Source organism: Tamandua tetradactyla, chromosome 3 (assembly GCF_023851605.1).
Source record: "Tamandua tetradactyla isolate mTamTet1 chromosome 3, mTamTet1.pri, whole genome shotgun sequence".
In the NCBI taxonomy this organism is placed as follows: Eukaryota; Metazoa; Chordata; class Mammalia; order Pilosa; family Myrmecophagidae; genus Tamandua; species Tamandua tetradactyla.
The window spans coordinates 33,895,155-34,039,333 of NC_135329.1; the positions used below are offsets into that span (position 1 = coordinate 33,895,155).

General features: G+C 38.4%; 4 protein-coding genes and 3 long non-coding RNA genes across 15 annotated transcripts; 4 read left to right on the forward strand and 3 right to left on the reverse strand.

The window, feature by feature from the left end:
* Positions 1-8,992: 8,992 nt before the first annotated feature.
* LOC143676015 (beta-defensin 103A-like) lies at positions 8,993-11,581 on the forward strand. Its single transcript, XM_077151861.1, has 2 exons — positions 8,993-9,717; positions 11,267-11,581. Exons 1-2 carry the CDS (start codon positions 9,660-9,662, stop codon positions 11,410-11,412), a joined length of 204 nt encoding a protein of 67 aa, XP_077007976.1. The 5' UTR covers positions 8,993-9,659; the 3' UTR covers positions 11,413-11,581.
* Positions 9,587-52,727, reverse strand: LOC143676016 (uncharacterized). Of its 2 annotated transcripts, XR_013171757.1 has the most exons (4): positions 52,689-52,721; positions 51,915-51,992; positions 33,728-33,822; positions 9,587-9,728 (listed from the first exon to the last, which is right to left on the reverse strand). It is a non-coding gene; the product is annotated as an uncharacterized LOC143676016 (long non-coding RNA). The 2 variants fall into 2 exon arrangements; XR_013171758.1 differs by lacking the exon at positions 51,915-51,992 and having other exon boundaries at positions 52,689-52,727.
* Positions 52,728-52,834: 107 nt separating this feature from the next.
* LOC143676017 (uncharacterized) lies at positions 52,835-67,125 on the forward strand. Of its 6 annotated transcripts, XR_013171761.1 has the most exons (4): positions 52,835-52,964; positions 53,461-53,547; positions 64,716-64,857; positions 66,914-67,125. XR_013171761.1 is itself a non-coding variant. In XM_077151863.1 (3 exons), exons 1-3 carry the CDS (start codon positions 57,515-57,517, stop codon positions 66,918-66,920), a joined length of 420 nt encoding a protein of 139 aa, XP_077007978.1. In that variant the 5' UTR covers positions 57,500-57,514; the 3' UTR covers positions 66,921-67,125. The 6 variants fall into 6 exon arrangements, 1 of the variants encoding a protein (XP_077007978.1); XR_013171762.1 differs by lacking the exon at positions 53,461-53,547 and having other exon boundaries at positions 52,846-52,964; XM_077151863.1 differs by lacking the exons at positions 52,835-52,964; positions 53,461-53,547 and adding an exon at positions 57,500-57,785.
* On the reverse strand, positions 53,356-57,427 carry LOC143676018 (uncharacterized). The gene is made up of 3 exons (XR_013171764.1): positions 57,237-57,427; positions 54,850-54,959; positions 53,356-53,574 (listed from the first exon to the last, which is right to left on the reverse strand). It is a non-coding gene; the product is annotated as an uncharacterized LOC143676018 (long non-coding RNA).
* A 16,095-nt stretch (positions 67,126-83,220) lies between the features above and the next one.
* LOC143676019 (uncharacterized) lies at positions 83,221-101,131 on the reverse strand. 3 transcript variants are annotated; one of them, XR_013171766.1, is made up of 4 exons: positions 101,083-101,131; positions 100,077-100,133; positions 84,118-84,202; positions 83,221-83,426 (listed from the first exon to the last, which is right to left on the reverse strand). It is a non-coding gene; the product is annotated as an uncharacterized LOC143676019 (long non-coding RNA). The 3 variants fall into 3 exon arrangements; XR_013171767.1 differs by having other exon boundaries at positions 84,128-84,202; positions 101,011-101,117; XR_013171765.1 differs by having other exon boundaries at positions 101,011-101,117.
* A 17,485-nt stretch (positions 101,132-118,616) lies between these two features.
* On the forward strand, positions 118,617-119,637 carry LOC143676020 (neutrophil antibiotic peptide NP-5-like). The gene is made up of 2 exons (XM_077151864.1): positions 118,617-118,860; positions 119,393-119,637. The coding sequence occupies exons 1-2, from the start codon at positions 118,689-118,691 to the stop codon at positions 119,515-119,517; spliced, it is 297 nt and encodes a 98-aa protein (XP_077007979.1). The 5' UTR covers positions 118,617-118,688; the 3' UTR covers positions 119,518-119,637.
* An 11,560-nt stretch (positions 119,638-131,197) lies between these two features.
* Positions 131,198-132,218, forward strand: LOC143676021 (defensin alpha 4-like). Its single transcript, XM_077151866.1, has 2 exons — positions 131,198-131,440; positions 131,973-132,218. Exons 1-2 carry the CDS (start codon positions 131,269-131,271, stop codon positions 132,095-132,097), a joined length of 297 nt encoding a protein of 98 aa, XP_077007981.1. The 5' UTR covers positions 131,198-131,268; the 3' UTR covers positions 132,098-132,218.
* The last annotated feature ends 11,961 nt before the right edge of the window (positions 132,219-144,179 follow it).

The window sequence follows — 144,179 nt, forward strand, 5'->3', positions numbered from 1 at the left end:
CACTGGGTTTTGCATATAATGGGAAAGTGCTATGTAATTAAGACTTTCTGCTCAAAAAAGAACTAATCAGTTGTTTTCACAGTATTCCAACTTTAAATAAAAAGAGTCAGTTGTGAGTTTTCACTGGGCCTGGGCATGAAATGTAGTCAAAGAATCTGATTAGAGATTAAAAGTGAAAATAGAAAGAAAGGCACTGTTGTGCAATTCATTCTCTTTAGAATGAAAATATTGCTGCCAGATGGGTAGGAGAACATCTTTAGGGTTGCCTTATATGTAATTTTTAATATATTTATTAAAATTTTAATACTTATGTTAAATTTTAATGTATTTATTAAAATTAAAATTTTTTTTTGTTGCTTCAGGGGTCAGGAGAGTAAGTCCCTACTTTGTTGGGTGTGATCTAGCAAAGGTCTAAAGCACCATATAACTGCTCAGTCTCCAAATTCCTAAGCTTTCTTGCATGAAATGAAATATCTTCAGCCTGTCTATCTCTTCCTCCTGAGCATTTCTTCCTTCCCTGTCTGCCAGTGTCACTACCTTGACTCCTTCTCCTCATTAATAGCTACCACCATCCACCCACTCTTGATTCCTTCTCTGGTGCTCAGTCATTGCATCAACTCTTAATTCTGCCTTCTTGATGGCTCTAATTCTCAAGGCTGTTTTTTCATTTTGTTTTGTTTTTGCATGAGCAGGCACCAGGAATTGAACCCAGGTCTCCTGGCATGAGAGGCGAGAACTCTGCCCCTGAGCCACCATTGCTCACCCCTCAGGCTATGTTTTTTACTCAATGTCATTGGAAAAATAATAGCCCTTAGTTCAGATCTTAATCTCCAGGCCTTTCTCATAATGTTTAACTCCCATCTTCCATGCTATATTTATTATGATTTTTCTCTAAAACACTAATTTGTTCAGGTTGTTCTCTTGCTTTAAAACTTCTGTTGACATTGCATTACTTGTTGGTGTTTTCTTGCTATTTCCTTACTCTTCTGGGGTTATTTCTTCCTATCGATATTTGTTCTAAATTTTACTAGTTTGAAAATATTTTCCATTATTTAAAGGGTGAAAACAATATAGGGCTTGAGTACCTTCTTTTTCATTAATGTGAGGACACAAATGAAAAGACATTTTCTATTAAAGTTGATAAAAAATATTCATAAACAGTGACAGTGTCTGACATTTACTAGGAATTTGGCAAGAGCTCCATATGTGGTGCCAAATTCTTTTGTGCAGAAATGCAGAGGAGGGAGGAATCACTTTCAAACAGGGTGATCAGGATTATGAGGAGTTGGTATTTGGGCTGGGCTCTGTAGATTATGCAAACCATTGTGAAGGAAGAATTAGCTGGACTTGCCTAGTCATTGCATTTGAGCAATTAGGAAAAGACAAGAGTCAGAAAGAATCCAGTTTCTAGTCTCTGTCATCGAGCAATTGGGAAGCGAATGTGATATTTACAGTAAAGGGAAGTCTTGATTACAAGCTTCGGTGACAGTGAGGTGCTAGATATTATCAAGATGGTAACGATCTTCAAATACATGTAAAGATAGGTCACAGAAATTGGGAAAGAGGTGCAGACTAGAGATTAAGATGGAAGTCAACTGGATAAAGAAGGAGATAACCTGCATCTCGAGGATTGTGTGAGACAAGAAGAGGGCTAGGAGTAAGGCCATGGGATAGTTAGCCAGCCTTTATAAACCTGTTTCCTTGTTTGTGAAATGCAGATAATAGTATCAAGCTCACCCAATTATTGTGTGGCTTAAACGAGATAAATGCATATACATTGCTTATCACAGATTCTGACACATAGGATGTCAACAAACGTCAGCTATCGTGATGATGATGACGATGATGCTGATGACCGCGGTGTAGATGACTGTCATCATTATCATTGTTATAATAAAGTTAAATTCTTGAAGCTGTACTTTCTTAGAGGCTTGGGGGACAGGTCAAGAAGAAAAGTTCCATAATGATCAAAGAGAACATAATAATCAAATTTCCATAATAATGAAAGAAAGTCATCAGAAGGATAGGAGCAAATGCAAAGTATACATCTTTCAAATTATGTGTTGACATGTCAGCATCTTTATCTTTCCCATTATTACACTGGGAGATAGTGAAGGACACAGAGTGCAGAGACTAAGTATTGTTTATGTTTGTGTCCTTACAGCATCTAGAACCAGTCCTAAGATAGGGAAGGCGTCTACAAAGTTTGCTGGATGGTTGAGTAGAAGTAGGGGGATAGGTTTCAAAATTGCAAGTGGTGCCACAGGTCACATGTTACAAAGGTTGAGTCAGATTATTTCTGACAAAGAAGCCATTAGATTAAGGAGTGCAAAGGTCATTGTGGAGCTTGGAGAGGGTGGTTTCAATGCACTTCTGGAGGCAGATGGCAGGAAACAATAAATTAAAGGGCAATGGGTTGGAGGATAAAGGGTACCTGTGAGTATAGATACTCTTTGCAGAAATCTGATGATGAAGGAAAGAGAGTGAGGTAATCGTTTGAGGAGAAAAAAGGACTTAGGATAGGCTATTTTGAAGTAAAGAATGATATAACAGAGAAAGGAGATAAGCAATGACATCTGATCTAGAGAGGCAGGTTCCAGGAGTTTATTTAAAGAAAGAAGTCTCAGAAAAGATAAATGTTTTTTCTTTAAAACAAGAGGGAAAGAAGCAAGAATAGATGAAAACATAAAGAAAATTTCAGGGAAAGTCTGGAACATGGGGAATAATTGGAGAGAGTTGTTCCCTGTCCCATTCTGTTCCTATAACTTAAAAATACTTGGTCCGAGAGAGAATTAAAGTTGAGACCTGTTCCTGTATTTTCCGTCTTTTCTTGGAATTGTGCTTTCTAAACTATAAGAGTATTTTCTTATTTGACGAAGAAGTCAGCAATCATTCTAATCACAAGGAAAAATATGGAAAATAGGGAATAAATGCTACATTGATTTAGGAGACACTTCTCTTAGTCCTTGCAGGATTTAACTTGTGTGTGTCCATAAATAGAAAGAATCTACCCTTCAAGTTTATGCCTGACCATAATTTGAAAATGCATTCAGTGAACCCAAGGTCCTTCTTTCAGTGCACTATTCCCTTCCTTTCCAACAGTACACTCAGTGCCTAAGAGCTCACTGTCAGAAAGAGTTTTCTGACTCTACTCTCCTGAGAATCTCAAGAGGTTCCAGTCCATTCTACAGTTTCTCTCAGTTTTCCTTGTTCTTTTAATACTGTCTCAGACAACAGGTAAGCATGACATTTACTTGAAGGAAAGTCAAGAATAATTTGATGGGATCTTAGAGAGGCTGAAAGGATCTCTCTGTGGAGATTTGGTGCAGACTAAGGACATAGAAACAGTTTGCCATTTTATTATTCATTTCCAAAAGCTAAGAAGTGTCTCTGTATTGGTAGACTCATGAGTAGGATCTTGAGAGATAATCCATTGTCTTAGTTTGCCTAAGCTGTTATCACAAATTCCAAAAACTAGTTTTATCTTAAGCAGAAATTTATTGGCTGATGGTTTTGAGAAAAGAAGTTCAAAATCAAGGTGTTAGCAGGTGGGATGCTTTCTCCTCAAAGGTTGTATCATCTGGTATTGGCTGCAGCAATCCTTGGGGCTCCTTGATTTACCTCTGCCTCCCATCCCATGGCAATGTCTTCTCTTTCTTGTTTCTGTGATTTCTGGGTTCTCTTTATAAAGTTTCCAGTAATCTGGTTCAGTTTACCATACCTTAAGTAAAAATGATATCTTCAGCAAGCCCTATTTACAATGGGTTCACATCCACAGGGACATGGATTAAGATTAAGAACATGCATTTGTTGGGGTTCATAATACTACTGACCACATCCATCATCAATGGCAATAAGTCTGGCTCAATTAGAGTGTCCAGTTTTAGGACACTGGGGAATGCCTGTGTGAAAGTGGAACATATTAAGCATAGAAAACTTTGAAAAGGAGCCACACTGACTTGGCCAAAGAGGATCTTGAACATCATCTCTTCAGATTAATTTATTTTTGTATGAAGTGATATGGTGGAATAAGATGGTATTTGGCCAATGCAAAGCCTCAGTGACTCTCAGTGTAAGACCACTGTGAAGACCAGTCGCCCACTCCTTTATTTACAAATTTGGCATAGACCTTGGACAGAGAAAACGTGACAATGTTCAGGCTGAGAGCTTCTTCCCCCGATCTGATGTTGGTTGCTCTGAGAACCCTGTTGCTCTACAGAGGAGTAGAGGAACAAGGCAAACTTCCAGCACCCAGCAGACATCTCTAGGCATCAATGTGTAGCCTGTCCCACAGTTGTCAAACTCCCAGAATCATTGGTAGGCATTATTTGCAAGTAGATTATGCAAATGAAAGAATTTTGAAAGAGTTGCCACCAGGCTCATTAGCCCAATTGTATGTGCATCTTTCTCTATGGCTTCTCTTCAATCTTTATTGAATAAGGAGTTATCTGTAAGGGCAGATTTATAGATAATTTAAATCTTAAGTCTAGTTTTTCATCAATTTTTGGCATGGACCCCATTCACCTACCAAATCAAATGCAAATGTATCTAGTGTACCTTCAGCTCGTTGATACTTTCAACAAGCCCTATTTATAATAGCTTCGCACTCACAGGGACATGGATTAAGATTAAGAACATGGGTTTGTTGGGTTTCATAATACCACAGACCACATCCATCATCAATGGCAATGAGTCTGGCAGAATTAAAGTGTCCAATTCACACTCTAGTGGACTTTGGCCTGTCTAGTCTATTCACAGTCCCCCAAACTCGTTCTGCGCTTTTTCACCTCTGTGCACTTGCTCCTGCAGGGAGCACTTGTCTCTGCCTATTCACTCCACCAGAAACCAAATCATGACTCCTATAACTCATGATTACCCAGGTGTCTTCTGTGCCTTACTTTTGTTTCTTACTTTACACTTCCTTCCACTGATATTTTCTTTCTCTTTTTTTGTACAGTGAATGGACCACATCACAAAACAGAGTGCTCTCAATTAGGAAGTTAAAGGTCCAGTAGTGTTTGTGCATTCCTAGAAGATGCATAAATTCCAAGAAAATGTGCAACTTGAAGACGATATAACGTATTGGTTCACACCCAGGTGATTTGGAGAGATAACTCAGTTACCCAGTGCAACATAAAAGTCTCTGCGTTTCCTACTACACTGTCCTCTGTTGTGAAGTAGCACTCTCTGCTTTGGGTTTGAAGGGAAAATAATATCTTCTAAAGCAGGAGTCAAAAGCGCAGATGCCTTCAGAAAATTTGGAAGTATATAAATGCATGAAGCAGGACAAAGAAGACTGTAAGTGCTAAGTTACTTACACTGAAACCAAAATGACACTTAGCTAATTCATTGATTTTAAAACACCTTGGAAGTGTAACACAATGGGGCAAAACAAAATGCTTCCAAAGATGGTCCTCAGCCTGAAAGCCTGTAGTTTGCCACAATTCATGAAAGAAAGGTAGTCCTATATGGTGGGAATGGTTTTGTTTCACCTGTTTCCCTATTTATGGTATTTTGGAAATATAGAAATGTTTAGCTATAGAAACAATTAAGCTAAAATAACAGTGATAAAAATAAAGTCAGGATGCTAGAAATTGTCTTACACATATACCTACAATGTAAGCATACGCAGTTGTGAGGACATTGTGTATTGGCGACTCTGTATTATCCTCTCAATAAGCTTTCTCTATGCTAAATTTTAAGATGTTGATAGAAATATACAGGAAAGTAGTGTGAGGAAAATACTTTTATAGCTGGTGATAGCATGGTATTGTCACCAAGAAGGGAAATATTCATTAAACTTTTAACAGTGTGATGGTTTAGAGCATGGACTTTGAAATCTGGCAGAGCTTAATAAGGGAAACAGGAACCAATTTAGGGATCTCAAATGGGGGTAATCTAATATAGGGAACTGGATACACAGGTAAGAAGATCTGAGCAGCCAAAAAGTATGGTATAGCATCTCATAACTTCAAAACAGAAAGACCCAACTATCTCCAAGGTTAGAGGGACCTGGGGAAGTGATTTTACCAAAGTGTGAAATATGGGCCACCTAGCAGATGCTGGAGCCATGGTGGGTCTGCCTGCTGGAAACTGGGACATGGAGCCACAGAGGAGATGCCTTCTCAAGTAAGGAGGAGAAATACCCTGGCTGCCCACTAATCTCTGCTCTCCCATTTCTGCAAGTGCCTCGTTTTGGCCAATCTATGTGGTACCTATAATGCAGTGGTGCCTGGAAAATGGATATAGCTCTCTATGGTGAGCAGAGCAGAAGCAAGCAAGGAATGAATGGGAGAGTCAACAGAAAAATGACTGGCATTACTGACTTCAAGTCACAACTCTACCATTTCTAGCTGGGTGACCTAAGACAGGACTCAGCTTCCTCATTTGTAAATATGTGATAATGCATGATTTTGTTTATTGTTAAATATAGAACTTATGTAATGGTGGTCATGACAAGATTAAAATGGCTGCAAAAGATAATGACTAAATAAATCTTAGACTATATCAAGATAAAAAAACTTGAAATCCTAGATTCCCTTGCTAGGATCCCATGTCATAATCTTTAAACTACCTTAATATTGTTAACCACTCATCACTGGTCACTTGGGTCATATGTTATTAAGGTACTGTTAGTTTGCAAGTCAATTTCAAGTCATTAACTTACACAACTTTCACTATGAGCTAACTAGGACATACATTGCTCTATATGCTTTATTAAAGAGGTACAGATGTTCACTGAGCTTAAATAACTTGTTCAAGCAAACCCAAATAACGAAGAGAATTAAACTGGTGACTCCTGACTTCAAACTAGTGCTCTCTCCTCCATAGCTTTGCCCTGCAACCAAAAATTTAGATCAATCAACTCCTTGTTCTAATACATATTTTAAAATCAGAATTATAAAAACTGATCAGAGGAAAGTCTGATATGAACAAAGCATAAATAAAGGAAGTAGCCCTTCCTCTGAAAACCTAATAATAATATTGTAGAAATGTTGATTGTTAGAGCTGGGAGAAAACTAAGAGCCTGCAGTACAATAGCTTGCAGGGTCTGCATTTCCAAGTACTGTGACTTGAAGCTCTGAGGGCAGGGAGTGGCAAGAACCCAGGCTCTTGTCCCTGTTTGGAGACTCCATATGCATGTATTCATTTGTGCCAATTAAACATTTAAAATGTAACTGCTATTATTTGAGAAAGATAACAGTACTTATTTGACATAAAAAGCATTGTAATAAGTGAAAAACAGTGCAAAGCTCAAAAACCAGTGGTTCTACAGGGTAGGAAGTGGTAAAGGACACTGTCTTCCTCATCTATTGTTTTGATTTTTACCAAAAACATGTATTATTTTATAAATATATAAACAATTTTTATTACATGGGCAGGTACTGGGAACCTAACCTGGTCTCTGGCATGGCAGGCAAGAACTCTACCACTGAGCCACCATTGCCTGCCCTACTTTTATATATATATATATATATATATATATATATACACACACATATATATGTATTTTTTTAACATGGACAGGCACTGGGAATCGAACCCGGGTCTCCAGCATGGCAGGCAAGAACTGTGCCTGCTGAGCCACCATGGCCCACCCATTTTATATTTTTTAAAACACGTAAATGTTCTGGGTGGGCCACGGTGGCTCAGCAGACAGAGTTCTTGCCTACCATACGGGAGACCTGGGTTCTATTCCCAGTACCTGCCCATGCAAAAACAAACAAAACATACACACACAAATGTTCCCCCAAATTATATTTTCGTGAGTTGGTAAGGGTGCTCAAACTTGAGAAAGTTAACAGCCAATGACATAGCCAACCCCCCGGCTTCTTATTAGCTGCCAAGGAAACGTGGCTTTCATTCCTAAAGAACTTCTTGCCAAATATTGATGGTACCTTATAAATGCCTACTTGTCTCTGAAGAAATAGGTTAGACCTAGGATTTACCTGTGAAGTTCTATTCCCTAAGTGGAAAATTAAATCACTAGTGGCCTGATCACATGATGAGTGTAATCTGAGTCCTGGGCTGAACTGGTTTATAATTGTCTACAACATCCCACCCCACCCTCTCTGTTATAAACAATCTAAGGTAAATCCTCTCCTGCACGGTCAACACCAGTCCCACCCAACATTCATCTCCTTCTCCCATTTAAAAGTATCTTTGCTTTGTTTCAAATCCTGAATTTAAGGGTAAAGTTAAATTTTGAAAAGATTGAAGGGTCTGCAATTCTAAAGTCTTTTTAAATGTGCTGATCTAAACCCACCCTTCAAAATGACTGAACTTTCTTATGCATTTACAGAATTGCTTGAACCTTCATGCTGTCGCTTATTGAAATCTGTCTTTTATTTGACTGCATGCCAATCTCCCTTAACCTACATTGCTAGTCCTTTGAGAGAAAAAACATAACTGGTCCTTCTTTGCCTCTCACCTCCTTCCATCATCCCTTCTACTCACATGCAAGCACATGGTCTTGTCGCTATGATAGGTATTCAAAGATTGTTTAATGAATCCAATGGGTGCATCAGAACCCTGAAGACATCCCCCCTACAACTAACTATCCCTGAATCCCTATGGATCCGTTATAGTTATAGTCACACAGTGCAACAGTCAGGCCATGTTCTGGTGACTTCAGCTCCCAAATAAATAGTCTATCAACAAATACATACCATTGACTGGATTACTTAATATTTAGGTCTAATTATATTTAAAAAATAAGCAGTTGGCCTTCTGAACATTGACTATATCCAATGGCAATAGTAAATCTTGACAAGCAAACATACAAACATATATCCAATGGCAATCATCTGACCCCTGGACTTCCTTGAGTGCTTGTCAGCTATGAGTAACTCAAGTCTTCAGTGTACCTTTTGAGCCCCTCATTTGCACAGGAAGTGTCATCAGTCAGTAGATGCCAGCCTTCCCCAACATTCTCTTTCTCTGATGAAATAAAGTGAGACACATTTTTGACTCATAAATTTGGTAGCTTTCAGGCAATGATAAAGTGTAAGACATGTTTCACTCAAGTTACAGCACCCTATGATAAGCCAAGGGCACGGGGTCAGGGGTTTTCAAATATTGTCCAGTTTTCTTCCTTTTTCTCACCACCTAAAAGGTGATCCTGTTTGACCTCAATGTCAGGAGCATCTGTGTAGGCTCAAGGTGTGGCCCAGCCTAATTTGCTCTCAGATTGTGAATCTGTTCTGTATTTATTTGGCTGCCAGATGAGCTTTAGACTTTCCCAGCCCATTAGGAAAAAGGCAGGGAGTTGAGAGCTTAAAAATACTGGAGTGTGGACAAGTCAGTCTCAAGCTATGTGCCCTGGGATGACTCCCAAAAGGAGGCAGGTCTTGCCTACACCAGTCTGACCTGCACCCACTACCACATCTGAGCCAGACATGGACAAGCCCCTGGAGCCTAAAGGGAAGCATACACAGGTTTGTTTCACACGTTAGGTTTGTAATGAACTGCTGGGTGAGTAGGCGTGTCAGAGGCTTTGGTATGAAGCACCAGGAAATACATCATATTGTCATCGCGGTAATATTACAAGAATTGCAGACTTAACTCATTTCTACCTATGGCTGCATACCTGGAGCCTTTATAAAGTGAAGAAGCACTTCTTTCACTCCAGTCTCAGCTTGCTGTGAAGCCTGTCAGCTATGAGGATCTCTTACCTTCTCTTTGCATTGTTCTTCTTATTTTTGATGCCTGTTCCAGGTAAGAGGGGCCTGGGAAAAGGAGGGCTGAATAGTTAATACAGAGCCAGTCTCTATTTTTCGGGAAGCTTTTAGACCAAGTAAATTATTTGTATGGGAACTAGGTATTACCTTTGCTTTTGGACAAGAAGCGTCAAGAACTTTTCCTAAACCACTTTTTTTTTTTCTTGTCAATACTTGTAATTGTTGTCTTTTTTTTTTTTTTTTTTTTTTTTTTTAACATGGGCAGGCACCAGGAATCAAACCAGGTCCTCTGGCATGGCAAGCGAGTATTCTTGCCTGCTGAGCCACCATGGCCCGTCCAATTGTTGTCTTTTTTATTTCAGTGGGTCTATAGTGCTATTTCATTCTGAGTTTTTTATTAGAGAATTTGTGAGCTTACAGAACTGTCAATAATAAAAAAAAAAGGATTCCCGTATATCATCTTCCCCTTGCATTGATGTGGAATATTCATTGCAATTGATAGCACATCTTTAAAATTGTTCTATTAATTGAAGTCCATGGTTTAATTTAGAGTTCACCATGTAGTGTATTTTCATGGATTTTTGAAAAATCTGTATTCTGTTACCACATCTATGATCTAAAATTTCCTCCTTTTTCCATATTCAGATACATATTTCAGTGCTTAGTTAATTGTGTTCACCATGTTGGGCTACCATGGCCACTATCCATTACCACATTTCCAACATTCAGACAGGAACTCTGTACATTTTCAGCCTCAATTGCCATTCCCTATCCCCACCCCGTCCCCTGGTAACCCACATTCTAGATTCTGATTCTATGACTTTGCTTATTCTCATTGTTTCAAATCAGTGAGATCACACAATATCTGTCCTTCTCTGTCTGACTTATTTCATTCAACATGATGCCTTCAACGTTCCCTGTTTTCGCATGTTTCAGGACTTCATTCTTTTTTATGAATGAATAATATTCCACCGTGTGAACATACCATGTTATGTTTATTCATTCATTGGTTGATGGACACTTGGGTTACTTCCCCTCTTTTGGCAATTGTGAATAATGCCGCTATGAACATCAGTGTGTCAATAGTTGTACCTGCTTTCAATTCTTATTGGTATATACCTAGTAGCAGAATTGCTGGGTCATATGGTTGTTAAAACGTATCTCCTCACCTACTCCTCCACGGAAAGACCTTTTAATGAGACATGAAAAAAAGTGATTTAAAAATTAATAACAGCAGGGAAGCTTGATTTAGTCTGAGAACAGATGTACAGACCTCCATTTATTAAGCTTAATGATCGAAGAGAAAACTCTTTGGGCTGCCTCAAGAGGCTACTCATATCTATTCACATGGGAGGTCCTGGTGCCCCACAATTTTTTCTGATGCTGCTGTGGGTTCACAGCTGAGCTGCTACCCATAGAAATATTGTCTATTAGTTACTTAGTCCTGCCTTTTTTTTCTTCATGATTTTATAGTAAAACAATAAAAAAAACCCAGATCAGTTATTTAAGGAATTCCAAAAGCCTCCTATGTGTATCAAAAGCTTTCCTAAAATCTACCCTTGCATTCTTTTTTTTTTTCGTTGCAGCTAATGGAGCACTCATAAGTACATTACAAAGATATTATTGCAGAATAAGACAGGGCCGGTGTGCCTTGATCGGCTGCCTTCCAAAGGAGGAACAGATCGGCCGCTGCTCTGTGTCGGGCCGGAAATGCTGCCGAAGAAAGAAATGAAAATCCCAGAAACGTGACGATCATGTTGTAAAATGGGAAAATGCTTCCTTAAAATTTTTAAAAGCAAAGTCAGATTAAATTTTTTTTTTAAAAAGAAATAGAAGCTTGAATTTTAAAAAATTATGGTTGTTGTTGTCGTTGTCCTGTAAGCAATTAAGAAGTTGTTACTCTATCTCCCTTTTAATGCAAGTAAAGTACAGTCTGTAGAGAAATCTATGATGTGACATCAACTTATTTTCCAAGGTTGTCAGGTTCTACTTCTTGTTCTTCCTTAAAAACAGTTCTCCCTTCCATATTGTGCAGGTTAGTAGCACCCCACAATCTGGAAAATCTGTATATAATTTTTTTGTGTGTGTTTCAGGAAACTCCCTAGCTACCTCTTGATTGGCAGACACTTTCTCTCCCATTACTTTTACATTGCGTAGGATAAACATTTTTAAAAAATTTCAGATCAGCTTTGGCTGGCTTCAAAATCCTTAGGGAGATGGCTCGGTGTCAGAACTCTTGCCTGCCATGCCAGAGACTGAAGGTTTGATTTCCCGAGGCTGCCCAAGCAAAAAAAAAAAAAAAAAAAAAAAAATATATATATATATATATATATCCATGGGGAAAGACCCTTTACCTTCATTTTCTTCTAGGAAATCATATAAGGAGTTAGTATTTTTTCGTATGATGTCAGAGTCTACCAGAATGCCTTATTATTTTTTTAATAACGATCCTTCACTTTCTACGTGAGAGCGATGCGGATCTCATCGTTTATGCCAATGCTTTGCAGTTGTTGGTTTAGCTGCAACAATGGCTTTGTGGATTTCTTCACGGGTCACAAAACTCCAACAAAATTCCCACTTTATTTCTTATGCCAACCCAGGATACATCGAAACAGGGATGGGAAAGTCGCAATTGGGGAAAGTTGTGATGTGGAAGAGATAACTGTCCGCCTTTTGCTTTTTTATCTCCCACATCTTTGACTTTCCCTCCCTCTATCTACCATACCATATCGCCACCAAATCTGTCCCGTGAAACTTTTTATGTGTATGCCGTATGGTGGGGGCCACATTTCATTCTTTCTCCCTGTGAGTAGCCCGTTATTGCAGCACCATTTGCTGGCTTGGGGCGGTGGGGGGTGGGGGGGATGGGAGGTGGGGGAATAGCAGGGGGGGAGGTGGGGGGAATTGCACTGAGGGAATCGAACTAGGTCTCCCATATAGTGTCTAAAACTCTAATATATTCCTCAGGTTCATTCCAAACCTTCTGAAAACTTTCTGTCTCTGAGGAATGGGGCACCTGGTTCTTTCTTAAATATTCCTTTTGCTCCACTTTCCTGTCATCCTGCCTGTGGTCTGGCTGTCCCCTACCGGCTATGTAATCATTCCCTCAACTTTAGCTTTAAAACTTAAACCCATCTCTCAGTGGCCATCTCAAATTTTACTCCATTCTTGAAAACACAGCTGATTTCTCAAATAAACATGATAATTGCATTGATTTGCCACAAGATTCTTTTTGTTTGCACGTGTGGTCTTGGACAAACTGCTTTCCTCTCTGAGTTTTCCCTTAGTGATTCATCAAAGCAACCTATTGTGATTGTTTATTCAGTCTGTCATATTGTTCTTTTTTAAAGCCTTTTTATTGCAAAATAAAGATAGATAAAGAAAACCCGCACAAAATACTCGGTTTAATGAGTTGGATTAACACAAATGTCCTTATAACCACCATGCGAGTTAAGAAATAGCAAGCCTTTCCCACCCCAAACCGCTCCAGGTGCCTCTCCCAATCTTACCCTACTCATCCCACCACGTGCAACTAGTCTGACTTCATCACCTTAATTTGTGTCCCCAGACGCTACTGTTTAGCCTTGATCATTAAAAAAATATAGATGTCTTTAAAGCTCTTTCAGTCTTTATAGTTCCCGTCTACCCTCTTTTCCTTGCAATGTATTTGTTGAAGGTCCCATTGGTTTGGCCAGTGTGGATTTAGCTAACTCCCTCCTTGTGGTGTAGCTCAGTCCCTCCGTCCCTTGTGTTTCCTGCAAATTGGCATCTGGATCCAAAGGCTTGATGAAACCCTGCCACAATCTCTTGGGTGAGAATCCTGGGAGGCTGTATTTTTTCATCAGGAGACACCTGACGTTGGGGGTCCCTCCTTCTGTGACGCTAGTGGCTCATTATCATCTTATCCATTAATTCATTGGGATTTGCAAAAATGATGATGTTCTAATCCTATCCTTTCTTTTTCATTTCTCTGTTAGAATACTTTTTATAAGGGATAAAAAGTAGATTTTTTCCTCATATTGACCAGTTTTTAAGATAATGAATTTGTTCTTTATCATCCTCTGAATTACCACAAGGTTCTAACTTGCAGATTCCAGCTCTGAACCTTGCTTGATTTTTGCCTTGCACACACTTAATCTCTATATTTGGTTGCACAGCCATCAAGAGCAAGGACTTTGTTATAATCATTTTTGGATTGCCTATTAAAGTACCTTGAACATAGACACTGTTCATCAAATGTTAATCGTATTGAATTATACGCAAATGATTTGGAGATACAGTAGTTTAACTATTTAGTTTTCTCTCAGTGTTGAATGGAATGATTCAATAAACTGAATGGAAGATTTATAAATCCCTGACTCAACCCTCAATCATCAGAAAGAGAAGACATCATGGCACTCAGGAAGAGGGACGCAAAACTCAAAGATAAGAGCATAGACTTCACCTTCCATCAAAAAAGGATTACTGCTCTGGGAATTGCCCTCCTACAGTATACAAGGAAAAAGTCAGACAAGAGATATGAAACAGCTGTTTTCAGCCTTTGGAAACCAGCAGTGTAGGAGTGTGATTCCTGAGAGGAAGGAACAAATGCGGTGAGCCTTGTGATTGTGCTGGGCTTACTATGGTGGATGCAACTTCTAGGCCATAGCATAGGGAGGAGGAAGCCAAGCAGAAACCAGCAACCTACTGAGTTGAAGAGAATGAGAAATTTCCAGGGTTGAAAAATAGAGAGGAAGCAGCTGAACTGAGACAAAGCACTTGAGTTGTGCCAAGTTCCTTAAACCTGGGGCTGAATACTGATCTGAGCATGCTGGGAGCGAGACTTTACAAGGCCACAGGAAAACAAAATCAGTGAAAAGGGAACGGCAGAACAATTCCAGGAGTGTACACAAGCCAAAGGGGAGAAACCTCAAGATAGATGCCTCAGAAAGGTATCGCATTAGCAGTGGTGCTATTTAGCTCTACATTAAACAGTTCCAGAACAACCCTAACAAATTATAAAGGCCATTCTTGAAAAGGTCAAACTGATCCACAAGAAACATAACTATGAGCCAAAATAAAGTCTATCATCTTTTAAGGGGAAACAAAACCCAGCACTCAATGCTTTGAGCTTTATAATGTGCTAAATCTTGTTTAAAATTGTCACATATGTGAAGAAGAGGGAAAATATGATTTATGACCAAGATAAAAAACAATCATTATAAACAGATTCAGTAATGACAAACATGATAGAATTAGCAAAAGGAACTTAAAAGATCTATAAATCTTATAAAAATGTCTGAGGATGAAAAAAAAGATGATCTTGAAAAGAAGGGAAATAGAAACTACAAAGAATCAAATGAAACTTTCAGAGAGGAAAAATAACTATCAGAGTAATATGTATACTGGATTGATTTAACAACATACGACGCTACAGAAGAAAACATAAGTAAATCTGAGTTTATGTTAATAGAACAAAAACAAACAAAGAATGAGGTAAAGAGAGATAAAAGATTGAAAAAAATTAAGTAACCTATGGAAACACATCAAGCAATCAAGCATATATGTGTTTGGTGACAGAAAGAAGGATGTGGAGTGTGCCGGTTTAAAAGGATATATGTACCCTAGAAAAGCCATGTTTTAATCCTAATCCCATTTTGTAAAGGCAGCCATTTCTTCTAATCCCTATTCAGTACTGTATATTTGAAACTGTTATTAGATCATCCCCTGGAGAGATGACTCAATCAAGAGTGGTTGTTAAACTGGATTAGGTGGAGACGTGTCTCCACCCATTTGGGTGGGTCTTGATTAATTTACTGGAACCCTATGAAAGAGGAAACATTTTGGAGAATGTGAGAGATTCTGAAAGAGCAAAGAATGACATAGCTATGAGAAGTAGAGAGTCCACCAGCCAGCGACCTTTGGAGATGAAGAAGGAAAATACCTCCCAGGGAGCTTCATGAAACAGGAAGCCAGGAGAAGAAGCTAGCAGATGACGCTGCATTTGCCACATGCCTTTTCATTTGAGAGAGAAACCCTGAACTTCACTGGCCTTCTTGAATCAAGGTATCTTTCCCTGGATGCCTTAGATTGAATATTCCTATAGACTTGCTTTAATTGAACATTTCCATGACCTACAAACTGTTAACTTGCAACTTATTAAATTCCCCCTTTTAAAAGCCATTGCATTCTGGAAGCTAGCAAACCAGAACAGGGAGAAAAAATACAGTTGATGATATAATGTTCCATTTTCCCCTCAAATTTTTATGAAACTGTAAACCAACAAATTCAGGTTCTCAAAGAATCCCAAGCAGAGTAACATAATGGAGACTACACCAAGCACCTCACAATCAAATTATTTTAAGCTAACGCTAAAAAGAAATTCTTAAAAGTGGCCAGAGATAAAAGACACAATACATATAGAGGAACAAAAAGTGGAATTACAACAAACTTCTGACCAGAATCTATGCAAGCCAGAATACAATGATGCCATTTCTTTAAGCACCAAAAGAAAAAAAAGAGTCTGTCAACCTAGAATTCCATGCTAGCAAAAGTATATTTCAAAAATGAAGGTAAAGGCATTTTCAAATAACAACAACAAAAAAAGCATAAAAAATGCCTTACCAGGAGATATATAGTATATAAACAAATAAAATAATTTCTTCAGGTAGAAAGAAATGATACCCGATGGAAATGTGGCTCTGCACAATGGAATGCAGTATGCTGCAACCGTTCTAAACATTTCATTTTAAGGGGAGAGGTTGTCAGGTTAAAAACGGAGACCAAAGTTCATGCTGCCCACAGAATGCCCACTTTAATCATGAATATAAAGACAAAGCATAGATTTAAAGTAAAAAGATGGGAACAGATAAACTAGACAAACACTGGTTTACAGAAAACTAAATTGACTTTATTGGCTAATTGACCATACATTAAAGTAGATTTTAGAACAAGGTATATTATCAGGGATAAAGAGTGGTAGTTCCTAATGATAAAGCTGTTAATTCAACAAGACTGCGTATTAATACTAAATCGTTTGTACCTAAGAACAGAATGTCAAAGCTCTTAAAGAAAATCTTAGAAATGAGAGGAAATATAGAAAACTAACAATTACACTTGGAGATTTCAACACTTCTTTCCTTGGAATGGATTTAAAAAGAAAACAAAATATCAGTAAAGTTATGGAACATTTGAACGCAATATCACCCAGTATTACAGCTGAATTTTGATTTATTGATCCTCTCAAATAATGACTTTTTAAAAAAAGTTTTGATCCTCTCAAAAATTACTCAATTACAGCAGAATATGCTCAAGAATTGCTTAATATAGTCCATATTCTAAGCCATGAAATAAGTCTGAAAAAATTCAAAATAATTAAAAATCGCACAAAATATGCTCTTTGTCAACACTGGAATTTTAAAAGATATTAGTAACAAGTAGATATCAGGAAAATGCCTTAAATATGTATAAATTAATAAAAATTTTTATAAATAAGCAATATGTCAAAGAAGTTACAAGAGAAATTGGAAAGTATTTTGAACTGATCTGTAAATGTAAACATAAAATATCAAATTTTGTGAGAATGCAGCTAAGGCAGTGCTTTGAAAAAGGAAATTTATAATTTTTTTTTTTTTTTTTTGGCATGGGCAGGCAGCAGGAATCAAACCCAGGTCTCCAGCAATGCAGGCAAGAAATCTGCCACTGAGCCACCGTTGCACCATCCTAAGTGATTTTATATTGGAAATAATACATGGTCACAAATCACAATCTAAGGTTCAACCCAAGAAATCAGAAAAACCCAAGAAATTAGAAAAAAAAAAAAAGGAGGAAATGAAAGCCAAAGTAAGTAGAATAAAAGTGAATAAAAGAAAATGGATACATAATAGAGAAATTTTTTTAAAAAAGTCATTATTTGAGAGGATCAATAAAATTGTTAGAACTTTTAGTAGAAAAGTTCTACCACACTGATTGAGTCACATCTCCATGGAGATAAGGTAATTAAAGTTTCCGACAAACAGTACTGAATTAGGATTAGAAGAGACCATTGCTCCCACAAGGTTGATTAGGATTAAAACATGGCTTTTCTAGGGTACATAAATATTTTCAAACCAGCACACCCAGGGAACATGTTCTTAAATCTAATACATTCCTGTGGGTATGAACCCATTGTAAACAGGTGCTTTTTTATTTCTTCATTTTTAATGTTTTTTATTTGTTGTGATATATAACATACATATTTGTTGTGATATATAACATACACAAAAAAGCAATAAATTTTCAAGTACATTTTAACAAGTAGTTATAGAACTGATTTTAAAATTTGGTATGGGTTACAGTTCCATTATTTTTCATTTTTTCTTCTAGCTGCTCCAAGACACTAGAGACCAAAAGAAATATCAATATAATGATTCAGCAGTCATACTCATTTGTTAAATCCTATGTTTTTAAATACGAGCTTTTGATGAGGTTACTACATTGAGGTGTGTCTCACCTCAATCAGGATGGGTCTTAATATTATTATTGGAGTCCTTTATAAACAGAACAAATTCAGTCATGAAGAGAAAGTCACAGAACCAAGAAGCTAAAATCAACAGAACCTGGGAGAGAAGGGAGAGACCTATAGATGCTGCCACGTGCCTTGTCATGTGCCAATAGGTGCAAAGGATTGCCTGCAACTGGGCTGATAGTGCCTTGATTTGGACTTATTCCCAGTGTCAAACTGTAAGTGAATAAATTCTCATTGTTTAAGTCAACTTATTTCATGGTATTTGCTTAAGCAGCCTAGAAAACTAAAACACTTGGGTTGCTTCCACCTTTTAGCAATTATGAACAGCCCCTTTATGAACATTGGTTTACATATTTCTGTTTGAGTCCCTGCACTCAAAATTAGATCCAAATAATTCTAGACTCAGGTTGCAAATACCATGATCGAGTAAACCCACCCTTGGAAAAGAAACATCTTCCTCAAGCACAATGCTGTTGCAGAGTTTGTGTCTTTCTGATATGGTGCTTTGACTTCGGACACTATGTTGATTTTTTTTTTTTTAAGTTTTACTAAATATATAGGAAGTCCTATTAGTTGCATTCGGAATAGAGATTAAGCATGGTGTTAAGGTGCATTTCACCTCTGAAACTAAGTGGCATCAGTGGTGTTTCTGGAGCAAAAATAAGGCAGAAAAAAGGAAATAAAGAATCCAGGAAAATGCTATCCCAAATGTGGAGTCATAAACTGACCACTTAGGAGAGAACAAAATTTAAACCAAATTAAGTCGCTTTGTTCTGAAAAGGAACACTGCCTTCTAGTAACTGTGATTATTGTGTAGTTTTTTTTTTATATAGGCTAATCCAAAATCCTTGATAACATCCTTTTAAGCTCTTCCTACTAGAATTAAGAGCCTTGACAGTGAGAATCTATCATACTGTTCCAATTTATCAGGATCTATTCCTCTTTGGGTCCTTTGACCTTCCCCAGTTACTCTAAACATTAGGTCTAAGACCATAAAACAGTTAGAGGAAAATGTAGGGAGATATCTTATGAATCTTACAACTGGAGGTGGTTTTATGGACCTTAAACCTAAAGCAAGAGCACTGAAGAAAGAAATAAATAAATGGGAGCTCCTCAAAATTAAACACTTTTGTGCATCAAAGAACTCTCGTGCTTTCTTATAGCATGTGCTGATAAGCCCTTACCTACTCCATATTTTCTCTAAGAACATGCCTCATTCCTTAATCTCAACTAAAATAACATAATAAACCATCTATCAAAGGAAGTAAAATCTCCCTCCTCTATTCTCTCAAAGTGTTCACTTCAGTTTGGCTTATGTTTCTTAGTAACTCTCACATGAGACATGCAAATAAATGATTAATTTTCTTTTGAGCTTTAAGATCTCATGGATATGATCTTTGTCTTATCCATTCAAGTACTGGCCAGTGATAGGATAAAGTGCTGAATACATCATTATAAACACAAACCCAAGGTTGAGTTGGACAAAGGATTGTTCTCCATGTGGATATAGCAAGATTCAACTAATTGCTGTGGAAAAACAAGCTCTTTTTGGAGACATGATTAAACAAAGGCAGTATAGCATGGATACAGAAAGATGGGGACATATGTTTAAAAAAACGCCATAAAAAATAATGAGAAAATAAGAGATATTGACGTAGCCCTGTTGTCTCCTCCTTGGGAAAGTATGATAATTAAATTAAGGACTCTGCTGGCATATCTCGTATACTAAGAAACTTTGTTTCTTATGCATTAGCTCTTCACTCAATATACCCATAATTTCCTTCTAAACAAGCACATTTTAATTCTTAAACAATTCCTTGATTTTCCTAGAGCCTCAAAATTTCAAAATGAAATCAGATCTTGTTTGTGTATGCTTTGGTTTGCTAACGCTGCCAGAATGCAATGTGCCAGAAATGGGTTGGTTTTTACAATTAACTTGTAATTTACAATTCTTAGGCCATGAAAATGTCCAACTCAAGACTACAACGTGATGCTACCTGGACTTTGAAGAAAGGTGCTGGCATCTGGGACACCTTTTTCACATGGGAAGGCACAAGGCAATGTCTACTGTTTCTTCTTTCCTGGGTTTCATTGCTTACAAATTCTGGCTTCAGTGGCTCCCTCTCTCAGCTTCTCTAGTGCTGTTCTCTGTGACCTTTTCTTAATTTCCCATCTTAGCTTCTGTATGTATACTATCCTCTTATAAAGGACTTCAGTGAGAGGATTAAGACCCATCTTGTATGAGTATCACTCACATCTCCATGGAAATAACCTAATCAAAAGATCCCACTTTTAATAGAACTACACCCACAGGAATGGATTAAAAGAATATGGCCTTTTCTGGGGTGCATATAGCTTCAAACTACCACAGTGTAAGATTATTTTTTATCTGAATAAATATATCTGATACCAGAGCCAAGAATAGTGGGAGGCAAGTGAGGCACTCAGCTCTGATACCAAATATAAGAGGATGTCAAAAAAAGAAAAGGTTTGAGATGACATTATGGAGCAATATTTTAAAAATCAGTATTAATACCAAGAAAACCAAGATAAACAACTACCAGCTTTTTAAATGATGACAGAATCATACACTGCCCTTGCACAATTCAGAATCATTCACCTTGCCCTAATCCCTGCCCTAAAGGTTCCCATCTTTATTTAATAATTTTAATGATAATTTATAGTATTTTTATTTAGCAGCATTTATCTTTGATATGAAATTTAACACAGTAAATGAAAGAGTTCATTCATTTCTGCATTCTAGGGTGAAGGAAATATTTACATAGAGAAAAACTGCTCTTTTATATAAGAAAATAATAGATATTTTTGTTTTGAAGGCAAGATACTTGCATACTTGCATAAAATATAGATGGAAGCAAGTAATGTCTATAGCGCTACATTTCTGAAAGTGAAAAGACTCTTTGTTTTTCTCCTTGGAATCAGTGGTGGGAGTGGCCAGAGCCACAGATTAAAAATGAAAGAAGTTTTTGCTTTGAAAGGGCAGGGCATGCCTGTAAAATCAGGCAGGCTGTGGCCTGGAAAGATTAATAGCCAGGTATGGCAAGGACGTTTTACAACAGTGCACTCATTTCTAATTTTATTTTTTTTAATCTTCTCCAATAATAATCTTAAACCGTTATCCTCAATCGTCACAAAACCTTGTCTCACTGAATTGCATTGTTTGTGGAGCCATAGAAAATTGGGGAAGTACTCAGTCATGCTTTGTGCATCTATGAACAAGAAGGGTAAGTTGCGGGAGGAACTGAGGTGGAGTGGCCAGATAGTATTATATAGAAGCTGTTAAATAGGACTCTGAAAAAAGCCATGTGAAGTATAAGTGCTATTTGGGAATCTTGAGAAAAATTTAGATATTTGCTTGCATTTATGTGGGGTAGGAGCTATAACTTTCATTTGGATATTGAAGTACAGCATGACTCCAAGTTAAGAGTGGTTGAGGACTACTTTCCAACCAAAGCAACTTAAATATATTATTCTTACTCTCTGTGCCAGTTTGAAACTATTATGCACCCCAGAAAAGCCATGTTTTAATCCTGATCCAGTCATATGGGGGCAGACCTATTGTTTATTGTTTAGGGTGGGAAACTTTGATTAGATTGTTTTGATGGAGATGGGACATACCCATTTGTGGGTGTGACTTTTGGTTAGATTACTTCCTTGGTGATGTGACACACCCAATCATCTACTTTTGAGTAGATGGAGATGTGACTCCCCCCATTGAAGATGCATCTTGATTATTTTACTAGAGTACATTAAAAGGGGAAACATTTTGGAGAAACCTCAAATACAGATGCTTGGAGAGCAGTTAGTTGTTTCAGAGCTGACAGAGACATAGATGTTTGGTGATGCTTAGAGAGCCGACAGAGAGAACAGATGCCCAGACACAGGCAGAGCTCAGCAGACGTTGCCACGTGCCTTCCCACGAGATGCCAAAGTAAGCCAGAACCCAGAGCTGTGTGCCGGGGGAACTAAGTGAACCAAGTGAAGATCCACAGATGCTTAGAGAGGAAACCACTGGCATCAGAAGGTGGAAGCAGTGAACCAGGAACAAACACCAGTGGATGCCAGCCACATGCCTTCCCAGACTGGCCTTCCTTGAACCAAGGTATCTCTCTCTGAATGCCTTAGTTTGAATATATTTATGGCCTTAAAACTGTAAATTTGTAACTTACCAAATTTCCTTTTTAAAAGCCATTCCATTTCTCTTATATTGCATTCCAGCAGCTTTAGCAAACCAAAATACCCTCTAATCTTCAGTTAAATCACGACTTAAGAAAACTACTCATCCCATCATGCTGAAGTGTCATGAGGGGGAAAGGAAAAAGATATCTTTAAACATTTCAGCTCATCATTTATTTTTGTTGTGTTTATCTCTTTGATTCTTACAAAAATGGTACATGATCTGTGTTCTTTCCCATGTCTAAACCAAATGAGACTTGAAATTAAGACAGATTTTTAAAACTAATTTCAGGTGTATTTTTCTCTGTGTATCTCCTGTTTATGTTTTGCTGAACTTTTCAAAAATTTGGGTTGATGTCTTTTATTAGATTTTAATATCTTCATTCATTATCCCCTCATGTATCACTGCTATTCTTTCTTTGTCTATTCTTCCCCTTGCAATATAATATTTATATTATATATATAATATTATATATTATATATATAATATTATATATTATATATAATATTATATATTATATAATATATAATATTATATATTATATATATAATATATACCACCTTTTCATTTTAACCCCACACGCTTTATACTATTTTCTGTATTTCTTATTATTTTATTTCTGCGCTTCAATTCAGAAATTTTCACTCATCTGCATTCTAATTCTCAGATCCATTCAACTGTTGTAGTCAATTTCTTATTATATTGTTCTCTTGTGAATTTTATTTCAGATACTATATTTTAAATTATAGAACTTCCACTTGATATTTTTCAGATTTCACAGGAGAATCTATACAAAAATGGATGTTTCAGTTATTCCAAACATTAACAGTACTCCTGGGATAATAGATTATTCATCTTAAAATTGTCCCTTAATGAATACATATGGAGGATAAGTTGATTTAAAGAGAATTCTTTCAGTTGAATTACCCGATTAAAGAAAGGTAATGAAAACTCCTAGAGAAATTAAAGAATATCTCATTTACAGGACAATTTTTGGGTTATAACACACCCAGAAAAACCACCTATTTTAAATAGAGACTTGTGGTCTTACAGTCAACCAAGATGGTAGAGTAAGAAACTCTATAATCCCATCCCCTACAGAATTTTTGCATATTTAGCAAAAACTAGCAAGTCATCTTTCTCAGAGTTCTGGAAAACATTTAGAGTATTGCAGTAATAGGGAAAGCACCCATCACAAAAAAGTCTATCCAAAAATGGTACAAAAACCCATGGCACCCGTGTTGTACACTCCCTCTCTCCTTACCCTACTTACTGTGGTGCCAACGTGTGCTCTCAGTGTGGGTCCCTTGTCCCATTCCAGAGGTAGCAGAGTAACTTCTCTATGCAAATGAGCGTGTATGTCTATGACAACCTATCTGGTGGCAACCTGAAGACTGAATCGGGACACTTATGTCTGGCTTGCCATAACAGAACTTGCCCTGCACCCAAAAGCAGCTTGCAGAGTATAAATCAATTTAAGAAACAATCAAACCACAGTCCCTAGGACAAAAGATTATTAACCTTAAGGCATATAGTAGTGCCCAGATTGGAGGGAAAGACTGTTTCATAGGGAAAAGGGGGGGGGGGGGGTAGGGGGGTATTAGAATCCATGTAAAAGGGAAAATTCCAAATGTTGTACCATTATAACATGGTCAGGAAAGGAAACATTTTCAGAAAATACTGGAGTGGTCCTGTCGCTGCACTTTCACCTTGGATGGCTTTTCATTTTCATTGGTAGGAGGGCTAAGGTCTGAAGGAGAGCATCAGTCATCACAGAGACAATCTACAAAGACTGGGAAAGACATTTTTTTAGTTTTTTTATTGATTTTGTTAGCTCTGGGCACTCAAGGAAATCCATGTCATTTCACTAACTGGATGCAATTTTAAGGAATAGACACCTCAGGAACTAAATTCTAGTGTCAATGCATTAAAATATTAAAATACACAGTGTGCAAAAAAGGTTACAAGGATTATAAAGAAAGAGGAATGAGTAAAACATCAGAAACAAGCAAGCAAGAAAACAAGACTTTGGACACAGCATAGAAATATTAAAAAACAAATAGTCTTAAATGTGTTCAAAGAGCTAAAGGAAACATGAACAAAAAGCTAAAGCATGTCAGAAAATTATGTATGAATTAAACAAGCATTTCAATAAAGAGATAGAAATTATAAAAATATACCAAACAGAAATATTGGTGTTAAAGACCACAGTGACTAAAATAAAAATTCTTTAAAAAGATTCTATAGTACCGTAGTATAATGGGGCTTGCAGAAGAAAGGATCAGTGTGCTTGAAGAGAACACAATTGAAATCATTAAGTCTGAGTAACAGAAAGAAAAAAGAAAGAAGAAAAGTGACTGAAGCCTAAGGACCTGTGGGAAATCACCACACATTCAAATATACACATTATGAGAGTCCCAGAAGAAAAGGCCAGAGAGACTCTTTGAAGAAATAATGGTAGAAAATTCATCAAGCTCAGTGAAAGACTCGAATATTCTCAAACAAAACTGGAGGGATTTGGACACTAAGCCTGCCCTACAAGCAATGCTAAAGGTAATTTTTCAGATTGAAAGGATAGGACACTAAGCAGCAGATTGAAGCAGCATAAATAAAGATCTCCAGTAAAGGTAACTACATGAGTAATTACAAATTTCATAACTACAGTACCTCTGTTTTGTAACTTTATTTTTTACCTCTTACAGGATCGAAATTGCAAATGAATAAAAAGTTAAGTTACTTTCAAAAGAAGTGAGAATGTTAGGTTTAGATGTCAAATTTAAGCTCTATAGCGACCACAAACAAAAGTATATGCAGAAGGAAAGGATAAAGGAGCAAAAAATGACTCACTAGAAAAGGTCAACTAAATACAAAACTAGGTAGTAATGGAAGAACTGAAAAATACAAAAGGTATAAGACTTACAAAAACCAAATAGCAAGTGTACTGCATTATCATTAGTTACTTGAACTCCAAATGGAATAAATGTTCAGGTCAAAAGGCCAAGTTGGCAGAATGGATAAGAAAGCATAATTCAACTATTGGCTGTTTGCAAAAGACTACCTTAAATTGAATGACATGAGTAGTTTGAATGTGAAAGGATGGGAAAAAAATATTCCATGCAAATAGCAAAAGAGAGCTAGGTGCCTACACTAATATCTGATAAAATAGACTTTAAGCAAAAAGCTGCCAAAGGGGAGAAAAGGACACTATATATTGATGAAAAGTCAATTAATAGAGAAGATGTAACGATTATAAATGTATGTGCACCTAATGACAGAGCTCCAAAATATATGAAACAAATATTGACAGATTTGAAAGGAGTAATGGCCAGTTCTAATTAATACTCGGAGACATCAATATAACATTTTCATTTATGGCTAGCACATCTAGTAGAAGATTGAAAAAGAAATAGAAGACTTGAAAAATACTATAAACTAAGTAAATATAACTGATTTATATAGAACACTACACCCAACAAGAGCAGACGGCTTCTTTTTTAGTGCATATGTATCATTCTCTAGGATAGACCAAATGTTAGATAATAAAACAATTCTCAATGAATTTTAAAAGGTTGAAATCATACATAGTATCTTTTCTGCCCACAACGGAATGAACCTAGATATCGATAATAGAGAGAAAACTTTAAAATATGCAAATATTACACATTTAACAACACTTAAAAAATCAAAGAAGAAATCTCAAGGAAAATTAGGAAATATCTTGATGAATAAAATTGAAAACAATATACCAAAACAAAGTCAGTGCTTAGGGAAATTTATAGCTTTAATTGCTTACATTTGTAAAGATTATCTGAATCAGTTACCTAACCTTCCACCTGAAAGAATAAGAAAAATAATAGCAAACTAAACCAAAAAAGAAAGGCAGAAACACGGTGTGGTAGTTAGGTTCAGGTGTCAACTTGGCCAGGTGAAGGTGCCAAGTTCTGTTGCTGTGGACATGAGCCAATGGTATGTGAAACTCATCTGTTGTTGATTACATCTGCAGTCAGCTAGGAGGTGTGCCTGCTGCAATGAATGATGTTTGATTTAATTGGCTGTATGCTTAAATGAGATAGCTCAATGTAGCACAGCCTAAGCAGCTCAGCATACCTCATCTCAGCACTCGCAGCTCAGTCCAGGCCTTTGGAGATGCAGAAAGGAATCACCCTGGGGAAAGTTGTTGGAACCGAGGGGCCTGGAGAGAAGGTCACCAGAGATCGCCCTGTGCCTTCCCATGTAAGAAGGAACTTCAGTTGAAAGTTAGCTGCCATTCCTCTGAAGAACTATGTGTTAACTAAATAAATCCCCTTTTATTGAAAGCTAGTCTGTCTCTGGTGTATTGCATTCCAGCAGCTAGCAAACTAGAATGAATGGAAATAACAAAAATTAAAGCAAAGTAATTAAAATACAGCATAGATAAAAATAATGAGAATCAATGAAACCAAAATTTGTTTCTTTGAAAAGATCAATAAAATTGACAATCCTTTAGCTAGACTGTCAAAGAAAAAGAGAGAGGACAGATGTAACTAAAATAAGAGATGAATTGGGAAGATTACTAATGACCCCACAGAAATTAGAAGAATTGTAAGAGAATATTGTGAATAATTGTATACTAATAAATTAGATAACCCAATCCCTCATAAATATAGATGCAAAAATCAGCAACAATGTACTAGCTAACAGGATCCAACAGCACATTAAAAAGATCATCTACCACAATCCGGTAGGATTTATCCCTGGAATGCAAGGGTGATTCAACATAACAAAATCAATCATTGTGATATACCACATTAATAGAAAGAGGTAGAAAGAAAACTACATAGTCATCTCAATGAAGCAGGAAAGGTACTTGGCAAAACCTAGCATCCCTTGCTGATAGAAACACAGTAAACTAGAAAGAGAAAGGAACTCCATCAACATGATAAAGGGCAGATATGAAAACCCACAGCTATTATCATACTCAATGGTGAAAGATCAGAGTTCAGAAATGAGAGAAGGATGCCTACAGTCACCGCTACTATTCAGCATTGTTGTGAATGTTCCAACTAGAGCAGTTAGGCAAGAAATAAAAGGCATCCCAAATTGAAAAGGAAGAAGTAAAACTTCCACTATTTGCAGATAACATAATTCTATACATAGAAAATTCTGAAAACTCTACAAGAATGTCACTAGAGCCAACAAATGAATTCAACAAAGTGGTGAGGTATAAGATCAACTTGCAAAAACTAGTAGTTTCTATACACTAGTAATGAACAATCTGAAAAGTGAAATAAAAATTGTGTCTACAAAATAAACAAAAAACAAAAATAAACAAACAAAAAAGAAATAAAAAAAGAGAAAAAAAGGATTTAAAAAATTGCGTTTACAATAGTAACTGAAAGAATCAAATATCTTGGAACAAATTTAACAAAGGATATTGTTGGGAAGTGAATCCTAGCCCTCACAATGCAAAGCTCCAACCCTGATCCTGTTGATGTGAACCCATATGTGTAAATATGACTAGTGTAGGTGTTATTAGTTATGGTGTGCCCAACTTTTTATGAGAATGGGCCTTAATCCAATATGGCTGAAGTCCTTATAAGCAAAGGAAACTGAACACAGAGATAGAAGAGAAGGAATGCACCCAGAGAACCTAGAAGTCAATGGAACCTGCCAGAAAAAGGAGAAGATGCTTCCAAGTGCATTGTCAAGTGACAGAAAGCCAAGGAATCTCAAAGACTGTCAGCCAGCCAGAAGACACTGACCCTGGGGGGAAGCAAGTGCTTTCTCACAATGCGCGTGTGTACACATTTATTTTGTAATAATTTACTGAAAATTGAGAAACATATTTCTAATAAAAATGAGGTTGATCCCAGCCAAGATCCCCCAAGTAACCATAACAAGCTACCACAAATAATTTGGCCTTAATCCATATGATGACAAATGCCATGATATGGAGTCCTCTACATTGCCTGGACTCCCCACATAATTCTCCTCTGAGGAGGGAGTCCAAGACCACACATGATGATGTGACTAAGGTGCTGTCTCTTCTGTCCCATGCTGTAAAAATAGTTGTAACAAACTAAAAGCAGATAGAAATTGAAAGTAAACTTAGCACTTGGAAGCAGGGTCCAACCCATTTATAGATTGAATGTTCAGTGCAATTTATTGGCTTACTTAATTGAGAGTTCCCATCATGGCCAAAGCACCATAACCAGGTCAAGGCACACAGTACATTTAAAGAAGGAGGGTATTTGAGTCAGGTGCTACCTTAACAAGCAGACTAGGGAGGCAGGCCCGACATAGCTCTTAGTGTAGGGTGCAAACCCAAAGGTAGGAGGCTCTGGTCTGATCTCATCATGTCAGTGAGAATGGCAGCAAATCTCGTTGCATGGATATGGAAGCTGGGAGCCAGAGGCTCCAGGTTAATCTGCCTCAACCTGAGGCTCACTGAAGCAGCCCCTGCCCTGGATATTTTTAAAAATTGTGCCCATTTGGTTGGCATTAAGCCAGTCCATATCATTTCTTCACATAAATGTCTGGTTTTCACTTTTAATAAAACATGTTTTTTCTTAATTTCTTTACATTCTATTTTGCGGTCAACATGTTTACATGTTTTGGGGATTCAAAATCATTAACTTCATTTCAGCACACAACAGTCCCCAACTGGATTTCAGATAGAAACAAGTGCATTCAGTGAAAAGAAATGGCTGCCAGCCAAATAAATATAAAACAAAACAAAAACAACAATCTCATAAGATAGTGCTTAAAATACAGGATAGAAAAGAAGGGAGATTTATGGGTTGCTGAAAAAATCTTGCGGCATCTTTTTGACAGCTGACAGAGGTAAAGCATAAGCCAGCCGGGAGAACATCTAGTCTCAAGACCTCCATTAAATTCACATCTTTTAACTATCTTGGATAATCAATAATATTGATTAGAACCTTGAGTAGAAGGTTATAGAACAGGGTGCTGGATTTACTGGATAAATCCAGTAAATGAAGTGCCAGATAAAAGCAATTTTGACATTTCCTGTAATATGGAGATCATATAAGAAACATGGCTTCATGATTTGTATGTAAGTCAAACTCCTGCTTATGCACCCTAAAACTGCTTAAACGTCATTAAAATAAACATTAATTTAAAAACTGTTCTCCTCATTAATATCCAGTTCATTTAAATATCCATATAAAAATAGTATTTTTCTCTGTTGAATGGGACTATCTTTAAATGTAATTTCCACTTCTAAGCCTGTGAATAACTGTTTGAAGAATTCTAAATCTTTGAAAAATTTTAAGAACTCCCTGAAATGTTTTTACTCAACGTGCATGTGTACACATTTATTTTGCAATAATTTACTGATAAAGTTGTCGGCCAGATGCTGACAGTCCCTGTCCTGATGCTGGCTGGAGAGATAATCTTTGTGCAATTGCCACAGGGACATGCACTGAAGAGGGACAGGCTGACTGGTTGTCAAATGAGCTATTGCCACTGAACCCATGCCAAGATCCTTCTTTCTCCCAAGGCTGCAGCCCCTGACACCATGAATGCTGCCTCTGCTGCTGTTACTGGCACTGCCACCACCAGTCTGGGTCGAATAGTCCATGCAGTTGCCCCTCAGCACCCTCCTATGCCACAACTCTACTAGGCAAGCATGCTGGACATCCAGGCTAACTGCTCCCCACTCATGCTGCCCTCGTGCCTTGGGCCTAGAGCCTGGCAAGTGCACCCTATTGCCAGCCATTTTCCTGCTGCTCATGTGCATGCTCCATTTTCCATTGGACTCCACTTATAAAAAGCATAAGTTCAAAGAAAAAGTTACTAAACATTTCAAGATGGTGGCATCCATTCGTTTCACAGGGGTTGCTATAACAACGCATCACAGCCGGGTAATTTAAAAACACAGAAATTTATTGCAAAGAGAAAATTACTAAAGATTTCAAGTTGGTGACATGCATTAGTTTTCCAGGCTTGCTGTAGCAAAGCATCACAAACTTCTGAAACACAGAAATTTGTTTTCACACAGTTCTGAAGGGTATCAGTCCAAGTTTAGGTGTTAGTATGATCATGCACCCACATAAACCTATAGATATGGATCTTTCCTTGCTTTTTCTAGTTTCTGGAGGTTTGCCAACAATCCTTGGTATTCCTTGGCTTATAGACACATCACTCTGCCTCAACCATCTTAGCATGGCCTTCTCCCCAGTGTTTTCCTGCTGTGTCCTCTCCCTATCTTTTAAGGACATCAGTCATATTGCATTAGGACCCACCATAACCCACATTAGACTCATATTAACTGATTACCTCTTCAAAGATTCTATTTCCAAATAAAGTCACATTTACTGGAACCAAGTGTTTAGACTTGAACTGTGACAACAAAGCATGAAACCACATACAGGTCCCTTCTGAGAGCAAGCCCCTGTGTGATCACACAGGTCATAGCCCACAAAGCCAGCCCTGGCTGCAAGGTGAGCCTCAATAAACATTGCTTTTGTTAATTAATATCAAATCAGAATGCTGAGAAACCTTGTTTTCTAAAATCATATATGTGGAAAACTTTGCTTCTCAGGAAGTGTACATGTTGGAATGGAACATCTCATTCATGTCTGAGAAACTGAGCCACAGAGAATCAGCACCAATAGCCAACCTAGCTATAGGTAAGGAGATTGTAAGCACAGCATTTATCTTCATTTTAAGAAACACACCCATGTGGCTACCTCTCAAGACTAGGCTTGACGATGACCGTCTTACACAGAGCTTTGCTTGGCTTTGAGCCTTTGCAAACTCCCCATGGTTGCAATGGCGTTTATCTCCCTTGTGAGGCAAATTAAGAACTCTACATTTGATGGATGTAAAGTGTCTTTCCAGTGGCCTTTATCAAATAAGCCTTCTCACAAAGATGAACACAGCAGCAAAGGAGAAAGTCTGAGTCACACCTAGACCACCCCAAAGGAAAAGAAACAGTGGCAACATGAATTCCTCTGAAGGATCACTCAGGCAGCCATGCTACTAAGAACTACTCCTTTCGTTATTCTCCCCCAAGGACATAAGGGTGACACATTTTATAGTGATTCTCAGATTACAAGTCAATTTTGCATCATCATTTTATAGAGCTTTCACAGATTTACTGGGATCTAGGCAAGTCAAACTTATCCAAAAAATGTTATTGGTGGTGTATTATCAGAATTTTCTAGAAAACCAGAAACAGCAGGATATATGCATACACACACACACATATATAAACACATATATTTGATTTGTTATAGGAATTATCTCAAGCAACCATTGGGATTGGCAAGTGCTAATTATGTCCTAATTATAGGCAAGTCCCAATTAGGCTACAAATTCGGAAATCAATAATGATATTGAATTCCCTAAGAGAAGCCACAAATTGTAAATGCTGATGAAGGTGATGATGAAGTCCCTAGGGGAGTTTGGCAGGCCAAAGTAGAGATAGAAATTTTCCTTTCTGACTGCTGAAATCTTCATTTCTCCTTTTAAGGCCTCCAACTGATTAGATGATGAGATTCTTCTCATTACTGACAGCAATCTCTTTTGTTGCTAGTAGATGCAATCCACCATAGATGCAAACAACTGACTTAAATCCACAAAATACCCTCAAAGTAATAGTGCCTTTTGATCAAATAAATGGACACCATAACCTAGTCAAGTATACATATGAAATTAAGCATCACAGATTGTTCCCTAAGGATGAATGAAACACAACAGCAGAACAAAAACACACTCTTCTATTGGATGAATTTATAAATGGTAATGTAGTCCTGTTAGAATAATAATTTCAGGCAGGCATAAGCCAGTACAATTTGGGATTGATACCAAACATGAAAAAGATGGTAATCTCTAATCTATTTCAACCTCTAAACCAAATAGAACCCCTTACCAAAGTGTAATTTACTTAAGAATATTTAATTAGAACCCCTTACCAAAGTGTAATTTACTTAAGAATATTTAATTGTAGATGTAGATTGAGAATGAACTAGGAAAAATATGAACAACTTAAAACACATGTTTGGAACAATTGGGGAAATGCAAATATTATCTAGATACTAAATAATATTAAGGAATTATAGTTTTTAATGTGTGTAAATGATATTGTGATTTATGTGTTAACATTTCCTTATTTTTGAGAGATGCAGACTGAGATAATTGGGGTTAAGTGTCATATTTATCTCTTAGTCTCAAAAGGTGAGATGAAGACCAAAAGTTTTTCAAGAATTAACTAAATTTGGGAGAGTAGTCTGTTTCTTCCTTATTCAATTTTTCTGAATGCTTACTTGGCCCCAAAGAAATAGCCTTTGATTGAATGAAACATGCTCCTCAATGCATACTTAAAGCCACACATGGGAAAATAAAAGTCTTCACAGGTATATGGTCCACTGATGACTACACCTTGAGCCACTGATGGGAGCTTGTATAGAATGCCCTGTGGCACCCTAACCCTTCTCTTACACACCTCATTAGAAACCTCTTCCTATGAAAACTCTTACTCCACCCAATATCATCATCTGATGTTTTCTTTCAAAAACATTTCGGCCTTGCCTTGATCCATGGTTCTTTAAATCACGACATGTTAAATGAAGAGATGAAAAAAAACATGACTAAATTCTACTTCTTTCTGCATTGTCATATTACTTTGCTTATCTCTCTCTCATCAAAATTGACCCTGTGTTTTGCATGCCCCCTTTTGGTAGTGTCAAAGTTTGAGAGACATTTTATATGAATTTGCCCATCCTTTCATAACCCAGGGAGTACAGAGTCTTCTGCCTGTGAAACGTGGCCCATCTCATCTTTCTTCCCTCTGCACCCAAAAGCTCTCTTTGTGCTGTGAAAAATCAAGACTTCCTCTAGGAACATGAAGTTTGAGCTGTTCTTGTTTGATAACCAGGAACTGAACATGCCCTGGGCTGTTCTGAGTTGGCTCTCAGTTTGACCTGAGACTGTCTCTTATCTCTGAGGAAAAAAAAATAAGTGGAAGATGTAATGCTCCGCCAAGCAGGCATCTGGGCTCAGGCCACAGGCCATGCCTCTGCAGCACTTGCCGTATGGAGATTGGCCTAGACCCCCTCTCCCCAGTCCACACGCCATTGCCTGAACTGAGCAAGACATGATAAGTTTCTGGTCCCAAAGGCAGGAGGATAGGTTTTTTGGGGGTGTTTTCGCATATCTTAAATTGTGTATGGGTGACTGGGTGTGTTTTGTACCCTGAGGGCCATTTGTATGGCAAACAAGCAAAGTGTTCCATTTTAATCACTGTGTAGTTATTAGAGTTGCTGGAAATACTGAATTCTACCTGTAACCATTTGCCTAGAACCTGTATAAAGTGATCAAGCTCAAAGTCCTCTCCAGTCTGCTTGTTGTTACGCTCACCATCTGCAGCCATGAGGATCCATTATCTTCTCTTCTCATTTCTCTGCATTTTCCTGGTGACTCTTCTAGGTAAGAAGGTCCAGGGCAGATAGGACCTTCAGGAAAAATGGAAAGGATAGGATATAGTCTTTTCTTTCTTTCTCTCTTTCTTCTATCTTTCCTTCTCTCTTCTAGGGATATTTTTAGACTAAGTAGGATGTATGAATTACTTATGAAAACCAGGCAGCATTTCCTTCAACTTGGAAGGAGTTTTAGGATCTTAATGTACAATTTATAGCCTTTTCTAGGCCAATCTGAAGGGGTTAAATATTTTTTCAATCTGTTCTCTTCACTGTTGTTCATGCCAAGATTACTATCTATAGGTCATAGCTGTTATGACTGTTTTTTTTTCAATGAAAGCAAGAAAGTTGATTTAGTCCAAGGAGAGAAGTGTAAAATGCTAGTTTATAGAACTTTATACTTTAAATGGGGCATCTCTGGGCGACTTCAAGAATCCTAAAGATAGATAAGACACAGTCCATACTTAGGGAACTATTGTCCTAAACCTTCTTCTTTCTTCTTTTCAGAAAAAGGCTCTTGAGAAAAAAAGCCAATGGCTATTCTATATTCAAAGTTGATTTTAAAAGGTCATAGAAAGCAACATTTTTAAAATGGGGTTCATAACCTTTATTTCATCATTGACATTATGGAAATAGTACAAAAGTGGTGAAAGAAGGCAAGGAGGAGTGGGGACATGAACAAGGGTGAAAAAAAGAATATGAGGATAAGACCAGAGATAATGAACTCAAATCATTTTTTTAAAAGGCAGGTAGGCAGGCAAGACTGAAACAAAACCGTTTAAGAGAGAAGGAAGAAATAGAAGAAGGAAGGCTGAAATGCCAGGAGGAAGCAATGAAGGAAAGGCTAAAGAAAATGTGAGACTGAGATCAGGGTTCAGATATTAGAATATTCCAAAAGTTTTTTTCTGTTATTTTTCTTTTCAGTCGTTAGCCACTTTACGTATTAAATTCTCATTAACTACTTCCTATCTTTAGCTGTAACTTTTCCTCCTATCTCAACTCAAATACTTAACCAGTGAAATGATTCAGAAATTAAAAAGATAAAAACAAGCACTAGGGTGGGCCATGGTGGCTCAGCAGGTAAGAATGCTTGCCTGCCATGCCCGAGGACCCAGGTTCGATTTCCGGTGCCTGCCCATGTATAAAAAAAAAAAAAAAAGCACTAGTTAGTAGCTACAGGGCTAATTTCTTGGGGTGGGGCTGAATTTCATGGGTCCCTTTTCAAGTTCCCACCTGCCCCCATCAGGAAAACTAAGACTCTCAGCTACTGATCAGAGCCTTTAACATTCTGATTCTAGGAAAATAAGTATCCAATTGAATCTGAGCAGTACAAGGTTCTCTGTCACAAAATTAGATCCAAATAATCTAGACTTGTGTCATAATACTATAATCAAATAACCCAGCCATGGAAAAGAAACAACTCCCTGGGGATTTACTTAAGAGTGATACTGATGCAGATTTGGCACAGATTGTTTTTCTGCCATGATGCTTTGACTTCTGACCCTATATTGCCTTTTCCTTTCTTTTTTAGGTTTTGCTAAAGGTAGAGGAAGCAGTGTTAGCTGCTTTAATAATGGAGGCATATGTGTGCAGAAGAGATGCATTTCACCTCTGAGACGGGTTGGTAGCTGTGGCTTTCAAGGAACGCTGTGCTGCAAATAAGAGAAAAGAGGAGGCCAGGGAACAGCTGTGACAAATGTGGAGTCAGAAACTGCTCACTTGAGAAAGCTATATAAAATTTAGACCAAATTAAATCATTTTGTTCAAAATCAAAGACTTTGACTTCTAGTAATTGTGTTACATGGTGTTTGTTGCACAAAGATCAATATCCAACATGCTTGTGGTTATCCTTCTAAGCTCTTCTTATTAACAGTCAGAGCGTCCAATGTGGGACTTGAATGTACTTTTCAGGTTAATCATGATCAATTCCCTTTGGGTCCCTTGATTTTGTCAATTACTCCCTGTGCTTTCCTGTAGTGTGTGCCTTAGTTTTTTCTGCTCCCTGTTTCTTCCCTCATACTGTCCCTAAAAATGTGCCTCATTCTTCAGGTCTCAATTCATAAAACAATGAATTCCTCCAGGAAACCATGACCAAGACACAAAAGAAAGCAATCTCTTCCTCCACTATTTGACCAATGGCTCAATATTTGGGGGTCCATGCCTCTTACTAAGTCACGCATGGTGAACACACTGAGTAAATTTTTAATTTTCTATTTAACTTTAAGATCTCTATGGTTGTGAGCTTTATTTGATTCATTTTATGTACTGGTCACAGATGGGAGATATTGCTCAATAAATTATAATTAAATTGCAAAGTTGAGTTGAACAAAGGGATGCTCTACATGTGAATATAGCAGGATTCAAGTAAAGGCTCTAGAAAAACAAACCCTTTTGAAAGACATCATTAAATGAAGACAATGGAGCATGGGACCCAGAAAGATGGGAAAAAAATCATAAATAGACTATTGAAAAACGTCATAAATAGACTATTGACAGTAAGGAGAGAGAGAATGACCTGTTCTTTCTTCCTTGGGAGAGTTGGTAGTTAAATCAGGAACTCCATTGTTATATCCTGTACATGTAAGATGTTCTCTGGGTTTCTTTACGTAAATTCATCAGTTGATGGACTTATAATTTCCCTCTCAGTAAATGCCCTTAGTTCTAAAATAATCCCTCAGGTTACTTAGAGTCTCCAGAGTACAAAAGGGAAACAGACCTTGTTCGAGTAGGAATGTTGTATCTGTATAAATGTTTTTACTTGTTGAAATACATCAGATACCAGGAACAGGACTAGGGTGAGACAAGCAAGGCACTCATTTCTGGCACGAACTTTTTTCCCCGGTGTCCATAAACAAAGTTTTGTGGAAACACAGCCATGCTCATTCATTTATGTATTGTCTTTTTATGCATTTTTAAAATTTATTACTTATCTGCCTATATACTGAATAAAGGAGATGTCAGTCACAAGGTTTTTACAATCAAATGGTCACAAGATAAAAGCTATATAGTTAAACAAACATTATCAAAGATCAGGGCTACTGATTGCAGTTCAACAATTTCAGGCATTTTCTACCGGCTATTCTAATACACTAGAAACTAAAAAGAAATACCTATATAATGAGTCAAGTAGTCGTAATCACTTGTTAAATTTTAACTTCTCTGTTACACCTCCTCCCTCTCATTTAATCATTCTCTCAATCTTCAGGGATATCTGGGCAATGACAATTCTAACGTCTTTGTGCTGAAAAGAGGTGCCGACATTGTGAGGTAGAGACATGAAACTGGTTGATGTTCTTGGAATGCCTGGTACCTCTGGGTTTCAGTGCTTATCTAGCATGGGAGTCATTTGGAGGCTTAAAGTTTCTGTAAAGACAAACTGAACAAGTTAACTTTTTATAGTGCTTTAGATAGAACCCAAGGTATTCTTTAGGGTTTTCAGTAATACTGTTGGTTGGGGCTTGGCATACTTGCAATAATCTGGCTGAAGCTTGTATAAGAGTAGCCTCCAGAATGACTTCTCAACTCTATTTGAACTCTCTTGGCCACTGAAATTTTATTTTGTTTCATTTCTCTTCCCCCATTTAGTCAAGAAGTTATTGTCTATCTCATGATCCCAGGACGGAGCTCATCCTTGGGAGTGATGTTCCACATTGCCAGGGAGACTTACACCCCTGGGAGCCATGTCCCACTAGAGGGGAGGGTAGTGAGTTTGTTTGCAGAGTTTGGAATAGAGCAAGAGGTCACATATGAGCAAGAAAAGAGGTTTTCAGGAAGTGACTCTTAGGCTTAGCTTCATGTGGCACAAACTTTTAGGAAATGCCAAAGAACTCAGGATTCATGGTAAATAATATGGTGCGTTATTTTAATAATCAATATCAATGAAAAAAACCCCATGATAAACAAAATGCCAGGATTTAAAATAAAGAAAGGATCTTATCCTGTACTTGCACAAATTCGACTCATTCACTTCAACCTAATCCTTATCCTGTCAAATCCTGTGTTTATTTAATAATTTACTTATGATAATTTATTGTTGTTGTTCTTTTCTTTTTTTCTTCTTTTTGGCATGGGCAGGCACCGGGAATCGAACCTGGGTCTTCTGCATGGTAGGGAGAACTCTGCCACTGAGCCACCATCACACTGCCCTAATTTATTGTTTTATTAATAATTTCTGTTTTACTTTCCTTGTGCCCAGCCACACACACCTGTTATTGTATACATGAGGTGAAGTTTCAGTAAATAAAGGAGTTTATTCACACATTTCTGTGTTCTAGGGGGATTAAAAAATTCCCTTAAAGAAAAACCCTCTTTCACTTAGGAAAACACTGTAGTAGGCTTTGGTCCTGAAAGGCAAGATGCCTGCACACACATGTAACTAGTGATGAAATCAAGTAAGATTTTAGTAGAGCTACATTTCTTGAAATGAAAAGAATTTTGTTTTTCTACAGGGATGGAAGTGACAAGGACCTCAGACATTAAGAACTAAAGGAAATTTGGGTTCTGAAAGGAGAGGGTGTACCTATAAAATAAAGGCAGGCCACAGCCTGAAGAAATTAACAGCCAAGATTGGCAGGAAATCTACAAAGAGTGTGCTCTGATCACTAATTTTATGTTTAACTCTTCTGCACAGTATTCAACTTGCCATTATCCTCAAATTTTCACAAAACCTTGTCTCAGTCAATGGCTTTGTGATTGTGGACTTTAAGAAGATTGGGGAAGTCTTTAGTCATGCTTGGTGCAAAGCTTTATGAAAGAAGAAGCTAGCTGCCAGCAGGAACTGAGGGGGTGTGGCCAAATAAAATTATGGAAAAGCTGTAAGTAGGAGTCTGCAAAAAAGTATTGTAAATATAAGCACTACTTGATAATCCTGAGAAATATTTGGATATTTTCTTGCATATAAGGAATAGGAGCTAGAGTTCTTTTATTTACATATTAAAGTATAAGATAACCCCAGTGTTTGGGGGCATTTGTGGACTGCTTTCCAACCAGGTCATCTTAAATACCTTATTCTAACCTGCTAAACTTCAGTTAACTTATGATTTAACTTATGAAGAATATTATACTAATTCCATCAGGTTACATTAGCATAAGGGACAAAAAAGAGAAAATATATTATTTTAAAACACTGAAGCTAATTATTTTTATGAAGTTCATCCTATTAACTCTTATGAAATTGGTACATGAACTGTGTTCTACCTACCAACTCCAATATGGAGACTAGAAAGCAAAAGTGGTTTTATGAGATAAATTTCGGTGTTATTTTCTTTGTATGTATCCTACTTGTATTTTGCAGAGCTTTTTGAAAATATGGGTTGATGTATTTCATTAATCATTATTATCTTTCTGTCATTATCCTCTCAAGTATCACTGTTGTCCCTTCTCTGCTTCCTGTCTTCTTGGCTATAGAATTATATGTGTGTGTGTGCTTCCCTATGCCCCCACATATTTTATCCTAACTTCCATATATGTTATTTCTGTGCTTCAATTAGAAATCTTCCATTGAACTGTATTCTAATTTTCAAATCCTTTTGTCTGCAGTAGCCAATCTCCTGTTAATCTTTATTATGTTATAATAATCCTATTATGATATTTGTTATAGACATTTTAAACTTTACAATTTCCACTTGATATTTTAAAGATTCCACAGGAGGACTTATACAAAAAAGGATGTTTCATCTATTCTATGTTATCTCCCAGCCCTCCTCATATTATAGACTTTTTCATCTTAAAACTTATCCCTTAATGAATCAGAGATGGAAGAATAGTTGCTTTAAATAGAATACCTTCCATCATGCCACCTTATAAAAGAAAGTTAATGAAAACTCCTGGAGAACTACTGAAAAGATCCGATTACAGGGCAATCTGGGGTAATGACAGACCCAGAAATCTTAGGACTTATTTGGAATAGAGACCTGTGATCTTCTGGTTGACCAGGCTGGTGGAGTGCAATGTCCCATGATTTCACTCCCCTCAGAATCTTTGAACAACTAGTCAATACTGTCAAGCCATAATTCTCAGAGCTCTGTAAAACAGCTAAAGGGTTGCAGTACAAGGCAAGCACTGAATCAAGAAAAAGGCAAATTTAAAATGGTAGGAAAACTATGTGGCTCTCTTGCTGGCCACTCCCTAACCCCTATCTGGTTCATGTGTCCTGCCAGCCTATGCTCTCAGGATGCATCCATTGCCTCAGGTCCTGAGGGAGCACGGTAACCTCTATTCTCATCCTGTGGTGCATGTATGTCTCTGTCAGTCTACCAGGTGAAAGTCTAAAGATTGAACCAAGAACTTTATCTCTGACTTGACATAATAATTGCTTGCCCAGTACCCAGAGGCAAGTTGCAGACAGCTAAGTTGATAAAAGAAACAATTAAACTGAAGCAGCCGAGGCAAAAAATTATTGGATTTAAGACTTAAAGGAAATATTATTTCACAGGGAAAAGAGGAGATATTCAGATCTTTGCAAATGGGGAATTCCCAAGACCATAAATGCTTGGTCCAGAAAAGGATGCAAACTCATAAAAGACAGAAGACCCTGTGCTGTTGCCTCAGGTTATTTTTCAGGTTCAGGTAGGAGGGCAAAGTTCTTAAGGAAGATACTAGACCATACAGAGATATTCAGCAAAGGCTGTGAAAGATGGTTTTTGAGTTTGCTTCTTTGATTGTTTTTGTTAGCTCTTGACATTCAAGGAATGTCTGCCACATCACTAAATGAACGAAAACTTAAGGAACCTCAGAAGCTTAATCCCAGAGTCACCACAATAAATACTAAAATGTCCAATAAGCAACAAAAAACTTTAAGTCCATTTTTGAAATGATAGCCCATCCATAGGAACAAGATAATCAGCAGAAAGCATCAATTAAAAAACAAGCTTTGAGATACAGCATACAAAGTCCTTAAATAAATGGTCCTAAATATACTCAAAGAGCTAAAGGAAAACATGACAAAGAACTAAAAGGATGTCAGGAGAATTATATATAAACAAAATAAGTATTTCAGCAAAAAGACATAAATTATTAAAATGAAAGAAACAGAAATACAGGTATTAAGGAACAGAATAACTGAAATTAAATATTCCTTAGAAATATTCTATTGCAGATTGGAGCTGGCAGAAACAAAAGTCAGTGAACTTGAAGAAAGGACAATGTAAATCATTCAGTCTGAGGAACAAAAAGAATAAAGAGTGAAGAAAGTGAACAGAGTCAGGGATACCTTCATGCATACAAATATGTACATTCTAAGAGTCCCAGAAAGAGAAGAGAGGGCCAGAGAGAATATTCAAAGAAATTGTGGTGGTTTGAAATCATATGTACCCCAGAAATGTCATTACACTTAAAGATAATTCATTCCTTTAGGTGTAAACCTATTGTAATTAGTTTTTCATGAGTTTTCTTCAGTTAAGGAGTGGCCCAAGGTGGGTCTTGACATTCTTACTAGGGTCCTTTATAAATGTGATGAATAAAGAGAGAGAAAGCCATGGAAGCAAGGAGGTGAAACCAATGAAACCAGGAAGAGACCAGCAGATGCCAGCATGTGACAGAGGATGTGCCAGGATCACTGGCAGCCAGTGTTCAGGAAGAAAGCATCATCTTGATGATGCCTTGATTTGGGCATTTTCACAGCCTCAAAACTATAGGCTTGTAAGCTAATAAATCCCCATTGTTAAAAGCCAACCCATTTCTTGGTATATTGTTTTCAGCAGCTGTTCTAGTTTGCTAGCTGCTGGAAAGCAATATACTCAGAAATGGAATGGCTTTTAAAAAGGGGAATTTAATAGGTTGTTAGTTTACAGTTCGAAGGCCAGAAAATATCCCAATGAAAACAAGTCCACAGAAATGCCCTATCTAAGGTATCCAGGGAAAGATACCTTGGTTCAAGAAGGCCAATGAAGTTCAGGGTTTCTCTTTCAAGTGGAAGGGCACATGGTGAAGTCTGCTAGCTTTCTCTTCTAGCTTCTTGTTTCATGAAGCTCCCCAAGAGGCATTTTCCTTCTTCATCTCCAAATGGTCTCTGGCTGGTGGACTCTCTGCTTCTCATGGCTATATCATTCTGAAGCTTTCTCCAAAATGCTTCCTCTTTTAAAATATTCCAGTAAGGTAATCAAGACCCACCTGGAATGGGTGAAGACACGTCTCTACCTAATCAAGCTCAATACCCACACTTGATTGAGTCACATCTCCATTGAGATAGGGATTAGAAGAAATGGCTATCTTTATAAAATGGGATTAGGATTAAAACATGGCTTTTCTAGGGTACATAAATCCTTTCAAACCAGCACAGCAGCCTGGTTTGATACCAGAAGAGATACCAGATTTTGATACCAGAAGAGTTGGGTGCTATTATTGCAAATACCAAAAATGTTTTAAAAAGGCCATGTAATTGGGCAATGAGTAAAGGCAGAAAGAACTCTGAGGTGCTTGAGAGAAAAAACCTAGATTGCTTTGAAGACATTGTTGGTAGAAATATGGATGCAAAAGGTACTTCCAATGAAGCTTTGAACAGAAATGATGAAGGTGTTATTGCAAACTGGGAGATAGGTGATCCTTGTTTTGAAGTAGCAAAGAACTTCATAAAATTGAGTCCTGGGGTCAGGTGGAAAGCAGAATTAGAAAGTGACAAGCTTGGGTATTTAGCTGAGATTTCCAAACTCAGTATGGAAAGCACTAGATGGTTTTCCCTTGCAGTACATAGTAAAATGCCATATGAAAGAAGTTAGCTGTGAACTGAACTCCTGGGCACAAAGAAATCAGAAAATGATGGTTTGGAAACTTCTGAGTTTCTGGAAAGCAAGTCCCCAGAGAATAGCGTATGTGAGGGTTTAACTGAACATGGAACCAGTCAACCATTTCAGCACAAGTCAAGACTGGAAATGCAGTTATATAGAAAGGATTTGGGGAAAGTTCTTTTGCCTAATGGTTTGGATCCCTGTGTACTATATGCAAAACTGATGAGTTTTTTGTGAAATCTGTATGAATGGGACCATTGCCAACCTGGCCTAAAAGGGACATAAAAGAGACAGATTGGGGGAAAAATTACTTCAAAGGCCAAACCATGGAAGCTGAGATCTGGACTGAAGACATCTTCTTGGACCAAGACAGTGAGCACACCCACGTGTGTGGAAAGGGTGAGTATGTCACAGCAGTTGGAGACAGCAGACATTTCACCCCAATGTTCAGGAAGAGTGTTACTACCCATTGCCTGGGGAATGTGGAGAGTCTGGTCACTACCTTGAGGCTTGACTAGGGTGGAGCCTAGAGTCCGCCCATATCCTAAAGATTGACAACGGTATAGCCAAGAGCCTGACCATCACCCCAATGCTTGAAGATGTTGGAGCCTTCCCCGCCCCCGCCAGTGTTTGGGAAAGCATGGCCACAGGCAAGCCCTTGGAAAGGGTAGGATTGCTGCTCCATGAGGCTGGAGGACAAACCATCATTCCATAGATGACTCTCAGATCTTGAAATCTAATGGAATATATACCCTGAAAGGTTTTTGAATTGTTTGGGACCCAAACCCCTATCTTCCCTTCCAGTTTCTCCCTGTGGGAATGGGAATGTTTCTCCTATGACTTCCCATCATTTGTATATTAGAAGCAGATAACTTGTTCTCTAGATTTCAGAGGTTCACAAACTGAGGGGAATTGTGCCCTAGGATAAACTTATAACTGATTTTGATGACACTTTGTACTTATTGTTGCCCAAATGATTTAAGGCTTTTTGGATACTGTGATGGGATGAATGTATTTTCATATGGAAAGAGCATGCCTTTTTGGGTACAGAAGTTAGAGTGTTTGCGTATGGAAAGAACATGTCTTTTGGGAGTCCAGAGGTTTGGAACTGCAGGTGATGGTTTGAAAGGATTTATGTGCCCTAGAAAAAGCTGTGTTTTAATCCTAATCAGTCTTATGGGAGCAACCATTTATTTTAATCCCTATTCAGTAATATAGGTTGGAAACTTGATTAGGTTATTTCCACAGAGATATGACTCACCCACTTGTGGGTAGTAACCTTTTGTTAGAGGGAGATGTGACTCCACCCATTCCAGGTTGGTCTTATTAGTTTACTGGAGTCCTTTAAAAGAGGAAGCATTTTGGAGAAAGCTTGAGCAAAACAGGAGAGAAACAGAGCAGAGTCACGAGAATGACGAGAGCCAGAGCCCATGCAACCAGAAACCTTTGGAGATAAAGAAGGAATATGCCCCTGGGAAATTTATGAAACAAGAAGCCTAGAAAGAAAGCTAGCAGACATTACCATGTTTGCCATGCGCCTTTCCAGTTGAGAGAGAAATCCTGAAAGTCATCAGCCTTCTTGAACCAAGGTATGTTTCCCTGGATTCCTTAGAAAAGACATTTCCATAGACTTGTTTTAATTTGGATATTTCCATAGCCTTGGAACTGTAAACTAGCAACTTATTAAATTCCCCATTTAAAAAACTGTTCCATTTCTGGTATGTTGCATTCCAGCAGCTGGCAAACTAGAACACTGCGTATACCCTTGAAAATCATATTCTTAAAGCTAATCCATTCCTGTGGGGTTAAACCATTTGTAAGTAGGTTTTCATGAGGTTACTTCAGCTAAGGCTTGGCTCAGGCTGGGTCTTCAACTTCCTTATGGAGTCCTTTATAAGCAGGATGAATACAGAGAGAGAAAGCCACAGGAGCTAGAAACTGAAAGCAACAAAACCCAAAAGAGAAGAGGGAGAGCAACAGTTGCCACCATGTGCCTTGCCATGTATTTCAGTTTGCTAAAGCTGCTGCTGGAATGCAATATGCAAGAAATGGGTTTGCTTTTACAATGGAGATATATTAGCTTACAAATTTACAGTTCTTATGCTAGAAAAAAATGTCCAAATTAAGGCATCAGCAAGATGATATCTTCTCTGAAGAAAGACTGCTGGCATCCAGGGCAGCACTATCACATTGGAAGGCATATGGCTAGTGTCTGCTAGTCCTTTCCTGGGATCTAATGCTTTCAACTTTTGGCTTTAGCTACTTCCTCTTTGAGCTTCATGGATGTGTCCTTGACTCTCAACTTCTTTGGGGCATCATTCTGAGATCTTATCCTCTTATAAAAGATTCCAGTAAAAGAATAAAGACAAACCTTGAATGGGCTGGGTCATATCTCAATTGAAATAACCTAACCAAAAGTTCCTACCCACAATAAGTTTGCACCCATAGGAATGGATCAAAAGAACATGGCCTTTTCTTGGGTACAAACTCCTTCAAACCACAATGACATTAGACAGAGGAGTCTGGATGACCAGCAGCCAGCTTTTGAAAAGAAAGCATCATCTTGACAACGCCTGGATTTGGACATTTTCATGGCTTCAAAACTGTAAGCTAATTATTTTGTAAGTTAATAAATTCCATTGTTAAGAGCCAACCCATTTTGTGGTATATTGCTTTCAGCAGCCTGGCAAATTAAGAGAGATTTTGGTACTGGTAGTGGGATTTGAACCCATGCAGGCACTAGCGTATCGGCTAGAACCAGGGCTAGCTGAGGTGCTTACTGAAGAAGGCAAAGGGAACATGGAATGTGGAATAGGGTAGTGATAATATGAAATATAACCTTTGACCAGTTACAAAAATGAGGACTATAATGGTTATGAATATTTCTTCCTTGTTTTTTATGAATATGTTTGTATATATACGTAAAGCAAATATCTTTGTTTTCTTCCCTTTCATATCCCATTATCATACCACATAAATTGTATTGGTTTTTATGTCAAAGTTTTTAAGCTATAGGATATCAAGTTTAAGTGTAACTATTACCCAAAGATTTGCACCCTATTCAGGAGAGATTTAGTGCATTTCTGGTTGTATGCAGGACAGTTGAGTATTATTAGGTGAAAAATATGACTGCTGATTTTTTTTATTTAGAGAAAAAATGGTTTAAGGTGGTGTGTATGGCTGCCAAGTTGACAAAGGGTGGACTGTGACGATTAGATTCATGTGTCATCTAAGTCAGGTAATGGAGTCCAGTTGTTTGGTTTAGCAAGCACTGTTCTGATTGTTACAATGAGGACATTTCTGGACTTAAATAATGAGTAAATTGTTTGCATGTGTGGCTGATTACATCTACAATCAACTGAGGAGATTGTTTTAATAAATGAGAGAAATCTCACCCCATTAATTAAAGGTTTTAAAAGGAGAAGTGATGATTTCAGTGGTCCAAAGAAAGAATTTCTATTTCTACTTCAGCCAGCCAGCTTCTCCTGGGAAATTCATTGAAAACCTTCATTGGAGCCCCCACTTTGCAGCCTATCCTGCAGAACTTGGACTTACTCATCCCCACAGTCACGTGAGACCATTTTATTAAATCTCACATTATAAAATACATGTATATGTCTTGTTGGCTCCATTTCCCTAGAGAACCTTAACTAATAGGGAAATAATAGCAGAAATATTCCCACATTTAATGAAGGACATGAATATACACACCTAAGAAGATCAATGAAACCCAAAGAGGATAAACTCAAAGAGACCCACGCCCAGACACATGGCAATCAAGCTATCAATGCCAAAGACAAAGAGAAAAACCTAAAAGATGCAAGACAGAAGCCGTGCCTCATATACAAGGAGTCTCAGTAACATTCAGTGATGATTTCTCAGCAGACGCCATGTAACCCAGAAGGCAGGGGGGTGACATATTAATGCGCTGATAGAAAATTATTGCCAACTAAGAATTTTATATTCAGTATGACTCCTTCAAAAATGTGAGAGAGAGTCACATATTCTCAGATTTTAAAAAATTGATGGAGTTTGTCATCTCAAGACTGGCCTTACAAGCAATGCTAAAGGGAATTCTTTGTACCGAAAAAAAGGACAATAGACAATAGTTCAAAGCAACATAAAGTAATAAAGATCTCCACTAATGGTAATCACATGCATAATCATAAATGAGAATACTATTGTACTAATCTAGCACCTGGAGGAATGAATAATAGAAGAGCAAACTAAACCCAAAAATGAGCATAAGGAAGGAAATAATAAAGATTAGAGTGGAGAAAATGAAATATTTAATAGGGAAACCAAAAAGAGAGTCAACAAGACCAAAATTTGCTTCTTGAAAAGATTAAGAAAACTGACCAAACATTTAGCTGGGATGATAAGGAGAAAAAGAGAGAGGACATAGATGACTGCAATTAGAAAAGAAAGGGGGAAATTACTACCAACCCCACAAAATAGAAATGATTATGAAAGGGTACAATGAACAATTAGATGTAAAATGGACAAATACTTAGAAACACACTTTGATGGTTAATTTCATGTGTCAACTTGGCTAGCTTTTGTTGTCCAGTTTTTTGAAAGCAAGCACTTTCCTAAGTTTTCATGTGAGGGTATTTCATAGATGAATTAGCATCTATAGTTAGTTGATTCATGTGTGCCTGATTGCATTACAGTTAGCAAAGGTGATCACCAGAAGCAATGAGGGGACTCGCCTCATACAATCAGTTGGAAGTCTTAAAGTAAGAATAGAGTATTTCAGAAGTTAGAAAGTATTTCTAAAAAATAAAAAAAAAGGGCATGCAACGGTGGCAGTGGCAGAATTCTTGCCTGCCATGCCAGGGACGAGGTTCGATTCCCAGAGCCTGCCCATGCCAAAAAAAAAAAAAAAAAAAAAAAAAAAAAGAAAAAAATTATTTTTACCATTTCTTAAGCTACCCAGCTTCTCCTGGAGAATACAACTTCATCTATATCAGAATTTCTGGATTTTTATCTGCCCTGCTGACTTTGGTTATGCCATATTTCAGAATAACTCTTTTGAAGTTCCCAGCTTGTGTTTTGCCCTGCATAATTCAGGCTTTTCCATCTACTCTTTCACATGAGCCAATTCCTATAATAAAAATCTCTATATTTAAACGTGTGTGTGTGTGTGTGTGTGTTTGTATCTGATCAGTTTTATTTCTATAGAGAACCTTAACTAATAAACAAAACTTCCCTAAACTGAATCAAGAAGTAACAGAGCACCTCAATAGACCATAGCAAATTAAACATTAAATCAGTAATAAAAAACCTCCCAACAAAGAAAATCTCAGGATCACATGACTTCACTGTTAAATTTTACCAAACTTTCAAAGAATTAAAACCAATCCTGCTCAAATTGTTCCAATAATTTGAAGAGGAGAAAAACACTTCTTAACCCATTCTAAGGTCAATATCAGTCTAATAACAAAATCAGATAAAGATATATGAGAAAAGAACAGTACTTATTAATATAGATGCAAAAATGCTCAACAAGAATAATAGCTAGCAGAATACAGCATCACATTAAAAGGATTAACTTTCACAATTGAGTGGGACTTATCCCAGGAATGTATTGGTAGTTTAACATATGAAAACCAACAATATAATAACCACATTAATAGAATTAAGGGGAAAAATGCATGATCATCTCAATTGATGCGAAAAAGGTAACTGACAAAATGCAGTATCTTTTCTTATAAAACCACTGAGAATTGAGGATGAGAAGGGAACTTCCTCAACATGATAATGGCCGTAAATGTAAAACCACAGCTAACTTCATGCTCAGTATTGAAAGATGAAGACTTTTCCCCCTAAATTAGAAACAAGAGAACAATGCCCACTGTCACCACTGAAATATCTAAGAAAAGAAAAATAAATCAAACTCATCCAAATTAGAAAAAGAGAAGTTAACTTTCTCTGTAGAGTATATGATCCTATTGTTTCAGTTTGCTAATGCTGCCAGAATTCAATATACCAGAAATGTATGGGTTTTTATAAAGGGGATTTATTAGGTTACAAATTTACAGTTCTAAGGTCATGAAAATATCCAAATTAGGGCATCAGCAAGAGTATACCTTCACTCAAGAAAGGCCGATTACATCCAGGGTTTCTATGCCACATGGGAAGGCGCACAGCAGAGTCTGCTGGCCCTTTTCTCCTGGGTTGGTTTCAAAATGGCTTTCTCAGCTCCTGTGGGTCTCTCTGGCTTCTCCTGGGGTGTTTTCTTTCTGTAAGGATCTGTAGGTCCTCGCTTGGCTTCTATGGGGCAGTGTGGATTTCATTTTTTAGCTTACCATTTCCCAGGACAGTTTCTGTTTCTAAGCATCTCTGTGGTTTACAAAATATCTCCTTCTTAAAGAACTCCAGTAAGTGGATTAAGACCCAACTTGGGTGTGTGGGGTTCACATCTCTGTGAATACAACCTAATCAAAAGGTACCACCCAACAATAGGTCTGCCCTCACAAGATTGGATTAAAAGAGCATGGATTTTCTGGTGTACATAACAGTTTTAAACCAGCACACCCATAATTAGAAATTCCTGAGAAATCTGCAAGTAAGCCACTAGAGCTAACAAATTCAGCAAAGTGACAGGGTACAAGATAAACATGCAAAACACAGTGGTGTTTGTATATGCTAGTTTCTGTACACTAGTAATGAACAATCTGAAAAGGAAAACAAGAAAAAAATTGCATTTACAATACCAACAAAGAGAATAAAATATCTAGAAATAAATTTAACCCGGACAAGAAAGTACTTCTACATGGAAAACTATAAAACATTGCTGAAAGAAATTAAAGGAGGCCTAAATAAATGGAAGGACAATCTCATGTCCATGGATTGGAAGACTAAATATTGTTAAGATGTCAACAAAGTGATTTGCAGATTTTATGCAGTCTTTATCAAAATTCCATCAGCTTTCTTTACAGAAATGGTATGGCCAATCATCAAAATCATATATAAGGGCAAGGGGCCTTGGGCAACCAAAACCATCTGGAAAAGAAAGAACAAAGTTTGAGGACTACACATCCCAATTTAGAACTTATTACAAAGCTATTAGTAATCAAAACAGCATGGCATTGGCACAAAAACAAACATATGCATCAATGGAACTAAATTCAGAGTTCAAAAACGTACATCTAAGGCAAATAGACTTTTGTCAAGGGTGCCAAGTCTACTCAATGGGGAAATAAGGCTTCTTCAACAAAGTGAGGGAAAACTGGATATCTATACTGCAAGAGAATGAAAGTGAGCCCCTATCGCAAATAATATACAAAAATTATCTCAAAATGGATCAAACACCTAAATGTAAGGACTAAAACTACAATAACTCAGCAGAAAATGTAGAAGAGCATTTATAGGACTTTGCCTAAGGCAGTGTGGGGTCTTATACTTCATGCCAAAGCTGCATCAACAAAAGAAAAAATAGTTAAATCAGATTTCGTCAAATTAGAAACTTTTGTGCATCAAAGGACTATATAAAACATTGAAAAGACAGCCTATGGAATGGGAGAAAATATTTGAAAACCACATATCTGGTAAGGGTTGAATATCCAGAACATATAAAACACTCCTACAACTCAACATTGAAATTTCCAACAACGAAGTTAAAAAATGGAAATAGATTCTGAATAGACATTTCTCCAAGGAAGATATGCAGGTGGCCAATAATCACATAAAAAGGTTCTCAACATCCTTGGCCACCTAGGAAATGCAAAGTGAAATCACAATGAGATACCATTTCATACTCACTAGAATGTCTAACAGAAAAAAAAAAATAAATAAATTAATTAAAAACAAGCCATAAAATAATGCTATCATTAAGAAAAATAAATAGGAACACTCAAACATTATTGGTGAGAATGTAAAACAGTGCAGTCACTGTGAAAAACAGTTAAGTATATAAATACTATATGACCCAGCAATCCCACTTATAAATGCAAAAGAATTAAAATCAAAGACTTTAATAAATATTTGCATATTGATGTTCATAGCAGCATTATTCACAGTAGCCAAAAAGTGGAAGCAACTGAAGTGTTCATCAATAAATGAGTGGATAAACAAAATGTGGTCTATAACTACAATGGAATATTATTCAACTGTAAAAAGGAACAAAGTTCTGATACCTGCTAAAACCTGGTTGAACCTCAAAGACATCATGTTGAGTGAAATAGGCCAAACACGCAAAGGCAACTATTGCATGTTCTACTTATATGAAATAATTAAAATATGCAAATTCTTGGAGTCAGAAATTAGAATACATGTTATGAGAGAAAAGTGTGAGTGTGGGGAATGGGGAATTAATGTTTAGCTGAGGCAGTTTTTATTAAAAAAAACCCCACAAACTGTGAACTCATATAAACTCTGGATTGTAGTTAGTATAATTATAATAATGTTGTTTCATCAGTTTTAACATAGCTATCACACTAACGCAAATTGTTAATAACAGAGAAAACTGTATGTGTAGGAGGGAGGACATGCAGAAACTTTGTGTGATTCTTCTGAAAAACCTACAACTACTCTAATAAAAGAGAGATAGACAATTGTTGACCTTCTTCTGAACTTTGATAGCTACAATCCCACCTAGAAGGAATAAATAACTTCGTGACCCAAATACATATTGATGTCCTGGGTGAACTCAGAAAAGTATTCCAATGAGCTGGAGTTGCTCAGCAAAGCTCTCTGATAAAATGGAAAAGGATATACAAAGGAGCTTGCCACAAGCGGTGGCTCTGGCTCTGATGGAGTAGGTCATATTCATGGGTAAATTGCAATAACAAAACTCCCAGAAGAATTTCTAAGTTCTATTGCTAGGTGTTCTGAGTACTGTGTTTTTTTCTCCTTCTAAAGTAAAAGAAGCTTCCTTTTAGTTGAAGAATGTTTCCAAATTGACGGATGTGTTACAGTCTGCTGCCACTATTTGCCATGAAGATGATATAACCTTGTTTAAAGAAGGCAAGGATAAATCCATCTGATAAACAGAATTGAGGGCAATATATGTGGCAGAAAACTAATAATTGGGATCTCAAACCCAGGGTAATGTTTACTTTGTACTTCATGGATTAACTTTGTTGTGCATAGTCAGGCAAATGGAAACCTAGATGATTGGACAATTATGATTTTCCTTGTGGAAGAAATGCAATTAAGGAAATCCCATGGGACTTCTACAAAAATGCATGTTGTAACCTTACAACAATGCCACATTTAAAAAGTCAATTATCTTTTTTTTTTTTCACACGGGTAGGCATTGGGAAACAAACCCAGGTCTCAGGCATGGCAGGAAAGAATTCTGCCACTAAGCCACTGTCACATTGCCCTAAAAATTCAATTATCTTTTAAAGAAATTTTTAAACTTAGAAGGAAGCTATTTATAATTACTCCCAAATTTACCATTTCTGGTGCCCTGTACTCCATTGTACAGTTCTGGTATAATTTTTCTTCAGCCTAGATCATTTTCATGCAGTTCAGCTGTTGACAAATTGCTTCAGCTTTTTTTAAAGAAAGCATCTCTGGTTTGCCTTCACTTTACATGCATTAACTCCATTTAGTGAAATTCCCATTTCTGTTGCCGGATTGTTTTCTATAAAACTTCAGTTAGCTTCTATTTTTATAGTTTACATGTCTCTTCTCATTGTGTTCACTTTTTACCTTAGATCCTTAAATTTTCATATTTATAAGAGCAGTTTTAAATTTCTTGCTATCTAATTCTATCACCTCAGCCATTTCTGGACTCTATCAATTCAGAGGAACTTGGCAGCTGCGCAGATGGGTAAATTACAAGACGATAAGGAATGAGCTATTTTTATTGGGACCAAGTATAACTCTTACTTAGGTACAACATTTACTTTTAGAATACTGTTGAAGACACAGTTGGATACTTAGAAACTGTCTTACGTACACACCCACCCAGGAGGCAGATAAGAAAGTGAGAACGACACATCTCTTTATGTCTACGAATATAAGAGATAAGGGTCCTCTCTAAGACAACATCAGTTGTCACCTTTATAAGACAGGGAGGCAAATCTGCAAAACTTAAGGTTCCAATCAATAACCTGATGCTAACATACAAATAGGTAGTTGGATCCCTTAGCTCTGTAGACTAAGAAAAACCAAGCTAACTGCCAGCCCACAAAACATTGAATGGCTTAGGTCTTCAAAAATCACCTGAGTTCTTTACTCAAATGGTCATAATTGAGGAATAACCTAAGGTCATAAATGTACATTCCTGGGGCCCTCATTTGCATATAAGATCCTTAGACTCTAAAGAGGTCACAATCTGTTCAGTTACTTTGTCCCAACATTCTTTTTCTCTGAGAGTGAGAAAAGAGATTCTTTCCTAACTTATAATTCCTATAGTATTGTGAATAGTGAATTTTAAGGGGAATTTCACATGAATTTTCCATGAAAATCAAAGTGTCATGGGACATTTGTCTATTGAAGGTAGTCTACCTCTCATTCTTTATCTCAGCACCAAAAAATAATCTCTTCTTTTCTATTCATACACCAAGAATGTCTATGCAGAGTCAGGCGCATGCTTGAATATGCCTCAGGCTGTACTAAACTGAATACTCTTTTGGCCTTAGAACAAATCAAACCCAGGATATATGTTCTAGGATTGCTGCCAAATGGAGATAAACCCAGCCTACCTCCATCCCCCCCATGTCCACTATCAGAAGTATCCATTTGTGGACAAGCTTTCTGCATCTCAAATGAAAGCAGGATATCAATTTCTGAGGCATATGCCTATAAGCTTATTTACATATGTTTGAAAGGATGGGTTACTTGTTCTGAGAGCAAGTCATGACAGCCAGAAGAAAAAGACATTGTTTTCATCATTACATAATTTTACTAAATTTGGGACCATCACTCCCACCAGGAACCATGTTCCTTTAATCTTTAAAAACTTAAACAGTTGACCTTGGCTTTCCATCTTCAGCTAGTCAGTGAGTGTGTCAGACACCAGCTATGAGGATCCATTATCTCTTCTTCACATTGCCTTTATCATTTTTGTTGCCTGCTCCAGGTAAGATGGATCTGATAAATAAGAGAGCTGAAATAATTTAAAGTGTAGTTTCTTGGGTACTCTTTCACAAGACTATTTGACATGTTCGTTAAAACTAAATGTGCTTTCTTCTAACATTGAAAGTGAATTAAACCTTAAAGGAAATTTCACTTTTTTTGTTTGTTGTTTTTGTTCCTGACCCAATCTAATGAACTAACTTGTAATAACACCTCCCCATTGCTTTGTTATAGTAGAACTGTGATATCTATGTTTGAAGGATAAGTTAAGCAAATTTTAAATGCAAGCAGGAGGACTGCTTTGACGCCAAAGATAGACATTCAGACTACTTTTTATAATTCAAAAATAGAGTTTTTCGTCACCTAGGGAAACCTGTAGCAGGTTTTGAAAACCTTTGCCGTAAGTGCCCATGTAGTGTCTTCACGCTGGGACCCATCCAGAGCCTACAGTTATCCAAACCCTGTCTCAGTTTAGAGGTGAACTTCAGCCTTATTAACTTGGTTTTTATCCCGTCCTTTGTTTTTGCCCTGGCATTGCAGCAATCAAAAAAATTTTTAGAGTAGCTTCTAGTTTATTTTCTTGCAGTGGGGACGTATTTGCCTGAAACCCTGGCATGCTTCTCTCTGAACTTATCTAATGGCCCAAGACATTCTGCCCAAATCATAGTGTTTACCTGTTTCTTTAAGAGTAATTATCCATACAAACACAGCAGTCTCACTCCCTGTGTCAGAAAATTAGCTACAGGAAGTCACGATCACATATCAAAAATTATCCTGATCATATACAGCCACACTCTTGGAAAAGAAACTCTTCCCTCAGGGACTTACTAAAAGGAATAACAATTCATATTTTGAGTCTTTCTGAAATGGTGCTTGAGCCTCTCTTTATGTTCTCCTTTATTTTCAGGTTTCTCTGGAAAAATACGATTTCCTCTATCTTGCATTGGAAACAGAGGCTTTTGTTTTCCACTCAGGTGCCTTGGCAAATGGGAAGAGATTGGCTACTGTCTCCTACCCACACAAAAGTGCTGCAAAAGACAGAAAAAAGATATAAAGAAACCAACCGCTGAGACTGCAGCAGAGAGAGTAACTGCTCCCTTGAGATACACTTATAGAGTGTAAATTCAGTTGTATCACTTTGCTCTGAATCAGAAAACCTTGACTTCTTGGTGTTATGGTTATTGCGTTTGTGTGGTGTTTCACACAGGGCAGGTAAAGAGATGACTTATGATTCCCCCTTTACCTGCTAACTAAATACATCCTTCACACTGGCATTCAGAGCCTCCACAGCGGCATCACAACTTACATGGCAGGTTTATCACCATATGTTGAGCCTTGTGGTCCTTAGGCTCCAGGAAAATTGGACCCCTGTGTTTCACAAATACTTCCTTTTTTCTTGTCATCTATGCATATGTCCTTTTTAAAAAAATTTTTGTATTTCAGAAGCTGTAAGTTTGCAAAAAATACAGAGTTCCCACATACTCCCCTCACGTACACAGTTTTCTCTACTAACATTTTGTATTAGTGTGATAGCTTTATCACAGTTGATAAAACAATATTATTATAATTATACTATTAATGAAGGGCCATAGTTTACATTGGGGGTTCACTGTTTGTCTGATACAGTTCTATGCTTTTTAATTTTATTTTTATTTTAGTAACATATATACAAACTAAAATTTCCCCTTTTAAACACATTCAAATATATAACTCAGTGGTGTTAATTACATTCACAGTGTTGTGTTATCATCGCCACCACCCGTTACCAAAACTATTTGGTCACCCCAGATAGAAACTTTGTACCAATGAAGCATTAGCTCCCCATTTGCTACCCTGTAACCTATATTCTAGTGTCTGACTTCATGAATTTATGCATTGCTCTTGCTAGTCCAGTTGCCCAGCATTCCACCTCTTACCCCAACTAGAATTTGACCCATTCTTTAAAATCCAGCTCAGATCCCACTCCCTTGATGAAACTATTCCCAATCTACCCAATGAATATGATCTCTCCACTCTCTGAACAGTACATGATTCTGCTCCTTTTAATGTATGGCTCTTATTCAACTTATTTGATTGTATACCTGTGCTTGAGTTTTAAATCTTCCAATTACCTTTAAGTCCTTTTAGATATGAACCTATTGTTTTTTACTCATTTCTACAAAAGTTGCTTAGTAATTTGTTATTGAACTTGATTACATAAAATTAAATTGGACCCATTATAGTATAATTGCTTATTTTTCTCTATATGTGGATGTAATATGACTCAAATAAGTGTTGTGAGAAAAAAAACCCATTGTAATGAAGAAACTACTAAATGAAAATAATATAGCATGTGTAGCATTAAGAAAAACTTGACTGGTCTTTGTCCTCAATTCCTTAACTACTACATCTTTGAAATTTCCTATGATTAGGTTACCTTTTGCTATTCATGGTGGTCCCAGGGCCATACCTGATGGTTTATATGCTAACAAGATGGCAGGGTGGGCTTAACCACACCTGTAGTTAAGACTTAGGGTGGGGGGTTGGCCACCCCAGAAAGACCAGCCATGTGATTTGGGGACTGGGGGCTTTGAGCCACTTCATATGGGCCCACATCCCCCATTTCTAGGAAGGGGATAAGGGTGCACATGGAGTTCAGCCACATGGGCATTGATTCCACCAATCATGCCACATAATGAAATCCCATATAAATGTGGGGTACTTGGAGCCCAGGGGAGCTGCCACGATTGATAAAAACATCACTGTGCCTTGAAGGTGACATGTTCTGACTGCAGGTGGAAAAGGCACAGACGTTTGCATTTGAGACCCTCACACCTCGCCCTATGAGTCTTTTCGTATGGTTTCTTCCTATTTGCATCTTCTTACTATAATAAAACTATAATCTTAAATAGAGTGCTTTCAATGAATTCTTTGGGTTGTTCTAATAAATTATGGAACCTGAGGAGGTGGTAGGAATCTCCAAATTTGTAGCCAGTTGATCAGAAGTGCAGGGGGCCTGGGCTTCTGAACTTGTGACTTGTGCTGCAAAGGGCTACCTTGTATTGTCCTTCACTTCCTGTCTGGCCTAACTCCAGATAGTTAAGAGTCAGAATTGAATTGGATTGAGTCATTGTGGTATTTGCAGTTGGTGTCAGAAGCTGTAGAAGTTTTTGATAATCTTAGAGCATGGAACTCTGGAAAAGGTCAATAGAGGAAAAGGAAAAAGATAAGAGAAGAATGGTCCTTGGGCTCCCTTTCTTAAGACAATTTGATAGTTACAACAAGATCTACATCCACATAATTTTATGCATCTGTGTAGTTTTACATAACTCTTTAGTCAATGTATACATCATTTTCTTCTGTATTCACTCTTAATTCCCAATCCCTTGAATTTTCTCAAGTTTCTCAATAAAGAATACATTCTGAAATAGTTAGACTAGAAATACTTTTTTTAGGTGGATGTATGTAATTATATTGTTGTTATCCTGGTGTCCATATATGTGTCGAATAACTACTCCTTTTAAAAAATGAAACCCACTGAGGTTAATTGACGTCCTCATACTATGTGAGACCAGTTCTGCTGCCTTGAAGGTATTTTCCTTCTTCATCTCCAAAGGTCTCTAGCTGCATGAGCTCTTGTGGTTCTCCTGGCTCTGAAGCTTTTTCCAAATGATTCTTCTTTTAAAGGATTCCGGTAAATTAAACAAGACCCACCTAGAATGGGTGGCATCACATCTCCCTCTAATCACAATTGGGTACGTCACATATGCCCCACTCCTCTTTCACATGTGGCAGATTGTATTTTCCCAAAAAATGTTCTTCAAGAACCTTGCCATTGTCTTACCATGAGATAGAGTCTATGCTTCCTCCCCTTTAACCTAAATAAACCTCTGTGACTGCCTCTACTAACATTATGGTGAAAGTGATGCTAAGTGACCTCTGAGATCACAAAAGGGGATACAGCTCCCACCTGGCTTTCTCTCTCCCAGGACATGTGTCTTGGGGACCTAGAGACACCAGATAAGAAGCCTGGTTATACTGAAATGACTGTGCTTCAGAGACTGTGGAAAGATCATATTTGCAACAGAGAAATACTCAAAAAGCCCATCTGGTCCAGCCCCAGCTATTTGAATCTTCCCAGCCCAGGTGCCAAGCATTTGCATGATCCTTCAGATGATTCCCATCTCAGCTACCATGTGACTGCGAACTCAGGAGCGTCTCTGAGGACAGACCACCCAGCTGAGACTAAGAGCCCCCAGAACCGTAAGATCTAATAATAATAAATAATAAAATACTCATTTCAAAAACAGTTAAGTTCAGAAGGTGATTGGTTTTACAGCAACAGATAACAGAAATACCTCCTCTTCTCTTTATCCCACCCCGTGCCAACCATATATTACAAAGATCATGACACTCATTTACTCTTTGCTGGGGTGTCTCGATGTGGCCTCAGAATCTTTCTCAATATATCACTCCTAAAAGATTCAGTCGTTATATCTGTTCTAGATTACTAGCTGGTAGAATGTGATATGCCAGACACAGAATGGCTTTTAAAAGGGGGAATTAATTAAGTTGCTATCTTACAGTTCTAAGGCCATGAAAATGTCCCAATTAAAGCAAGTCTATAAAAATATCCAAATTAAGGCACCAACAAGAGGTTTTCTTCACTAAAGAAAGGCCAATGAAGTTTAGGGTTTCTCTCAACTGGAAAGGCACATGGTGAATGTGGTGATGTCTACTAGCTTTCTGTCCAGGCTTCTTGTTTCATGAAGTTCCCCTGGGCATGCATTCCTTCTTCATCTCCAAAGGTCTCTGGTGGGGTGGGCTCTCAGCCTTGTGGCTCTGTTAGGCTGTGCTGTGGTTTTCCTGTGGCTTTAAAAAGGGACTCTCTTCAAAATGCTTCCTCTTTTAAAGGATTCCAGGAAACTAATCAAGACCCAGCTGGAATGGGTAGAGTCACATTTCAATGGAAGTCTTCTAATCAGAAGTTATCACCCACAATTGGGTGGTTCACCTCTCCATGGGAACAATCTAAAAGCTCCCAGCCAGCAATATTGAATGAAGATTAAAGGATATGGCTTTTCTGGGGTCTACCACAGATTCAAACTGGCACAAATGCCAAACAAAGGACAAAGTTCATTGATCTTCCCAGATTAGGAGGCCTTCCAAGGTTTCTTCTGGCTCTGACATTCTCACCTCCCAAGCAGAGGGAGGAATTCTCAAACTATGGGGAAATAGAAACCAGCGGTATGACAATAACTAGAGAAAAGTTTCTGAAAACTCATTCATCTCATGGACACTACTTCTTACAATGTGCCTCCCACTCTGACAGGCACCAGGAATAAAGTAGATGACTGTCAACCAAGAAAGAACTCCCAAGAGTAAAACTGCATCTCTCCAGAATCCACTGTCTAACGTACTGTCTAGTGCAGTAGCCACTAGCTCCATGTAGCTTTCAAAATTTAAATTAAAAGCAAATAAAGTTTAAAATTCTGTTCCTCAGTCATACCCCAGCTACATTTCAAGTGCTTGATAGCCACAGGTGACTGGTGACACCTTAATGGATATCACAAATAGAGAACATGTCTATTATCACAGGAAGTTCTATGGGGTAGTGCTAGTCTAAGCAATTCTCAAGCAATGAGATAAAATAGTGAGGCAGAGTTACTTGGTGTAAAGAGAATAGGAACACTGCTTCTTTAAAAACAGGGCTGTATGTATTGTTGCCATAAATGTTTATTTGTAAGCAGCAATTTATAAATTGTCATCTTTATTAGGAAAAGAACATCTTAAAAATGTTTTTGAATTCTCAATGCTAAATTACTCAAGATTTTTCCTTGATGGCTTCTTTTGGGGCAGGCACCAAGAATCAAACCTGGGTCTCTGGCATGGCAGGCAAGAACTCTGCCTGCCACCGTGGCTGGCCTTTGATGGCATTTTGTTGTTGCTTTTGTTAAGCTATTTATTTCTTAAATTTCCAACTCTTATTTTACTACTTAAAAATTATATACACTGAGCATAAAGGTACAGCATCAAAGATCCAAAACCTAGATTTGTTTAGTAAACCACAGACAAAATAATGGAAAATTGCCAATAATTGCTGAAGACAATTTTAAAATTTATTTATTCACATAAATGTTCATGGCGCATGTACTACTTTCCTCTCAGATGGTTGCCCGAGGCTCAGTGTTACAGCAAAGGCTCTCTTATTTCAAGTTTGTACTTTGGGGTATATTCTACTGAGGTTCAGAACAAGCTGTGTTTTGTGATTTCACAAGTGCCACAAAAATTCTGGCCCCAGCAAAAACTCTGGCCCCAAAATGCACTTCCCAATACATTTGAAGAGGAGAAAAATCACATCAATGGAATTCTATTTCTGAAGTTCAAGTCTTCATTGTTCTCCCTATTTTTATGAAAAATTATTTTCTAACAATTCAAAAGAAATTTTACATAGCATATTTTCAAATGCTAATCTTAAAGCACCTCAATAGTTTCTTTCAACCGAAGAATTAACACTAAATTTTAACAAGGCCTACAAGGCTTTGTAAGGTCAGACGTCTGTTACAGGAGCATCTTCTCATCCACCTCTGCTGCCTGCCACCTTGACAGTCAGCTCTGGTCTACCTCTGGTGCCTTCTCATCCCACCTTGCACTTCTTGTGCCACACTGGGCCCATGACTTTCCCTAATTTCTTCAAATATGGACTGTTGTCCTGTGTGGAACGTTCAGCCTTCCCCATTCCCCTTCTGGTCTAGAACCTTCACTCCCCTACAGGAAGAATATTTGTCTGATTTCAGTAGCAAGAAGAGTGTTGCTTTTCCCTGTGAATCATGTCATTGATCTGGTTGCAGGGATGACATGCCCCTGCTCCAATCTAAGGAAAAACCTCTCCTCCTGGATCCCAAGCCCATTTTCCTATTGCTCATACTGGACAGAACTCCAGAATTTTTCCTTTCTATCACCTGCCCTACCTCTTAGCTCTCTCTCTCTCTCTACTCAATCTATAAAAACAAAATCAAAGAGAACAAACCAACGGAGTCTATTCTTTTGCCCTTCATCATCTCTCAACAGTTGTCTCTTGCCTTTGCTCAGGTTTCCAGCAAAACCCTTTGGAAGGCATGTCTACACATAGTCTTCATTTGTCATACCCTCTCCTTTGATGCCACCAAAGTCTGGCTTTTCCTCCACCTCATTATCAAAACAACTGCTGCCAATCAGGGGTCAAAATGCACCTTCATGACCTCATTCATGACCTCATTCAGCCCTCCCTCTGCCCATTGTTCATCTGACCCCTAATTATGTTGTAATGGGCAGTTGCTGGCAGGCATCCCTGTAACTAAAGGACAGGTAGCAGACCTCCTGCAGAGAAACCAACTGTAAGGTAAGGTTTTAAGAGATGTCATTTATGGTTGAAGAAGGGGGTTGGAAGCACAGGCATAATTTTAAGGAGGAAATAAAGAGAATTGCTTTCAGTGTAAGACTATAGGAGATAGGAATGTGGGCAAATGCTTCCAATCTATACTTTCTTTTCTGTGATTATTATTATCATTTCAAAACTACTGCTACTGGAAGCAGGAAAGTAAAACCCTCACAGCTAACTGTGTTGAATTAAGTGTAACTCATTTAAACTTATTCCTACAATGCTTATCCTACTTTTATTTAGGTCAAAATCACTAAGGTAAAATAGATCTCAACTTAATGAAAGGTTCACATGCTGATCTTTATTCAGAAGTGGGACCATTTGATACCTAAATTGCTTCTGGACCAAAGCAAAATGCTAGAAACTTATTTAGTTTCTTTATTTAGCGTGTTGTGGAGCTGGTCTAAGAAAAAAGATGAAAGAGATGTGCATCAGTGAAAGTTAGGTCAGTGACCTCCAGGGGTTGTTGTTGGGTGAGTGTGTATTATGCTCAGAAAAAGGAAACACAGTAGAGTAAAGCAATCAATGTTACTCACCCCAGAGTCTCTCACTGCCCAGAAGGTTACACCTAGACAAACAATATTATATAAATGATTTATCCAAGTTTGTTCCACAAAGATTTGAAGTTGTCCACATGTGATGAGGGTTTTATAATAAATGGTGGATCAGTTTATACAACCAAGAATGGGTAAGCAGAAAAGTCCGTTTGAGATCTCCTGCCAGGTTAATAATTACCTTCTGGCAATGCTATTTATATTAGTAAAATTGTGTGTGGTACACGGTTGGAAGTGAAAGTGTGTTTAATCTTAGCATAAAATCATGTTCTAATTAAGTTGATGGTGTGACTTCCAAATATAAGATAGTAGAGCTAGACTCCTCGAGATCCATCCTCCCACAATCTTGGGGTAAGAAAGGGAAAATCATGAATTTGAAAGATAAGCCAGCATCATCAGTAATACTTGTGTCCCAGGAGATCCTGTGGGCAGTCAAGGCATTATTGGTCATTCTCAGAGGGGGTGGCTGCTGGGAGGAGTGGAGATAGAACTACGAAGTCCAAGTCTTTACCTTACCTTCAGCAAAGAAACTTGTGGTTATTAATAAAGAGACTTTCTTTAGGATAGGGTAACAATTAGTCTCAGTTTGCATGGAGATGTCCCAATTTATGCCTGTCATTCTGGCATAACTATTGATATCCCTTGTATTCTAAAAAAATTACCCAGTTTGGATGATAATGTATGTGGTTCCCTTCCATAGGGAGCACCTCTGTTTACTTACTTGCATGGTCCATTATGCCACATCCTTTCTTTCTCCATAAGGAAGGGTAATTTAGAAAAACTTTAATAAACAATTCTCTATTCATTCTCTCAATTACACACTCTCTAGCACAGAGATATGCATGCACAAACATGAATTTCATCTGGGCTTTGTCTAGCAATTATCATCTTTTAACCTTGCTTCATCTAGCAAATATCATCCTTATTTCAGCAGGATGTTATTAGAAAATGAGTAAAAGTTTTGACAGTGAATAGACAGGATTCATATCCAGATTCTACACTAATTGTGTGATTTACATTTGCTCGCTTAAAGAAATAAAATAGTGTCTCCCTCACATGGCAGTTGTGTAAACTAAGATATTTTCAAGATTCCTGACCCATAGTAGATTGTATTTACTAAGAATAAGTGGAATTCAATGGGGAACATTATGTGTGTGTACCTGAAATTCTAGGTTCATTTCCAAGATCATTTTTCTCCCATACCAAAATTGGCCAAAGCTTTACTACCATGGGCCCAAAAGGTCACAATTTGGCCTCACTAGAGCTTTAAATTTCAGCATTTTTTTTGAGACATTGCAGCCCTTGATAGGGTAAACTGACATCTAATGTGATTTCAAGGACCCAGAAGTTGCCTAAAAAGCTATTCTCTCCATTTAGGTTGAAACTCCTTGTAGTATTCCCAGTTCAACCTCAACTCTGCATAGACAGGTACTGATCAGTCATCGATTCCTCCTAAATCCCTTTTTCTAAGACAGAACATAGATAACCCAAGGAGATAGATACAATGACCATCATAATGTATAGAAGAAGAAACTGGAGCTTCAACGATTATTTGTGTAAGGTTACTCAGCTGATGAGTGTGGTAAGGCCAAGACTCTGAACCCTGATTTATTTTACTTCAAAGCTCGCACTCTGTCTCTGCTCTCCTAAAGGCCTCAGTTTATCTGAAGAGTTGAAAGTGTTCTTTGATGACATTAATTCAGCATCAATCTATCTTTTGACTCCTTAAAACCAGTATGGATTAATAATCTAAGGGGACATGTGAGATAATATGTTGGTTTGCTAAAGTGGCCAGAATGCAATATACTAGAAATGGATTGGCATTTATAAAGGAGATTTATTAAGGTAAAAGTTGCAATTCTAAAGCTGTGAAAATGTACAAATTAAGGCACCAATCAGGAGGATACCTGCTCTGAGGAAAGTCAGCATCCAGGCTCCTCTGTCACACTGGAAGGCACATGGTGATGCCTGCTGGCTCTCCTGGGTTGGTTTAAAAAATGCTCTCTCCATTTCTGTGGGTCCTTCTGGTTTCTGCTGGGGGAGCTTTCTTTTGGTATCTCCAAATATCTGTATCCTGGTTTCAACTTTCTGCCCTCTGTGTGGGCTTGGAGCTCTTTCTCCTTCCATGCGCTCTTTTAAGGACTCTGGTTAACTAATTAAGACGCTCTTTGAATGGGCGGGGTCACATCTCCATCTAATCAAAAATTGGATGGGTCTCATCTCCATGGAAACAATCTAATCAAAAGGTTCCACCCAAACAATAGGTCAGTCCCTACAAGAATGGATTAAGATGAAAAGAATGTGGCTTTTCTGGGGTACATAATCCTTCCAAATCAGCACAAATAAGTAGGAAGTCTGGTTAGCTGGAATCTCTTCCTTTCTTCCTTCCTTCTTCTCTCCCTCCCTTCCCCCTTCTCTTTCTCCATCCATTCATTTATTCACTCACCTATGTATCTGTTTTTCCATTTAAGCATTCGTTTATTTAAGCAATTATTTCCCTCTCAATGCCAGGCACTGTGTAAGGTGCTGAAAAGACAAAATAATGATACCAGACCTGTTATTTTAGAAGCTCGTGGTATAGTGAAGGAGAGAAACATATAAACAATGTAAAGCAAGACTGAGATGGGGAGAGGAAAGAAAGGGAGAGGGATTTTAATGTTTTACTCTTTACACAGCTTCATTATTTAGTTTTTACTGCAAGAATGCACTGATACAATTCTGATATTTAAGAAATACTCTGACTTGTGACATGTGCAAGAACCTGGCATGGTAGAAGTTTGCTTAGAGTGCCCACCACCTCCTTTCCTTTAATTAGGTAGCAAAAAAAATGTCCTGAAATTAAAAAAGAGAAGATAATTTCCATTGACGAAATTCCTTCTACTCTTTTAATTTTTACAAACCGGGAAGCTGTCAGATGCAGAGATATGCAATAAAGGTGAATGAATGAATGGGTGGTCCTCCTAAATCATCAGGTTTTGTAAAGAAGTTATTCTCTGAAGAAAAAAAAAAGACTCGAGCCTTGAGTCTATAAGCCTAAATGAAAATCAGCTAGAAAATATTGAACTGCTATAAAGCTCTTCTTTTATGATAAGAGGAAACTTGGATTCGTGACAATAGGCCCACTTGACATTCTCAAAGAACACTCAGGCCCTAATTTGAGCATTTGTATAGGAACATAAGTGTTTTCTCTTCAACTGAATTTTTCAAACTCTTTTCCAGATCACCTGTCCCCATCAATGTGCACTGAAGAAGTTTCCTCCGTTAGATGCTTCCAGTTGTCCTCAGAGTCCATTTCCCATCATGAGGATACTGCTACTTTTCTTCCTCCTCCTTTTATATCTTTCTCAGGCGGTATCATCAAGTAAGCTGCAAATCCATCTGGTAGGATAAGAGGTCGACGATCTCAGATCCTGGCATAGGACCAGTTGATTCATAATCAAATGTGCTATAATATGTAATAACTGAATAATATCAGAGCTTAAAGAAGTATAAAATGTACAAAGTACTCCATTTTACAAATAAGGAAAGAGAAAAATTTTTAAAGAAATTAAAAATATTTTCCCAAGATTATCCTAACTTAGTTAGTTGTCATCCCATAACTAATCTTTATAATAAATGACATTAACAGGTAACAATGGAAACAGCAACAGTAATAACTATAGCAATTGATATTGAGAACTTCTTCTTTACTAAACATCATAACAAAAGTTTTAATGCACGATCCTAGGTTTACCCCTCCTAACAGTATTTATGGAGCAGATACTTATCTCCATCTTACAGATGAAACTAAGAAATGAATTTGCTTAAAGTTACATGACTTTGTATGCAGTAAAGCCTAGACTCCAGCCCAAGTTAGAGTGATTGCAAAGGCCATGCTTTTATGGAATATACAAAGGTCCCAGAAAATAGGTTTACTTATTAAATTATGTATGAACAATGAATAGTGATTAATATGCATATGTCCCATGCACTATTTGGGGCATACTTATACTAAAAGATGATTGTTATTTATCTGAAATACAAATTTAACTTGATATCCTGTATTTTATCTGACAGCCCTATGTATATGTCAGGATGGGCCAGGTTATGCTGTGGTGGAAGCCATGTCAAAATCTTGGTGTTTTAAAAAAACAAAGCTGTAATTCTTGTTCATGCTACAAACCCATCATGGCCACAGGAGAGGTCCAATCACTGTAGCCACTCAGACCCACGCTGATGGAGTTGACACAGCCAAGAATGTTGCTGCTGTGAGGAGCCTCACATTGGCAATTGAGGGCTCCCACCCTGAAAGAACACATCACTTCTGCTCATGATTCATTAATCACGCATGCCACATGGTCCCCACCCAATCGTACAAAAGCTAGGAAGGATAATCCTACTGTGCGTCAAGGAGAGAACCAGAAATATTCGGTGAACAGGCTAGTGGATGGAAATCATAGACATTTTTTCCTTGTCTTCCAAACAATTAGGAGAAATTGTGGCTCACAGAGGAAAAGCTGCTTTGAGCTTTAGTTGTAGGAGAGCAGGAATTAGGAGCCACATCTAATTCCTAGTTAAGGATGTGCTCCATCACAACACAGTGCCCTTAAATGCCGTAAACTCTGAAACATTTCTTATTCATTGGTTCCTCATAGTTGTTTGGGCTCCATTTTGTTGCTTTCTTGAATGCAAGCATCGCTCAAGTTGACTTTATTCTCATGCTGCTCTCTGAATTGCTATGGCCAGCCTTCTTGATCTCTCATTATTTTCTTTCCAGCTTAACTCAAAGGAGCATCGAGAATATCAATGCTTACTTTGTATTGTGTCTTTGGTATTTAAAATATAGCAATTTATGAAACAGCTCACACTGCAAGGTATAGGAGAGGCACTTTATTCAGGAGTCTCAATACTCAGTACATCCTTATTCATTCATTCAATATTTAATGGTTAATTTATCTTATCTACTCCAGTAAGGTTTTGCCATGTAGAGAAGGAGGAAAGCATCTGAAGCAGCACAAATATATACCTAATTATGTGACACAGCCAAGTCAGTTATTCTCTCTGACCCAACATTACGTCTTCTTAAAAGGAAGGACACTATATTACAGAGGTCAACAAACTTTTTCTATGAAGGATTAGGTGTAAATACTTTAGGTTTTGAGGGCCACATAATCTCTGCAGTAACAACTCATCTGCTGTTGTAATACAAAAGCAGCCATAAACAATATGTGAATGAATGAGTGTAACTATGTTTCAATCAAGCTTTATTTATGGACACTGAAATTTGAATTTCATAAAATTTTCATGTGTCATTGTATATTCTTATGATGATGATTTTTAAAACAAAATTTAAAGACATAAAAACCATTTTAGACTGCTAGACAAAAAGAATTCTAGTAGCTTTGGTTAAATGAGCCTTAACTTCTCTGTTTTTATAGGGCATGAGAAAAGGAAGAAGTTCTTGGAATGTGAAAAAATGGGTGGTTCTTGTAAGCACCAAAAAACCCATGGCTGTTCCATCCTGCCGGCAGAATGCAAAAGTCGGAAAAAGCACTGCTGCAGATTGTAGCTGTGACCACCTGAAGACCTTCAGAGTAGCATGAGAGAATCACTGCTGCTGACTTCTGCTAAATTAAAACATCAGCATCCATATAGATCTTACATTTGGTCTTTCTGAGGGCATGCTATAAGTGATAGGTCATTGAACTAGATTTAGATTCCAGGTTTGGTTACCCCCCAAATTAGCTGATTGACTTGGAGCAAAGCCTTTCTTTTCTAAGCCTTAGTTTCTGCATTTGTGATCATTGAAATGAAGGACCTCTAATACACCAGTAAGTGATTAATATATATTTTTGAAACTATGGATTTGAGGATAAGAGCTACAGAGTTTAGTGAAGGAGGATTTAGGGAAAATAACGTTTGAGAGTATGTGTGTGTGTTTGATGATTATATGTGGAAAAAAAGTCACTTGGATTTCCTTCTCACACTTTTGTGTTATAACATGCAAACAGATTGAATCAATAATCAAAAACCTCCCCCCCTCCAAAAAAAAAAAAAAAAAAGAAAGAAAACCAAAGGCCAGGATCAAATGTCTTCACTGGTGAATTTTACCAAGCATTCCAAGAAGAATTAACACCAGTCCTGCTCAAACTCTTTGAACAAGTTGAAGAGGGAATACTTCCTAATTGATTCTGTGAGGCAAACATCACCCAAATACCAATGTCAGATTAAGATAGTATAAGAAAAAAATTACAGACCAATATTCCTTATGTATATAGATGTAAAAAATTCTCAACAAAACCCAGTAAATCAAATCCAACATCGTATTAAAAGGATTATTCAGCATGATCAAGTTGGATTTATTCCTAGGATGCCAGGCTGGTTCATAAGAAAATCAATGTAATACATCACATTAATAAAATGAAAGAAAAAAACCACATGATAATCCTAATTGATGCAGAAAGGTATTTGACAAAATCTATCACCCACTCTTGATAAAAACAATCAGAAAACTAGGAATAAAGAAACTTCCTCAACATGATAAAGGGCATATATGAAAAACTCACAACAAACAGCATATCCAGTGGGGGCAAGACTGAAAGTTTTCCCTCTAAGATCAGGAACAAGACAGGATGCTGACTGTCATAACTGTTACCCAACATTGTACTGGAAGTTTTAGCCAGAGAAATTAGGCAAGGAAAAGAAATAAAGGCAGGAAGTAAAACTTGTCCTAATTTCAGATGGCATTATCCTATGCATAGAAAATCCTGAAAACGCCACAGCAAAGCTTCTAAAACCAATCAACTCATTCTGCAGTGGGGCAGGGTACAAGATCAGTATGCAGAGTTTCTATACAGTAGTAATGAATAATCTGAAGAAGAAATTAAGAAAATTTTCTATTTACAATAATAACTAAAGAAATCACATATCTAGGAATAAGTTTAACCAAAGACGTAAGTGAAATATACATGGAAAACTACAAAACAATGACAAAAGAAATTAAAGACCTAATAAATGGAAGGCCATTCCATTTGCATGGATTGGAAGACTAAATACTATTAAAATGTCCTACCCAATGTGACTTACAGACTCAATACAATCCCAATCAAAATACCAACAGCCTTCTCTGAACACACTGAAAAGTCATCATCAAATTAATATGGAAGGTTAAGGGACCCCTAATAGCCAAAGCCATCTTGAAAAAGAATTAAGGTAAAGGGCTCACAGTCCCAATCTTAAAACTTATTGCAAAGCCATAGTAATGAAAGCAGTATGATACTGGAATAAGGAAAGAAATACAAATCAATTGAAAATCAGTGGAATCAAATTGAGAATTCAGAAATCAATCTTCACATTATGGCTGACTGATTTTTAACAAGTGCCAACTTCATTCAATTGGGAAAGAATAATTTCTTCCACAAATGTTGCTGGTAGAACTGGATATCTATGTGCAAAAGAATGAAAGTGGACCTCTACCTCACAGCATATATAAAAATTTAAAAAAGCTACTGAAAATCTCTCCCAGGGATTCAGTGAAAAAAGAAACAATTCTCACTTGTGGTGAGGCTGGAATGCAAAAAGGCAGTAAGGAGGAATTTTACAAAATGAAGGTATAGGGAGGGGAACATAAATTCTTTCCTAAAAGCTGCAAGAAGCCAGGCAGAAGCTATCCAAATCAACTGTTTGGGGACCCAGGGAACAAGGAATGACAGGTCAGGGAGAGACAAAGAGACTGAGAAAATATAGGCAGACTGTTTTTCAACCCTGGGTCCTTGAAGCGTGGGGAAGAGATGGTTAAAGCATTTGTAAGCTTGCTCTGTGTTTGCATGTCCTCAAGCAGTGAAAAATCACTGTGCTTGTCTGTTTGTTTAAAACAGCATTAGAGCTGAAAACAGCTCCAGATGTTTGTCTGTTTCGTTGTGTCATTTCCATATACATCTCCTTTGGTTATCTGTGGCATTTGCTTAACTGGAACATATCGTCTTACTCATGAGAATATTCCTGCTTTGTTCTTAAAGATACTTCCTCAAGACAATCAGGAACCTTCCCTGGTTTTCAAAGGATAGCTTAACTCCAAATGGCCCCTTTACTTGATAAATAACTAGCAGAGAACAAACTCGAAGCTCTGGCCCTCCCTTGGAATAGAAACTTCCTTGCTTTCTGACTTTGTGTCAAAGAGTTTTCTTCTCATGCCAGTTCTTTGTAGGACAAAGAATAACTGCTGTAGGTGTTGTCACCTACATTGAGGGAAATAGCTGCAGGTGGACTGATCCTTGCCTGGGATATGGCTCCAGACTGGGGAAACTGGGGGAATTCCAGTAAAGTGGGGGACACAGCCTCACACTGAGTCAGATTTTGGCCAGTGAACTGAGTGCACAGGAATCCCACAGTCTCAGATGCATCAGGTCAGAGGCTGCCTGAGCTCCAAGAGGTAAATAGCTTCTGGGGAACAGTAAGTCACCAAACAGTGCCATCTGCTAGAAAGACTAGAAAGTGTGATGGAATTGCAGGTCTTTGCAGAGCCTCTCCAGACCCTGTTCTAAGGCCTTCCCTTGCAAGGAAACCTGGTTCTGTTTTGACTGAGAAATATGAACAACCCAATTGTCAAAGCAGTCCTAAAATGCAGGACTTGCTGACTGGCAAACAAACAAACAAACAAACAAAAAACCAGAGTATTCCTGGACCAGCTGCTGGGAAAGTTGACCCTTTTAGTCTCCCAGTGCCATGTCTTTCTATGTGGGAGCCTGGAAATGACCAGATGTGTTGTGTTCACAGACAGGGTCTCAGCCATGGTGCACAGTGCCCACCCCCCTATCACTAGAGTCAGTGGCTTCTTGCACACATAAAGCATGACCTTCACTGGCTTGTTACCTGGTTGGATCCCCACTGAGCTGGTTGCTGCCATTGGGGAGAGGCTGGGTTGTGGGGAAGAGGTGGCCCAAGAGTGCTATGTGTTGGAAAGTCAGGAACAGTGCAGTCTGGCAAACCGCTTTTCTGCTCAGCCCCCAATGGACTTTCAAAAAAGGGTTGCACTTCATGTAGTGAGGTCATAGCCCTGGTTTGACTTGGAATTATTGGCAAACCAAGTACCAAAGGAGATATCAAGCAACATATCAACATATCAAGCAACTATAAAATCTTAGAGAGGGAAGGAAATAAGCTTTCAAAGTAACCTTATCAAGATAATCAAATGCCAAGAAACCAGCAAACAATCAGAAAGTACATGAAAAAGCAAAAAGATATGGCCAAGCTAAATGACAAAATTAAAAACCAGAAGGACACAGAATTTGGAACAATTAAAGATATTCATACAAATCTCCTAAATTATTTCAATGAGTTGCCTAAAGAGATAAAGTAAGTTAAGAAGACACTAGAAGAGCATAAAGAAGAATTTGAAAGAATAAATAAAAAAAGCCAATCTTACAGAAATGAAAGATACTGTAGATCAAATTAAAGTACATTATAGACACACAATAGCATATTTGAAGAGATAGGAGAAAGAATAAGCGAACCAGTGGACAGAGCAACTGAATTCAAATGCACAAAAGAACAAATAGTGTAAAAAAGTTGGAAAATTTTGAATTGATACTCAGGAAAATGGTTAACAACATGAAGCACACAAATATAAGAATGATTAGTGACCCAGAAGGAGAAGAGAAGAGTAAATGGCTAGGAAGATTATTTGAGGACATAATTTGGGAAAACTTCCCAGTCCTTATAAAAGACATAAATATGCAAATCAAAGAAGGCCAATGAACTCCAAATAGAATAAGTCCAAATATTTGTATATGTCTGACTCCAAGACATATACAAATCAGACTGTCAAATGCTGAAGAGGAGAGATTCTTTTTTTTACATGGGCAGGCACCGGGAAATGAACCTGGGTCCTCTGGCATCACAGGCAAGCATTCCTGCCTGCTGAGCCACCATGGCCTGCCCAGAGGAGAGATTCTTGAAAGCAGCAAGAGAAAAGTGAATCATCACGTACAAAGGAAGCCACATAAAACTAAGCACTGACTATTCATCAGTCACCATGGAGCTGAGAAGATTGAGGTATGATATTTTTAAGATTCTGAAAGAGAAAAATTGCTAGCCAAGAATTCTTTATCCATGAAAGCTGTCCTTCAAAAGTGAGGAAGAGTTTAACATTTTCACAGATAAACAAATGTTGGGATAATTTGTTAACAAGACACCTGCCCTACAAAAGAAATGCTAAAAGGAGTTTTGCAAATCAGTAAAAAAGAGAGAGGAGAGAGGTCTGGAGGAGGGCACAGAATTGAAGAGCATTAGTAAGATAACTGAAGTATATAAAAAGAAAGAAAAAAAATAGATCTGATAAATAGAAACCAAAGGATAAGATGGCTGAATCAAGAACTGCCAGTAATAACTTTGAATGTTCATGGATTAAACTCCCTAATTAAAAGACACAGTTTAGCAGAACAGATTTCAAAATTTATGATTCATCTATAGGCTGTTTACAAGAGACTTATTTTTAACCCAAACGTATAAATAGGTTGAAAGTTAAAGGATGGAGAAAAGATATTCTATGTATGTAGTAACCAAAAGAAAGCTGGGGTAGCTATACTAATATCAGATAAAATAGACTTTAAATGTAAAGATATCATAAGAGATAAGGAAGGGCACTATATATTAATAAAAGGGGCAATTCATCAAGAAGAAATAACAATCATAAATGTTTATGCACCCAATTAAGGAACTCCAGAGTGTGAGGCGAACACAAGCAAAACTGAAGGGAACAATAGACGCTTATATAATAATAGTGGGAGACTTGAACATACCACTCTCTTCTATACACGGAGCAATCAGTCAAAGGATCAATAAGGAAATAGAGAACCTAAACAATATGATGATTTAATTATATTTACAGAATATATAGATTGTTGCACCCCAAAACACCAGGATATACATTCTTCTCAAGTGCTCATGGACTGTTTTCCAGGATAGATCATAAGATGGGACACAAAACAGGTCTTAATAATTTTTAAAAAGTTTGAAATTATTCAAAGCACTTTCTCTGATCATAATGGGATGAAGCTGGAAATCAATAAGGACCCAAGAACATAATTTTCACAAATATATGGAGGTTAAACAACATACTCTTAAACAATCAGTGGGTCAAAGAAGAAATTGCGAGAGAAATTAAATATATGAAAACAAATTCGGGGATGCAGCATATCAAAATTTGTTGGAGAAGCCATAAAATATTGCCAACATGGCTTACGTGGCTGATGCAAGGCAACACAAAAGGACTGACCTTTAATCTGCCCTCCGCCCTAGCAACAACGGTGAGTAATCCCAGCCCGACATGTAAATCTGCTCTCCACCCTAGTAACAACGGTGACCAATCCCAGCCCGACACGTGTCCCTGCATGCTCCCAGCCTATATAAGCCTGTGCACTTCCTCAATAAAGCAGACACCTTCCACCCACCCCTGAGGGTTGTCTCCTGAGTCGTGTGCTGTGTGCTCTGTGTCTGTGTGACTGACTCAGTATGGCCACTTACCCCCAGCCATCAGCTAACAAGCCATCAGCTACCCAACAAAAATTTATGGGATGCAGCAAAGTGCGACTGAGAGGGAAATTTATAGCTTTAAACAACTAGATTGCAAAGCAAGAAAGAGCTAAAACCAGAGACCTAACTGAACAACTGAAGTAACTAGAGAAAGAACAGCAAACTAAACTCTAAAGCAAGTTGAAGAAAAGAAATAACAAAGATTAAAGTGAAAATAAATGAATTGGAAAACAAAAAACAATAGAGAGAATCAACAAAACCAAAAATTGGTTCTTTGAGAAGATCAACAAGATTGACAAACCCTTAGTTAGACATACCACATCAAAAAGAAGATGCAAATAAATAAAATCACAAATGAGATGGGGATCATTACCACAGATCACAAAGAAAAAAAAATCATAAGAGGATACTATGAACAACTGCATGCCAGCCAATCAGACAACTTAGACAAAATGGACAATTTCCCAGGAACATGTGCAAAACCTATACTGACTCAAGGAGAAATAGAAGACCTCAGCAAACCAATCACAAGTAAAGAGATTCAATCGGTCATCAAAAACCTCCCTACAAAGAAAAGCCCAGGGCCAGATGGCTTCATAGGGGAATTTTACCATACAGACCAAGAAGAACTAACACCAGTCCTGCTCAAACTCTTCCAAAAAAATTGAAGGAAAGGGAACACTACCTAATTCATTCTCTGAAGCAAACATCACTCTAATACCAAAACCTGATAAAGATACTACAAAAAATGAAAACAACAGACCAATCTCTCTAATGAATATAGATGCAGAAATTCTCAACAAAATATTTACAAATTATGGCACATTAAAAGAATTGCACACTACAACCAAGTATGTAACCAGGTGTGCAAGAGTGGTTCAACACAAGTAAATCAATCTAGTATAATATATTAACAAATTGAAAGGGGAAAATGACACAATTATCTAAATTGATGTGGAAAAGGCATTCAACAAAATTCAGCATACTTTCCTGATAATTATACTTCAAAAGGTAGGAGTCAAAGGAAACTTCCTCAATGTGGTAAAGGGCATATATGAAAAACCCACAGCCAGCATCATACTCGATGGTGAGAGACTGAAAGCCCTCCCCCGAAGATTGAGAATGAGACAAAGATGCTTACTGTCACCACTGTTTTTCAACATTATGCTAGAAGCTCTAGCTAGAGCAATTAGACAAGAAAAAGAAATAAAAAGCATCCAAATTGGAAAGGAAGAAATAAATATCTCATTATTCAGATGACGTAATTCTATGTTTCGAAAATGCTGAGAAATCTATGACAAAGCTATATGAACTAATAAATTCAGGAAAGTGGTAGGATACAAGAATAATGTACAAAAATCGGTAGTGTTTCTACACATTAGTAATGACTTAACCAAGGGGATAATTAAGAAAAAAATTCCATTCACAATATTATCTAAAAGACTCAAGTATCTATGAATAAACTTAACCAAGGATGTAAAGGACCTGTACACAGAAAGCACAAAACATTGTTAAATAAATCAAAGAAGACCTAAATAGGTGGAAAGATATTCCATGTTTATGGCTAGGAAGGCTAAATGTCATTAAGATGTCAATTGTCCTGAAATTGATCAATAGATTCAATACAATACCAATCAAAATTCCAACCTACTTTGCAGATTTGGAAATTTTAGTTACTGAATTTATTTCAAAGACAAAGGAGCTTTGAATCGCCAAAAGCATTCTAAAAAAGGACAAAGTGAGAGGACTTTCACTTCTTGAGTTTAAGGCTTATTATAAAATAAGTAGTCAAAACAGCATGGTATTGGCATATTGATCAATGGAACTGAATTGAGAGTTCAGAAATAGATCTATGGTCAACTGATTTTTTTTTTTTTTTTAAAGAGAGAGGGAGGAAGGGAAGGAAAGAAAGAAAGACAGAGAAGGAAGGAAGGATGGAAGGAAGGAAGGGAGGAAGAAAGGGAAACATCTTTAAACATTTTCTTATTTTATTATATTTTGTTTGTTTGTTTGTTTTTTACATGGGCTGGGGCCGGGAATCGAACCGGGGTCCTCCGGCATGGCAGGCAAGCACTCTTGCCCGCTGAGCCACCGCGGCCCGCCCCAACTGATTTTTGACAAAGCCCAAATCCACTGGACTGGGACACAATAGATTCTACAATAAATGGGGTGGGGAGAACAGAATATCTCTATCCAAAGGAATGAAAGAGGACAGCTACCTGGAACCTTATACAGAAATTAACTCCAAGTGAAATATAAAAGACAGTACCATAAAACTCCTAGAAGAAAATATAGGGAAACATTTTCAAGACCTAGGGATACAAGGTAGTTTCTTAGACCTTACACCCATAGCACAAGCAATGAAATAAAAAGTAGATAAATGGGAAATCATCAAGATTGAACACTTCTATGCTTCAAAGGACTTTGTCAAAAAGGTGAAAAGGCAGCCAACTCAGTGAGAGAGAATATTTGGTAACCACATATCTGATAAGGATTTGCTATCCAGTACATGCAAAGATATCATACAACTCAACAATAAAAAGACAGTCCAATCATAAAATGGACAAAAGATATGAATAGACATTTTTCAAAGAGGAAATACAAACGGCTAAAAAGTAAATGAAAATATGTTCATCTTCATTTGCAATCAGGGTAATGCAAATCAAAACCATAATGAGATATCACCTCACACCTATAAGATCAGCTGCTATTAAACAAACAGGAAACTACAAATGTTGATGAGGATATGGAGAAATAAGGAAACTTATTTACTGCTGTGGGAATGTAAAATAGTACAGCCACAGTGAAAGACAATTTGACTCTTCTTCAGAAAACTAAATATTGACTTGCCCTATGACCCAGCAATTCAAATCCTCAGTACATACCCATAACATCTGAAAGCAGGGACACAAATAGATATTTGCACACAGATGTGCAAGCAGCATTATTCACAATTGCCAAAAGATGGAAACACTCCAAGTGTGATGAAACTGTGAGCCATTGATAGTATACTTTGAAAGGCCTGTGTGATAAGTGAGCATATCTCAATAAAATTGAAAGAAAATTAACTCAAAATAGATAGAAGAGCTAAGGATAAGAACCAATACCATAACATTCCTAGAAGAAAACAATAACAAGCATTTTCAGGACCTTGTGTTAGGCAATGGTTTATTAGACGTTACACCAAAATCACAAGCAACAAAAGAAAAAAAAGACATAAATGGGACTTCATGAAAATTAAAAAATTATGCATTAAAGGACTTCAACATGAAAGTAAAAGGGCAACCTACAGAATGGGAGAAAATATTTTTCTCCACATATCTGATAAAGATTTAATATACAGAATATAGAAAGAAATCCAATTTAACAACAAAAGACAACCCAATTAAAAACAGGCAAAGACTTGAATAGACATTTCTTCAAAGAAGATATACAAATGGCCAAAAAATACATGAAAAGATGCTTCACATCATTAACCATTAGGGAAATGCATACCTAAATCACGATGAGATATCATTTCACACCCACTAGAATGGCTACTATTTAAAAAGTGGAAAATAATAAGTGTTGGAGAGGATATGGAGAAATGTAGAAATATTTGTTCATTGTTGGTGGCTGTATAACATGGTGCAGCCACTTTAGAAAACAGTTAGGCAGTTTCACAGAAAGTTAAGTATAAAATTACCATATGATCTGGCAATCCCATTTCTAGGTATAAACTCTAAAGAAATGAAGGCAGATATTTGCACACCAGTGTTCATAGTGGTATTGGACACAATTGCCAAAAGATAGAAGCACCCCAACCAATGAATGGATAAACAAAATGTGGTGTATACATACAAGGGAATATTATTCAGCCATAAAAAGTAGTGATGCTTGTTACCCTCCCCCAGATGTGAGACATGACATCCAGGAATGAAAGTTTCCTTGGAAACATGTAACTTGACTCCCAGGGATGAGCCTGGCCCTGGCATTGTGGGATCAACAATGCCTTCCTAACCAAAAAGGGGAAAAGAAATGTAATAAAATAAGGTAAAGAGGCTGAGAGTTCATATAGAGGTGAGAGGCCATTCTAGAGTCCTTTCTTACACGAGCTTCAGCTAGAATTGTTAATTACCATGGTTTACCAAACCCCAACCCAAACCATTCTTGTTAACACTAAAGAACATCTAGGGCTCTAGCTGAGATTCTACAAAAGTTTTACACACTAAGATCACTTTCCAGAAGCCTACAACCTCCAGATGGTTCCTTAGACAGATAAGTCTTGAAACCCAGAGATGCCAGTCTCTGCAAGAACATTAACTAATTTCATCCCCCTATTCCATGTTATCAACACCCCTTTCCAACATGAAAAAATTATAGTGAGAATAGTCCAAATACCCCTAAAAATTGGAAGAAGGATCAAAGGAGAAAGAGAAGTTATAAAGGAGAAGATAGGATTTAACAAATTAGTATGACTGCTGGATCATTAAAATATGTCTTTTCTCTCCAGTGTCTTGGAGCAGCTAGAAGGAAAAACCTGAAATTGGGGAACTGTAACCCATACTAAACTTTGACTTCTGTTCTTTAACTACCTGTTACAATGTACTTCAAAAGTTATTGCTTTTTTGTCTACATGTTGTATTTCACAATTATAAAAAGAAATGATGTTTGTTACGGGCTACAACATGGATGAACCTTGAAGACATCGTGTTAAGTGAAATAAGCCAGATACAAATGAGCAGAGAGTGTATGATTTCACTTATTTGAAATAATTAGAATATGCAAATTCATAGAGTCAAAAACTGGAATACAGTTTATCAGAGGCCAGGGTAGGGGTAGGGCATGGGGATTTAATGTTTAAGTGTTACAGTTTCTGTGCTAGGGTAATGGGAAACTTTTGGTGATGGATGGAGGTGATAACACACCATTCTGAATGTAATTAACACTAATGAATTTTATATTTTAATGTTGTTAAAAGGAGAAATTCTAGGTTGTGCATATATATATATATATTATTAGGATAAAATTCTTTAAAAAACAACATAAGTCTGTACAATACCCACAGTGAGGACATTAGTTAATAATACAATTACAAAAATGTTCTTTCATCAATTGTAACAAATGTACCCCACTCATTCAGAGTATAAATAACAGGGAAAACTATGTGTGTCAGCAGGGAGGAGCTGCGGTAAATGGAAACTTTTGTATTTTTTTGCATTTTCCTGTAAGCCTAAAACTTCTCTAATAAAAAAAAATATATAATATGTTATGTATCTATTATAAAATATACACAGATTAGATGTCTTAAGAGGGTTAGATTAAAATAAATAGAAATAAATGTTTCAATATTTTCCCTCCCCACATCCAAGATTCATTTTTTTCTGATTTTGAGTACACACACGCTTTGCAAACCACTGCTTTGAATGGCTAAGATCTTTGAATTTTTGTCTTCATATGTCTTTGCACGTAAAGTGTAACAAACTGAGCTGAAAATACATCTTCTTATGAAATTGACATTCAGAAATCTAAGCTTTCTGAGACAAAGTGAACAGTAGGATTGAGTGATAAGTCTTTTTTTTGGTTGGAACGTGAAGAGAGCTGACAGCTTTGGTGAATATTTTGTATTAGGAAAAAACCATGACCACATCCAACTCCTCTATTCTGCTGGTCTTGGCACAAAACATCCTGTACTGATGTCCCTGCCACCCACACAAAGTGCTGAAGATCAAATTACCTTCAGTTCTTAAATTTCCTATTTCTCAGATTATCTCAGAGTTCTGTTCTTTCCATTTATGCATTAGCCAAGATTTGTATATATATATTAGAAAGAGGTTGGGTGACTTTTTATGGTCATTTGCTCCTTTTCATGGCAATTCAAGATCAGAAAGCATACCTTCTATATCTTATATTTTATATCAATATTTTCCCACTCTTTTGGCAATTGCTTTATCTCTTCGGCCTGCTCTTCACGTATGAAATATGGGACATACATAGGCTTACCAGGTAAAATACAGAAACCCATTTGAATTTGAATTTCAGATAAATAATGAATTTTTTTTTTAGTGTGAGTATGTCCCAATTGTCACAAACCTCTATGGAATTATGTGATCTTTGAGATTCCCTTTGGCTTGTCATGACATAAACCCAGGAGTCCTAGCCAAAAGCAAAAAAGGATCCATCAGGCAGCGATATCATCTGTCCTTATTTCAGTGCTTTTTCCACCTCCCTTCTGCTGTATGAACTGAAGGAGACTGATAGTACTTAGTAAGAAGATTTTAAAAAGAAAGTTGAACCTACAAGAGCATCTGACCTCTTTGATTTTATGATGACAAAATTAGTCTATTCCTTCTATATCAGGAAAGACATAAGCTGATGCAATTGAGATAACAATGAACTAAGCACTTAGAAGTCCTAGACTCTTATCCTTCTACCCCTGTCATTGCCAGTATTCATTGAAATATTGGCAATATTGGGAGTGGACTGCCTTTCATTTCTTAAGACAGTCTGGCTGCTTGCTCTCTTTCACCACCATCTCCCCAACCCATCCCAATTAGGGGAGTATTTGAACAGAGTTTTATTTCAATAATTACTGTAGGCCAATTTAAAACTTGTTTTTTTTTTATACCAGCTGAATTCAAGTCTTATAAAGGAATATCTTTCCTTTTCCCTTCCTCACCCCTCTACCAACTGCTATCTGATGAATGCAGGGTGGTGTTAACGCATTTCTGTATTTTGAGTAGAGAGGATAAACCTGAGGCAAAAGTATCAAGCCTTTTATGGGGCTCCCCAAGGAGTCCAATAAATATCCAGACCTCTGAAAACTTACCCTCTTGTCCATGTATATCTGGGAAGCTGGCCCCAACTACTCCATTTGGAGAACATGAATTCAGGAACTAGGCAACTATAGAGAGAACTAATACTAGAAAAAAACAAACACAGTGGAATTTTTGAGGCAAAATAGACAGTTAATGGGGGATTTTGCCTAATACTTTTGATTTCTGGTATGTACAGAGAAGGTGGTGTTAAGAATGCCAGCCTGGGGCAGGATGACGGTGGCTCAGCAGGCAGAATTCTCACCTGCCATACCAGAGACCCAGGTTCGATTCCGATGCCTGCCCATGCAAAAGAAAAAAAAACACAGTCTGGCCCGGATACCACTAATTACATCCTCACTGTTACCTCCCATGGTGGAAATGGGATTTGTATTTCCCTGGGTATCCCCGGGAGATAGAGCTGGAGCATTCCTATACTGGAGGCAGGTCCCCACCCCTGTTGCTGTATGTCCTACCTTTCCTGTCCTCCAAGTGCTCGTTGCTTTGGGGTCCTGTGAGTAATGCAATTTCTTTCCAGAGATGCAATTTCTTTCCATATGCTCTGGTTTCTAGCCTGGGATCATTTGAGTCAATTCAATATAAATGGAGTCAAGTAAATACACAAGTTGCCTTAGCATAATTGAAAATAGTGCATAAAATTCGATAGCAGGTCACAGTCCTGATGGCTTCTATTTCCTTGAAGAGTTTCTTATAGTAGTTCTATAGCTCAGAGTTTGTGCTCTTGGAAGTATGTCCCAGTGTAAGTCCAAGCTAGTATTTCTCACATGGGCATATACCCCAAAGGCATGATACCAATTGAAGTAGCCCTTGATTATCCTTGATGTGCCGAAGAATTTCTTGTAGATCTCTCTAAGTGGCTTAGGATGTCAGTAGGTTTCATTATTTTCTGGAATTTAGGGAGTATAGAGTTCTTGCGGAAGTGGTACCCTGGGTGTAGGACTTCAGTGAATTATTCTAAGCAAGTGCTTCTGAGACTAAAAATGCAGACAACTATTGTAGTAGGAAATAGTGTTGCAGACGTGTTGCTCAAGTTTTTAGTTAAAACATCATTGGAGGGGTGCAAAGGTAGTTCAGTGGTAGAATTCTCACCTGCCATGTGGAGACCAAGGTTCAATTCCCGACCCATGCACTTGCCAAACAAAGAAACCAACAAAAAAATAAAACAAATAAGCAAACAAAAAATTGAACAAATGTTGCTGCACTAACAGGATACTCACATGGAAAAAGAATGAAATGTGACGCCGCCATACAGCATGCAAAAAAAAATCATTGGAGGATTTAAAAGACAGAAGTAACAATAGTGTTACCTAATAAAGGCCAATTGAAATTAATTGTGTAAGATCTGAGATAGGTCATCACATTCCAGAATCAGGCTCTTTGTTGTAAAAGAGCCCAATAATTCCCAGCAATGCTTATGATTTCCAGTGATGCCCAAAAGTCAACACAGACTCAGACTCTGAATAACTAAATAACTAAAACTCACCTAAAGTAGAAAAATGATTTCATTAGTCATGGATTATTCTTTGAAGTCCTCTCTGAACAGACTGTCACACACTGCTCAATACTTCATATCCCCCTTCCCTAATATTTTTCTAAATACTTTCTAGTAAATATTTAACATTAAATGTTACCTACTTCTATTGTTAATTATCTATCTTTCCCATTTGAATATAAGTACCATGCACATAGAAATTTTTTTTACTGTTATGCTCACTGGCTAATATTTTTTGAGAAAAATGAATAAGTAGAAGTTGGGACAATCAGTGGATTTTCTCTAAGAAGTCAATAAAGAGATGATAATATCCTGTTATTCATCTGCAAACTTGCACTGAATTTCCCTCAGTTATTGACCGATTGGAACCTGCTCATACAGTTGTTGGATTTGGTCATCACACTATCAGTCAACCTCTTTTTTCTCCTTTGTCCCCCAGTTTCCTGAGCACCTTGCAGGACTTCATATCCCTCTCTCACCCCCCACCCCCAGCCCCCACTGCCACCTTGCATTATAAGTGGCAGACAGTAATGGTGATCTCTAGACTTACTCCCTCATCGGAGGCAGGACACTGAAGCTCATAGTGGAGAGATGGTTTACTCAGGATACTACAGCTAGTATCATGATCTGGACAGGAAGATGGCCAAGGAAGACATTATTCTGTGTCCTTTCCCAGAACTCCATCCTCTTAGCCTGAGCCTACTGACCTGCAGTTGAAATTCTTTAAATGTAAACAGGCTTCTGCCCACATCTCCATGTAGTGCTGACTCTGCTGGCAGTCTCTCTGTGCACATGTGCTTTTTTCCTTGATGTCCCCCCTACCACAATGTTCCCTGGCACTGTGCCTCCTCAGTGGCTTCCCCTAGTTAGCACTTTATCTACCAAAGTGGGCAGGTCCCAGGACCAACCTCTCTTCTAAAATCTCTCCATCCCACTGCGGTAAATCTTTCATGGGATTGCTAAGAAAACCATAACCTCCCTTACAAATGAATAGAGTATTATGGAAGAACCAAAAGAAGATTCTTGTATATTCTTCCATTTATTGTCTATGTGATTATAGGCAAGTTATTTAGCCAAGTTTTAGTTTCTATATCTGTGAAATGGGGCTGGTGTTGGTTTGAAAATGTTATGTATCCCAGAAAAGCCATGTCCTTTTAATCCTGATCCAATATTGTGGAGACAGATCTACTGTGAAACCTTTTGATTAGATTGTTTCCATGGTGATGTGATTCACTCAATTGTGGGTGTGACCTTTGATTAGATGGAGATGTGATTCTACCTATTCAAGGCAGGTCTTGATTCGTTTCCTGGAGCCTTTAAGAGAGCTCATGGGAAAGAGTTCAGAGCCAACACAAATCTAAACGTTTGGAAATGAAAGCCCAGCAGACATCACCAGAATCTGGAGAGATCCGAGGGACTCTAAGAGACAAAATCCAGCCCTGGAGAAGCCAAATGAGGAACCCCCACAGGAAACAGAGGCTGAACACAATAGAGCCCAGGAACAAGGGGCCAGCAGATGCCAGGCTCCTATCTTCCCAGCTGAAAGGGATGTTACAGATGTCATCAGCTTTTCTTCAGTGAAGGTAACCTGTTGGTGCCTTATTTTGGACATTTTCACAGCATTACAATTGTAACTTGTAAATCTCCTTTATAAAAGCCAGTCCATTTCTGGTTTATTGCATTCTAGCAACCCTAGCAAACCCAAACAGGGTTATAAACCAAAATGGTTTTAGGGATTAAATATGTATGGGTTTGAAAATGCTTTGCAAACTTTAAAGCATAATATAAAGTTTATTCTTATAATAGTCTCCCTCCACTGTTTACTACTTCATGGTAAAGAAAAAAAAATCATCCTTTAATCCAATCATGATGATAATTGATTATTTAGACATGAATGTCACTTGTTTTTATTTGGATAAGAGAAGCCATACTTCAGATCCTTTGCCAGGGTTCCTTGACTGGGCTCCTTCCATCAGCTGCTCCTTATTTTGCAGCAAACAGTGAATGCTCGGCAGGCTCCCCGGTAGGGTTCACAATTTGGTGTACCTCGCTTCAGGCAGATTCCACCCCGAAGGTAGCAGGGTCTTTCAAAATTGAGCACCCCAATGTGGTCTGGAAAATGAAAAGAAGTTTATAGGAAGTCAAAATCTGATGAGGAAAGTTGGAGAGTTCACCATCCAGGAGGAATCTCCATTTTCCCCAGTTTATACAGCAACAGCAAGCAGGTTTGCCCTCTCTTTTCTTTACCTGGTTATTCTTTCATTAGATGTTGTTATTCATATAACTGATGGCCAAATTGTCTTTCTGCCTTGAGGATGATTGGGCATTGTTTAGAGGGAGCATTTGCTGCTCAATCTGAAACTATGGCCCAGTGCTTCTCTCCAATCTCATCTCATCTCTCACACAGAACCAAGTTCTAATTCTGTCTTACAGTTGAAGCCTTGTTCAACCAAACTCAAGGCTAAAACTGGGATATGAGTGGTAAGAGGTCTTGATTAATAAGAGCTTATAAAAGCTATCTTTGTCTTCATACCAGGTTATGCTAAAATCAGGTGACTCAGTTGATTGTTCCATTTGAGGGAAAGGGGATGGAGTAGAAAATAATTACCTTACAAGACTTTTAATGTCATGAAGGCACAACAACCAGCTACCAAATGAATTTTTAAACTTTTCAATAAGTTATTTCCCGTGTAGAGGTGAGGTCTGAGTGACACCTTACATGCTTCCTTTGTCAACTATGGTTGGCTTAGGGAAAGGAAAAGACAAAATAATGATAAGAAAGCACATTATGGTTGGTATTTACCCGTCAGTACCTGGAAGACACTGAAGAGAGCAGTGAGAAAAATGCAAAGAAGCCTCATTGTCACAGAGTTGATTTTCTGGAGGACCTAATGGTAAGAATCAAGAGGAAAAAATTAGAAGCCTACAGTTCTCTTTTAGAGGAACTCATAACAAGCAAAGCATTAGTGTAGAGAGTAACCTCTCACTGCTCCAAGGCCCAGCTCTTCCAACAGCAGGAATAGCCCACAGCAGCACTGTTCTCCTTTCTGGTTCCCTAACCCCAGCTGCTGCTTTCCTTATTTTTCTCTCAGTGTTTGGGTTTGAAACATTCTCCTTTGACCACATCATATGATGATGGTGTCAAGATGAAACAGAGCCCAGAGCATCTGACAGTAGATGGTAGGATCAAGAGCCAAGTTGTTACAAAAGAATAATAAGGACGATTTCTCACAGCTGAGGAAATTAATTGGAAAAGATTTTGAGACAAGTTGATTAGATGTTCAGGGCTTCTTAAATGGAAAGTCCAGAATGTTGATGGTTGGTATAACTTTTCTAGAGAATCTATTTTAAAGAAAAAAGAAGTTCTTACTGGTTAAAAACCAGTGGAAAAATATACCAAATTTTCCCTAAAAATTTGAAGTTTATTATCTGTTTGCATTTATATTTATTATTTTTCTGATTATAAAAATACTTATACGTCAGGAAATTCTGAATAGAGAAATATAAAAAATAGAGGTGAAGCGCCCCCATAAGCCTTTTGTTCAGTTATAACCACTATTCCCAACTCAGGGTATTCTAGTTCTTTTCCTTGGTAAGTAAAATAATGTAAATACTTATTTTAAATTTAAATTATAGAATCAAAATCAGACTTTATAAATAGCTCCATTATATTTTTTCACTTACATATCACCTTGGAAATTCTTTAATGTCTGTTAAATATACTCACCTCATATATGATTTTGAGCATAATACATAGTTAGATGTATATATGACTATTCCTTTTGGATAAATTCCTGGAAATGTATTCTCAGTGATTATGCATGTTTCAAATTTTAATACGTATTGTCTAACTGCCTGCTTCAAAAACTGTTGCACCACTTTATCCTTTTACTAACAATGTATGAAAGTAACTTTTGATGAGCAACATTCCTTCCAATACTGGTTATTATCAATTATTTTAATCTTTGCAAATCATATGAGTGAGTAATAAGATTTCCTGGTTGTTTTAATATGCCTTTAAAAATTATTTCTGAGGTTGATGACTTTTTATGTTTATTGGTTGTTTTTGTTTCCTGTTACTTGTTCACGACACTTTACCCATTTTTCTATTAGGTTATTTATATCATCTTACTGATTTCTAAGAATACCCTGTGTATTTAATTACATGTTGTGAATATGTTTTCTGGCTTATTTTTTTCCCTTGTATTCTCTCATCCACTGGACAAAATTCATGGCTACTTTCAATGATAATTTTTTATTTTGTTTATGTTTAGTTTTCTTTAAAGGTATTTTTCTTTGTTTTCCTAATTATCTATGTATTCATAGTAAATTTTGCTCTCAATTCTTTCAGCTATAGTCTCCTTGGGATGGAGGCTGTCCTTAAAAACTGTAACAGACGAGTTCTCAGTTGTGACATGGAAGTTGGGTCTCACCCCACTCAGAAGTATGTATTTCCTGAGCCCACTGAAATGTCATCACTCTCTAATCATATGGCACCTCATATAAAAGGCACATGTCTGAGTTCATATCTTTGTTCGCTTAGAAAATTGCATCTGTACACAGAAGAGAAATAAAATCATACATGACTCTAAGGAATGGGACATGATCACTTCTACCCTGATATATCGAGTATATGGGGACATCCTATAGAGGACAGAGGAGACGTTTTGCATACTCTTCAACAACATTTCAGAGCACTTAAATGTCCAGCTTGTCAGGTGTCAAATGTCTAGATATTCCTAGGTCATATACGGGATTCTAGTTCTTCCACTTTTCTGTTTGTCTCTTCTTGTACTAACAATATATATTGTTAAATAATATAGCTCCTAATATTCAAGATAGTTGTCTTCCTCATCAGTCTTTTTAAAAATTCATAGCCATGCTCAGTGACTTACTCTTAAAAAATACATTTTAAATTATTTTATTAAGTAAAAAATTACTATGTTGCAGCGTTAATTAATATTGCATTGAAGTTGAAGATTTTATTTAAGGAAAAAAATGACACGTAAACTATTGTGTCTTATTTAAAAACAGGATTTTACTTTAAATATTTTTTTCTTGTTGTAATATATTCTTTGTGGTATCCTGCAATTAGTTTCTTAATTCCTGAGTACTTTTGTAACTTTAATCCTAAATATTTTATGGTGTCTCTTTTAATTGCATTTTCCTTTCATCATATTGTATAATTTGCTACTGCATACACAGAGAAAGCTGCTGAATTTTATATAATAATTTCATCACTAACCTACAGGTTGAACTCTTATTGGCTTTAGCTTTTTGTGACCACTTCTCAACAATTCTTTGGTCATAAATTATAAATAATTATCATTTTCTCCTTTGATTCTGATGTACATGCTTGCTATTTTATTCCCTCATCTAAATGCATTGACTAAAAATAACTGGAGCCTTCAGAGATTATATAACCCAATCTACTCACTTTACAGATGAAGAAACCATGGCCAAATGAGAAGTGGTAAAAACCTTCACGGATTAAGCCTGTGGTGGATGTCTCTTAATTTCGCCGAACACTTTCTCAGTTACCACAATGCAAAAATTGCCTCACTTCTCCCTCCCAAATTTGTTTTTCCTAATTTCTTCTTTCTTGGTTGTTTCTCTTATCCTCCCTTTCTCATGTAGAAAGCTAACTCCCTTATTATTAAAAATAAAACTAGATAATTAGCTTCTAAAATATAGATGCATTGCTAGTGTTTTGTCATGTGGGATTTCTTCCATGAAAGTCTTTGATTTCTCTTCCAGGACTTGATTAAGAATCTCCACTCATGCATTAAGCACGAGTTGTAGTTTTAGCGTACATGCCCTTGGGCATCAGAAATGAGTTTGTTTCGGGTGAAGGAATTGAGATCATTTTAATGACGGCACAAAAAAACAGGGTTTGTGACTCCTGGGTTTAGTCTACCACCCTTTAAAGGTTTGAAATCAGGTTGATTTAGTGCAAGTCTAGAGTTCTGGCTGACAAGTAAGAGACTGAAAAAATCCACTTAGGGTCTAGGAATATTGAAGGCTATTGTTTGTAAGTCCTGAGAGGAAGTCAAGGAGGAAAGTAGGAAGAGTGAGAAAAATTAAGTCAAATATAATGATAGTGATTTAATAAAGGAAAAATAGAAAGGCAGAGAGAGAGGGAGGGAGGAAAGCAAGGAGAGAAGGAAGGAAAAAGAGGGACAGAAGGAACGAGAGAGAGACAAGAGAATGAAGGAGAGAGAAGGCGAGAAGGAAGCAGGTGAGAGACAGAGAAAGAGAGAGTACTCCAAGTAGACTGTGCTCCAGGACAGTAAGGCGCTGTGCTCAAGACCCTTCAACTAGGCCACTGCTAATCCCTTCTCTCTAATGAGAAAACAAAATGCTGATTCTTCTTCTTTCTACTTTGCTTTACCCTAACCCATTTGCCCAAAATCTTTGACCAACAGAGGTCTGAGTTGCCCAACACCATCTCTGACAAGACAGGTCTTACCGAATCAACCCATACAGTCCAGTCCTAAGTTCTCCACGGTCTGCAAACTGCTGAGTACTCACTCACTAATCTGAGGTCAGTAGAACCTCCTCTGCTTCCTGTGAGTGGGAGGGAATCTTTCTTAGTTGCTTTCTCATCCTTGAGGAGTCTTTTCTGGATGTGCCTTTAATGGCGTAACCATGTTCTGATCTTGCTGGTGATAGTGAGCCAGCAAAACCATTGAGTTGGCAGTCTCCAGACAAGCAGCATTCTTTTGGAATGGCCCAAGTATTCAGGCACGTATATTAGCATTTGTAAATGTCTTGCCCCCTGGCAGGTTTGTCAAATAACCGAACGTTGTAGGGTTCAGGAGCCTACTAAAATGCCTCAGTACTTATTACATTCCCTTCTTCTCTAGAAGGTAATGGGAAAGCTACTTTTCTATAACAAGGGCTAAGCAGCATACAGATGGATAAGAGTAGTGAAGTGTATCAGAGAATCGAATATTGTTAAGAGACTTTAGAGCACCCAGGCTAGCCATTCAGGTTACAAATGGAAAAACTGAGAATGAAATAACAGAAAATATAAGAAGAATGGTGTTTTAGTTTCCTAGCTAAAAAACAAATACCATTCAATAGGTTGGCATAAATAATGGGGATTTATTAATTCACAGTTTTGAGGCTAGGAGAAGTCCAAAATTGAGGTGTCAGCAAGGCAATGTTTTCTCCCCAAAGACTGGCATTCTGGGACTGGCTGTCAGCAATCCTTGGTCCCTGGCTTTTCAGTCACATGGCAATGGCAGCATCTTCTTCTGTCTTCTGGGTTCTGTGGACCTCCAGTTTCTGGTTGCTCTCTGTGGCTTCTCTCTGTGTCCAATTTCCTTTTCTTATAAGAACTTTGACCATATTGGATTAAAGTCCCACCCTCATTTAGTTTGGGTACATCTTAACTAACAACACCTTCAAAGGTCCTATTTACAAATGGGTTTATACCCACAGGACCAGGGGTTGGGAACAGAAAATGCCTCTTGTGGGGGGAATATGATTCAATCCCCAATAGTCCTTTATTCTATACCTACAAAAGTCATGATGTTCCCACATGCAAAATGCATTCCCAACACAACATCCTAAAAGCCTTAAAACATTTTAGAACAACTGCTAAGTACAAAGTCTCAGCAAAATCAGTTATGGGTATAGCCTGTTCTAGGGCGAAATTCCTAAGTCTGATGGACCTATGAAACCTAGAAAACAAGTATCTGCTTCTGATACACAATGGAGAAACAGGCACAGGGTAAACATTCCCATTATAGAAGGGAAAAATAGGAGAAATGGGGATCACAGGTTCCAAACAAGTCCCAAACTGAGCAGGGCAGACTCCAATAGTTCTCAAACTTAAGAGTCATCTGTGGAGTGATGTTTTGTCCTCCAGGCCTGCTGGCACAGAAGCCCCACCCTTTCCAAGTGCTTGCACTGCAACCATGGTTTCTCCAAACACTGGAGTTTGGTAGAACTCACCATGTTCAAGCATTGGGCTAGCTGCACTCTCCCTGATCATCAAGGGGCAAGGCCTGCCCCCTCAAGCACAGGGGTGATCTGCCCTTTTCACACACATGGGTGAGCCCCCTCTCTTAGCCAAAGAGTTAACTCTCTTTAGTTAACTTCCATTGCTGTGTCCCAGAAGACATTCTTCCTTCTTTTCATCTCTTCTCTGTCCTTTTCTGGCTTTGCTTCTGATCATACAAATTACGCAGAAATCTGTCAGCTTTGCCTGCAGTTCCAGGAGGTCCAAATTATCAGACAGTAGAACTTCTCCCAGATCCTTCTTGGATAACTACATTTCCAAGCCTTACTTCCACTGAAATAGCTGACTGGATCCATGTTCAGCCACCCCTTCTTTAGTGAAGGGTTTTTATTTAAAACCTAACATAAAAACCTGTTCTCTGGGGAGTCACTCATCAAAAGTTCAAGGAGGTCCCTAATAGAACTGCTTCTGGCCATAGACTCAGAGCACATTATCTGGATAGACTGACAAGTCTCAAATTCATCAATTCTTTGTTCCTTTAGGTTTACCCCTTGCCTCTCACATTTTATCATACACTACAAGGAGAAACCAGGCTGTACCTTCCACATTTAGCTTGAAAGTCTACCCAGCCTAATATCCAAGTTGATTATTTACAAGTTCTACCTTCAATTCAACATCTTCATCTGTAAAATAAGAAGGCCAGATTGGATGATCTCTGTATAAGAGATCCAGGAGGATCCAAATTATCAGACAGTAGAACTTCTCCCAGATCCTTCTTGGATAACTGCATTTCCAAGCCTTACTTCCACTGAAATGGCTGACTGGATCCATGTTCAGCCACCCCTTCTTTAGTGAAGGGTTTTTATTTAAAACCTAACATAGAAACCTGTTCTCTGGGGAGTCACTCATCAAAAGTTCAAGGAGGTTATAGCATTTGAGCCCAATATTTACTTCTGGTGACATGGAGGCACTGATGAATGAACTGCCAACAAAACACTGCCTTCCCATACTAAGTAAAACTTTCCTGCTTAGTCAAAGAAAGTGAATAAGTTCTACATTATTCAAAATGTTGAATTATCTTCTTTAATAGGAGAAGCAGTCTGGTAACAGGGAAACATGGAGGATCAAGATTGGGCAAGATGCATCATACCCATTCCTAGTTTTCATTAGCCAATAAAAGAACTTAGTCACACAAATGATCTTAGTCATAGGGAGGACCGCTGGTAGCATAGAATCCAAATCTGTCCACCTCTCTGCAGAAGCCCGGAAAATCTCACCTATTTAAAGATGAGTAATCATCAAATAGGAGTCTATCCAAAAAACACAGAATCTATCCAAAGATACTGCAAAGAAGCAGCAGCAGCAGCAGCACTACAGGCATTTTCAAACATGGAAGGACTCAAGGAGTGCAGTTCCAATGAGCCCTGCTTGGAAAAGAGATGCTGGAGAACTAACTTCAGCCAATGGCAAGATGAATATACTACTGTGATAAAGTTATTGATAATGATATTGAATTGATTTGATTTAGAGCTAAAGAAAGAGAGAGATGGGATGATTACTGTTCTAATTTGCTAGCTGCCAGAATGCAATATACCAGAAATGGAATGGCTTTTAAAAAGGGGAATTTAATAAGTTGCTAGTTTACAATTCTAAGGCCAAGAAAATGTCCCAATTAAACAAGTCTACAGAAATGTCCAATCACAGGCATCCAGGGAAAGATACCTTGATTCAAGAAGGCTGATGAAGTTCAGGGTTTCTCTCTCATCTGGAAAGGCACATGGGGAACAAGCGTCATCTGCTAGCTTTCACTCCTGGCCTCTGGTTTCATGAAGCTCCCCTGGAGGCATTTTCCTTCTTCATCTCCAAAGGTTGCTGGCTGGTGGACTCTGCTTCTCGTGGCTATGTCATTCTGCTCTGCTCTCTCTGAATCTCTTATTCTCTAAAATGTTTCCTCTTTTAAGGGACTTCAGAAACTAATCAAAACTCACCCAAATGGGTGGAGACATGTCATCGCCTAATCCAGTTTAACAACCACTCTTGATTGGGTTACATCTCCAGGGAGAAGATCTAATTACAGATTCAAACATATAGTATTGAATAGGGATTATTCTGCCTTTACAAAATGGGATTTAGATTAAAACATGGCTTTTCTAGGGGACATATATCCTTTCAAACCAGCACAATTACAAATACAGAACCCAAAATAAATGTTACAAACCATGAAAAAAACAGTATACCTAACAGTTGATGGAAAGGAAGAGAAAGAGAAGGTGGAGATAATGTTCAATGATGCTCTTTTCCTCTAGCTTTATATTTGGAAATCAAAATAAATCTTCCAACCATGACAAACCAATAACACACACCTGAGTAAAAGGAAAGCGATTTCCTCCACCAAAATTGGGTAGTGTGGAGGAAGGTGGGGAGGGGTGAGGAAGTGAAGATTATAATTTTATCATTATTTATTGTAGGGAGCCACTACAGAGGCGGAGGATCAAACCATTATTTAAAATTGATGTGGGAGAAATGACACCATTTAAAACAGCAGCAAGATAAAAGATTTAGAAATACTTAACATGTCATTTATAGGAGAAAAACTTTCATGAAGACAAAAATAAAGTTCTAACAAATAGAAAGGAATACCACATTCCTATATGTGGAAACAAAACTTCGTTTAAAAAGTCAAGTGTTCCTAAATTAATGTGCATATCGAATGTAAACCCAGTAAAGAGGAGCAACAGAACTTTTATAAATTAGAAAAGCTGATTCACTCAGAGTAAAGTCAAAATCTTTAGAGTGGCCCACCAGGCCCCACACTATCTTACCCCTTTTCCGTTCTGCCTTGTATGCCAGACTCTCTCCCTCATAGGCTTTGTCTCCGCCCCCTACCCTGGGACCTTCACACCCTCTCCCTGGAAAGTTCTTGCTCAGGTATTTGCATGGCCTGTTTCTTTCCACCTTCAAGTCTCTGCAACTTCCTCCCACCAATCCACATGTCCCTTTCCATAACTTGTACACTACTTCATAACATATTCATTTTTTTTTTTTTATTCCTGTCTCTCTCCCAGACGTGGAGCACTCATGGAATTTAAGGTTAATGCTGGCAGGGTATTTTGTTTGTCTTTTGTATCTCCAGGGCTTGGAATAGTGGCTGAAATGTAGAAGAAATTCAATAAATATTTCTTGAATTAATATATTATTCATTTTTTTCTTAATTTATCAATGGGGTTAGCTGGTTGTTTGGCTTATGGCTAATTTATGGGCTTGTGTGTCTAATATATTACTTTAAAAACTTCAGGCCCAAATCTCTGGCACCCCCGAGTCATTCATGCTTGCTAATTGTGGTAAACCAACAAAATGGATCCCCAAAGATATCCATGTCAAATAGTTGAACTTGTGCAGGTTACACCTTATTTGGAAAAAGGGTCTGTGATTAAGATAAAGTCTCAAAATAATCCCAGAGTGGGTCTTAAATGTCTTCATTGTTTCCTTGAAAGAGAGAATTAGAGGGAGATTTGAGACAGATAGAGAGGAAAAGGTGACACGAAAATAGAGATGGGAGTGTTGTGGCCACAAGCCAAAGAAGGCCTGCAGTTAACAGAAGATGGAAGAGGAAAGTGGAGGATCTTCCAAAACCTTAATTTGGGACTTCTAGTCTTCAGAACAGTGAGACAATGAATGTGTGTGGTTTGTGCAGCAGCCCACAGAAAACTACAAACACACCAAACCGGGTCTAATGGTTGCTCTCAGGTTGTTTTCACTGGGTCTGGTTCTCCATCTTGGAATTGGGACTTTTCTAAAAGCATTTGTTAGCGCTTCTTTGGGAATTTGAAGGCCAGACCTGAAGACCAGGTTGGGAACTACGTCCCTGTTACTCTGTTAGAAAGCCCAGATACTGACTGCCTGGATTTTAGATCTCCAGATTTTCCTGAATTCCCCAAGGCTTTCAAATTTTGGCAAGGATATAGTTATAAATGAGAACATTATAAATGAGAAGAACCCAAGAGTGTCTGCATAAGAGTGGAGGCAGGATATCTTTTCTGACATTCTCTCTGTGAATTCTAATGTTGTATATTGGCATTATTTCTCAATGTTGTGAAGCTGGCGATTAGCCCCAAGGAGAAAGTGAAGTAGGTGCATATGATTTGCAATCCTAAATATTATCACTACCCTAATTGTCCCTTCTTCCCCATACTTCTCAGACATACCCCCAAGCTTGCAATGATTCATTTTCTCCTTCAGAGTGCCAATGATATTCCCTTGCTCAGGACTTTATTTGTACAAGCATGCTGAGAGTGGGTGGAGAAAAATCCTACGTCCTTTGCATTCTTGTGCTATTCCAGCAGGGTTCTGGGTGGCCTCTCTGTCTTTCCCAGGCTCTTCCTGGCGGCCTTTGCTATATATCTTTCCAGTGTGTGGGAGACACTTCTCTCACTTCCGCTTCTTCTGGGGCCAAGCCTGCGTGGAAAGAGGGTCTCTTCCTATTCATGATATCATATAGAGCATTTCTAACTCCTTCAGGGGTTCAAAAACTCAATGAGTGCTTCTTGGAGGAGGTCAAATTTTCCTACAACATTCCTAAATTTATTCTTAAAAGACATATGAAATGACAAAGTGTTAGCTTTAAAAAAAGCATCCATAATGTTGGCTGTTAGCTGAAGGCAGTATTGGAGAAATGAATGAGGAGTAGAATAATGGGGACTTTCTCTTGGTCTCAGACAAAGACAGACCCTCATCTGTTGCAGACAGGAGGGCAGTTACGGTTTTTGAAGTTGGAAGCTCTAGCCTGGAAACAGAGCTTCCTGTGTATTAAAAGAAAAGAAAAAAAAAATTAATAGAAACAATATTACTAAAACTAAGTTGGCTTAAATGACAAATTGATCAGCAATTCATTATCTCCAGTCACTATTTTCAGATATGGTAATTTTGTTTTAACATTGACTGATTTTACAATTTTATATGGGCCTTTAATTAGTTTTGTTATTTTTTCAAAATTTCAAGGTATTTTTCTGTTTTTGTCCCCTTTTCTCTTTTCTTCCTCGTTTGTCAGTCAGTTTTTCTTGTCCCAGCTCTATTACTAGCAAAAAAAAAAGCAAAAAAAGTCAGCAAAAAGTGAGAAACAAACCAAGTATCCAATAATAGAAAATGTAGTGAGTAAATCATCATTGTAATAAGACAGTACACATTGTGTGACACTAGTTTTACTTAAATATAACAAGTACATGCAGAACAGAATCTAAAAGAACATACATGAAACAGTGGTTCTCTCAGGAGGACTGAATTGCATATGGTTAAATTTCCTTTTTTAATTTATATTTGATTGTTTTCTATAATAAGCATGAATTACTATTGTAATAAAAAATAGAAGCAGTAAAACAGAGAAAAATTAAAAAAAAAGAAGGAACTGTAACATATTAGGTTATGCTACTATTTTCAAACCCATCTTTGGTTAGCTATGCCTACAGTATTTTCACAAATTTTTCAGTCTTGGAAATTGGTTAAAAAAATAAAGTTTCACATAACCAATCCTTATACCTTTTTAATAAGCAATACACATAATTTATCAATATTTATACTTCATATATGTTGTGATGCTAGGCATATTTTCAAATAAGCAGAGCAGAAATAATTGACTGAAAATGAAGAATATGGAAGTGAGAGCGTAGGGAAAGAGGATGTCTGATGGAGTTTGGGGTCAAATACCTGTGTCCAGGCTAACTATGCTACTTCCTAGGTATGTGGTCCATGACAAATTATTTAGTCCCTTTAAGTTCCTGAAAAATGGAGCCAGTGCAATGCCTAATGTCTAAATTGGTAAGAATAATGTCAGATAATTCATCTAGCATCTTTGGCATTCATCTAGCACTATTGTCTAGCACATGATAATTTTAAACAAAAGCTGTTTGTTTATTTGTTTGATTTTGTCATGGAAATCAAACCCAGGTCTCCAGCATGGCAGGTGAGAATTCTGCCACTGAGTCACCATTGTACTGCCCACAAAGGCTGTTTTTGTTGGAAAAACATCAGAAAAATGTGCTCTCTAGGAATGTTATGACCTAAATATTATTTTAATCAAATTGGCATTTCTAGCACTTCGTTTTAGGACACTTTACTATCTTTTAAATTTTTTTCATTATATCTTACAATGACATAGCTTAATTCAGTGTGGGGGAGGAAGAGAGTTTAAAAGGATACATGTTCTTTGTTTTAATATAAAATTTAGGTGAGGACACAGCACAGTTCCTCTGATTATTTAATATTTTCCTTCAAGTTGACTCTACATTTTGTACTTAAATAACTTTTAAAAGTAAACTTTAAGACACTACCATAAATGGAAAACCAGTATCTCTTGATAAGTGGAATGTAACCCAAAGTAAATAGAATGAAGATGAAGCAATGTTATTCCATTAAAAAAAAAAAAAGAATTAGGAGAGCATGAAAAAGACTATGAGTATAAGTAGCCTGAAATCTTCATACCCAGACAAGAAAACACTGTTTAACATCTTTTCAGATACTGAATGTATTTTTAATGCATTGACTCTGGAATAAAGCAATTTCAAAGTGGAATCGTACCATGCATGCTATGCTGTTCAATATCTGTTTTATTTACTCAACAATCTGTCAAGGAACACTCTCCATGCCAATATGTAAATAAATGTGTATGCACTACATACATTATTTTTTTGCCTGTGTGGAATTCCATTCTAAGAATATACCTTGATTTATTTAACAAATCTCCTGTTTATGTACATCTACGTCATTTACAATTTTTCACTATTTGGAACAATAATATGATGAATATCTTCATACATATTTTTTGAAAATGTGTCCCATTAATAAATGATTAGAATTGGAGCTGCTTAGCCAAACGTTATGTGTATTTTAAATATAGGCATATATGTATTCGCTAGAGAGTCACTAGACTATCTAATGGGCATCTCACTCTTAATGGCCAAGACTAAACTCTTGACTTTATATTTCCCCAGCTTCCAGCTTGCTCCTCCTACATGTGTTCTAATCTCAGAAAATAGTGCCAACATTTTCCCAGTTGCTCAGGACAAAAAAATTAATGTCTTCTGATACCCTCACATCCCACATTCTTTCTTTGACAAACGCTGTTGCCTCCACCTTCAAAATAAGTTCTGAATCTGACCCACCCTTATCACCTCCACTGCCAGCACCCTAGTGCAAACAATCTTCCTTTCTTACCTGGACCCCATAAATGAATTGTAATTCATCTCCCTGCTTATACCTTGATCCTGTCATTGTCTACTTCCCACACAGCAGCCACTACTTCCCACACAGCAGCCACAGTCATCCTTTTGAACAGTCATGAGATTATGTCAGTTCCCTCCTCAAAACTCTGAAATGTCTTCCTATCCCATTTAAAATCTAAAGTATTTGCTATGGTCTGCAGCACTATGTGGCAGGGCTCCTCACTACCTGCATACCTTCATTACCTCATTCCAGCCACACAGGCCCCTGTGCCCTGAGGATGCCATCACCTGGGGACTCCACCATTCATCAACTCAGAACACTGTAAGAATTTTGGACAAGAAAGAAAATACATAGGCAAGAATCTGTATAACAGTCCGTGTAATATGAATGAGTGCTGTTGAAAAATACATTCTTCCCAGGGTTCATAAAACACCCACCCCTATATCGTCTCTCCTTAAGAAAATCCTCATAATGACTTCTAAGTCTCACCTCCACCCCCGCTTTGATCTGAAATTCTATTCACAAGTTATACACAGTGAGAGACAAAACATATTTGTCTTCCATCCAGATATAGTCCTGAACTAGTTCACAGAGCACAATGGCTCCCACAAGCTAAACTATTCCAAACTATGCAGTAGCATCTTCAACTTGTATCCCAACTTGAATCTGATATGTGCCAAATTTCTCTTCTACATAAATTCTGGCTCCTTCAGGCCTGGGGCACCCTGATACTATCAGTGAGTGAGAAGCCCACATTTTTCATCTCTTCCATGCTGTGTCCTTGTCTTCTGGGAATAAGAGGCACTGATGTCAATTAAACCTGCTGGTTGATGAAGTCTAGATGGCATATTTCCCCTGGCCTCATTCATTACCTGAAGGCTCTGAGACTAGCTATTATTTTTACATAGCCATAGATATCCTTCAAATATGAGCAATTTTCCAAGAAATGTCCATCTTCCCCATAATCAAAGCAAAATAGTAGGCAGTACTACTTGACAGAATTCCAAGCTATTGATCTTTGAGCATTTTCTTTTTCAGAGCTGATCAATACCCCTTTCCTAGCTCTGGTCTTTCTCAACCATTTCCAAGATAATCTTCCCAGGGATTGAGTTGTGAGATGCACTGGTCTCCACATTTCTCCAGGAATGAATAAAGAATGAATGAGTAAAGAAATGAATGAATGATGAAATAAGTAAATAAATCATGAATTGGATAGAAAGATTCTGGACACAATTTGAAATTCTTCTTATACCTTGACAAAATCGCTCTTGAGAACACTCGTAGTGTTTTGGTAACATGTGACTTTGGTCAGGGTAAACATAATCATCTGCCTTAGAGGATGAATCCAATCTCCAATAGACTCTGCTCAGTGAAGAAGCATGGTTAGGGACATTTGGCCAATCTGATCTTTTCTTCCTTTTAAGTAATTCACTATTTATAATGATGATTTCAGCACAACTCACAGAGTCCTCCCTTGTCTGTAATTTCTCAAGAGAATTTTTTGTCCCTACCCACTTTGATGTGTTCAGGTGGCACTGCACATGCCTTCTTCCTGTCTCAAGCAACTAATTTCAAGGCAAACATGTCCATCAATGCTCTGAGATAAATTTCAGAGATGTTTCCATATTTACACTCTGATTTTGTGGCAGCATTCTAAATGACAGCACAGCCTATGCTTGTTAGCTTGTACTCTGTGTCACAATTAGCCTAACAGAGATGTGGTCCTGGTGAGGACACGTTGGTTCACTTCTAGGATAGTGTTTAGTCTGGGAAACAGGTGGGTGCTTCCCAAGAACTCAAAACAATCCTACATATGAAAGTAAATCATAACCCTAAATGTCTGCAATGCTTTCAACTTTATGGTATTTTTAATCGGAACTCTTTTAGTAGAAAATAACCCAAATAATTCTAATAAGAACAAAAATGATTTAATGGCACAAGTAAGAAAAAAGTATTAGAGCTTTTTCAGCTCCATTTTCTTCTTCTTTTTTTTTTTTTTACTTTTTTTTCTCAAAAAAAGAGGCTCTTCCTACATTAGAGAAAACTATCTTCCCTCTCTGAAAGAGAGGAATTTCTTCTTCAGCATCCTCATTAATACATGTAAAAGGGCTTTGATTTACCCTACTTGCCCCATGTACCAAAGCCTTGACCAATCACTGTGCTCATTAGGGTTAGGGTTCTCTGATTGGATATTTTATGTCACATGCTAACTGCTATGGCAAGGAAAGCAAGGACCTTTGATTGACACCCACCCCATTCCCCCATCCAAGAATCACTTTGAGTAAAATAGACATTTCCTAAAAGAACAAGATATCGGACCAGGCAAAATTGTGAACATATATTACAAGGGATTAATCTTTTCTTAGTATTCAAAATTGAAGGACTCAGCCTTCATTTCATATGGAAGAAATATTGGTATGCCCTAATAAGGAATATTCTGCAAAGCATCTTTCTCCCAGTTTAATTTGCTGAGTATTCAATCATTGCTTCACCTTGCCCTCTGCCACTACTTCTCTTTTCCCACTTTCTTTGTCTCACTTTGCACGTTGCTCTTATTCCTTCCAAAGAAAAATAAGCAACCCAAAGAAGTTACATGTAACAGATTTTTTTAATTGAAGTTTTGATGTAATGGGTGGGGATTATAGAAGATTACAAAAAAGAGAATCAAATAAAAATCTGATGGATCATACCATTTCAAGAAACTCTACCAGCATTTCCAGCCTGGGATATTGCTCTCTGGTCATGGCCAGTCTAGGCCCAAAATTATAACCATTCTCTCCACTCTAGCAGTCATTCTACTTTCACTAAAATGATTTCAAATTTCTTATTCAGAGTAAATTATATCTCCAGTCCCTATCCTAAATGAGTTTGGGATGGCACTTAAAACTGCTAATGTTGGGCCATTCAACTAGCAAAATTGCCCTGGTTCTTATTTAAAATACATATGAAATCATCCCACTTCCTATTTCGGATGTGAGAAGCAGCCATGGAAGAACTTCTTTTCCTAGGTAGCACCAAGAAAAATCCAGATGAACTATTCAGATAATATAAGATCACACTGATCTATGGAATTATTGAATCGTAGTGGACACTAGAGCGTCTTGGTGAACCGGTTTTCTGACCATGGTGACCTTTTCAGATGAGCAGCAAGTTGCAGAGGTTCCAAACGATGGATTTGGAGCTACGGGTACAGATGGGCAGAGGAGAAGACAGATAAAACTTGAGAAACTTGACTTGGTCAAGGGAATCCAGCAAGGCTTTGTTAATGGTGGTGTGGTGTCATATGGGATTGACTGGAGTCTAGAGATACCCTAAGTGCAATAATAAGTTGTTTATTCTTCCCTTCTCACCCCTTTCCCAGTGAAGATAGGAAAATCTTTGCAACAAATACTGCTAGAACAACAGGATATTTGTATGAATAAACAGCTAGATAGATAGGTAGATAGATAGATACATAATGAACATCAACTTCTAACATACGCAATACATAAAAATTAACCTGAGGTAGATAATAGCCCTAAGGTAGATAAAAGCTTTTAACCAGCAGCACTGTACTGGTTTTCATTCAAAATACATACTGAGATAATCTTAAATAAAGTGCCAAGATGATAACAGAGGTGGAAAATCTTCACAACCTGGAAAAGGAAAATATTTCTTAGGAAGAACACAAAAAACAATAATATTAAAAGAAAAAAATGATCAACTTCATCAAGATTAAAGTCTTCTCCTTAAAATAAAAGGCAAGCCACAAAATGAGGGAAAATATTCATAATGCAGCTATCAGACAAAGGACTCGTACTAGAATATATATTATATAATGTAATGAACTCCTCATCAATACAAAAAAAAAAGATGTAGACTTCCAATTTAGAAAAAAAGGCAAGGGCTTGGACAGACATTCACAAAAGAAGCTATATTGATGATCAATAAACACATGGAAACGTGCTTCACACTGTTAGCTATTAGAGAACAACAAATATCAAAACCGAAGTGAGATGCCACTATAACAGCTAAATTTAAGAAAAAATAATATCAAGGTATAGGGAAGAGGGATGCAGAGCCACTGGCTCTCTGTACATTGCTGGTGGAGGGGTACAACTACTGCATTAGACTTGGACAATTTGACAGTTAATTTCATGTGTCAACTTGGCTAGGTTAGGAGTCGAGGTGTTTGGTCAAACAAGCACTGCCTTAATTTTTATTATGAATATTTAGCAGATGAATTTAAATCATTGGCTGGTTGACTGCATCTGTGGCTGATTGTATCTGCAATCAACAAAGGAGTAAGAGGCATTGAAGGATTTCAGCAGTCAGTAGGATTTCAGTACTGAAAAAGGAGAAATTCTATCTGTACTGCCCACAACCAACTTGACCTGGGGAATTCAGTGTCATCTTCATTAAGTTTCTAACATGCAGCCTGCCCTACAGATTTGGATTTGTCTTTCCTTGTGGTTGCGTGAACAAATTCAACTAACATTGACAGTTTCTTGTAAATTGAAATGGACACCTAACCTGTATCCAGTAATTTCAACCTGGGTATTTATCCAAAATACTGGAAACATAGATCCACAGAAAGACACGTACAAGAATGTTCCTTGCAGCTCCACCAGGGAGTGAGACTATCTCACAAAGGCTCTGTGGTGTGATGAAAGCAGTACAGGTTCTGGAGTCTCATGACCTCAACTGAAATCCCAAGGCTGCCTCTAATTAGCTACACAACAGTAAGCAAAACACTCAACCATCCTGTGTTTCATTTTCTTCATTAGTGAAATAAATAGTAGAACCTACTTCAAAAGGTTGCTGTGAAAATAAATGAATAAATCTCATGAAAAAGTGCTGGAAAAGGGAGGTGCTTAAAAAAACCTTAGTTATAAGATGATAGTGTTGGTGTTGGGAGGGACACAAATTTGGGGTGATGTCATGTGGGTGGGAGAGGACACTGGGTGATAAAAAAGTTTTATCTATCACTGTATCCATTGAGTGTCCTCAATATCCACAGCTACTGTCATTCTTTCCACTTTGGCCCACATCTCCTGTCATCTTAAAGGCATTTCACAAGGCACTTATTTCCTACTGTTTCTTGCTCAGGCAAGATATGGAGCTCTTACAGTGAGTCTTCACCATACTCCTTTCTTGTCTCCACACCCAGAATAAGTGAGGACGATACAGCCCATAAGTCAAAATGGGGCTGAGGGTGCAGGTCATTATGGGCATAAGGGATGCAAGTAATAATGCAGACAATACAGCACTGATCTCTCTCTATGAATAACAGGAACAGTACAAACTTACCATGCCATATAAAAATAACTTTTCTAAAAAAGAAGACCCAAACACATTGAGCTTATTGCTAAAACTTGATTTTGGAGAGAGAAAGAAGACAAGTCACAAGGTACACGAAAAAAAATTATTCTTTTCCAGATCTTTAAGTTGACTCTTGCACTGCTGTGGGTTTCAATTTAAAAAGCTCAGTGACTGCAAAGCTGTAGGGAACAGTTAATGAAAGTACAGGGGCCAGAGTGATACTCAGGGCCATCACCCCACCAGGGTCTGCAATGGCGGGTGGATCTCTCCTGCAGGCCTGAGGGAAGAAGGGGAGTGGAGGGCATAGTTCTGGGCTAGAGGGAGGGGAAAACAGGAGAGGTCGTGGGAATGGAGCAGCAGAGACAAGGAAAGTGACTGCTTACACATAGAAGCATGCAAGCATCCATATGGACAAATGCTCAGACACAGACTCAGGCACACTTGAAGTGCAGACCCCATGTCCCACCAAGCTCCTCTATTAGACCCACTTTGTCTCTCTGAGCTGAAGCTGCTGAGTTTCACATACACAGGCCGTGGAGCCAATTCTTTTAGTTCCCAAAGGGCTCTTAGAGAGCCTTTAATAAGCTGTCAGTGTACAAATGAAAAAACAGAGGCTATGAGAGATCATGTCATTTGCTGTTGATTCCATGGCTTGGTGGTAGCACAACTGGGTCTGGAATCACCTACCACATATTGCTCTGGTCTTTGAACTGAAGCCTCCTGAGCTGGGTTTTCATCACTGCAAAGGAGATGGCCACACTCTGGTCTTCTGTCTTAGGCCCCTCCTGGGATGGACTGTCATCATTTCTTACTGAGAGGCTCAGCCTGGCCTGCAGGGCAAATAGAATGGTGGTGAAGAAGGTAAGGGTTCTGTGGCTGTGGGTCACCTGGAAATCTGCATCCTGGAGGGGAAAGCAGGAATCTGAACACCAATGGAGAGGGAAAAGTACCAGCTCCATGTTTATCCAAGTCTGGTGGAACAGGATTGGAGGGTAATAAACTAAGTGAGAAGGACCTAAGCATCTGACCTACAATATGTTTGACATATGTGTATTGCTGAGGGTGAAGGAGGCCTTGTGGGGTTCGGTAGTTCAAACTTTCAAAGTTTCTCTGATCTAGCAGCTCCATTGAAGCACCTGCTATTTGTGTTTGTCAAAGGCCCATAAACTCTCTATCAGGCGCAGATGAGACAGAGGTCACATGCTCATTGCAGAGATAAAGCAAAGCTGTGTCTGTGGGAATAGGCATCTGATGTCCTGAAAAGACTAAAGTGTGGCAAAGCTGCATGAATCTGGGATGGAAGGAGGCCTTGGGAGACGTGTAACTTTTGACTAGTCTGGTCACAAGGAAGCAGATGGTTCAGCCTGTGCTTCCTCCATTCCCGTTCATTAGTTATATTTTTGATTTTCTTTACCTCACAGCCCTATAAAATGAGCAGTGCTGAACTTCTCAGGGTCTTTGAGTCTCCATCTGAGTGAAGAGTCCCACCTGGTCCCACCTTTAACTATATCTTTGTCTCTTGTGTTTCTTTCTCAATTCCTAGTCGTCTCCCTTCAGTCCAACACTGAGCTGTGCTGGTCACAGCGACTCTGTTCTCCGTCTGTCTGACCATTAACTTCAGTGACAAGGGGCATGTCTAAGCATCGTGTGCTTCTTGGAATAGGCTGGAATATAAAACTTCTCCAAAACCACATTTGTTGCTGCCTAATATATCCTTTAATACCATTTCCCTTTCCCCATGCTTTTAGCACAGTCATATTTGTTTCCTTAAATTCTAAAATCAGGCCGGGCCATGGTGGCTCAGCAGGCAGAGTTCTCGCCTGCCATGCTGGAGACCGAGGTTCGATTCCTGGTGCCTGCCCATGCAAAAATAAATAAATAAATGAATAAATAAAATAAAATCATAGGACACATGAATTCATGCCATCTGTAAGTATGTTTTCAGATTGTGGGTGGGTATGCTGTTTCTGTTCTGGCCCTGAAAATAAGAGAGGAAAGATTAATCTCAAAGTGGAGGTCAAGAAAACAGTTTCTTCAATCTTTATTTTAAACAACAGCAAGTTTGAAGTCAAGAGCTCAGTAGAAAATGGATCCCTTGTTATCGTCCAAAAAAAAAAAGGCAAAAAAAAGGTATTTTGTTTTTTATCATTATTTATAAGCGCACTAAAACAACAACAGCATAAAAACAAAAAGCATTTTCCATAGTGTCACTAAGAGATTCCTAGAAATATTTCTCCCAGAAAGAAACCAAGGACAGGGACGTCCAGTGGCAGGGCTGTGTTTAAGGCTGGAAGGTGAGTTGAGAGAGAGTGACGTGCCCCCAAGGAAACAAATGAGGTCACAGGCTTCTTCTGGTTGGTGGTGAATGCTTAATTCTACCTGTTAAAACTGGATCTAGTAGTCAGGTTTCTCAATCCATCCATTTTTCTTTCCAGATTTTTTACTTACCCCAATAATTTGGGGGCCAGGCATGGATGAAGAAAGCTTGAGATAAACTTGTATCTATAAATGAGGTATCTGGGTGATCGAAACACATGAAAACCATAGGGAAGGGTTGTAACTGGAAAGAAAGTTTCCCAAATGCAGCTCTTCTTTCTTCCCCAACTCACCTCACTGAGACTCAGACAAAAAGGACCAAAGAGATGCAAAGTGGGAAGCAACAGTGTAGCAGTATACGCAAAGCTTAGGAATGATAAAAAGAAAGAGCAAGGCAGGGTGAATATAAGAAAGTGGGAAAACTTGGTGTTAATGGCCACGAGGGTAGAAACAAGGACTGGACAGCAAAAACTAAAATAACTGACACTGCACCTCAGTTGTTCCTGTTCCTTCATCAGTTCAAACAGGTATTACAAACATGCTTTTAGCTCTTGCTTTGTGCCTACCACCGTTCTAAGTGCTTAAGGCTCAGCAGATCAGATGATCATCATAATCATGGTGATAAAAACAATAGCCGTGTCAATGAGAACGTTTTAGAGTTTCAGGCATTTCTCTAAACGGTTTACAAGGTTTTTATTGTTTTATCCATGCAACAACCAAATGAAGAGGAAGAAGAAAAAATGAGGGACAGAGCAGTATCTTCACAAACTCACAAGACAAGTCACAAATGTCTCAGCAGGCAAGGTCCCTGCCCTCATGGAATTTTCAATCTACCAAATTGGACAGTAATTAAACAACCAGGTGGTAGAGCTGATGGTTTTCTTGGCAACTGTTTGCATTTTCTATTATAATTCCTGACTTTTACCTTTTTAGTTAAGAATAATGAATTGATTCACATTTTCCTTCCTTCTCATCAATTCTTCCTTCCACGCCTTCTTCTTTTACATATATATCCTGATGATACATAGTTCCACTGAAAAACATTACACCTTCTAAATATACTTAATTGCGCATTTTCATGTTAATATTGAACTCATCATTATCCAAAATCCCTACTCTGTCTTCTTTCTTGATAAATTCCCAGGTACACTGAACTTTGCGGGAATTCTAATCCCAATGCCAATTCATATATTACTTTAATTCACTCTACTTTGTTTAATAATTTTTTCTTAAGAACAGCCTTAAAATATCCAACCTTATTTTCAACGATTAAAGGCAGAATCATCTTAACACCCTATGAATACTTTGAATGAGTCCTTTTTCAACTCAGTTTCTTTATTCTATGGTCTTCTACTTAGATTCATTTTTCTTTTACTGGACTATATACTTGAGCAATTGCTTTTTCAAAAGGGGGTCATGTACAGTAAAATTGCTGAGTCTGTGAACATCTAAAAAAAGGCTATTTGTTCCCACAAATATTACTCATAAATTGTCTCAGCATAGATGTATACATTCAAATTGTATTCCTAACAAATGTAAAAAATGCCATCTAATATCGAATGTTGCAAACGATAAGTTAAAAGCCACTTGATCATTGTCCCTTTGTACACATTATCCTCTTAATATATTAGATACTTACACACACACACACACATTTCTACTGGTAAACATTCAGGCACATGAGTGATAGGGAGGCTTATCAAGTTCCTAGGAGGCATCATCACATATGAACAACAAAGGTGGGCACCAAGCAAATGAACACATTATGTAAGTAGAGGGAAGAGAGTAGATCAGAGGAATATCAAAGTGACCCTGGGTGACAGGAGGAGCTTGGGCCGGCTGTCCCAACTGTGTCCTAAACACAGTTTAGGATGACACCTTCTTTCTGTCAACCCTTCTATAAATACAAGACGTACCCTCTTCCCTCTCCAGTACACTCAGGCTCCTGCTCTCCCATCCAGGACGCTGACATCCAGGTGACTCACAGTCAGGAGGACCATACCCTTCCTTGTGGCCATTCTCCTGTTGGCCATCCAGGCCCAAGTGGAGCCATTCAGAGAAAGCACTGATGAGGTTCTGGCCCAGGAGACACCTGAGGCCCAGGATGAGGCTGTGGCCATCTCCTTTGCAGGAGACGGAACCTCAACTCGAGAGGCTTCAGGTGAGAGACTGAACAAAGTGCTGTAGGGGAGCCCAGAGCCAGCTGTGCCACAAAGAAGGCACGAAAGCATGAGTAAGGGAGGGCTTTCCACTTGGAGGCTCTTCTAGTTCACTTGGAACACGAGAGAATTTGGGCCCAGGCCATGTGAGTGCGGAACTCGGCAGCTTTCGTTTCAGAGGCTAAACCACACCCATTGGAGGAGCTCATTAGTACATGGAGGCTTGGCTTCAAATCCAGTGTTTGTGGGTGAGATGGAATGAGAGTTTGAGAGGTGCATGGTAGAGTTGGTAATAAGCAAGTCAATGATATACTCGAATGGGAGAACAACTATGATCCTACACGTGTCACACGTAGCTAGCAAGATTTCTTTTCTTTTATGACAAAGAATATGAATTTCTTCATCCTCTTATGCTTGGTATAATATTGTTTGATTATAAGTAAACATATGGATTCTTAGAGTATCTCCACTAGTCTGGCTCTGCCTCTCCTCCTTATCTTTCCTGCTATTCCTGACATTCCCCTTCTTTCTCCAGCCCCTCGGAGGAAATTCATCTGCTTCTGCAGAAAAGGACGGTGGTGCAAATTCCTTGAAGGTCATTCTGGGATATGCTGGCTCAAAGGCGTTCGCTACAGATTTTGCTGCTGCCAAGCTTTGTGAATAGAGAAGCAAAGCAGTGCAGAATTCAACTTGAAGATCAGAAAAAGAGCACTTTTACTCTGAATATTTTGTACTTTTTCTTAATTTTCCATTCGAAATAAATTTTGAGCATTTACCCAAATGTGCTTGGCCTGTGCTTACTTCTTTGTTTGATATACATGTAACTTATTGGTATTGTCCAATTTTATTGTGAATTCTCTCCTGAATGATCTACATAAGGAGGAACGTGCATTTGCTAACAATTAATTCACAAGTTGAGCATCATACAGCAGTAAAAAAAAAAACAGCGAAAAAAAAATTAATGGGTTAGTCAGTCAACTGGAATCTATAGCATTCCACATGTCCATATGCTACTCAAAGGTAGGAAGTTACTCTAAGATATACAGGAAGGTGGATGTTGAGTCAAAGGAAAGGTCAGTACAATAGGCTGTTAGTTTTCTTTAATTTTAATATTGGGAGTTCATTGATACAAATGAACATTTTCCTTATTTTAAACAAGAGTGTTAAATATAGATGTATAATTTTTGTATCTCTATAAACAGGGTAGGGTGAACTAAAGCTTAAGTGAATCAACTTCAAGGGAAAAGAGAAAATGTAGTAAGAAAGGACGAACCAGCCTTGGTAGGCTCCCATGAGGCACAAAGATAAACTACTTCAATGTCCTATCAAGGATTTGGACACGACCTTCCACGTTTTTGAAGATATTTATCCTACTAATTCTAAGAAACCCATTCTAATTCAATAAAATTGCAGCAGGAAAGACTTATCTATTTAACAAGGCCAATGAAAAAGTTAACACAGCATAAAGAAAGGAAAACTGCTTAGAAACCCACTACCCAGCAAAACTTAAAGAACATCTTCTTTGTGGGGAAGGAAAATTTCTCTAAAAGACAGTGCTTTAGAGTACCACGACATGGTAAAGCAAAACACTTTTATTATTGAAAACAATAATCATTCCTTGGGGTCCTTATCACCTTAGAGACACAACCAAGTCCATATGTCGGCTATGTAACACCAAAACCTGCAACCTCGGCTAGCTGCATCTTGGATCTGGTCAGATTCCAAAAACCCTAGGAAGGGGTGAAATCTGCAAAGTGAGAAACAAAGTTTAATTTGTTTATTATTGTTCTTGAGTAGGTTTATCTGATATTTCAGGTGTTATAAGTGTTCAAAGCAAACCTGGCATAATAAATTTATTATCCAATGTAATTGTTTAAGAGAATTTGAATAATCAAATTTTTAACAATATTTAGATCTCCAAATAAATTCCTTGGGTTTTGAAAGTATTGATTGGGCATTAATGCAGTGTAAATACTGGTGAGTTTTTCTCTGTGCACAAAAGTTCTGCCAAGATATTAAAGAATCTACCAGCATAGGGGCCTGCTCCTGCTGCTCTCAATTTTAACTCCTTGCTTAAAGCTCCCTCTACCACCAAGGAGGTGGTGGGAACCTCATTCTCTACCTTTACATTCTCCCTTAGCAGGGATGAGGCATAGAACTAGAGAGCCAGCAAGAGAATGGTAAGGAGGAGTGTGAATGCTCCCTTTCACTCATCTGGGAGGCAAGACTTTCTAGCAATGGGAATCAGATAAGAAGTGAGGAGAGCCCAGGTCCTGTGCATAAACTCATCATTGTGGATGGTAAGGGCACTGTACAAATTGAGGTCAATTTGGAGAGATGAGGGAGTGGCGTGAGAAGAGGTGGAATTCTGAATCCCTCCAGCTGTCTCAACGTCAGTTTGATGTTCCTTATTTAGCCCCCAGCTCATGGCTCAATTCCACTGTCAGTTTGGTCCCGGCACTTACTTTTCTTAGGAAACTTTCGGATAATCTTCCCAGCTCCTCCATCACCCTTTGTTTTGTATGCTACAATGTACAGGCCCATGGAGGGTGTCTGCCTTCCCACTCAGGCTGGCATGTGTAAAATCACCTAGGGTCTCCCTAGACAGATTCTTCAGTGTCCAGTGTTCCTTTGAGGCTGAGAGCATCATCTCATCTGACTGCATTGAGCAGGGGACAGAAACTCCTTGGAACAGGATTCCAAGGTCATGGGGAATGTAGCCCACTTTCTCTTTCCTCAAATTAAGATGCACAATAAGGAACAAGAGGAATGTTTCTTCAGTTTCCAAGCTATGAAAATGAACACTGAGTCTTGGGTCAAGATGATATCAATTAATCCAAACAGGGATTGAAATGTCCATTGAGATTTATTTCACCCTCTGGCAATTAGGAGCTTTTTAAAATGAATAAAAATTTCCATTTTGTCATGGACCTACATAGTCAAGGTTTGAGGAAGAGGACTTCACCATCACCAGCCTCATATTGTACATAGCTTCTTGTCTTTATATCTCACAATATCCCTCATTCTTGTGTACTTTCCCGAAGCAATCAGACAGCTTTTCTTACTATGTTTTACTGGAGAAAACTCATACAACCACAGAAATCATTAGCGCCGACCTAAATAGTGCCCATCACTTTTTGCACCAATATTCTGAGGGTCCCAAGGTTCCCAGACATCAGAGAGGCTCTAATCATTTCCGAGTTTTGTCATATTTTATTGTATTTTTGCACATTTAAGACACTCTATATTCATCTTTTATCTGCATTCATATGTAGTATGGTAGTGGTTTTGCTTTGTTTTATTTTGATCAACTTCTATAATCATCTCAGAGATATCATTTTAGAATCAGGGAAATATGATGATAATGCAAATGTCCTTTAATCACCTACATGGTATCAGCATTGCACGAAATGTCTTACATGCTGCCTATCATGCCTATCATAGGAGGAATGATTATTTAGATTTGGAAGTGTAGGAAGCTGAAATAAGGTAAGTATCTAGGCTTTCATTCTTAGGTCTATCTGCCTCCACAGGCCCGGGTCTCACAATATGCACACATCACCACCACTTCCAAACCGCCAGAAATTCCCTATTCTTTGTACACATTTTACCTCTTCAACTCATGCCTCACTTTGGACCGATTATACTCTCAGCAATGGCACAGACAAAAAAAAAGTCATCAGAGAAGAACGTCACAGACTTCATGTTTCCAAACGAACTAAACATTTATATATTAGCAACCATGCACCTTACTGGAAAGCCATATTCTTCTTTTCTAAGGCTAATCATCATCCCTCATCTGTGCACTTGACCATATCTCCTTCCACAACTTCAGCAAGCTCTGGAATCAACTGATTATCCTTTTTACTTCTGTGTTTTTATGATTCTATCTCATGCTCATGAATGTTTTAAATGCAGAAGTTTTAAAATAAGTTTTCTTGAACTCTCACTACCTACAGCTATCATTCCTTCTTCCCTCCATTTCATAACAACAGATCTTGAAAAAGTTGCCCATATTCGCTATTTAATTTTAACCCGTACTGACTCTCATACCTACTGTAATGGCATCCCCCTCAAACACTCTCCTGAAACTCCTTTTGCCAAAGTCTCTGTGGCATATGCTATAGTTTGCTATTCAACAATTGTTTTGCCACGTTTACTTGCTGGCAGAGTCCATTCCTCATCTAGAGAAGGTTCAGAGGATCAGATACTTGCTTATTGGCCTTCTTTATTTTCAAGTCACCTTCATTGAATATATTTGTTGGATTAGTTTGTGTCTTGGTTAGTACTCTTTTATGACCTATCCTCCTTGAGCAAATAAATATGCACAAGTGTTTCATAAGTGTTAAAAGAGTAACAGGTACTATACAACTCAGAATAAATCCTAAGGAAAATAGTAAAAAATAAATTTCTCATTTGCATTTTAAAAATGGAAAGATGTATGTACAAGACCAAACTCATCCAAAATCTGAGGAAAATGAGTATGACCTGAAATATCTGAAATATAGATTTGTTCATATAACCATTCCTCTCACTTTGCATCATCCATTTAATTTCCAAATGATTTCTCCTACCAGCCCAAAATATGCTCTAGAAATTATCATCTGTTAAATGCCTACCCTTGATTGCAACTTCCTTACAAGTGGCTACAGTAAGTGCACAACTACTCAAAAAATAAATTATATAAGAAATGATAAAACCCATCTATGACATCAGTTGAGTCAGACAATAGACTGAAGTTGAATTTGGGATCAAATAGGATATCATGGCCGCCAAGCAAGATGACCTAGGACCCAAGTGTTTTGGGGACCGACAAGTTCCTTCTACCAAAGCAGAACCAGAAGAGAGCAATGCCCCTTAGGGCATGTGATCATAACTGGTCACCTACAGCCCTATAGTGAGGGAGGTACATTTGAACTTGAACTGTTCATTCCAGGAGAATACCCAGTAGCATCACCTTCAGTATGTTTCTTAACATTAGCACCCTAATGTAGATAATTGGGATGCATATACTTAGATATTTTGAAAGATAAATGGTACTGAGCACTGCAGATTTGCACAGTTCTGCTATGGAATGAGGTTTGGTTAACTCTTCCCAGTCCAGACCACCCATTAGCAAATGGTCGAGCAGAGCAGTAGAAGACCAATGAAGCCCAAGCCTCAAAACAGCGAGAGCATTTCATTGTCATGAACATGACACGAACAAGACTTATACCGATCTGCTCATCAGGTGTGCATCACTTTCTGTTCTGCCAAGATTTCTTCCTTTATTGCTTGCATTTAACAGAGACAGTCTTAGAAACTGTCATGGAGGCAAGCCCAGACATCTTCAGTCCTTACTGATGAAATTGGCAAATTTGTTCATTGCCATAAAGCATGAGCCAGACCAGAAATATCATCTGGATTGTTGTAAAATGTTTTAAAGCAGCGGTCCCCTCCTGCTTTTATTCATTTGGCCCATCACAGGTTAAAGCACTGTGAATGAAGGTAGTTGGTCGGGTTGACTTGCAGTGGTGTGGGTGTTTATTTTATTTTTCTTTCTGAGGAGGATGGTAGTTTTATTTTAACTTCATGAGCTCTTTTTCCCTTTTTTTTGCAGTAACTAAATAAATGCATTGGTTAAAAGCAGCTTACCAGTTGTTCCTTAGCATATACCCCCTAGCCAAACCTAACCTTATTTAGAGGCTATAGATGGGCAATCTAGACTGTCTGAACCACAATGGGAACATTTTCTCAACATGTTTCCCAACTTCTCATCCTTATGTCATTTCTGAACAATTACTGCTTTTATTCTCTAGCATCTGCTCCAAAACAAATGACAACCTTCTTTTTTTATTGAGGCAAACTCCTCAATAAGGTGAGACATCTTTTACTCAATGTGGCACTACCTGATATAATTTCTCCTGGTGGGCAAATTTGTGTATTGTGTCACCTCCCATCTAATCAACCAGACAAAGGACAGGCTGCCCTTAGGAAAAGGCCTGCTCCTGTTGCAGATAATGTAACCAACGAGGTGGTGTCTCAGCAGCCTTGGCAGGAAAAGCAGTGCAAAAAACTATACTCAGAGAAACAAAGCCTGCGGAGGACTCCAAAACGGTTACTACGACCATCAAATAACTTGCTTTTGGTCCCAGGAAAGAGTCAATAGATGACAATAAAACATTTTCTCCATCATCATTGCCCAACCATAGCCTGATTTCCCTCCACTGAAATCCTCTAACTCCAGACTATGATTCATTTTACTTAAAGCATGAAGATGGTATTGTTCTGACCCTTACACAAAAGCATGAGCACAGCTTCCCTGTCATCTTAAAAACCATGAAGATTGCCCTCCTTTCATGATCCTTATAATATGTGAGGGTTTCATTATATTAAGGATGAGGGTGTGGCCCAGGAAATCAGATTTGAAGGATAAAATGCAATAAGCAATACATTAGGGAGTAAGAGGTTTTCAGTTTCGTCTTCTGCTTGAAAACAAAAATTTCTTATGAAAAAGAATCTTTTTGTAGCAAATATTCAAATAATTGAGGAGGACGAACTGCTATCAGCTACTTAATTATTATCTTGTCACTAACTCAACAATAAAAGCAGATATCAGGAAAATGTGTGGAAAGAGCCCAAATGTTCATCAGCTGAGTGGATAAACTTACTGTGGTATATACATGGGATTAAACATATGCAGTTGTGAGAAGGAATGAAATCATGATGTATACAACAATGTAGGTCAACTTTGAGGATATTAATGCAAGCAAAAGAAGCCAGAAACAAAAGGGCAAATGCTGTGTGGTTTCACTAAGATCAACTAAGGACACAATGAGCAAAATCAGAGAGTTAAATTCTACAGTATAGTTTATTAAGACATAAAAAGAGGATCAGTTGGCCAACTGATGCTTTAGGAGAAAAGAATAGTTAATGAGATTGATTATAAAAGTTCGAAAATGGCTTGCAGATTCCATAATTCCAACCTCTTCTCTGTCTTCACATGACCTTCTCCCCTGTGTCCATATATCTCTACTTCAGACAGCCTACATCTCCTGAGAATTCAAAATCTTTTCATCAACTTTTCAACTTGTAGATTGCCATACAGATTTGAATTTGTCAATCCCCATGGTCATTGGAACCCATTCAGCATACACTGGACTCTCTTGTAAATCAAAATGGGTACTTACCTTATATCCAGTAATTCCATTCCTGGTATTTCACAAAGTAATTAAAACATAGATCCACAGTCAAACACGTACAAGAGTGTTCCTTACAGCTCCACCAGGAGGTGGAGATAATCTCACAAAAGCTCTGTAGCATAATATAAGCAGAACAGGTTTCAGAGTCTCAGGGTCTCAGTCGAAAACCCAAGGTTGCCTCTAACTAGCCACAAAGCTGTAAGCAAAATACTCAACCATCCTGTGCTTCATTTCCTTTACGTACAAAATCTACTTCAACAGTTTGCTATAAGCGTAAATGAGTAAAGATCATGAAAAAGTGCAGGGAAATTGAAAGAGCTTAAAAAACATTAGCTGCATGACGATTGTGGTGGTGATGGTAGCAACACTAATGTGGTGTGATGTCATGTGTGAGAGAGAGAGGCTAAGTGGGAGAAAAGGTTTACCCATTGCTGTATCCATTGAATGTCCTCAATGTCCAAAGCTACTGCCATATTCTCACTCATGCCCACACCTCCTATCATCTCACAGGCATTTCCTACCTTTATTTCCGCAGAAAAGACATCAAGCACCTACAGTCAGTCTTCATGTACTCCTTTCTTGTCATTACATCCAGAATAACTGAGGAATATGCACCCTGTAAACCAAACTTGGCTGAGGCTGCACATCATTAGGAGTATGAGGGGTGCAAACAATAATGCAGACAAAAAGCACTGACATCTCTCTATTACTGATGGAAACATACACACTTGTTTTATTGTATAAAACATACTTTAAAAACAATGTAAACACACCAAGTTTGTGGCTAAAACTTGATTTTGGAACAAGAAAGATGCTTCACAAGGTACATGAAGCAAAACTGCTCTTACCAGGTCTTCAAGTTGAATCCTACACCACTTTGGGTCTCAATTAACAAAGCTCAGTGACAGCAAAGCTTCTAGGGAACAGTTATTGAAAGAACAGGGGCCAGAGTGATGCTCAGGGCCGTTGCCCCAGCTGAGTCCACATTGGCAGGTGGAGCTCTCCTACAGACCTGAGGGAAGAAGGGGAGTGGAGGGCACAGGATTGGGCTTGAGAGAGGAGAGGCAGGGAGTGGTCCTGGAATGGGGCAGCACAGTCAAGGAAAGTGCCTGCTTCCAGGAAGCATCTGCCATGGGTCCTAGTAGAGTAGAAAGAGAAATTCTTAACTGGCCACATGCTGCTCACTCAGGATCTGAGACTTTCTCTAATTTTTGTTTCATTTTTTTCATGTAATACCCCTACAGACTCACTTAGAGACACATATACATGTACCTACACACACACACATAACACACATGTACTTTCATCACTGCCCAAAGCCTCCAACTTACCAACACCATCTGCTCCCAATCAACATGCAAACACACACACAGAGAAACATGCAAACATCTATATGAACACATGTTCAGACATGGACACAGGCAAATTGAAGTGCAGACCCCATGTCCCACCAATCTCCTATTAGACCTGTTTCAGAATCTGAGCTGAAGCTGCTGAATTTCACATGACAGTACATGAAACCAATTCCTCTATGCTCTTGGAGAGACTCTAATCCAATATTCTCAGTTTGTAGATGAAAAAAATGAGAGGCTATGAGAAGTCATTACATTTGCTAATGATTCCATGGCTTGTTCGTGGAACAAGTGGGTCTGAGATCCCCTACCACACATTTGGCCCTGAAGCCTCTTGAACTGAACCTTGATCCCTACAATGAAGATGGTCCCAAACTATTCCCTTGTCCCGTGCCAGTCCTGGGCTGGCACCTCGTTCTCTCTTTCTGAGAGGCTCAGCCTGGCCTGCAGGGCAAGGGTTTGAATGGTGGTGAAGAGGGTGAGGGTCCTGTGGTTGTGGGTGACCTGGAAGTCAGCGTCCTGGGTGGGAGAGCAGGAATCTGAGCACCAGTGGAGAGGGTAAGACCAGCTCTGTGTTTATCCAACTCCGGGTGGAGCAGGATTGGAGGGTAATAAAGTATGTGGGAGGGGTCTGCCCTACAACAGGTTTGATGTGTGTGTATTTCAGAGGGTGAAGGAGGCCTTCTGGGGTTTCATGGTTCAAACCTTCAATGATTCTCTGATCTAGCGGCTCCACTTAAACACCTGCTCTCCTTAAGTGACAAAGACCCAGTTCCCATCTGCCTGATCATTAACTTCAATGACCAGAGACACATCTAAGCATCATATGTTTCCCAGAATAGCCTGGAATACACAACTTCTTCTCAAAAACCACATTTCTTGCCGTGTAATATATCCTTTAACACCCTGTCCCTTTCACCATACTTTCGGAAGAGTCATGTTCATTTATTAAATTCTGAAATCAAAGGACATGTGAATTCATGCCGTGTGTAAGTAGGTTTCCATATGGTGGGTGGTGCGCTGTTTCTGTCCGGCCCTGAGAATAGGACAGATAAGATTAGTCTCTCAAAGTGGAGGTCAAGGAAAGAGTTTTTTCAAATTCTATTTTAAATCACTAGAAGCATTTTCCATAATGTCGGTAGAAATTCTTAGATACATTTCTCCCAGAGAAAAGCCAAGGAAAAGTTATCCAGTGGCACGACTGTGTTTAAGGCTGGTAGATGAGCTGACAGATAGTGGCTTGCTCCCAAGAAAATAAATGGCTACCCAGGATACTTCTGCTTGATAGTGCATCCTTAATTTTATCTGTTAAAACTGGTTCTGGCATCCTGACGAAAAGGGGGGAAAGAAGTGTTAACAAGTATGGTATCAGTGGCTGAGAGAGTTCAAAGAGAGTCAAGAGGCTACTCTGAAGGTCTCTCTTATACACACTTCAGTTAGACATTGCTACCTATCATAGCTTGCCAACCCCCAACCAAATTATCTCTGCCAGTCCTGAAGAACACGTAGGACATTACAGAAGATTCTACAAGGTTCTATGCACTAGAGGAAATTTCCAGAAACCTACAACCTCCAGATGGCTTCCCGGTCCAGACTAGTCCTGAAATGCAGAGGGGCCAGCCTCTCCAGAATAGCAGTTACTTCCATCCCCCATCCCATATTATCGACAGTCCCTTCCAACATGAAAAAAGTCAGAATACCCCTAAAGAGTGAGAGAAAGATCAAAAGTGATGATGGAGTTAAAAGAGAAGTTAGGATTTAACAAATGAATATGATTGCTGAATCATTATCTTGATATTTCTTCTAGTCTTCAGAATTGTAAAGCAGCTAGAAGTCAAAACCGGAAATTTGAATTGTAACCCACAGCAAACTCTGAAATCTGTTCTACAACTAATTGCTGTGATGGGGCTTGAAATTTATTGCTTTTTTTTGTGTGTGGGTATATATACTTTATTTCATTATAAAAAATGATTTATAAAATAACTGGGCCTGGAAGTTAGGTCTTTTAAACCCATCCAATTTTCTTTCCAGGTTGTACGCTTACATCAACTAATTTGGGGCCAGGAATAAATGAAGAAATGCTGAGATGAATTTACCTATACATGAGGAATGTGAGTGATTAAAACACACACAAATCCTGGAAAAGATTATAACTGGAAAGAAGCTTTCACTAACGCACCTCCAGCCCCCTCGCCTCTCATCTCATAGACTCAAGCACAAAATATCAAGGAAATGCAGACAGGGACGCAACAGTGTATCTGTATATGCAAAACGCAGGAATGATAAAGAAAAGAAAAAGTGAGTCAGGGTGACTATAAGACAGTGGGAAAACTTGGTGTTAATGGCCACGAGGGAAGAGCAGACACCAGGCAGGAAAACTAGAATAACTGAACTTGGTCCTCACTGGTTCCTGCTCCTTCATCAATGCAAACAGGCATTACAAACAAGCTTTCAGCCTTTGTGACAACCTCCATGCTCATTGCTTAAGACTCAGCAGGTCATGATGATGATGTGGACAAAACAGTAACATTGATCGCATTTTAAAGTTTCAGGCATTTCTCTAAACACTTTACATAATTTCATTATTTTACCCTAACAAAGCCAAATGAAGAGGAAGATAAGGAAAAACTGAGAGCAGAGCAGTATCTTCACAAACTCACCAGACAAGTCACAAAGGTCTTAGCAGACAAGGTCCCTGCCCTCATGGATGTTTCTATCTACTAAATGGGGCAGGAATTAAACAAGCAGGGAGTAGAGCTGATGGTTTTCCAGGCACCTGCTTGCATTTTCTATTATGATTCCTCACTTCCTCTTTCTTAGTGAAGAAGAAAGGGTTGGTTCCTTTTTCCTACCTTCTTATCAGTTCTCCCTTCCATGCAATCTTCTTTTAGATATATATTCTGATGATGCATAGTTCCCCTGGAAAACATTACACCTTCTAAATATATTTAAATATGCATTTTCAATTTAGTATTGAATTCGTCATTATCCAAAAGCCCTACTTTGTCTTCTTTCTTGATAAAAACTCCTAGTTTTATTGAATTTGGGGGGAATTCTACTCCCAAACATGAATTCATATGCTGTTTTGATTCACGTTACTTTTTTTTGATAATTTTTATCTTAAAACCCGCCTCAGCATGTCCAACCTCCTTATCAATCATCAATGGAAAAATGATCTAAACACAGTATAAACACTTTGAATCAGTCTTTTTTCAACTCAGTTTCTTTATTCCCATAACTTTTCCTACTTGGATTCATTTTATTTTACTGGCGTAATTCTTCAAGCATTTAATTTTTAAACAAGATCCATGTACAGTAAATTTGTTGAGTCTATGACATCCAAAAAATATTAATTATATATTGTCTTATCATATATTTCTACAGTCAAATTGGTTGTCCACATACATGTACAAGATGCCATCTAATATCAAATGGGAAAGCAAGAAGTCATAATTCTTCATGGCCCCTTATAACCATTTCCTCCTTTTGTAGAATGTTTTACAATCATCCCTTCATGTCTTAGATAAATACACATACACACACACAAGTATAATAGTAAACATTAAAATTTTAATATATTTATTTAACCCTAAGAAGGGTTATGACATCTGAGCAACAAAGGTGGACACCAAGCAAATAGACACGTGGTGTAAGTAAAGGAAAGTGGATAGATCAAAGGGATATCAAAGGGATATCAAAGTGACTCTGGGTGACAGGAGGAACTTGGGCCGGCCATATCCCCTCATCGATAACTCAGTTTAGGACAACACCTACTTTCTGTCAACCCTTGTATAAATACAGGACGTACCCTCTTCCCTCTCCAGCATACTCAGCCTCCTGCTCTCACATCCAGGCCTCTGACCTCCAGGTGACTCACAGCCATGAGGGCCGTCCCCATCGTTGTGGCCATTCTCCTGTTGGCCGTCCAGGCCCAAGCGGAGCCACTCAGAGAAAGCGCTGATGAGGTTCTGCCCCAGGAGATGCCTGAGGCCCAGGATGAGGATGTTGCCATCTCCTTTGCAGAGGACGGAATCGCAACTCGAGAGGCTCCAGGTGAGAGACTGAACAAAGTGCTGTAGGGGAGCCCAGAGCCAGCTGTGCCACAAAGAAGGCGCAAAAGCATGAGTAAGGGAGAGCTTTCCACTTGGAGGCTCTTCTAGTTCACTTGGAACACTAGAGAATTTGGGCCCAGGCCATGTGAGTGCGGAACTCGGCAGCTTTCGTTTCAGAGGCTAAACCAGACCCAATAGAGGAGCTCATTAGTACATGGAGGCTTGGCTTCAAATCCGGTGTGTGTGGATGAGATGGAATGAGAGTTTGAGAGGTGCATGGTAGAGGTGGTAATCAGCAAGTAAATGATATACTCGAATGGGAGAACAGCTATAATCCTACATGTGCCACACGTAGCTAGCAAGATTTCTTTTCATTTATGACAAAAATATGAATTCCTTCATCTTCTTATGATTGGTATAATACTCTTTTATTATAAGTAAACACATGGATCCTTAGAGTATCTCCACTAGTCTGGTTCTGCCTCTCCTCCTTATCTTTCCCACTATGCCTGACACTTCCCTTCTTTCTCCAGCCCCTCGGGGAAGATTCCTCTGCGTCTGTAGAAATGGATTTTTGTGCCAGTCCCCTGAACGTCATTCTGGGACCTGCACGATCAGTGGCATACGTCACACATTGTGCTGCCGCCGAGTTTCGTGAACGGAGATGCAAAGCAGGGCAGAATTCAACTTGAAGATCTGAAAAAGAGCACTTTTACAATGAGTGTTCGTACTTTTTCTTATTTCCCCATTCAAAATAAATTTCAAGCATTTACCCAAAGGTGCTTGGCCTGTGCTTACTTCTTTGTTTGATATACACGTAACTTATTGGTATTGTCCAATTTTATTGTGAATTCTCTTCTGAATGATCTACATAAGGAGGAACGTATATTTGCTTACAATTAATCCACAAGCTGAGCATCATACAGCAGTAAAAAAACAGCAAAAAGAAAATAATGGGTTAGTTGGTCAACTGGAATCCACAGCATTCTACGTGGCCATATGCTACTCAAAAGAAGGAAGTTACCCTAAGATATACAGGAAGGTGGTTGATGAGTTAAAGGAAAGGTCGATACAATAGGCTGTTAGTTTTTTCAATTTTAATATTGGGAGTTCATTGATACAAATGAATATTTTCCTTATTTTAAACAAGAGTGTTAAATATAGATGCATAATTTTTGTATCTCTATAAACAAGATAAGGTGAACCAAAGCTTAAGTGAATCAGATTCAAGGGAAAAGTGAAAATATAGAAAGAAAGGAAGGACCAGCCTTTGTAGGCTCCCACGAGGAACAAAGATAAACTACTTCAACGTCCTATCAAGGATTTGGAAACAACCTTTCACATTTTTGAAGATATTAATCCTATTAATTCTTAGAAACCCATTCTAATTCAATAAAATTGTAAAAGGAAAGACTTATCTATTTAACAAGGCCATTGAAAAAGTTGACATAGCATAAAGACATGGCATAAAAACTGCTTAGAAACCCACTGCCAAGCAAAACTAAAGAACATCTTCTTTGTGGGAAAGGAAAATTTCTCTAAAAGACAGTGCTTTAGAGTACCACGACATGGTAAAGCAAAACACTTTTATTATTGAAAACAATAATCATTCCTTGGGGTCCTTATCACCTTAGAGACACAACCAAGTCCATGTGTCGGCTATGTAACACCAAAACCTGCAACCTCGGCTAGCTGCATCTTGGGTCTGGTCAGATTCCAAAAACCCTAGGAAGGGGTGAAATCTGCAAAGTGAGAAACAAAGTTTAATTTGTTTATTATTGTTCTTGAGTAGGTTTATCTGATATTTCAGGTGTTAAAAGTGTTCAATGCAAATTTGGCATAATGAATTTATTATCCAATGTAATTGTTTACGAGAATTTGAATAATCAAATCTGTACCAATATTTAGATCTCAAATAAATTCCTTGGGTTTCGAAAGTATTGATTGAGAATTAAATGCAGTGTTAATAGTGGTGCGTTTTTCTTTGTGCATAAAAGTTCTGCCAAGATATCAAAGAATCTACCAGCATAGGGGCTTGCTCCTGCTGCTCTCAATTTTAACTCCTTGATCAAAGCTCCCTCTACCACCAAGGAGGTGGTGGGAACCTCATTCTCTACCTTTACATTCTCCCTTAGCGGGGATGAGGCGTAGAACTAGAGAGCCAGCAAGAGAATGGTAAGGAGGAGTGTGAATGCTCCCTTTCACTCATCTGGGAGGCAAGACTCTCTAGCAATGGGAATCAAATAAGAAGTGAGGAGAGCCCAGGTCCTGTGCATAAACTCATCATTGTGGATGGTAAGGGTACTGTACAAATTGAGGTCAATTTGGAGAGATGAGGGAGTGGCGTGAGAAGAGGTGGAATTCTGAATCTCTCCAGCTGTCTAAACGTCATTTTGATGTTCCTCATTTAGCCCCCAGCTCATGGCTCAATTCCACTGTCAGTTTGGTCTCGGCACTTAATTTTCTTAGGAAACTTTTGGATAATCTTCCCAGCTCCTCCATCACCCTTTGTTTTGTATGCTACAATGTAGGGGCCCATGGAGGGTGTCTGCCTTCCCACTATTGCTGACAAGTGTAAAATCACCTAGGGTATCCCTAGACAGATTCTTCAGTGTCCAGTGTTCCTTTGAGGCTGAGAGCATCATCTCATCTGACTGCATCGAGCAGGGGACAGAAACTCCTTGGAACAGGATTCCAAGGTCATGGGGAATGTAGCCCACTTTCTCTTTCCTCAAATTAAGATGCACAATAAGGAACAAGAGGAATGTTTCTTCAGTTTCCAAGCTATGAAAATGAACACTGAGTCTTGGGTCAAGATGATATCAATTAATCCAAACAGGGATTGAAATGTCCATCGAGATTTATTTCACCCTCTGGCAATCAGGAGCTTTTTAAAATGAATAAAAATTTCCATTTTGTCATGGACCTACATAGTCAAGGTTTGAGGAAAAGGACTTCACCATCACCAGCCCCATATTGTACATAGCTTCTTGTCTTTATATCTGACAATATCCCTCTTTTTCGTGTACTTTCCCGAAGCAACCAGACACGTTTCCTACTATGTTTTACTGGAGAAAACACATACAACCACAGAAATCATTAGCGCCGACCTAAATAGTGCCCATCACTTTTTGCACCAATATTCTGAGGGTCCCAAAGTTCCTAAGGATCTTGTTCTCAGACATCAGAGAGGCTCTAATCACTTCCCAGTTTCGTCATACTTTATTGTATTTTTGCACATTTAAGACACTCTATATTCATCTTTTATCTGTTTTCATATGTAGTAATGTAGTGGTTTTGCTTTGTTTTATTTTGATCAACTTCTATAATCATCTCAGAGATATCATTTTAGAATCAGGGAAATATGATGATAATGCAAATGTCCTTTAATCACCTACATGGTATCAGCATTGCACGAAATGTCTTACATGCTGCCTATCATGCCTATCGTAGGAGGAATGATTATATAGATTTGGAAGTGTAGGAAGCTGAAATAAGGTAAGTATCTAGGCTTTCATTCTTAGGTCTATCTGCCTCCACAGGCCCGGGTCTCACAATATGCACACATCACCACCACTTCCAAACCGCCAGAAATTCCCTATTCTTTGTACACATTTTACCTCTTCAACTCATGCTTCACTTTGGACCGATTAAATTCTCAGCAATGGCACAGACAAAAAAAAAGTCATCAGAGAAGAACGTCACAGACTTCATGTTTCCAAACGAACCAAACATTTCTATATTTGCAACCATGTACCTTACTGGAAAGCCATATTCTTGTTCTCTAAGGCTAATCATCATCCCTCATCTGTGCACTTGACCATATCTCCTTCCACAACTTCAGCAAGCTCTGGAATCAACTGATTATCCTTTTTACTTCTGTGTTTTTATGATTCTATCTCATGCTCATGAATGTTTTAAATGCAGAAGTTTTAAAATAAGTTTTCTTGAACTCTCACCACCTACAGCTATCATTCCATCTTCCCTCCTTTTCATAACAACAGATCTTGGAAGAGTTGCCCATATTCGCTATTTCATTTTAACCCGTACTGACTGTCATACTTACTGCAATGGCATCCCCCTCAAACACTCTCCTGAACCTTCTTTTGCGAATGTCTCCGTGGCATATGCTATAGTTTGCTATTCAACATTTGTTCTGCCACGTTTACTTGCTGGCAGAGTCCATTCCTCATCTAGAGAAGGTTCAGAGGATCAGATACTTGCTTATTGGCCTTCTTTATTTTCAAGTCACCTTCATTGAATATATTTGTTGAATTAGTTTGTTTCTTGGTTAGTACTCTTTTATGACCTATCCTCCTTGAGCAAATAAATATGCACAAGTGTTTCATAAGTGTTAAAAGAGTAACAGGTATTATACAGCTCAGAATAAATCCTAAGGAAATAGCAAAAAAATAAATTTTTCGTTTGCATTTTAAAAATGGAAAGATGTATGTACAAGAACCAAACTCATCCCAAATTTGAGGAAAATGAGTATGACCTGAAATATCTGAAATATAGATTTGTTCATATAACCATTCCTCTCACTTTGCATCATCCATTTAATTTCCAAATGATTTCTCCTACCAGCCCAAAATATGCTCTAGAAATTATCATCTGTTAAATGCCTACTCTTGATTGCAACTTCCTTACAAGTGGCTACAGTAAGTGCACAACTACTCAAAAAAGAAATTATATAAGAAATAAAAAAACCCATCTATGACATCAGTTGAGTCAGACAATAGACTAAGGTTGAATTTGGGATCAAATTGGATACCACGGCCACCAAGCAAGATGACCAAGGACCCAAGTGTTTTGGGGGCAGACCAGTTCCTTCTACCAAAGCAGAACCAGAAGAGAGCAATGCCCCTTAGGGCATGTGACCATAGCTGGTCACCTACAGCCCTATAGTGAGGGAGGCACATTTGAACTTGAACTGTTCTTTTTAGGAGAATACCCAGTAGCATCATCACCTTCAGTATGTTTCTTGACCAAAAATTAGCACCCTAATGTAGAGAATTGGGTTGCATATACTTAGATATTTTGAAAGACAAATGGTACTGAGCACTGCAGATTTGCACAGTTCTGCTATGGAATGAGGCTTGGTTAACTGTTCCCAGTCCAGACCACCGATTAGCAAATGGTCGAGCAGAGCAGTAGAAGACCAATGAAGCCCAAGCCTCAAAACAGCGAGAGCATTTCATTGTCATGAACATGACATAAACAAGACTTATACCAATCTGTTCATCAGGTGTGCATCACTTTCTGTTCTGCCAAGATTTCTTCCTTTATTGCTTGCATTTAACAGAGACAGTCTTAGAAACTGTCATGGAGGCAAGCCCATCCATCTTCAGTCCTTGCTGATGAAATTGGCAAATTTGCTCTTTGCCATAAAGCATGAGCCAGACCAGAAATATCATCTGGATTGTTGTAAAAAGTTTCAAAGCAGTGGTCGCTGCCTGCTTTTATTCATTTGGCCCATCACAGGTTAAAGCACTGTGAATGAAGGTAGTTGGTCGGGTTGACTTGCAGTGGTGTGGGTGTTTATTTTATTTTTCTTTCTGAGGAGGATGGTAGTTTTATTTTAACTTCATGAACTCCTTTTCCCCTTTTTTTGCAGTAATTAAATAAATGCATTGGGTAAAGGCAGCTTACCAGTTGTTCCTTAGCATATACCCTCTAGCCAAATCTAACCTTATTTAGAGGCTATAGATGGGAAATCTAGACTGTCTGAACCACACTGGGAACATTTTCTCAACATGTTTCCCAACTTCTCATCCTTATGTCATTCCTGAACAATTACTGCTTTTATTCTCTAGCATCTGCTCCAAAACAAATGACAACCTTCTTTTTTTATTGAGGCAAACTCCTCAATAAGGTGAGACATCTTTTACTCAATGTGGCACTACCTGATATAATTTCTCCTGGTGGGCAAATTTGTGTATTGTGTCACCTCCCATCTAACCAACCAGACAAAGGACAGGCTGCCCTTAGGAAAAGGCCTGCTCCTGTTGCAGATAATGTAACCAACGAGGTGGTGTCTCAGCAGCCTTGGCAGGAAAAGCAGTACAAAAGACTAAACTCAGAGAAACAAAGCTTCCAGAGGACTCCAAAACGGTTAGTATGACCATCAAATAACTTGCTTTTGGATCCCAGGAAATACAAGTCAATAGATGACAATAAAACATTTTCTCCATCATCATTGCCCAACCATAGCCTGATTTCCCTCCACTGAAATCCTCTAACTCCAGACTATGATTCATTTACTTAAACATGACGATGGTATTGTTCTGACCCTTACACTCAAGCATGAGCACAGCCTCCCTGTCATCTTGAAAGCCAGGAAGATTGCCCTCGTTTCATGATCCTTGTAATATGTGAGGGTTTCATTAATTTAGAGATGAGGGAGTGGCCCAGGGACTTAGGTCTTAAGGATAAATTGCTATAAGCAATACATTAGGGAGTAGGAGGTTTTCAGTTTTGTCTTCTACTTGAAAACAAAAATTTCTTATAAAAGGATGTTTTGTAGCAAATATTCAAATAATTGAGGAGGAAGGAGTGCTATCAGCTACTTAATTATTGTTCTGTCACTAACTCAATAATAAAAGCAGATTTCAGGCAAACAGATGGAAAGAGCCCAAATGTTCATCAGCTGATTGGATAAACTAACTGTGGTGCATACATGTGATTGAACATTATGCAGTTGTGAGAAGGAATGAAATCATGATGTATACAACAATGTAGGTCAACTTTGAGGATATTAATGCAAGCAAAAGAAGCCAGAAACAAAAGGGCAAATACTGTATATTCTCGCTAAGATCAACTAAGTACACATGAGCAAAATCAGAGAGTTAAATTCTAGAGCATAGGTTGTGAAAGGATAGAAAAAGGAAAGAAAGAGAATCAATTGGACAATTGATGATTTAGGAGAACAGAATAGTTAATGAGATTGATTATAAGTGTTTGAAAATGGCTTGCAGATTCCATAATTCCAACCTCTTCTCTGTCTTCACATGACCTTCTCCCCGGTGTCCATATATCTCTACTTCAGACAGCCTACTTCTCCTGAGAATTCAAAATCTTTTCATCAACTTTTCAACTTGTAGATTGCCATACAGATTTGAATTTGTCAATCCCCATGGTCATTGGAACCCATTCAGCATACACTGGACTCTCTTGTAAATCAAAATGGGTACTTACCTTATATCCAGTAATTCCATTCCTGGTATTTCACAAAGTAATTGAAACATAGATCCACAGTCAAACACGTACAAGAGTGTTCCTTACAGCTCCACCAGGAGGTGGAGATAATCTCACAAAAGCTCTGTAGCATAATATAAGCAGAACAGGTTTCAGAGTCTCAGGGTCTCAGTCGAAAACCCAAGGTTGCCTCTAACTAGCCACACAGCTGTAAGCAAAATACTCAACCGTCCTGTGCTTCATTTCCTTTACATACAAAATCTACTTCAACAGTTTGCTATAAGCGTAAATGAGTAAAGCTCATGAAAAAGTTCAGGGAAAGTGAAAGAGCTTAAAAAACATTAGCTGTATGATGATTGTGGTGGTGATGGTAGCAACACTAATGTGGTGTGATGTCATGTGTGAGGGAGAGAGGCTAAGTGGGAGAAAAGGTTTACCCATCGCTGTATCCACTGAATGTCCTCAATGTCCACAGCTACTGCCATCTTCTCACTCATGCCCTCATCTCCTAACATCTCACAGGCATTTCCTACCTTTATTTCCTCAGAAAAGTCATCAAGCACCTACAGTCAGTCTTCATGTACTCCTTTCTTGTCATTACATCCAGAATAACTGAGGAATATGCACGTGTAAACCAAACTTGGCTGAGGCTGCACATCATTAGGAGTATGAGGGGTGCAAACAATAATGCAGACAAAAAGCACTGACATCTCTCTATTACTGATGGAAACATACACACTTGTTTTATTGTATAAAACATACTTTAAAAACAATGTAAACATACCAAGTTTGTGGCTAAAACTTGATTTTGGAAAAAGAAAGATGAGTCACAAGGTACATGAAGCAAAACTGCTCTTACCTGGTCTTCAAGTTGAATCCTACACTACTTTGGGTCTCAATTAACAAAGCTCAGTGACAGCAGAGCTTCTAGGGAACAGTTATTGAAAGAACAGGGGCCAGAGTGACGCTCGGGGCCATTGCCCCAGCAGAGTCCGCATTGGCAGGTGGAGCTCTCTTACAGGCCTGAGGGAAGAAGGGGAGTGGAGGGCACAGGATTGGGCTTGAGAGAGGAGAGGCAGGGAGTGGTCCTGGAATGGGGCAGCACAGTCAAGGAAAGTGCCTGCTTCCAGGACGCATCTGCCATGGGCCCTAGTAGAGCAGAAAGAGAAATTCTTAACTGGCCACATGCTGCTCACTCAGGATGTGAGACTTTCTCTAATTTTTGTTTCATTTTTTTCATGTAATACCCCTACAGACTCACTTAGAGACACATATACATGTACCTACACACACACACATAACGCACACATACTTTCATCACAGCCCAAGCCTCCAACTTACCAACACCCTCTACTCCCAATAAACATGCAAACACACACACAGAGAAACATGCAAACATCTATATGGACACATGTTCAGGCATGGACACAGGCAAATTGAAGTGCAGACCCCATGTCCCACCAATCTCCTATTAGACCTGTTTCAGAATCTGAGCTGAAGCTGCTGAATTTCACATGACAGTACATGAAACCAATTCCTCTATGCTCTTGGAGAGACTCTAATCCAATATTCTCAGTTTGTAGATGAAAAAAACGAGAGGCTATGAGAAGTCATTCCGTTTGCTAATGATTCCATGGCTTGTTTGTGGAACAAGTGGGTCTGAGATCCCCTACCACAAATTCAGCCCTGGAGCCTCTTGAACTGAACCTTGGTCCCTACAATGAAGATGGCCCCAAACTATTCCTTTGTCCCATACCCGTCCTGGGCTGGCACCTCATTCTCTCTTTCTGAGAGGCTCAGCTTGGCCTGCATGGCAAGTGGGAGAATGGTGGTGAAGAGGGTGAGGGTCCTGTGGCTGTGGGTCACCTGGAAGTCAGTGTCCTGGGTGGGAGAGCAGGAATCTGAGCACCAATGGAAAGGGAAAGATACCAGCTCTGTGTTTATCCAAGTCTGGGTGGGGCAGGATTGGAGGGTAATAAACTATGTGGGAAGGGTCTGCCCTACAACAGGTTTGATGTGTGTGTATTTCTGAGGATGAAGGAGGCCTTCTGGGTTTTCATGGTTCAAACCTTCAATAATTCTCTGATCTAGAGGCTCCACTTAAACACCTGCTCTCCATAATTGACAAAGAGCCAGTTCCCGTCTGCCTGATCATTAACTTCAATGACCAGAGACACATCTAAGCATCACATGTTTCCCGGAATAGCCTGGTATACACAACTTCTCAAAAAACACATTTCTTGCCGTGTAATATATCCTTTAACACCTTTCACCATACTTTCGGAAGAGTCACATTCATTTATTAAATTCTGAAGTCAAAGGACATGTGAATTCATGCCGTGTGTAAGCAGGTTTCCATATGGTGGGTGGTGCGCTGTTTCTGTCCGGCCCAGAGAATAGGACAGATATGATTAGTCTCTCAAAGTGGAGGTCAAGGGAAGAGTTTCTTCAAATTCTATTTTAAATCACTAGAAGCATTTTCCATAATGTCGGTAGAAATTCTTAGATATATTTCTCCCAGAGAGAGGCCAAGGAAAAGGTATCCAGTGGCACGACTGTGTTTAAGGCTGGTAGATGAGCTGACAGATAGTGGCTTGCTCCCAAGAAAATAAGGGGCTCTCAGGCCACTTCTACTTGATAGTGGATCCTTAATTTTATCTGTTAAAACTGGTTCTGGCATCCTGACGAAAAGGGGGGAAAGAAGTGTTAACAAGTATGGTATCAGTGGCTGAGAAAGCTCAAATAGATTCGAGAGGCTACTCTGGAGTTCTCTCTTATGCACACTTCAGTTAGACATTGCTACCTATCATAGCTTGCCAACCCCCAACCACATTATCTCTGCCAGTCCTAAAGAACACGTAGGACATTACAGAAGATTCTACAAGGTTCCATGCACTAGAGAAACTTTCCAGAAACCTACAACCTCCAGATGGCTTCCCAGACCAAATAAGTCCTGAAAGGCAGAGGGGTCAGCCTCTCTAGAACAGCAGTTACTTCCATCTCCCATCCCATATTATCAACAGTCCCTTCCAACATGAAAACAGTCAGAATATCCCTAAGTGAGAGAAAGATCAAAAGTGATGATGGAGTTAAAAGAGAAGTTAGGATTTAACAAATGAGTATGATTGCTGAATCATTATCTTGATATTTCCTCTCGTCTTCAGAATTGTAAAGCAGCTAGAAGCCAAAACCGGAAATTTGAATTGTAACCCACAGCAAACTCTGAAATCTGTTCTACAACTAATTGTTGTGATGGGTCTTGAAATTTATTGCTTTTTTTTGTGTGTAGGTATATATATACACTTTATTTCATTATAAAAATGTTTTATAAAATAACTGGGCCTGGAAGTTAGGTCTTTTAAACCCATCCAATTGTCTTTCCAGGTTGTACGCTTACATCAATTAATTTGGGGCCAGGAATAAATGAAGAAATGCTGAGATAAATTTACCCATACATGAGGAATGTGAGTGATTAAAACACACACAAATCCTGGAAAAGATTATAACTGGAAAGAAGCTTTCACAAACGCACCTCCAGCCCCCTCGCCGCTCATCTCACAGAATCAGGCACAAAATACCAAGGAAATGCAGACGGGGACGCAACAGTGTATCTGTATATGCAAAACTCAGGAATGAGAAAGAAAAGAAAAAGTGAGGCAGGGTGACTATAAGACAGAGGGAAAACTTGGTGTTAATGGCCACGAGGGAAGAGCAGACACCAGGCAGGAAAACTAGAATAAGTGAACCTGGTCCTCACTGGTTCCTGCTCCTTCATCAATGCAAACAGGCATTACAAACAAGCTTTCAGCCTTTGTGACAACCTCCATGCTCAGTGCTTAGACTCAGCAGGTCATGATGATATGTGGACAAAACAGTAACAATGATGGCATTTTAAAGTTTCAGGCATTTCTCTAAACACTTTACAAGATTTTCATTATTTTACCCTAACAAAGCCAAATGAAGAGGAAGATAAGGAAAAACTGAGAGCAGAGCAGTATCTTCACAAACTCACCAGACAAGTCACAAAGGTCTTAGCAGACAAGGTCCCTGCCCTCATGGATGTTTCTATCTACTAAATGGGGCAGGAATTAAACAAGCAGGGAGTAGAGCTGATGGTTTTCCAGGCACCTGCTTGCATTTTCTATTATGATTCCTCACTTCCTCTTTCTTAGTGAAGAAGAAAGGGTTGGTTCCTTTTTCCTGCCTTCTTATCATTTCTTCCTTCCATGCCATCTTCCTTTAGATATATATCCTGATGATGCATAGTTCCCCTGGAAAACATTACACCTTCTAAATATGTTTAAATATGCATTTTCACTTTAGTATTGAATTCATCAATACTAAAAACTCCTAGTTTTATTGAATTTGGGGGGAATTCTACTCCCAAACATGAATTCATATGCTGTTTTGATTCACGTTACTTTTTTTTGATAATTTTTATCTTAAAAACCGCCTTAGCATGTCCAACCTCATTATCAATCATCAATGGAAAAATGATCTAAACACAGTATAAACACTTTGAATCAGTCTTTTTTCAACTCAGTTTCTTTATTCCCATAAATTTTCCTACTTGGATTCGTTTTTATTTTACTGGCGTAATTCTTCAAGCATTTAATTTTTAAACAAGATCCATATACAGTAAATTTGTTGAGTCTATGACATCCAAAAAATATTAATTATATATTGTCTTATCATATATTTCTACAGTCAAATTGTTTGTCCGCAGACATGTACAAGATGCCATCTAATATCAAATGGGAAAGCAAGAAGTCATAATTCTTCATGGCCCCTTATAACCATTTCCTCCTTTTGTAGAATGTTTTACAATCATCCCTTCATGTCTTAGATAAATACACATACACACACACAAGTATAATAGTAAACATTAAAATTTTAATATATTTATTTTAACAGAGAGGCTTATCAAGTTCCTAAGAAGGGTTATGACATCTGAGCAACAAAAGTAGACACCAAGCAAATAGACACGTGGTGTAAGTAGAGGAAAGTGGGTAGATCAAAGGAATATCAAAGTGACTCTGGGTGACAGGAGGAACTTGGGCCGGCCATATCCCCTCATCGATAACTCAGTTTAGGACAACACCTTCTTTCTGTCAACCCTTCTATAAATACAGGACGTACCCTCTTTCCTCTCCAGCATACTCAGCCTCCTGCTCCTCCATCCAGGTCTCTGACCTCCAGGTGACTCACAGCCATGAGGACCGTCCCCATCGTTGTGGCCATTCTCCTGTTGGCTGTCCAGGCCCAAGCGGAGCCACTCAGAGAAAGCGCTGATGAGGTTCTGGCCCAGGAGACACCTGAGGCCCAGGATGAGGATGTTGCCATCTCCTTTGCAGAGGACGGAATCGCAACTCGAGAGGCTCCAGGTGAGAGACTGAACAAAGTGTTGTAGGGGAGCCCAGAGCCAGCTGTGCCACAAAGAAGGCGCAAAAGCATGAGTAAGGGAGGGCTTTCCACTTGGAGGCTCTTCTAGTTCACTTGGAACACCAGAGAATTTGGGCCCAGGCCATGTGAGTGCGGAACTTGGCAGCTTTCGTTTCAGAGGCTAAACCAGACCCATTGGAGGAGCTCATTAGTACATGGAGGCTTGGCTTCAAATCCGGTGTGTGTGGATGAGATGGAATGAGAGTTTGAGAGGTGCATGGTAGAGGTGGTAATAAGCAAGTAAATGATATACTCGAATGGGAGAACAGCTATAATCCTACATGTGCCACACGTAGCTAGCAAGATTTCTTTTCATTTATGACAAAAATATGAATTCCTTCATCTTCTTACGACTGGTATAATATTCTTTGATTATAAGTAAACACATGGATCCTTAGAGTATCTCCACTAGTCTGGTTCTGCCTCTCCTCCTTATCTTTCCCACTATGCCTGACACTTCCCTTCTTTCTCCAGCCCCTCGGGGAAGACTCCTCTGCGTCTGTAGATATGGATTTTTGTGCCTGGCCCTTGAACGTCGTTCTGGGACCTGCACGCTCAGTGGGAAACGTCACACATTGTGCTGCCGCCGAGTTTTGTGAACGGAGATGCAAAGCAGTGCAGAATTCAACTTGAAGATCTGAGAAAGAGCAATTTTACTCTGCATATTTTGTACTTTTTCTTATTTCTCTATTCAAAATAAATTTCGAGCATTTACCCAAAGGTGCTTGGCCTGTGCTTACTTCTTTGTTTGATCTGCACATAACTTCTTGGTATTATCCAATTTTATTGTGAATTCTCTTCTGAATGATCTACATAAGGAGGAACGTGCATTTGCTAACAATTAATCCACAAGTTGAGCACCATACAGCAGTAAAAAAACAGCAAAAAGAAAATAATGGGTTAGTTGGTCAACTGGAATCCACAGCATTCTACGTGGCCATATGCTACTCAAAACAAGGAAGTTACCCTAAGATATACAGGAAGGTGGTTGATGAGTCAAAGGAAAGGTCGATACGATAGGCTGTTAGTTTTCTTTAATTTTAATATTGAGAGTTCATTGATACAAATGAATATTTTCCTTATTTTGAACAAGAGTGTTAAATATAGATGCATAATTTTTTTATCTCTATAAACAAGATAGGGTGAACCAAAGCTTAAGTGATCAGATTCAAGGGAAAAGTGAAAATGTAGTAAGAAAGGATGGACCAGCCTTTGTAGGCTCCCACGAGGCACAAAGATAAACTACTTCAATGTCCTATCAAGGATTTGGAAACGACCTTCCACGTTTTTGAAGATATTAACTCTTAGAAACCCATTCTAATTCAATAAAATTGTAGCAGGAAAGACTTATCTATTTAACAAGGCCAATGAAAAAGTTGACATAGCATAAAGACAGGACAACTGCTTAGAAACCCACTGCCAAGCAAAACTAAAGAACATCTTCTTTGTGGGAAAGGAAAATTTCTCTAAAAGACAGTGCTTTAGAGTACCACGACATGGTAAAGCAAAACACTTTTATTATTGAAAACAATAATCATTCCTTGGGGTCCTTATCACCTTAGAGACAAACCAAGTCCATGTGTCGGCTATGTAACACCAAAACCTGCAACCTCGGCTAGCTGCATCTTGGGTCTGGTCAGATTCCAAAAACCCTAGGAAGGGGTGAAATCTGCAAAGTGAGAAACAAAGTTTAATTTGTTTATTATTGTTCTTGAGTAGGTTTATCTGATATTTCAGGTGTTAAAAGTGTTCAATGCAAATTTAGCATAATAAATTTTTATCCAATGTAATTGTTTACGAGAATTTGAATAATCAAATCTGTACCAATATTTAGATCTCCAAATAAATTCCTTGGGTTTTGAAAGTATTGATTGAGCATTAAACGCAGTGTAAATAGTGGTGCGTTTTTCTTTGTGCACAAAAGTTCTGCCAAGATATCAAAGAATCTACCAGCATAGGGGCTTGCTCCTGCTGCTCTCAATTTTAACTCCTTGATCAAAGCTCCCTCTACAACCAAGGAGGTGGTGGGAACCTCATTCTCTACCTTTACATTCTCCCTTAGCAGGGATGAGGCATAGAACTAAAGAGCCAGCAAGAGAATGGTAAGGAGGAGGGTGAATGCTCCCTTTCACTCATCTGGGAGGCAAGACTCTCTAGCAATGGGAATCAGATAAGAAGTGAGGAGAGCCCAGGTCCTGTGCATAAACTCATCTTTGTGGACAGTAAGAGTACTGTACAAAGTTGGTGTACTGAGGTCAAGTGGGAGAGATAAGGGGGTGGCGTGAGAAGGGGTGGAATTCTGAATCCCTCTTGCTGCCTAAACGTTATTTTGATGTTCCTTATTTAACCCCAGCTCATGGCTCAATTCCACTCTTAATTTGGTCTCGGCACTTACTTTTCTTAGGAGACTTTTGGATAATCTTCCCAGCTCCTCCATCACCCTTTGTTTTGTATGCTACAATGTAGGGGCCCATGGAGAGTCTCTGCCTTCCCACTCAGGCTGGCATATGTTAAATCACTTAGGGTCTCCCTAGACAGATTCTTCAGTGTCCAGTGTTCCTTTGAGACTGAGAGCATCATCTCATCTGACTGCATCTAGCAGGGGACAGAAACTCCTTGGAGCAGGATTCTAAGGTCATGGGGAATGTAGCCCACTTTCTCTTTCCTCAAATAAAGATGCACAATAAGGAACAAGAGGAATGTTTCTTCAGTTTCCAAGCTATGAAAATGAACACTGAGTCTCGGATCATGATGATGTCAATTAATCCAAACAGGGATTGAAATGTCCATCGAGATTTATTTCACCCTCCGGCAATCAGGAGTTTTTTAAAGTGGATAAAAATTTCCATTTTGTCATGGACCTATAAGTCAAGGTTTGAGGAAAAAGACTTCACCATCACCAGCCTCTTATTATACATAGCTTCTTGTCTTTATATCTCACAATATCCCTCATTCTCGTGTACTTTCCCGACGCAACCAGACAGATTTTCCTGCTATGTTCTACTGGAGAAAACTCATACAACCGCAGAAATAGTGCCCATCACTTTTTGCACCAATATTCTGAGGGCCCCAAGTTTCCTAAGCGATCTTGTTCCCAGACTTCAGAGAGGCTCTAATCATTTCCCAGTTTCGCCATATTTTATTGTATTTTTGCACATTTACTGCCTCAGATATTCTATATTCATCTGTTATCTGCATGCATATGCAATGTGGTAGTGGTTTTGCTTTGTTTTATTTTGATCAAATCCAAGAATCATCTCAGAGATATCATTTTAGAATCACGGAAATATGATGATGAGGCGAATGTGCTTTAATCACGTACATTGTATCAGGCATTGCATGAACTGCCTTGTATGCTGCTTCTCATGCCATACCAGGAGGTAGGAGGAATGATTACATAGATTTGGAAGACAAGGAAGCTGAAGTAAGGTAAGTATCTAGGCTTTCATTCTTAGGTCTATTTGCGTCCACAGGCCACGGTCTCACGTTATGCACACATCACCACCACTTCCAAACTGTCAAGAATTCCCTATTCTTCGTACACATTTTACCTCTTCATTTCATGCCTCACTTTAGACTGATTATATTCCCAGCTATGGCCCAGAGGGAAAAAGAAGTCATCAGAGAAGAACATCACAGACTTCATGTTTCCAAACGAACCAAACATTTCTATATTTGCAACCATGTTCCTTACTGGAAAGCCATATTCTTCTTTTCTAAGGCTAATCATCATCCCTCATCTGTGCACTTGACCATATCTCCTTCCACAACTTCAGCAATCTCTGGAATCAACTGATTATCCTTTTTACTTCTGTGTTTTTATGATTCCATCTCATGCTCATGAGTTTTAAATGCAGACTTTCTAAAATAAGTTTTCTTGAATTTCTCACCACCTACAGCTATCATCCCATCTTTCATCCTTTTCATAACAACAGATCTTGGAAGAGTTGCCCATATTTGCTATTTCATTTTAACCTGTATTTTCTCTCACACCTACTACAATATGACATTCCCCTCAAACACTCTCCTGAAACTCTTTTTGCCAAAGTCTCTGTATCAGATGCTGTAGTTTGCTATTCAACAATTGTTCTGCCAATCTTACTTGCTGGCCGAGTCCATTCTTCATCCAGAGAAGATTCAGAGGACCAGATACTTGCTTAATTGGACTTCTTTATTTTCAAATCACCTTCATTGAATATTTTGTTGGATTAGTTTGTTTCTTGGTTAGTACTCTTTTATGATGTATCCTCCATGAGCAAATAAATATGCACAAGTGTTTCATAAGTGTTAAAAGTGTTAAAAGAGTAACAGGTACTATACAGCTCAGAATAAATCCTAAGGAAAATAGTAAAAAATAAATTTCTAGTTTGGATTTTAAAAATGGAAACATATACGTACAAGAACCAAGCTCATGCTAAATCTGAGGAAAATGAGTATGACCTGAAATATCTGAAATATAGATTTGTTCATATAACTATTCCCCTCACTGTGCATCATCCACTTAATTTCCAAATGATTGCTCCTACCAGCCTCAAAATATGCTCTAGAAAATATCATCTATTAAAGTGCCTACCCTTGATTGCAACTTCCTTACAAGTGGCTACAAAAACAGTGCAACTACTGAAAAAAGAAATTGTGTAAGAAATGAAAAACCCATCTATGAGATGAGTTGAATCAGACAATAGACTGAGGTTGAATTTGAGATCCAACAGGATATCATGGCTGCTAAGCAAGATGACAAAGGACCCCAGTGCTTTGGGGGCAGACCAGTTCCTACTACCAAAGCAGAACCAGAAGAGAGCAATGCCTCTTAGGGCATGTGACCATAGCTGGTCACCTACAGCCCTATAGTGAGGGAGGGACATTTGAACTTGAACTGTTCCTTCCAGGAGAATACCCAGTAGCATCACCTTCAGTACGTTTCATCACCAAAAGCTATCACCCTAATGTAGAAAATTAGGATGAATATACTTAGATATTTCAAAATATAAATGATTTTCAGCACTGCAGATCTGCATGGTCCTGTTATGGAGTGAGGTTTTGTTAAGTTCTCCCAGTCCAAACCACCCATTAGCAAATGGTGGAGCAGAGCAGTGGAGCACCAGTAAAGCCCAAGTCTCAAAACAGTGAGAGCATTTTTCATTGTCATGAACATGACATGAACAAGACTTATACCGATCTGTTCATCAAGTGTGCATCACTTTCTGTTCTGCCAAGATTTTTTCCTTTATTGCTTGCATTTAACGGAGACAGTCTTAGAAACTGTCATGGATGCAAGCCCAGACATCTTCAGTCCTTTGCTGATGAAATTAACAAATTTGCTCATTGCCATAAAGCATGAGTCAGACTAGAAATATCATCTGGATTGTTGTAAAAGGTTTTAAAGCAGTGATCCCCTCCTGCTTTTATTCATTTGGCCCATCACAGGTTAAAGCACTGTGCATGAAGGTAGTTGGTCGGGTTGACTTGCAGTGGGGTGGGTGTTTATTTTATTTTTCTTTCTGAGGAGGACGATAGTTTTATTTAAACTTTATGAGCTCCTTTTCTCCTTTTTTTGCTCTAACTAAAAAAATGCTTGATTAAAAGCAGCTTACCAGTTGTTCCTTAGCCTAAACCCCCTAGCCAAATCTAACCTTATTTAGAGGGTATAGATGGGCAATCTAGACTGTCTGAACCACAATGGGAACATTTTCTCTACACATTTTCCAACTTCTCATCCTTATGTCCTTCCTGAGCAATTACTGCTTTTATTCTCTAGCATCTGCTCCAAAACAAATGACAACCTTCTTTTCTTACTGAGGCAACCTCCCTAGGAGGGAGAGACATCTTTTACTCAATGTGGCACTACCTGATATAATTTCTCCTGTAAGACAAATTTGTGTATTGTGTCACCTCCCATCTAACCAACCAGACAAAGGACAGGCTGCCCTTAGGAAAAGGCCTGCTCCTGTTGCAGATAATGTAACCAATGACGTGGGGTCTCAGCAGCCTTGACAGGAAAAGCAGTACAAAAGACTATACTCAGAGAAACAAAGCTCCCAGAGGACTCCAAAATGGTTAGTATGACCATCAAATAACTTGCTTTTGAGTCTCAGGAAATACAAGTCAATAGATTACAATAAAACATTTTCTCCATCATCATTGCCCAACCATAGCCTGATTTTCCTCCACTAAAATCCTCTAACACCAGACTATGATTCATTTTACTTAAAGCATGAAGATGGTATTGTTCTGACCCTTACACTCAAGCATGAGCACAGCCTCCCTGTCATCTTAAAAACCATGATGTTTGCCCTCGTTTCATGATCCTTATAATATGTGGGGCTTCATTAATTTAGAGATGAGGGTGTGGCCCAGGGACTCAAGTCTTAAGGATAAATTGCTATAAGCGATACATTAGGGAGCAGGAGATTTTCAGTTCTGTCTTCTACTTGAAAACAAAAATTTCTTATGAAAAGGATCTTTTGTAGCAAATATTCAAATAACTGAGGAGGAAGAACTGCTATCAGCTACTTAATTATTATTCTGTCACTACTTCAGCAATAAAAGCAAATTTCAGGCAAATAGATGGAAGGAGCCCAAATGTTCATCAGCTGAGTGGATAAACTAACTGTGGTATATACATGGGATTGAACATATGCAGTTGTGAGAAGGAATGAAATCATGATGTATACAACAATGTAGATCAACTTTGAGAATATTAATACAAGCAAAAGAAGCCAGAAACAAAAGGGCAAATACTGTATGGTCTCACTAAGATCAACTAAGTACACATGAGCAAAATCAGAGAGTTAAATTCTAGAGCATGGTTATAAAGTGATAGAAAAATAATAGAAAGAGGATCAATTGGGCAATTGACGCTTTAGGAGAACAGAATAGTTAATTAGATTGATTATAAATGTTTGGAAATGGCTTGCAGATTCCATCACTCCAATATCGTCTTCTCTGTCTTCACATGACCTTCTCCCCTGTGTCCATATATCTCTACTTCAGACAGCCTACTTCTCCTGAGAATTCAAAATCTTTTCATCAACTTTCAAACTTGTAGATTGTTACACAGATTTGAATTTTCAATCCCCATGGTCATTTGAACCCATTCAGCAAATACTGGACTCTCTTGTAAATCAAAATGGATACTTACCTTATATCCAGTAATTCCATTCCTGGTATTTCAGCAAAATAATGAAAACAGATCCACAGTCAGATGCATACAAGAATGTTTCTCACAGCTCCACCAGGAGATTGAGATAATCTCACAGCATAATATAAGCAGAACAGGATTCAGAGTCTCAGGGCCTCAGTCAAAAACCCAAGATTGCCTTTAACTTGCCACACAGCTGTAAGCAAAATACTCATCCATCCTGTGCTTCATTTCCTTTACGTACAAAATCTACTTCAACAGTTTGCTATAAGCATAAATGAGTAAAGCTCATGAAAAAGTGCAGGGAAATTGAAAGAGCTTAAAAAACATTAGCTGTATGATGATTGTGGTGGTGATGGTAGCAACACTAATGTGGTGTGATGTCATGTGTGAGGGAGAGAAGCTAAGTGGGAGAAAAGGTTTACCCATCGCTGTATCCATTGAACGTCCTCAATGTCCACAGCTACTGCCATCTTCTCACTCATGCCCTCATCTCCTATCATCTCACAGGCATTTCCAACAGTCATTTGTTCAGAAAAGATATCAAGACCAACAGTCAGTCTTCACATACCCCTTTGCTGTCATCAAATCCAGAATAACTAAGGATTATGCCCCTTGTAAGCCAAACACGGCTGAGCTGCACATCATTAGGAGCATGAGGGGTACAAACAATAATGCAGACAAAAAAGCACTGACATCTCTCTATGACTAACAGAAACATAGAAACTTATTTTATTGTATAAAAATTATATTTTAAAAATGATCTACACTCAAAAAATTTATGGCTAAAACTTGATTTTGGAAAAAGAAAGATGAGTCACAAGGTACCCGAAAAAAACTGCTCTTTTCCAGGTCTTCAGGTTGAATCTTGCACTACTTTGGGTCTCAATTAACAAAGCTCAGTGACAGCAAAGCTTGTAGGGAACAGTTATTGAAAGAACAGGGGCCAGAATGACGCTCAGGGCCATTGCCCCAGGAGATTCCACATTGGCAGGTGGAGCTCTCCTACAGGCCTGAAGAAAGAAGGGGAGTGGAGGGCACAGGATTGGGCTTGAGAGAGGGGAGGGCGGGAGTGGTCCTGGAATGGGGTAGCACCGTCAAGGAAAGTGCCTGCTTCCAGGACGCATCTGCCACGGGTCCTATTAGAGCAGAAAGAAAACTTCTTAACTGGCCACATGCTGCTCTCTCAGAATCTGAGACTTTCTCTAAATTTTGTTCATTGTTTTCATGTAACACCCCTGCAGACTCACTCAGAGCCACATATACATGTACCTACATGCACATACAAGCACACATACACATACATACTCTCATCACAACCCAAAGCCTCCAACTTACCAACACCCTCTACTCCCAATAAACGCGCAAACACACACACAGAGAAGCGTGCAAACATCTATATGGACACATGTTCAGACATGAACATGGGCAAATTGAAGTGCAGACCCCATGTCCCATTAACCTTCTCTATTAGACCCGCTTCAGAATCTGAACTGAAGCTGCTGAATTTCACATGACAGTACATGAAACCAATTCCTCTATGCTCTTGGAGAGACTCTAATCCAATATTCTCAGTTTATAGATGAAAAAAACAACAGGCTATGAGAAGTTATGCCATTTGCTGATGATTCCATGGCTTGCTTGTGGAACAAGTGGGTCTGAGATCCCCTACCACACATTCGGCCCTGAAGCCTCTTGAACTGAGCTTTGATTCCTACAAAGAAGATAGCCCCAAACTATTCCCTTGTCCCATGCCCGTCCTGGGCTGGCACCTCATTCTCTCTTTCTGAGAGGCTCAGCCTGGCCTGCAGGGCAAGAGTTTGAATGGTGGTGAAGAGGGTGAGGGTCCTGTGGCTGTGGGTCACCTGGAAGTCAGCGTCCTGGGTGGGAGAGCAGGAATCTGAGCACCAATGGAGAAGGAAAGATATGTGCTCTGTGTTTATCCAAGTCTGGGTGGAGCAGGATTGGAGGGAAATAAACTATGTGGGAAGGGTCTGCCCTACAACATGTTTGATTGTGTGTATTTCAGAGGGTGAAGGAGGCCTTCTGGGGTTTCATGGTTCAAACCTTCAATAATTCTCCAATCTAGCAGCTCCACTTAAACACCTGCTCCCATAATTGACAAAGACCCAGGTCCCATCTGCCTGATCATAAACTTCAATGACCAGAGACACATCTAAGCATCACATGTTTCCCGGAATAGCCTGGAATACACAACTTCTTCTCAAAAACCACGTTTCTTGCTGTCTAATATATCTTTTAACACCCTGTCCCTTTTACCATACTTTTGGAAGAGTCATGTTCATTTATTAAATTCTGAAGTCAAAGGACATGTGAATTCATGCCGTGTGTAAGCAGGTTTCCATATGGTGGGTGGTGCGCTGTTTCTGTCCGGCCCAGAGAATAGGACAGATATGATTAGTCTCTCAAAGTGGAGGTCAAGGAAAGAGTTTCTTCAAATTCTATTTTAAATCACTAGAAGCATTTTCCATAATGTCGGTAGAAATTCTTAGATATATTTCTCCCAGAGAGAAGCCAAGGAAAAGGTATCCAGTGGCACGACTGTGTTTAAGGCTGGTAGATGAGCTGACAGATAGTGGCTTGCTCCCAAGAAAATAAGGGGCTCCCAGGCCACTTCTACTTGATAGTGGATCCTTAATTTTATCTGTTAAAACTGGTTCTGGCATCCTGACGAAAAGCGGGAAAAGAAGTGTTAACAAGTATGGTATCAGTGGCTGAGAAAGTTCAAATAGATTCGAGAGGCTACTCTGGAGTTCTCTCTTATGCACACTTCAGTTAAATATTGCTACCTATCATAGCTTGCCAAACCCCAACCAAATTATCCCTGCCAGTCCTAAAGAACACGTAGGACATTACAGAAGATTCTACAAGGTTCCATGCACCAGAGGAATTTTCCAGAAACCTACAACCTCCAGATTGGCTTCCTGGACCAGATAAGTCCTGAAATGCAGAGGGCCCAGCCTCTCTAGAACATCAGTTACTTCCATCCCCCATCCCGTATTATCGACAGTTCCTTCCAACATGAAAAAAGTCAGAATACCCCTAAAGAGTGAGAGAAAGATCAAAAGTGATGATGGAGTTAAAAGAGAAGTTAGGATTTAAAAAATGTGTATGATTGCTGAATCATTATCTTGATATTTCTTCTAGTCTCCAGAATTGTAAAGCCGCTAGAAGTCAAAACTGGAAATTTGAATTGTAACCCACAGCAAACTCTGAAATCTGTTCTACAACTAATTGTTGCGATGGGTTTTGAAATTTATTGCTTTTTTGGTATATATATAATTTTTCACAAAGAGAAAAGAAAGGAGTCAAAGAAAAAAAGAAAGTTATAATTGGAAGAGCCCAAATATCCCTAAATATTGGGAGAAGGATCAAAGGAGAAGGAGGAGTTATAACAGAGAATACAGGATTTAAAAAATGAGTGTCAGTGTTGAATCATTATACTGATACTTCTTTTAGTCTCAAATATCTTGGAGCAGCTAGAAGGAGAAACATAAGATTGTAGAACACTGACCTCTTCCAAACTAAAATCTGTTTTGTAACTATTTGTAACAATGTACTTTGAAATATATTGCATTTTGTGTGTGTGGGTATATATATATATACTTTATTTCATAATAAAAAATGTTTTAAAAATAACTGGGCCTGGAAGTTAGGTCTTTTAAACCCATCCAATTTTCTTTCCGGATTGTACGCTTACCCCAATTAATTTGGGGCCAGAAATAAATGAAGAAATGCTGAGATAAATTTACTTATACATGAGGAATCTGTGTGATTAAAACACACACAAATCCTAGAAAAGGTTACAACTGGAAAGAAGCTTTCACAAATGTACCTCCAGCCCGCTCGCCGCTCATCTCACAAAGGCTACAGCACAAAATACCAAGGAAAGGCAGACTGGGAAGCAATAGTGTAGCTGGGTATGCAAAACTCAGGAATGATTAAAAAAAAATAGAGAGAAAGAAAAAGTGAGGCAGGGTGACTATAAGACAGTGGGAAAACTTGGTGTTAATGGCCATGAGGGAAGAGCAGGAACCGGGCAGGAAAACTAGCATAACTGAACCTGGTCCTCACTGGTTCCTGCTCCTTCATCAATGCAAACAGGCATTACAAACAAGCTTTCAGCCTTTGTGACAACCTCCATGCTCAGTGCTTAAGACTCAGCAGGTCATGATGATGATGTGGACAAAACAGTAACAATGGTAACATTTTACAGTTTCAGGCATTTCTCTAAACACTTTACAAGATTTTCATTATTTTACCCTAACAAAGCCAAATGAAGAGGAAGATAAGAAAAAACTGAGAGCAGAGCAGTGTCTTCACAAACTCACGCAAACAAGTCACAAAGGTCTTAGCAGAAAAGGTCCCTGCCCTCGTGGATGTTTCTATCTACTAAATGGAGCAGGAATTAAACAAGCAGGGAGTAGAGCTGATGGTTTTCCAGGCACCTGCTTGCATTTTATATTATGATTCCTCACTTCCTCTTTCTTGGTGAAGAAGAAAGGGTTGATTCCTTTTTCCTACCTTCTTATCAGTTCTCCCTTCCATGCCATCTTCTTTTTGATATATATCCTGTTGATGCATAGTTCCCCTGGAAAACAGTACACTTTCTAAATATGCTTAAATGTGCATTTTCATTTTAATATTGAATTCATCATTATCCATAAGCCCTACTCTGTCTTCTTTCTTGAAAAAAACTCCCAGTTTTATTGAACTTGGGGGGAATTCTACTCCCAAACATGAATTCATATGCTGTTTTGATTCACGTTACTTTTTTTTTTGATAATTTTTATCTTAAAAACAGCCTTAGCATGTCCAACCTCATTATCAATCATCAATGGAAAAATGATCTAAATACAGTATAAACACTTTGAATCAGTCCTTTTTCAACTCAGTTTCTTTATTCCCATATCTTCTTCCTACTTGGATTCATTTTTATTTTACTGGAGTAATTCTTCAAGTTTTTTATTTTTCAAACGAGATTCATGTACAGTAAATTTGTTGAGTCTATGATATCCAAAAAATATTAGTTATATATTTTCTTAGCATAGATTTCTACAGTCAAATTGTTTGTCCACAGACATGTATAAGATGTCATCTAATATCAAATGTTGCAAGCATGAAGTCCTAATTCTTCATCGCCCCTTATAACCATTTCCTCCCTTTGTAGAATGTTTTACTATCATCTCTTCATGTCTTAGATAAATACACATACACACACACAAGTATAATAGTAAACATTAAAATTTTAATATATTTATCTTAACAGGGAAGCTTATCAAGTTCCTAAGAAGGGTTATGACATCTGAGCAACAAAGGTGGACACCAAGCAAATAGACACATGGTGTAAGTAAAGGAAAGTGGATAGATCAAAGGGATATCAAAGTGACTCTGGGTGACAGGAGGAACTTGGGCCGGCCATATCCCCTCATCTGTAACTCAGTTTAGGACAACACCTTCTTTCTGTCAACCCTTCTATAAATACAGGACGTACCCTCTTCCCTCTCCAGCATACTCAG

Excerpts from the sequence above, each read along its gene's own strand:
- LOC143676020 (XM_077151864.1), top strand. The coding sequence starts at position 118,689 with ATGAGGGCCGTCCCCATCGTTGTGGCCATTCTCCTGTTGGCCGTCCAG. Across the intron at positions 118,861-119,392 it reads CGCAACTCGAGAGGCTCCAG|CCCCTCGGGGAAGATTCCTC; the intron begins GTGAGAGACTGA and ends TTCTTTCTCCAG.
- LOC143676015 (XM_077151861.1), top strand. The coding sequence starts at position 9,660 with ATGAGGATCTCTTACCTTCTCTTTGCATTGTTCTTCTTATTTTTGATG. Across the intron at positions 9,718-11,266 it reads ATTTTTGATGCCTGTTCCAG|CTAATGGAGCACTCATAAGT; the intron begins GTAAGAGGGGCC and ends TTTTCGTTGCAG.
- LOC143676021 (XM_077151866.1), top strand. The coding sequence starts at position 131,269 with ATGAGGACCGTCCCCATCGTTGTGGCCATTCTCCTGTTGGCTGTCCAG. Across the intron at positions 131,441-131,972 it reads CGCAACTCGAGAGGCTCCAG|CCCCTCGGGGAAGACTCCTC; the intron begins GTGAGAGACTGA and ends TTCTTTCTCCAG.
- LOC143676017 (XM_077151863.1), top strand. The coding sequence starts at position 57,515 with ATGTGTCTTGGGGACCTAGAGACACCAGATAAGAAGCCTGGTTATACT. Across the intron at positions 57,786-64,715 it reads GACTAAGAGCCCCCAGAACC|ATCACCTGTCCCCATCAATG; the intron begins GTAAGATCTAAT and ends ACTCTTTTCCAG.